Source organism: Odocoileus virginianus, chromosome 4, assembly GCF_023699985.2.
Source record: "Odocoileus virginianus isolate 20LAN1187 ecotype Illinois chromosome 4, Ovbor_1.2, whole genome shotgun sequence".
In the NCBI taxonomy this organism is placed as follows: domain Eukaryota; kingdom Metazoa; phylum Chordata; class Mammalia; order Artiodactyla; family Cervidae; genus Odocoileus; species Odocoileus virginianus.
The window spans coordinates 7,001,956-7,114,960 of NC_069677.1; the positions used below are offsets into that span (position 1 = coordinate 7,001,956).

Genomic DNA, 113,005 nt, shown 5'->3' on the forward strand with positions numbered 1-113,005 from the left:
ATAGGTGAGGGGCCCAGAACCGTGACAAAGGCCACTGACGCAATCAGCACCGTTTTCCGAGATCGGGGCCACACACTATTCACTGTCCAGGGGAGCTGGACTGGAGGAAAGGCCGAGGCTTCAAGCCGGGGCCACTCCTGGGTCCTGACAGTCTCGCGGGGGTGGGGGTGGGATGTTGGTGGCGGAGGGGCGCCATTTCCCGTCCTGCGTGCTCCGCGGCGCCTCCCGAGCCGAGGGGGCGGCTGACGCAGGCGGCAGCTGACGCTCGAGCAACTGCAAGCGCCGGGCCCCGGCCGGGGTCTGTGGAACCCGAGCACGATCCGCGGACGCGGCCCTCCACCCAGCTGGGTGCTCAGCTCTCGGCTCGCGCCGGGGTCCGCGCTGGGCCTCCTCGCACCCTGACTTCCCGGCCCCGCGCTGGGCTCACGAGCGTGACACCCCTCCCGGCCACCAGGTACCCCTCCCCGCGCTAGGCCCCCACACCCGCGCTCCTCTCCCGCGGCGACCGGTCCCGCCCGCCCTTCCTTCCCCACCCTCCCCGCCCGCATCCCGTCCCGTCCCTCGCGCCCCTCTCCCGCGGTGACCTAGGGGCCACCCCCACCCCAGTCGGGGCTGAACCTGTTCCCCACTCGTCTGTGCCCTCCCCCTCTCCAAAAAAAACAAAAAACAAAAACCGCAGAAGACTGCCGTGAATCGGTTGCCCACATCTCCGTTTTGAAGGTAAAGTTTGGGGACGAGACTGTCAGCTGTAAAAGTTAAGCGTATAAAGAATAACAGCGTTCTGGAAAGCGAGAGGCCAGAGCACGGTGTAAAAACTCAAAAGAAAATTTGTTACAGAGTGAGGTGGTCATCGCCCACCACCCCCCAGTTCTCACTCGAAACCCACAGAAACACATTCGGGTGGAGTCAGGAGGAATTACAGACAGGAAGCTGAGGACTTCAGAAGAGGGCGGTGGTGGTTTAGTCGCTAAGGCGTGTCCGACTCTTGCGATTCCATGAACAGAGGAGCCTGGCAGGCTACAGTCCATGAGATTCTCCAGGCAAGAATACTGGAGTGGGTTGCCATTTCCTTCTCCAGGGGATCTTCCCAACCCAGGGATCTAAACTGGGTCTCCTGCATTGTAGGCGGATTCTTTACCAACTGAGCTACAAGGGAAGCCCCTTTAGAAAAGGGTACAGGGGATTAAAGATCTGTCCTCAGAATTCTAGAACTAAGCTTGGTCTCTGAAGCTCTCAGCGCAGGATGGGAGCCCAGGTTGCATCTATAGCTCCTCACTACCCTCGCACCCCTCCTGGCAATACAATTTACCATGGGAAAATTGAGGTCCTGGAAGGAAGTAGCTTGTCCACCATCACACACCTCATTCTGGGCAGAGCCAGGACTGTTAGCCCAGAACTCCAGTTCCTGAGCATCATTTATGAACATTAAAATATGTAAGTCAATTTTTTACAAATACCGTTTTTGTGCCAGGAAATTCAACATGATCAGTAACTCAGTAACTCCCAGTGCCTCCATCTGTTGCTTGCGTGAAGTTACCCTCTCTGGCCCCCAGTTTTCTTATCTCTGCCGTGCAGACTATAATCCAGGCCCTCTGATGAGACTGAAGGTGCAGATGCTTTGCAAACATTGATACCAGTGGGAAGTTAACATTTACGGAAAGGAGGGATGCATTCCAAGGCCAAATTCAACCAAAAAGAGAAAATGGTTGATTTGCAGAATTTAATGTGCTTGCCACTCACAGAGAGGCAAAGATAGGGTCCTAGTTAGTCTTGCCTAACTTGACAAGACAAAAATTCTAATCTTGCCTGGGAAGTCCCACAGACAGAGGAGCCTGGCGGGCTAGTCCAGGCTGAAAAAGACTTGGACACGACTTAGCTTAGTGACTGAACAACAACAACAACAACACAACAAAATGGCTTACTCCATTCCCCATAGAGCTGTTGTGATGATTAAGTGATATGCCCTTAACACTGTGCCTGCAAGGAGTGAGGAATCAGTGAAATGGGATGTGTGCTCAGTCTCTCAGTTGTGTCTTACTCTGTGTGACCCTTTGGAGTGTAGCCCACCCGGCTCCTCTGTCCATGGGATTTCCCAGGCAAGAATACCAGAGTGGGTTACCCTTTCCTCCTCCAGGTGATCTTCTGGACCTGAGGATTGAACCTGTCTCCTCCATTGATAGGTGGATTTCCTTACCACTAAGCCACCAGGGAAGCCCCAGTAAAATGCTGATAGGGCTATTATTTTTTCTGATTTTTTTTCTCCCCATCCTCTGTGTGTCTTTATATTCCCCCAGAGACAGCTTCACCATGTACGGGGCACTGATGGAGAGGTATGTGGCAGCCATGGTGCTGAGTGCAGCTGGAGATGCCTTGGGGTACTTCAACGGAAAGTGGGAGTTCCTCCAGAATGGGGAGAAAATTCACAGGCAGCTGGCCCAGCTTGGCGGCTTGGATGCCATAGATGTGGAGAGGTGGAGAGTCAGCGATGACACCGTGATGCACCTGGCCACGGCAGAAGCACTCCTGGAAGCCGGCAAAGTCTCAGACTTGACTCACTTGTATTCCCTCCTTGCTAAGCATTACCAGGACTGCATGGGAGACATGGATGGCCGGGCACCAGGTGAGAACAGCCGGTGGAGGTCCTGGGCAGGTGGAGAACTAAAACAGACCCAAGGAAGTCATTTAAAATGTTGATTGGGATTTAAATATCAAAGATACTAGTTTTTAATCTTTTAATTAATTAATTTTTTTGCCACACCCCGAGGCATGTGGGACCTTAGTTCACTGACCAGGAATCAAACGCATGCCCCCTGCATCGCAAAGCAGTCATAACCTCTGGACCACAGGGGAAGTCCCAGGACATTAGTTTTCTTAGTTATGATAAAAATAGAAACAAGCTAAATGTTCTGTCATTTATTTCATTATGGTGACACATCTGCACCCATTTAAAATTACACAAATAAGTATTTACTGATATGGAAAGATGTTGTATACGAAGCAGAGTAGATTATGAAACACTATATATCTTATGAACCCATTTTCATTAAGAGTATGTATGTATATCTGTTGGGAGAGATTTGGGTGGTAAGAGTATTTATAGTTTCCTATTTTCCTTTCACTTATTCGTAGTTTCTAAGTTTTCTTTAATATCTATGAAGAAATTTTTTTCTTTTTAAAGAAGACTGGAAAAGGTCTTGTAGAGACTCTTTTTCTGGTTCCAGGTCTGCTCACAAGTGGTTCTTGCTCACATTTTTATAGTCACTGGGCCAACAGCTGATGTGAACCACCTTTTCCCTGGCTCTTGTATTAGTTAGCTTGACCTGCCATAACAAAATACCACAGATTGGCTGGGCTTAAACAACAGATATCATTTTCTCACTGTTTGGGAAGCTGGAAGCCTGAGATCAGGGTGTTGGTTTCATTTCTTCTGAAGGAGTCGTTTCTCTGGCTTGCAGACCATGCTGTGCCCTCTCAGAGCATACATTCCTGGTGTCTTTTTTGTGTGTCTCAGTTTCCTCTTCTTGTTAGGACACTGATTAGATTGAATCAGGGCCCTTCCTAACATTCTCATTTTAAATTCATCACCTCTGTAAAAGGCCCATCTCCAAATACAGTCACATCCTGAAGTTCTAGGGATTAGCTCTTCATCATATGAATTTTGGGGAATACAATTCAGCTCATCATCAATACAGTTCAGCTCATAACATTTCCTGATGAAAAGCCCCTCCCACAAACACAGCAGCATCTAAGTATGCTAGTGTAAGTAAGGCACAGTGCTGACTTGGGGTTTGGAGTTGGGGGCCTTCATCACCATACATTTTGGCTTTCCCTTTCCATCCAGGAAAGTTGGAGGCAGGGCTTGGTTCTCTCCTTCTGGGCTTTTGCTTTGGTTACCCTGACCCCATTCTCTACCTGACTCTTCCCAGGGGGCGCCTCAGTGCAGAACGCCATGCTGCTGGAGCCAGACAAAGCCAACGGCTGGAGGATTCCCTTTAACACTCACGAGGGTGGCTGCGGGGCTGCCATGAGGGCCATGTGCATTGGTCTCCGGTTCCCTCACAGCAGTCAGCTGGACACACTGATCCAGGTGAGCATCGAGAGCGGCCGGATGACCCACCACCATCCCACAGGCTACCTGGGAGCCCTTGTGTCTGCTCTTTTTACAGCCTATGCTGTGAACGGCAAGCCTCCACAGCAATGGGGAAGAGGACTGATAGAGGTACTTCCAGAAGCTAAAAAGTACATTGTCCAATCAGGCTACTTTGTGGAGCAGAATCTTCAACACTGGTGAGTTTGCAGGTGCACACTTCTGCTAGAAAATGGTTGAGTCTGTATGCACACATGCTTGCATGTGTATGCCTAAAACTCAGATTTTTAGCAACCATCATGGGTCTCCCATCAAATTTCATCATCCACTGCATCCAGCCCCCTCCCCACCCTCCTGCTAAGGATTCTAAATACAGTCCCAGCAGTGATGGCCACCAAGGAGCCAAGTGAAGACCTCAGTGAGTAGGGCAGCTGTACTGCTTCCCTGATATGTAGGGATCCTGTTCTCCAGAGTTTTGTGGCTCTTCCTTTTCTCTCTCTTTTTTTTTTTTTCCTGGCCATGCCACATAGCATGTGGGATCTTCATTCCCCACCCAGGGATTGAACCTGTGCTCTCTGCAGTGAAAGAGCAGTGTCTTAACCACTGGACCGCCAGGGAAAAGTCCCTGTGGCTATTCTTTACTGAGATGAACTTTCCTGATTATTTCCTGGAACTTGTTTTTTCAGTGTTGTCTTGACAAACAAATAATATTGTGAAATCCTTGGTTAAAATGACCTAAAGATAGGTTTTTCCACCAGCTAATTAATAAGTGGTAAGACCACATCTTCCCCTTTTTTGAATTCACATCACATTGCCTTTCTTAGAATAAAAATGTCCAGAGGCTTTCTACTGAAATCATCCGTGGTCATGATGTTCTGAAGTTCCCTCTTAAAAAAAAAAGTAGCTATATAAGAAGATGATGCGTTAATTAGGTTGATGGTAGTGATCATTTCATTATGCATATGTATATCAAATCATCATGTCGTACACCTTAAATATGTACAATTTTGTTAAGAAAGTAATATAAAACAATAAAATATATGATGACAGGCCAAATAAATAAAGTTCACCCTGAAAGTTGACACTTGACCTAATTCTCAACTCAGGGAAAGCAAAGCTACATTTCTCACCTTTAACTTGCTGTATATCTTTTTTATGCATTAATAGAAACAGATATCAATACCTTATTTATATCACTCCTTAGCAAAAATGTATTGAATGAAGGTCACTTAGCATTCATTTTGACTTTTTGTATCATATCATATTAGTACTAGAGGTTGAAGTCATGTTGGAACTCTCCCTGTTCACATTTCTATCTGGTACCTTTCCTGATGGCTTTTGACTTCAATTTTTCAATTGACTGTAGTCTTTTTTTCTCCCTACAGGTCTTACTTCCAAGACCAATGGGAAAAGTACCTAAAACTCAGAGGAATTTGGGATGGCAAATCAGCCCCTACCTTCCCCAAGCCCTTTGATGTGAAGGAAAGGGATCAGTTCTACACTTCTGTGAGCTACTCTGGCTGGGGTGGCAGCAGTGGACACGATGCCCCCATGATTGCCTACGATGCCATCCTGGCTGCAGGGGACTCCTGGAAGGAGCTTGCCCACCGAGCATTTTTCCACGGTGGAGACAGTGATTCTACCGCTGCCATTGCTGGCTGTTGGTGGGGAGTGATGTATGGTTTTAAAGGAGTGAGTCCCTCCAACTACGAGAAGCTAGAATACAGAAACCGGTTGGAAGAGACAGCTCGGGCTTTGTATTCTCTTAGGTAATTACCCTAGGGAGAAGTGACATTCATTTCTGGTGGTTTCTCCTCTTGTGTACTCCCTTTTCTACTGTTTCACTTTTTTCAAAGTCAAGAGTCTTAACCTTATACTCAGGGAATTTTGAGGTAACAGTCCCTTGGGCACCTGAAGCTCAACGTTTCCAAACCTATCCTGTCTTCACCAGCCCCTGCCCCAAATGTACCCCTCTTCCTATCCTGAAGAGTCTATTTCTCAGTTAATGGGATCAGTATCTCCCAAATTAGAAATCTTATAGCCTCATATTTGGGTTTCCATTTTTACCATATAATCTTTCACTAAGTTTTTTTTTCTGTTTGTTTCAGGTTGGGTTCCCAAAAGTGGATTCTAAGACAAAGATCTTAGTGCAAGTAGTTTACTTGGGAGGTGATTCCAGGAAGGACTGTTAGGAGAATGGGGAAGTGAGACAGGGAAGGGAGAGGAGCCAGGACAAGGTGTGTTGATGATCAGGTTCCCACTGTAGGCACTTGAGATGCAGTACATCTGGGTCCTTTGCGTAAGGCACTCAGAGTTGTCTCACCATCTTCCATCTGATGTTGGTGGAGGACCACTCCCAGGGGTGCTAACTCCCTGGTGCTTCCTGGCCTGCCTCTTGTAAAGCCAAACATGAGTGTCCTCAAGTCAAGACTCAGAGATGTTTGCAGTGGCAGGCTGTAGGGTGCATGAACAGTGAGGTGTGTATGTGGGGGTCCCCCCAGCATCTGCTAGGTGGTTCTACATCCTGAATATCCTTCAGATCTGTCATTCTTTTACCTTATGGCACCACATGTTTTTCAGCTGGATTTCTGCATTACAAACTATCTAAGTCTGAAGAGATTCTGCTCCTATTAATAGCTACACCCCCTAATTTCTTAGGTATGGCACTTGAGGTGGTTCCAGCTCATTGTCACCTATTTGACAGTCTTTATTCTCCTCTAGACAGAATCTAGCATGGTGCCAGGCACACAAGAGATGCTTCATCGATATATATTAAATGAATGTTGTTTATTAGCCTCCTGTCTGGTGCCTCTAATTCCAGTACTGCCTTCCGCATTGCCCTCCAGAGAGATCTTTACAAATACACAAGTTGATCATACTGCACGTCTAATCATGTACAATGAATACTTACCCCCTGCTTCTTCATTTCTGGGTGCTCTTCCTTCTCTTTCACCTTCAAGTTCCAGCTCAGGTAGCATCTCCTTGATGAAAACCCACTCTGACTGTTCAGGCTCTTGGCCCTCTCTCTTCAGAACACCCACAGCCTTCTGTCTCCAGCTCTTTCACCATACTGAGCATGTTGTGTGGTAACTGTGGGTCTTCAGGGGGCCCTCTGAGGCTCCTTGTGAGGGCTTGTGTCTTGCCCTCTTTATGGTTTTCCTGTCTAGCCTGTTGGAGACATTCAGTGTTTACTGTGGAGGTTCATCGGTTGGTTTTGATGTGAATGCTTTGAGCATGCACTGACTCTTGTGTTTCAGATACCCTCTACTTCATGACTGTCAGGAGTGACCTGTGCTGGCCTGAGAGAGATGGAGGCTTTGAGGCTTTAACCAGGCCTGTGTGCTAACTTGAGTGAGACAGAATCTCTACTCTGTATCTGGAGCAGGACTGCAGCAAAGGCGTCAGATTGATCATTCTTTTTTATGTAAAGGGATAAGAAAATGCCAAAGCTCTTTCTGGTTCCAAAAGCTCTCGTATGTATTTATATATTTCAGAAAACATGTGTGTTTTAAATAACCAAACTAGTACATAGATTCTTCAGCAGGACAATCAGAAATTGCAGACTTTTAGGGGTGGGGATTTACCATTCACAGAACATGGTAATAACCTCTTAAATGCAGGTGTCTTAAATCCAAGTGCACAAGAAGACTCCTCTGTAGAAATATTTTGAGGATAGTTTTAGAATAATAGAAAACAGTTAGTAAATACATATTTACACAGGATTCTTGAACAGAAGATTAAGATGGAGACTTTTATGACTGTTTTTCAATTTCCCACTTGATAAAAAGTGACAGTATAGTACAGAATAGTGTGTAGTGTTCTGCAGCTGTAGGAAAAAAGGAAACATTTTTTCTGTGTCTTTCTGGGGTTTCTTTTACCAGTAGTCAGGAGAGCTTGCAGTTTTTATTTATTTATTTGGCTGCACCAGGTCTTGCAGCCTGTGGGATCTTTGGTTGTGGCACGCAAACTCTTAGTTGTGGCATATGGGAGCTGTTCCCTGACCAGGGATCAAACCCAGGCCCCCTGCATTGGGAGCAGAGTCTTAGCCACTGGACCACCAGGGAAGTCCCCTGCCTGCAGTTTTAAGGTGGAGCACTAGAGTTCAGTTAGCACTGACCAAGCGGCAAAACTGAGATGCTTAAACCTTGTGATACAGAAAAGGGAAGAAGAGCATTTTAGCAAGTGGATTCTGAGGCATGATCTGTTTTACCTCTATAAGTGGTTTGATGAATGGTCTGAATTTAGTGGAAGCAAACATGGAATGATTTTCTTTTTCTCCAGCCGCTGCCTTCGTATAAGCTGCTTTTCCTGCTCCTTACTGTCATCTTTTTAGTTTTGTGTGAAGAGGGGGGTAGTGAAGGGTATTAAAAATCCAATCCAGTCTCCATCCCAGTCCAGATTTTTTTTTAATTTAAGCTTTACCGAGATATGAATGAATGTAAAATTGTAAGATATTTAAAGTGTACATTGTGGTGATTTAATATACGTATACACTGTGAAAGGTTTCCCTTCATCTCGTTAATAAGCATATCCATCACCTTACATGTTTACCTTTTTTTGGTGAGAACATTTAAGTTCTACTCTCCTAGTAAATTTCAGTTTAACAGTATAGTGTTATCAACCATGGTCATCATGTTTTACATCAGATTTTCAGACCTTATTCATCTCATAGCTAAAAGTTTATACCCTTTGACCAACCTCCCCTTATTTCCCTCACCACCACTGCCCCCTAACCAGCCCCTGGCAACCACTTTTCTAATCTCTGTTTCTATTAATATGGATTTGACTTTTTTTTAAGATTCCACATATATGTGATATCATGTAATATTTATCATCCTCTCTCTGGTTTATTTTAGTTAGCATAATGCCCTAAGGTCCATTGATACTGTCGCAAACATCAGGATTTCCTTCTTTCTCATAGCCGAATAGTATTCTATTGTATATATGTACTACATCTTCTTTATCCATTCATCAATTGACAGATACTTAAGTTGTTTCCATATCTTGACTATTACGAATAAAGCTCAGTGAACCTGGGACACAGATACCTCTTTGATACCCTGTTTTCATTTCCTTTGGATGTATACCCAGAAGTAGGAAGCCTCACCCAGTTTGATCAGTTCTAAAACTTTAAGGTCATGTCCTCTTTCCTCCCCACCAGAGTCAGTCCCAAGCCCAAAGGGCTTAGAGGAGAAAAGGGGACATGGATGCCTCTCTCTTTCCTCACCTTCCTCTTTCGGGGTTCCCTGTCTCCAGTGTTGCCCTAGACCACCCTCACCAGGGGAACCCTGAGGGAGAAGAATCAGTTTCTCTCCTGAAGGTTCTCCTCATCCTTCAGAGGGGTGTAGGCTGTGTTGCGCCTCCCCCCCCCCCCCCCGCCCCCTGCTGCTCTCTACACTCCACCTATCCCTCTCCAATAGGACAGATCTGAAGGCCAGGGAGGTTGCCCAGCACACTGCCGACTCAGAAGCAGCTGCCGCTGACACCTTCATGTGGTCCCCCTCACTCTCAGCCAGTAGACCCCCTCACTCAGCTTGTTGTGAAGCAGAACACCGCCTTCCTCCCCTTTCAGGAAGGAAGGGGAAACCCGCAGAACTTAGGATTCTCGTGATTTCTCCTTCAAACTGCTGATTTCCTGCAGAGGGAAGTGGGGAAGGGAGGTCTCCTAGAGCAGTTCAGCTGCCTCCCATTAAGTCCTCAGGGATTTGTCCTTCCAGTCTCCTTAGAATGTGGTAGTGGAAGGATGTGCATGTGGGGAAGGGGGTCACGGCAGAGCAAGAGGGTAGTGACTTAGCATTTTTTGTTTTCTAGTTGCACTTCAGCTGCAATTGGAGACAAGAGTGAGCATCTCTTTAAGAGCCTGTTCTATTTGCTCTGCAAATTCTCATTCGTCACAGCAGGCACAATTCAGAATGAGATCAGACTTTCAGATTCCTTTTTCTCAAAACCTCCTCTCCAAACTTGACTCTCAGTTGACAGCTTTGCTTCCTATTTCTCTGAGAAAATAGAAGCACTTGGAAGAGAACAACAGTCACACCCATCACCTCTGCCTCCCCCCACCCACACCTGGGTTCTGCCTTCTCTCCCGACCTGTGAATGTTGGTGTGTGTGTAAGAGAGGGAGAGAGAGAGAAAGAGAGAGGAGGAAGAACCAGAATGAACAGAGGAAAGAGATAACAGACTTAATTATATGCATAATATTAGAATAAATTGAGAAGATGACCTGAACCACAGTATGAACTTCTCATGCTAATCAAGTTAATATATGTGTCTTGGAAAACAGAAAAGATCATGAGTAATGTTACAGAGATTAATGGTATTTTTTGAACTTGCTAAATGATGGCACTTCACTTGCTTTGTTACCTGATGGCTAGATGTTATCTAGAAGTCTTGGCAATATGTACTTTTTAATCTGCAAAATTAGCATTGGTCTCCATCTCTGGGCTTCTTCAACCACCATTCTCCATTCTCAATGGAGAATGAAATATTCTCCATTTCCTCTTCTGTCTCCACCCCTGCAGGGCAAGTTAATGTGTATCTTTGTAAAACAACCAGAGCTCCTGGGAGCGTGATTTCAGTCAGTCATCCCATGGATCACCTCCTCAAGGAATGGGGTCAAATTAAGGACCAGGGGTCATCCAGACACCATAGAGGGGGCAATCTTGCCATCATTTTCTCATCCTTGGGGTTTGGGTTTGAGGAAACTGACACCTAGGGAGTTGGTGCAAGCTTCCTTTGGGGAAGGAAAGACAAAAGCAGGAAGAAAGTTGAGATGAGATGAGAGCTGGGGCTTAAACCCAGGTCTGCTTGTCTTCAGTCCTACTATACCCTAATTGTTTGCTATAATTAGAAAGTGTTTCCTTAGTCAAAGCCAGAATGAAACCCAGGAGTGAGATGTTGGTGGCAGCATCTGATGCCCTGTCTTCACCTTCTTCCAGCTGTGAGGTGACGTCAAAAGGGAAGTGAGTAGTGGGTTTGAGATGGGCATTGTGCTTTTGTACTTTTTAATTAAAAAAAAAAATCATACACATGTAGAACTATTAAAAACCACACTTGAAAAAATTAATGTGACCTCATTTTGTAGTCATAATCAGGTGAGGCCCAGAATTAATTAAATTTATTAATTAAAATAATAAAATGTATTTTATATTAGTATGTTAGTTTATATTCCCCCCACTTCCAATCCCACCCATAAACTGAAGGCCTGGGATCCTGAAGGAAGATGAGGAAGCTGGAAGTCTGAGTTGGGAACAGGCAGGCAGAAAAGGCTGGAAGGGATTTCGTGGATTCCAGGGGTTGAAGCCTATAATTTCCTCTCTTTCTCTCTTCCCTTCCACCCCCATCTCTTCCTCCTCTCTTTTTCTCTCAAAACAAGCATTTAATGAGCACCATCTATGTGCCCAGCAATGTCTAGGTAGCAAGCACACAGCAGGGAGCCTGAGTAATGAGCGCTGGATATTGAACCCAGCATCCTCGATCTCTCATTTGCCTCCCCATGTTCCCAGATCCTAGGCAAGTAAAACCATCCAATTCCATTCTAGGATGGGGGGCCTCCATGTGGTCTCAAGATCAGGCCCCTTCCCACTGCCCTTCTCTAAATGAGCAACCCCTGCAGAGTACCATCCCTCCCCACCCCCTCCCCTTAGCAAATACTGAGCACTGGCTGAGTGGCAGGCACTGTGCCAGGTGCTTGGGGACACCTCAATGAACAAAAGAGACCATAATTTTGCCCTCTGAAGGCTGATATTCTCCCTGGGGGAGACAGACCATATACACTGATTATAAGCTGGTCCCCACCAGTGTCTCCTGTAGAAAAATCTCTATCCTTACCTTCTAAAACATGTTACTTCACTTTACAGGGGTACCACGCTTTCTTGGCGCCCCGAAACAGTCCTTCCTCGGCCACTGGTCTCTGTGAGCATTTGTTTCCTCACTGGTCACATGGAGATGGCCTTGGTAAGAACTAACAGAAGACTAGTGGCTCTGGCATGAGAACTGCAGAGTCCTGGGCACAGCCCCAGATATTCTCAGTCAGCGTGTCTGGGTTGGACCCAGCAGTCTGCCCTCGGTCCCCTGGGTGATTCTGAGCAACTGCACATGGAGAGCACTGGACCAGATGATGAGTGTGAAGGGAGGGTGCTCTCTGCATGTCAGCTGTGCTGATGCTGCACAGGGAGCACTGTGCTGGAGTAATTGGAACCTCTGACCTGGTGAGCCAGCTCTGATCATGCTGGCGTGTCCATAAGAGTGCCGTCCTCTGTCTCCTGCTCTGGGGAACCGGACTGATTCATGGTCCCAGTTGCTGCCCTTCTGAATCTCCTCTCATCTTTGTGCAGAGACCGTCCCCAGCTAGTGACTGAGCCAGGCGGGGCTGCTAACACAGCTCCTTCTCATAAGAGACGGGCTGCTATTTAGCCTGAGACTTCAGCTGAGGCTTCCCCATGGCTTTGGCCAGGACATCCTAGGAACCGGCGGTATTCCGGGACTTCCTGTGCAGCCCTCTTTCTTCACAGATGCCAGCCCTCCATCACCTGCAGGGTCTCAAGGTCCTCGCTGCCATCTTCTAGTCTTCACAAGTGTTAGCCCCGATAAACCTCTCACACAACCAGTCCCACCCTGGCTTCTTTTCTCTGAGGACCTGGACCTCTACACCTGGCTTGGTCTCTGACACCAGTAGTGCCCTGTCTGCTGCTGCTCTCCTTCCTGAGCAGTGGGATCACACACACGAGGGGAGGTGAAGGCTGGCCCCTCCAAAATAATTTTATCCCCGTCTTGGGTGGCCCTGGCACAGACTGTTGGTGCAGAGGTTCAGGGCATGGCCTCTGGTGCTAGCTTATCCTGCTTCAAACCCCAACTCTGCATGAGCTCGTGCAGGGTATAAGCCCTCTGTGCCCTGAAGCTGTAGATAGATAGTAGTCCCTTCACAGAACTGTGGTCCAGAAGGTTCCATGCTGCCCTGTTGGCGGGTTCTCAGCCTCACAGCAGCGTGCTGCAATTCCACGAGTGCTGGGCAAGTACCGTGCCTCCCCCTTTCCCTGAGCTGTCCGGAGCGAGCACTCTGTGGTTTCTGCTGCTCCTTTGAATGAAGAGGCCAAGTGGTACACTGGAAACACCCTGGTTGCAGGCCAACTCTGCCACTTCCAGCAGCACCATCTCCTCTCCATAGGTCGTTTTCGTTCCCTATTTCTTGGTTCCTTTATCTGTGAATTCAAGAAGCTGAACATCCCTTCTTAGAGGTTGGACTTATCTGTAGCCTCAAGATTCTATTAAGGATAGTACTCTCAGAAGCCAGTTTCATCTTCTTTCATTCTTCCTGGTAAATGTACACTAAACACATATTGTTGACTCAGCTCTGTGCTGGGCGCTGGGGACTGAAAAATGAAAACAGAAGGTCTTTGCCCTCAAGCTGTTCAGAGTCCTTCTAGGGGAATAAACATATCCACAGATGACTCCAGGACAATGTGGGTTTGTGATTGCTTAGAGATGAAAGACTTCTGCCTTGGGTTTTACTAACATTTTATAATGGGAAGTGGGAGAGGTGCAGGAAATTGTTTCCTGATGATGTTTGGTTCAGAGAGGAAGGACAATGTGTTTCAATGTCCCCTGCCTTAAAAAAAAAACAAAAACTATTTTCATTGAGAAGAAACAGAAAAACTGGGTAAGTTAAACAAAGAGGGAGAGTTTTCTTTTACAGGTCATGAGGCCAGTTAATAATTAGTGAGACCCAAGTGGGTGTTTGGTGAGAGGCTGGGTTATGCGATCTCTTTGTCATTAGGGGTCGGTTCTACCCCAGCTCTGAGACTTCCAGCTCAGTGATGCCCCCAGACTTCTGGGAGAGATGCTTCTGGTTGTGGGGTCTCCTTTTGTGGCTCAGTGTTGGAAGTACAGGTAAGTTGGGGGCCGTTTCTTGGGTGAAACTTCTTTCAGTCAATAATTCTGTTTTTTTCACGCCATCTATTTATGCAGCACTAACCTTTGGAAGGTCCCCTGTAAGTCCTCTCCTGAGATGAATTTAAAAGAGGGAGAAAAAATCCTTCAGTCATAAGGGGAATGATGGCACTTCCTTAAGTCATAAAAACTAAACTTCTTCTAGCTGTTTTACTCATTTTTCTAAAATCTACATTATTCCTTTTCACCTTGCACAAGACACGAAGAGTTTAAGGAAATAAATGCAAAATTAGCTCCAAAATATGATTCATTTTCACGCTATACATATTCACTGTTCCAAGATGTATTTAATTTTAAAATCAAAATTTTCCAAACTAACAACGGTTTTATCATTGAGATTGTTAGAGGTTTTTTCTAATCTTGCTGACCCAACTCAAGTTCAGGTTTGTCATCCCTCCTGGTATGACTATGATAATTAATCTGTTAAGTCACAGATGACCTGTGACCTTTAGCACAATTTCCCTCTGATGTGAAAACCCCACCCACCACTCTCCCTTGCTTAATATAGCAAATCTAAACTCTCCTATGGTGTAGACAGTCCGGGAAGAGTGAAGATCCCCTTCTCTGACCAGCAGTGGCATCACCCTTAGAAAGCTCCCTTTACCCTGCCCCCAACAGCCGACTGCTTTTCTGTCACCTCCACAAGACATTTAATTCTCATTCCCCAGCTTTACAACATGTCTGTCTGCCTTCTGCCTGCAGTTGCTCATACTACCTTTTCTGCTCTTCACATCTTCCAGGAAAGCTTCCATGATTGATACCACCCTCTCAGTACGGCTCACCCCTTCCCTGCCTCAGTGGGTGATGTTGAAAAGGTCTACTTAGTTTTATGTGTGTGTATGTGTGTGTGTATCACTCAGTCGTGTCTGACTCTTTGCAACCCTATGGACTGTAGCCTGCCAGGGCTGTCTGTGGGATTCTCCAAGCAAGAATACAGTTCCTTCTCCAGAGGATCTTACCGACCCAAAGATAGAACCCAGATCCCCTGCATTGCAGGCAGGTTCTTCACCATCTGAGCCACCAGGGAAGCCAGTTTTATGTGTGCTTTTTTCCTAACTCAGTCATGTATTTGTGTGTGTGAGTGTGTGTGTGTGTGTGTGTGTGTGTGTGTGTGTGTGTGTATAAAGTGATCATATATCTTGTATTGTGAAGTGACTGTTTACATACTATACACTAGATCTAAAAGGATATATGTCTTATACATTTTTGATGAATGTGAGAAAAACTGCCTTGTAAGGAAGTTATAACTGTTGATTAGTATGTGGGCATGTTTGTTTCCCCCTCTCTCCACCAACACTTTGTATTAATGCTATCAAATGTTTTTCATATTGTCAATCTCATAGGAAAAGAGTATTACATTATTGTCTTAATTTTTATTTTTATTTTTTTTCTTAATTTTTATTTCTTAGTACAATTTGTGTCTCTGGTGTCTTGTTTAAGCAATCTTCTTATAATCTTTCATATTTTCTTCTAAACTCTATGGATTTAAATGAAGATCACCAGGGGCAAATCTTTTGGTCACGGGGTATTTTTTTCCTATTCCCATGGGGTATTTTTTAATATGATGTTGAATTTTATTTGCCAACATTTACTTTAATTTTTGCATATATTTATTATTTTGTATATTTGTTCATAAAGGAAAATTACCTATCATTTTATTTTATTGCCCTTCTTTGGTCTTGATGGTGCTGCTACTAAGTTGCTTCAGTCATGTCTGACTCTTTGCAACCCTATAGACTGTAACCCACCAGGCTCCTCTCTCCATGGGATTTTCCAGGCAAGAATACTGGAGTGGGTTGTCATTTCCTTTTCCAAGATGATTATAACTGCAGGAAATAAGTTTGTTCTATGAAACAGTTTTATATTGGGTTGGCCAAAAAGTTCTTTCAGGTTTTTCTATTCTAGCCTACAGAAAAATCCAAATGAACTTTTGGCAAACCAAATATAAGATAAAGGTTATTTATGATTTATAGGTTGATGGAGTTTTCAAATAAAACCATCAGGCTCTAGCACATTTTATGGTGAGAGAACACTCTTGATTACCAATTCAATTTTTTTGTTGTTCTAATAGGTTTATTAGGATTTTTATTTCTTTCTGATTCAGTTTCAGGAAATTATATTTTTCATTGCTGTTAAGTTTTCCAATGCATTTGTCTGGGAATTTTTAAGAATATCTGTTATACGTAATGTTCTGCAGTTTCACTATCACCTGTCTAGTATAGATGTATTTATTTTTTATCTTGCTCATTACCCTGAGTATAACTTTTGATTAGAGAAATCATATCTTTTTTTAGTTACAGAAAATTATCTGCAGCACAGCTTTTCCTATACTCTTCCCTTAGAGAACAGCCACTAGATAAATGTTGGAGCTTCTCCATGTGTTGCCTGTACTTTTTAACTGCACTTTCATATTAAAAAGCTTCTTTTACTTCTTCTGTACTGGACAGTAGTGTACTGATTATATTTTTATTTCAATGACCTTTTCATTTCCAATTTCTAATTAGCTTTTTCTTTTAACTGTATATTTTATTACTTATGCCTATTTTATTTAATAATTTCTTATGCTCTGTCTTTATGTTTATCCTTGTATATAATCTCAGCTTACTCACTTTAAACTTTGTCAACAATTTTTTAAACTTCATTTCACCTGGAATGAATCAATGATTCACTCATTGACAATCTTTGTAAATGTTTGATTTCTTTATATATTTGTTTGCAAGCTTTTTTAAAAATAAATTTATTATTGAAGTACAACATATATACAGAAAAGTACACAGATTATTAATACACATATTAATGAGTTTTTAGAGTGATCATCCAGATCAAGAAAGAAAACATCACCAGTTTCTTAAAACCCATCCCCCGTATCCCATCTTAATCACAACTGCTCCAAAAGTAACTATTACTTTGACTTCTAACACAATAGATTAGTTTCATTTTAATTTTCAGTCTCTCTTCGTCTCTGTGTCTTCCTTCCCGAGCTCCCATCTTTGCCTTCTCTTCTTCAGAGAGTGGAGGTTGTTTCACCTTCTGTTAGTGAGGCTTTGTCTTTCTATCTCATCTTCCTCAATAAAGCCGTTGCCCCAGTAGAAAGTTTCTGTGTGTGTTGTTTTTAGTTTCCTTTCCTGAGCTGGGGAGTCCTTCTCTCCATTACTGGCTACCGATGGGTCTTCCTGACACCTGACAGAGCACTTTGGACCCCTCAAACCCCGCAAACCTGAATTCTAACAAACATTGCCTTCTCCCAGACCTGAAACCCAGAACCATTTTGCAGTTCTGTTCTTGTTCATGGAGGTATTATTTTTACATTTGAGACTGTCTATGTCTCTTTCTCTCTGTCCTTTTGGGTATTCATCTGTGGCTACACTTTGGTTGAAGTGGTGCATGCAGGAAGAGGGTATCTGAGCATGATTCATGGGGCCATGCTCCATAGTCTTGAATGATGGACAGTTTCATTCTTTAAAACAAAATTATTTTTATTTATTTCTTTCACCGTGCTGAGTCTCAGTTGTGGCATGTGAACTCTTAATTGTGACATGTGGGGTTCCCACACCAGGGATTGAACCCAGCCCCCTGCATTGGGAGTGTGGAGTCTTAGCCACTGGACCACCAGGGAAGTCCCTGGACAGTTTCATTCTATCACCTGCAAATATTGGCAATTTTTCTCCCCTTTTTCAAACATCATAACTTTTATCCTATTTTATTATCTTGTTATATTATCTTGTTTTACTAGCTAGGACTAGAACTCCCAGTCCAATATTAAATAGAAGCACTGATAGCTTACATTTTCATGTTCCCAGTTCCAAATGGAATGCTTCCAACATCTCACCAGTGAGTATAATCGTTGCTATAGGCTTTTGGTAGATAGCCTTTCTTCCTTATGTTAAGGAGTATTGGGTACTGAATTTTATCATTTTCCCCCCTACATCTATTGAGTTGAGCATATGTTATTTTTTTCTTTAATGTGTTCACATGTGAATTACATTAATATATTTTCTAATGTTAAGCCATCTTTTCATTTCTTAGACTAAACCCTGCTTGGCCATGATGTATTTTTAGTTCTTGTTACCCTTGAAGGATTTGATATTTTATCTAGGGTTTTTATGTCTATGTATAATAGTGAAACTGGCCTTTAGTTTTCCTTTCTCCTTCTTTATTTGTCCAGTTTTGACATTTTGGCTATTTTCATCGAATGAGTTTGGATTCTTTCTCCCCTTTTCTATTCTCTAAAATAGTAAGATAGGAATTGACCTGTTGGTAAAATTTCTGTGTGAAATCGGTCCTGATATAGTTTTTTGATGAATAGATTTAAAACTACTGTTTCAGTTCCTTTATGCTACAGCTTTAGATTTGATTTTCTGTTTTTTCTTTCTTGACTAAATTTTAGTAAGCTATTTTTCTAGGAAATTATCAATTTAGGAAAACATCTGTATTTTTAAACTGTTGGATGGGTATAAATATGCTTCTTTGTGGTTTAAAAAATTTTATTGTGTTTACCTCCCCTTTTAATTCCCTGTATTGTTTATTTGTGACTTCCCTCTTTTTAGTCTCTCTTACAGAGAGTCCTGTGGATGGAGGAGCCTGGTGGGCTGCCGTCTATGGGGTCGCACAGAGTCAGACACAACTGAAGCAACTTAGCATGCATGCATACTTTGGAGAAGGAAATGGCAACCCACTCCAATATTCTTGCCTGGAGAATCCCAGGCACAGAGGAGCCTGGTGGGCTGCTGTCTATGGGGTCGCACGGAGTCGGACACGACTGAAGCGACTTAGCAGCAGCAGCATCAAAAGTACATCTTATATTTTTTAAGTACATCTAGTTTATTATCCTGTTCAAAGAGCTACTTTTTGGTATTTATTATGTGTGGCAAGTACTATTCTAGGCAGTAGAGTGAACAAAATGGATAAAATCCCTTCCTTCTTTGAACATATCTTCTAATGTGGGAAAATTAATAAACAATACATTTAATAATAAACTGGTAAATAAAAACTTGATTAGGTGATAATTGTTATAAAAATAAATCAGGATAAAGAAGATTCAGAGAATGGAGATGAGGCACTTAGTTTGTGTGTTGTATTCAGTCATGTCTGACTCTTTGTGACCCCATGGACTGCAGCCCACCAAGCTCCTCTGTACATGGGATTCTTCAGTCAAGAACACTGGAGTGGGTTGCAATTTCCTCCTCCAGGGGATCTTTCTGACCCAGGGCTCGAACTTGCGTCTCCTGTGTCTCCTGTATGTAGACAGATTCTCTACCAGATGAGCCATTGGTTTCAGGCACACAGGCAGATGGCAATTTAAATGGGGGTTAGAGGAAAGGAGATGACATTTGACAAGCAAAGACTTAAAGCAGAAGTGGAAATTAGCCACGTGGATGTCTGGAGAAAGACATGCCAGGCAGAAGGAATGCCCAGCACACAGACCCTCCAACAGGAACCTATTTAGAGTGAGGAAGAGATAGGAGGACAGTGGCTGGAATAGAGGAAGCAATAGTGGGGCAGGAGAAGGCTCCTCAGGAGGATGGTCTAGATATTTAGGGCTTTCTTCTATTGTTAGGACTTTGGATTTTATTCTAAGTGAAATGCCTTGGTGGCTTTTGCACAGAGATGTGACATGATTTGATTTACTTTTCTAGCTACTATGCTACAAATAGGCTGAAGAGGATAAAGGCAGAAAAAGCATTGCAGGCCACATAATTTTGAGATATGATGGTGGTTTAGACCAAAGTGGTACCAGTCTAGGTAGTGAGAATGGTTTAATTCTGAATATTTTGTTCTGAGGATTTACTTACCATTTGTCTGGGGGTGGGAGAAAGCAAAGTGTCAAAGATCTCTCCAGGAAGGTGGACCTGAGCAACTGCATAGGCTGAATTGCTCCTGATGACATTCATATTCATTGTTTTCTTTAATTTTAATTACTTCCTTTGTATTTATTTCCCTACATTTTATTTGGAATTGCTGTAGTATTCTTTCTCAATTTTCTGACTTACAAGATTAACTTACATGATTTGTATCTTTCCCCATTTCCCCCTCATATTTGCATTTAAGGTTATATTAATAGCTCTCAGTCTAGTACTGTTTTAGCTACTTTAACTCAAGTTTTGATATTGTATTGGTTTTATTGTCATTAGTTTTTAATATTCTCTAATTTCTATTGTGATTATTCAACTCATTCATTACTTAAAAGGGAATTAAACTTAAAAAATCTCTAAATGTATCTTTAATTTTGTTATTGATTTCTAATTTTTATTATTGCTTATTTAGATAACATTGTCTGGAATATATTGATTCTATGATGCTTGTTGGACCTTGCTCTGTGACAAACTATGTTTACTACATGACCAGTAGAGCAATGTAGTCATGTATGTGGTTCAGGTCTCATGTTCAGGTAGAGGCTTTTCATCTTTTCTTCCAAAAGTTGGGGAAGGCAGATGAGGTGGTCAAGTCATGACAAGTCTATCTTGGGTCATGGGAGCAGGCACAAGTTGCCACAGGCTGGGAAGCCTGGGGGCCTGCACTGTCAGAGTGGGCTTCATTGCAGGAGTGTCTGAGATCTGGCTGGTGAGGAGGGAGATGCAAGGGGACTGGGGAACCAGGCTGGGGCTCAGATGCAGAGGTGAGGAAACCACTGTTGGCGTGCTGCAAGGGTGGGGCGCTCACAGCACTATGGCCCAGTGCACTGCAGATCCACAGGCCTTCTGTACCTGCTCCTCACTTACCTCTGAAGGCAGAGAACTATTCCAGAAACCTGAGAGAGCTGTATTCCTTGTGAAGAGGGCTATGCAAATCAGTTTGCAATCTAAACCTGTCTTCTGATGTTGCAAATGGCTTTGTCCTGTGGTAGGAATACAAGGTCGCTGCTAACAGCACCAGGATTGGGGCCCTGTGGGCACTCAGTGTATGCACTGCAGCTCCTGCCAGTCTCTTTCTGTAAGACAGCTGGGTGTTAGAGGCCCCCATCTTTATCACAAGCATGACAGGGGGCTGTTGGGTCTTAAAGATAGGCCAGATTTTCAGCTCCCTGGGATGCAGGAGTTACAGTATGCTGCCATTTCGGTTCAGTACTGTAGAAGGCCCTTCAGTGACCTTGACTATAAAATATCCTATTTAAAGGTATCTGTTGGAAGGCACTAGCAAATACATATAGCTCATTAAATGCCTTCTCTATCATCGGGGCAGCCATGTACTGGGCACTGCAGGCTCTGGAGTGGCTCTGGACTGTCACTTAATCACAAGGACAAAATGTGATTAGTGAGAAGTGATCACTCTGGGATGGGATGAACAGACCAGAATGAGCCTAATCCCCAGCGCAACTGCTTATTTTATAGCCTAGGGTTCTTTTCAGAAAACTGTATTATTTAGCCAGGACTGTTGTAAGAAAGGACTTCCCCGGTGGCTCAGAGGGAAAAAAGTAAGTGCCCAAGATGGGTGGCTTAAACAACAGAAGTTTATCCTCTCACACTTCTGGAGGCTGCAAGTCTGAGATTAAGGTGGTGGTAGGGTTTGTTCCTCCTGAGGGTTCTGAGCGAAGGATCCATTCCAGGCCTCTCTCATTGGCTTAGAGATGGCTATCTACTCCACATGTCTTCACGTCATCTTTCTTCTTTGTGACCAAATTGCCTCTTCATCTAAGCACATCAGTTGTATCAGATAAGGGTCCACCCTATTGGTTTCATGGCCTTCTCAGGTGGCTCAGTGGTAAAGAATCTGCCTGGCAGGAGACACCAGTTCCATCCCTGGGTCAGGAAGATTCCTTGGAGAAGGAAATGGCAGCCCACTCCAGTATTCTTGCCTGGAAATTCCATGGACAGAGGAGCCTGGCGAACTACAGTCCAAGGGGTTGCAAAAGAGTTGGACATGACTGAGCACACACGCAATGGCTTCATTTCAGTGTAATTACCTCTGTAGGGACTCTGTCTCCAAATACAGTCACATTCTGAGGTTTTAAGGATTAGTTAATTCAGCACATGAATTTATGGGGAAAAGGGGACTCAATTTAGCCCATGACAATATCCGTTTCACCATGGCCTTTAATCTTCTCTAATTGAGCAATATTTTATTCTTCTCTGGTATCTTATCTTTATACATGAAAAATAGTCACAGATTTTGGTTATAGAAGTGATGCCTGTAATAAATGAGCCATTATTACACTTGCTGATTTATGATCAACCCCTGTAAAACCATTTCTTTCTTTCTTCCTTTCAAAAGCACTTTTCTTCTTTTTAAGAACAGATGACCTCACCTTTGAAGTTTCTTGGGTTTTATTTGTTTTTTCTTCTAGGGGATGCACCTCCTACCCCACAGACGAATTGTGCTGACTTCCAGAATGCCAATCTCCTCCGAGGCACCAATCTCAAAGTCCAGTTTCTCCTCTTCACTCCTTCGGATCCCAGCTGTGGGCAGCTAGTGGAAGAAAGTAGTGACATCCAAAACTCTGGGTTCAATGGCACTCTAGGAACCAAGCTAGTTATCCATGGATTCAGGTGGGAGCCAAACAACCAATAGGATCATCTCCACTAGGAACTAGAAAATGACCCTCATGCCACAGGAAGTTAGTGGGGAGCAAGAGGAGAAATGGATTCACTGCCTGTCACAGGTCCCCTTGCTTACCTTCTGCTGGTCTTGGAGAGGTCTCATAGCAACATGAACACACGCTGTGTTACTCTTTCTTATTGGTCACATATGTTACTCCTCTGCTAAGTCTCATCTTTATACTCTCAAACAGTAAATATGAATGACCCTGGATAAGTAGCACATGGAGCCTCGATTTCCATGCCTGAGTAAAAGGGAGGTTGTAAAAATAGTCTCAGTGATCCTTTCCTCCCTCAAGTGTGGGTTGCATGATTCATTTCAGCCAGCGAGGTCACAGGCTTTGTGCAATTGCTCAGGGGTAACATCATGGTGTTTTTATCCAGGGTTTTATTTCCTCTTCTTCACTTCTACCTGGGTTTCACAACCTAAGAAACTTCTACTTCCATCATTCCCAGAGATTAGTGTTTCTCAGGCACTACACACTTCTTCAATTTCTTTGATGATCCACAGTCCAACTTTTGTTGTAATATATAGTCTCTGAGTCCCAAGTCAATCATCACCCTTCCTTCCAACATCTTCTCTCCAAAATTCACTGATAACGCCAAAAACAGTAAAAAGTTTCTGGGAAGAGAAAGGGAGAGAATATGGTGAAACAGTAGCTAGAACAACTGAAACTGGGGGGGGGACCCAATGAAGAGGTGGACAGTGAGGCACTGCACAAAGGATAATTGCTTCCTCATCTCTGGCTGGTTTCTCCCTGACCCCAGGGTCCCAGTCACATCCTCCCTTAGGCTTTCCTTCCCACTCTTGAGCCAAAGTCTCTCCTCTGGCAAATTCTGCATTCAACCACCATCCGAGGCTCAACCAGAGACACCTGCGACCGGAGATAGCTGATGGAGTGGAGAGCTCTGAAGCCTTGCTATGCTGTCATTCCAGATGCCCCCCAGGCCACATTCCCTGGCATACACCGGGGCTGGGCTCCTCTGTCCACATGAGCCAGCTCTGTGCCATGGAGAAGAAGACTTCTTTCCCATTCCTAACCTCTTAGGAAAGCTTTCTGAAAATTTTCCTCTTCTTCTTTTCCTAGAAAAGTCTTATTATATTCTAAGTTCTAGAATAATAAAGAATATATCTCATTTTTCTTTATTTCTCAGAAAGCACCTAGCACATCGCCTGGCCCATTTGTTGCATGAAGGGTGAATGCATGGACAAGTAAATGGAAACACCCCTAAGGAAGGTGTCTGTGTTACAGAGTGAGAATTAAGATTGCAAATCTTGAACTCTAACACACAAAGCTATCTTTTCTTTCCCATGAGTAACACAAGCAGGGTCAGCACATGTGGTCCATGTGATTTATGCATTGCACAAAGGTACCTGACTGAGGGCCAATGGGGCTGAACTCCGACCTGAGCTCTGAGCCCTGGCCCAAGGCTACATCCACCTGGAACAAAGGTACCTCTTTACAATTTACCCACAGGCTCCACATGTGCAAGCAGGAACCCTGCTAACTTCAGGATTATGTCCTCCTTATGCTCAAAGCACTGTAGGATTTAGTGCTCATACTCCCCTCCACCCCCCACCACACACACACACACACACACACACACACACACACACGTGACTGTTTTCCTCTAGATTTGTTCTGTTTATAGAAATGTCATTGTAATTTCCATGACGATGAATACTGACTGGGAAGATAATTTTCCTATCCTTTCTTGGCCCCACATCTAGGGCTTTAGGAACAAAGCCTTCCTGGATTGATAGATTCATCGGTGCCCTTCTGCGGGCAGCAGATGCTAACGTGATTGCTGTGGACTGGGTGTATGGCTCCACAGCTGCCTATTTCTCAGCCGTGGAAAATGTGATTAAGCTGGGACTCGAGATCTCCCGTTTCCTCCGTAAACTCCTGGTAGGTGTAGAAGAGCTTAGGGTGAGCTCTGGCTGCTTGTGGGGGAGTGAGCGCTCAGAAAGAAAGAAATAACACGTGAGGAGGAGCTTTAGGGAGGAAGCAGAGCCACTGGTAGTCTGTGGGTCTTTGATTCAGGTCTCACCTTTACCACTTACTGTGCTGACCTCAGGCGGAGTTTTGAACCTCTCTGAGCCTCTTGCTGCTCCTCTGTAAGACGCACCACTACATGTTACATCGGAGGTGCCGATAGCTGGCCCTTCTATGCTTTCAGGAGGAAATGGCTGTGGTCATGCCTCACACACCTTGGGCACCAAAAGGAAAGTGAATGGGTTGTCCAGGTGGGGAGCCCAGGGAGAGGGCAAGTGATTAACAGGGTGAGATTCTGCACTTTCTCCCCAAAGCATGTGTGGCTGGTATGTTGTGCCCAAGACCCTCTGCTTCTGACGCCTCAGAGAAAATTGTTACCCTTGTAAGGTCAGGGGCTGGGGTGGCCCAAATGTAACTCACTGTAAATGACTGTTCTAGGCGCTGGGTGTGTCAGAGTCCTCAATCCACATCATTGGCATCAGCCTGGGGGCCCATGTAGGGGGCATGGTAGGACATTTCTACAATGGCCAGTTGGGACGGATCACAGGTAACATTCTTCCCTGCCCATTCGCTTAGGTTTAGAGAGAAAGAGAACATGCCTGGAAGAGCGTTTGCTAAGGCAGGCAAAGGGAAGTGTGTTGGGCCTTTGTTCTTATGATCAAGTCATTGATCACCACTAAAATTTACCTATTGTGGCCCTTTTGGATAAGATGGTACTGTGTTGTTATTTCATGATCTCTAGTGTCAGTGTTAGAGGCCATCTATTTCTTTCTGAGCCTCAATTTCTACAACTCTAAAATGGGTTGTAACAGCTCCTATCTCCTTGGCCCACTGTGGAAATCACCTTTACACAATTTTTCTAAATACTTGCACAGTGCTGGGAATTTTGTGCTTCAGGAACTACCCTCAATCAGTAAGGAGCCAGAGCTGTGTGGTAAATACTCTGGCTGCCTGGCACTTCAGTGGGACAGTTCTGAGTTGTGTTTTGCAGAGTCCTGCAGGGGGACCCCAGTGGGATGAGACCCAAAGTGATAGTCTAGTCATTAAAATTGTCTTTCATTCTCTGACTTTTTTCCACTTCCTTATGATACTTTCTGTGCGTGCATGCTAAGTGGCTTCAGTCATGTCCGACTCTTTGCGACCCCATGGACTGTAGCCCGCCAGACTCCTCTGTCCACGGGATTATCCCAGCAAGAATACTGGAGTGGGTTGCCTTTCCCTTCTCCATGAGACCTTCCCTATCCAGGGATCGAACCTGTGACTTTTATGTCTCCTGCATTTACAGGCAGGTTCTTTACCACTAGCACCAGCTGGGAAGTCCATGCTTTCGGTGATTTTCTCCCAAATAAGCTACTTGCACTTTACATACTTGTCTCACAGTCTGCTTTTTGGGTGGAATAGGGAGGGATCCAAGGTAAGGCTGGGAGAGAGTAATATTTACTTCACTCTATCGTTGTAAAGGGGCTTCCCAGGCGGCATTAGAGGTAAAGAACCCTCCTGCCAGTGCAGGAGATATAAGAGATGTGGGTTAGATTCCTGGATCAGGAAGATGACTTTGGAGGAGGGCATGGCAACTCCCTCTAGTATCCTTGCCTGGAGAATCCCATGGACAGAGGAGCCTGGTAGGCTACAGTCCATGGGATCACAATAAGTTGGATACAATAGAAGCATCTTAGCATGCACACACACACGTTGTTGTAAGGACTAGAATGTGTGAAGTTGCCTAGCACAAGGCCTGGCACATAGTAACTACTCAAAACATTATAGCCATTGTTATTACTACATGAGGATGAATATTACTGACATTAACCCTTACCAAATGGTCGGGGTTAGCAAGTTCATTTCAGAGCCAGAGGAACCGGGTCATGAAGAAGTTAGAGTTCCCTCTACTCAACAGAGTAGGGTTTCCTGGGAAAGGTGGTCCTGAGCTAGTTCTCTCACCCTTGGGTCCTTGTTGGGGGATTCTGATCTGAACTATAACGGTTGCCCGTGTAGGTGTGCAGTGGATCCATGAGAGTTCTTGTGTCTGAGATGACAGGGCCCCTGACATGTCTGTCCTTGCAGGCCTGGACCCTGCTGGACCAGAGTATACCAGAGCCAGCCTGGAGGAGCGTCTGGACCCTGGGGATGCCCTCTTCGTGGAAGCCATCCACACAGACACGGACAGTGAGCTGGGGTGGGGGGGTGGCGGGGCAATGAGCACAGGGCAGAGGCTAGGAGTGGCCCTAGGAGGAGACCCTTCCACTCTGAGCTTCTGTTGCAGTGAGGAGTTTACCAGCATGATCTCGAAAGTCTCTTCCAGCCCTATCTTGCTCTGGGACTGAGATGAATGATTTTATTTTTAGCCAGCATGAGACAGAAGGATTCTCATTTGTGGACCAAAACTGTTTGGTCATGAGTCTCATTCTGATTCAACCCTAAGCCTCTTCTGAGGTAGTGTTTGGAGGGCACTTCTGCCTGTCAGGCACACGGGAAAGTCAGGCTATTTTTTCAGGGTGAACATGCCTCACCCCGGGACACTGGGGCATTCCGCTTCTGGGGCAGATGCTCGGGCCTGTCAGAACTTCTCTCCTTCCCAAGAGATGAGGCCAGCCCTCAGTTGGGTGAAGAATGAGAACTGCCGCCTCCAATAATGACAGGCACAGGCAAGAACCCCCAATTCTGAATCCATCATAACCAGCAGACACTCCTCCTCATTCCTACTCAATGTCAGATGCCCAGAGTCTAGTGCCAGGGCCTGTGCTCAGTGTGTTGGGTACCAGAAGAAATTACATCTGTCTCTGACCACGAGAGTTTGCCGTTCAACTGAGAGATAGCCATGTCTCATTCCATTTGGCTAGAAGCCTTTTTAGCATCCAAAACTCACAGATTCATGATTCTGGAAGAAGTTCATGTAGTCATATAACTCAATCCTCTTTTCCACCTCCATTTCACAGATAAGAAAACAAAGTCCATAGCCCTCTGCTTAGTTATTAAGTTAATTAACCATGTTAATTAACAATGTTAACCTTTTATGTTCCTAAATTTGCTAAATAGGTGACCCATTGGTCCCTATTTATTTGTCCTAGGCCTCTCAGTTCCCTTCAAAGTTGTAGCCACTACCTAATATGATAAAAAGTTTTTCTTTTTATGATAAAAAAATAACTTCCATTTATTCAGTTAGTCTTGACTGATCTATGTAGCAGGCACTAAGAATACTGCAGTGCACAGGGCACCACGTGGGACTTGCCGGCTAACAGGGAAAGCATTTGTCCCTGATTTGTTCAATAAATAAGTATTTGGTACTAACATAAGCTAGGTACCATAGAGCAGGGAGAAGATGGGTAAAGGCCCTGCCTTAATGGAGCTTACATACAAGTCAACAGATAAGATAATTCTACCTCCTGATTATTATAATAAGGGATATGGGAGGAGCGTATGTGACTTGTCAGGGGGTGCGGGGTCTACCTCAGGTAGGATTATTGAGGAAAATCTGTCCAAGGAGTTGATGTCTGAGGTGAGATTTCATGGATGAGAATAAGCCAGCACTGGAAAGAGCTGGGAGAAGACCATTATAGATGGGAAGGATAGCCAGAATGAAAGCCTTATGGTGGGTGAGGGCAGGAAGGAGAACCATGTAGTTAGCACGCAGCGAGTGATGCGATGAGAAAGTGGAGTAGGACCAGACTGGACATGGCAGGGGGTTTACATCTTATTCTATGATCAAGGAGAATAGGGCAGCGATTTGGATTCCTTTAAAAGATGACTCTGCTGGGCAGAGCATGGACTTTAGGTGGGCAGTAAAGGAAGGCCCTTTGGACAGTGTTTGCAGTGGTGGCCTGGATGAGGGGGCAATATTGGCTGAAGCAAAGGTGGTGGGAGTAGAGATGGAGAGAAGCAGAAGGATTCAAAATATATTATGGAGGTAGAACTGACCTGACAGATGATGGGCAAGGAGGCATTCTAGGTCATCACTTAAACCCTGGATAGATGACGTTAAACTGGTAACACACACTCCACTGCTTACAATTGTGACAGATAATATGAAGGAGAAAGTCATGATTTTTGGCAGCTGAATTGGACTGATCTTGAGGGGTCAGATATCATCACACTGATGGGATAAAGGCTACTACCTCACAAACTCATCTCTTTGTAGTCAGATTATATTTATTCTTAGTCATAGAAGCTCAAAGGCATGTAAGAGACTGGAAATGTGGTCTCACACATATATATCTGAACTGTCACTTAGAGTAAAATAGAAACTATTCAACAAGGAAATTTACCAAGCTTATTATAACATTTACTGATTCATAAAAACTTAAGGGATACTTTTCTTGATTTTATTAGGCAAATATGAATATCTTCTTATGAATTTATTCTTAGCTTCCTTTCAGCATGACAAAACCTCTTAGAAAACCATCTAATGGCTAGTTAGTTCTGTCATCTTCTAGCATTTAGGAATAAGTGGGTCCCCATTCAGCACAGAGAAGGGGTGGGTGCCCAAGGTCAGACTTCAGGCTCTATGGCCAGTAGACCCTGCTATGGGGACCTGGAAAATGGCCCCTGAAGGAAGAGGGTAACAAGGTTCTGCCTTCTTGCAGATTTGGGCATTCGGATTCCTGTCGGACACGTGGACTACTTCATCAATGGAGGCCAAGACCAGCCTGGCTGTCCCACTTCCATTTATGCAGGTCAGAAAGCCAGAAATACTCAGTGTTTGGCTGCTCCAGAGACTGGACTTTATCAACAGGTTTCGTGTTGAGTCAGCCAGTGTGAGCCACAGGAGTCTTCCTGACAGTGTCCTTTGCTATGTCCCATCGAGCTTACTCAGCACTTATTGAATGGATGTCTGTGGAGACAAGGAATTCTAGGGGAGGACTGCCTGAAATTAAGATTGCTCCATATTTAGGTTCCCTCCCTACGTCTTAGGCCCTACCATCATCCACCATCACTCAAGCCAATAACCTCTCTTCTTCCTAGGCCCCACATTGTGGCAGAGTCCACACTAGTTACATCCTTTGCAGTGCTGTGTTGTGTCAGAACCAGGCTGGTGCACCCAAAGCTAGCTAGCTGAAGGTTCAATTCACTGCACAACCATTTCCCCAAACTAATTAAATTTAAGCTCTCCAAAATTGCTTTCAAGATAATCTTCTTGAATACAGCCAATGAATATACCTATCTTCTCTTCTAAATTTACTCTTCTGGATACTCTTTTTGGATATATTGTTTATGTTCTTAGCATAATTTTAAACAGTTTTAAATTTATCAAAAGCTAAGCATTAAGGGTTGTTTAGTCTTCTTATATTCTTCTCATGAATGCAGCTAACCTATCAACATTTCATATGGGAGTTTTGATTTCTGAATACTGTTTTTTTACCCTTTTCCTTCTTTACCAAAATTTTATCATTTTAAATATTCTTTTGACAATTGTGTTGAGTAACCACTAATCCAACTTATCAAATTCACTGATTTTCCAAATCATGTTTCTTTTAATAATTCTTAATTTTTTCAGCAATTCTAATCAGATTGGTTTGGTTTTAATGGCTTTTGAAAATTTCTTTGGCATTTTATTTGGTCACTTTCCATTTTTTTCTTCATAATACAACTTGAGAAGGGTTTAGTTTGTGTCTTCCATCTCCTTCTTGTAGCTAGAAGGGGGTTGGCCATAGACAGTGTTCCAACTATGGGGGAAAGGAAAATCCACACATAGCTCATACTTGGTTCTGGTCCCAGTGAGGGGGTCCCAAGGTGAAGGGAGAGTATGAAGACCTTAAATGCTGGAGTTATGGCTCACTATAGACCTCTTAGCCCCAGCACATTCATTCAGTATGAATTATCACAAATTTTAAAATAGTCAACAACAACAATAACAAGAAACCAAGTGTTTATTGTGTTAGGACATTTGGCAGATTCAGCGTCAGTCATTGGGTGAGGTGAACCTCAGTACATTGGCTTTCATAGATGGACCATGAGCTGCTGCTGACTCCCTTGATTGTCTCTTTGTTGGACTGGGTTTAATGAGGTTGAATACAATTGGTTGTGTGGGTGATGCTGAAGAAGGCAAAAATGTGCAGACCAATATTTTGAGAAGTAGGGTCAGGATCGCCAACTCTTCACATGCTCCCATTTTCCAAAAGAGAATCTGCATGATCACGGAAGAATGGGTCTCTAAATAAGCAATTTTATTGGTAAATTAAGCTTAGTTAAAAGAAAAATTAAAAAAAAAAAGGAATCACTTCAAAAAAAATTAAAAAGAAAAATGAGAGTATAGTAACCATGTTCATTAATATTTCAAAAATGTGGCTCAGGGGGATATCCCATGTATTTATAGCCTGTTGGACTATAACATTCAATAGAGTGACAGTAAGTAGCATGGAGGGAGTTTCCATGTGTCTTGAACTGAAACTTGGTTGTGTCTTTTGGCCTTGTTCAGGCTACAGTTATCTGATCTGTGATCACATGAGGGCTGTACACCTCTACATCAGCGCTCTGGAGAACTCCTGTCCACTGATGGCCTTCCCTTGCACAAACTACAAGGACTTCCTTGCTGGACAGTGTCTGGATTGTTTCAACCCTTTTCTTCTTTCCTGTCCAAGAATCGGTAAATACTCCTCCTTTGACTCCCTCTGACAACTTGGGGAGAGTTCAAGCCTTGTCACCTCTTCAAGTCCTGATCTCCTATGGTCAAAAAGTCTATTCAAGTTGGGTAAAGAAAATTTAAGTAATGTTCAAAATTCAGCTAGAAGGTGTTCTCACCTAGAAGGTGGCCTTTAGCTTTCTGTGTCCCACCCACCCCCAATACTGCTTCCTGATGCTATATGCACTCTGTGCACACCCTTCACACACACAGAGACCCTGACCCACAAGTCTACCTCAGGATCCTCTCCAGAAGCATCAGTGTGGTCCAGATCCCCTGCACCCACTCTTGGACCTGATGCACACCATAGTTTTTGTGCACCATGGTCTTCCGTGCTAGGCCAGCCGTTCTCCAGTTCCTGAGAGGCTTGAAATCAAAGTGCTGTGGGGAAATCCCTAAGACTGGCACACATTGCCTGCCTTAGGGGTGTGAGGCCACGTGCCAGCTGGAGGGGTTCTTAATTGCTGATTGACCTGGACACATCCCTGGAGGATCCCGGCTAGTCTGGAGAGAATGGCTCGGGAAGGCTGAGGGATCCAGCCTCAGCTCACCCTGTGCAGATCATTGTTGTGAATATCCTGGGGTTATCCAGCCTGAAGCGTTCCCAGGAAAAACTCCTGGGTAATGTGTGATTCCTCCCCCTCCTTCACTCTCCCACTTCCCACCCACCAGCTGCCACTCAGAACTGCAGCAGCCTGCCATTGCTTATATGAATGAAATGAATATCAGCTTGACAAAATGTTAAAGTAGGTGTGGTTTCCCATAATAAAGCAAAACAACATTACTTTCTGCTCATCAGGCATATGTCACTGTTTCCCACACGTGTGATGGACCAGATGGTTAACAACGACTTTACACTCTCTGCTCAGCCTCATCTCCCACGGGATTTTCCTTTTTTTCTAAACACCTCAGGGATGCTAATTACTCATACTTCCAAGAATATTTTTCATGTTTCCTCACCCAATATCCCTTTGGCCAGACTTTACTTTCTGCTTGGAAAGCCTTTCTCCAACTTGTCAACCATTATTCTTCAGCTCAAACACTTTCTGTGCTCCAATGCACAGGATACAAATACCACTAAAAGAACTATCATATAGATTGTTTGGCAAGTTGGAGACATCATTTCATAATTTCATATAAATACCCCCGGGAGTGGACCAGATAATCTGTATTTGCTGTCTACTTGTGTGTTTATCCTTGTCTGGATGGAGTTGCTGTACCCCAGGACTCACACAGTTGTTTGTAGAATGAACAGGTGCATGAATTAATCACTGAAAGGCTGGGTGCCACTGAACCCTGAAATGGCCTCCTCAGGGCCCTGCTGTCTTTTCTTCTTTATCTCCAGGGCTGATAGAACAAGGTGGTGTCAAGATAGAGCCACTTCCCAAGGAGGTGAAGGTCTACCTGATGACCACTTCCATGGCTCCGTATTGTGGTGAGTGGGGAGGAACGCCCTGCTTAACTCTGCCAGTGTGCTGACCTGCTGAGTCCAGGGCTCCAACTTAGGCTGTGTCCAGCCCAGCATGGTAGCCAAAGTGGGAGGTGAAGAACTGGGGCAAAAAGGTCGTGGAAAGTGAGAGGTGTAGGTCAGCATCTCCTGGGCTTAGATAGAACCCAAACTTATCAGAGCCAGCCTAAACCATTGCTGTATGGATAAGAACCTGGGGGCATCTTATCTTTTGGTCAGTATCTGACCTTCATTCCTCCCACCCCATCATGGAATCCTGCCCTCCAGTGTGGGCTCTCTCTCTAGGGTGGTATTTGGGAGAACCTTTTGGATTTCTTCTTCCTGCATACATTTCCCCCTCCTCATTGCCCACCCTGTGTGTCTCCACTCTAGCAGTCCTCCTACGTCAGGGTTCATGAGGAATACTGAACCTTCACATATATATTTCAACTGTTTACTGTGACTCCTAACCACTGCATTTCATTGAAGCTAAGATGCCGGTGATCGTGAATGATGATTAATGTGAGAGAGAAAAGGGTATCTTAGAATCTATAACATTAAATTAAGAGCTGAACCATCCTCCTTTCTATGCCATTTGCATCTTATCTAGGTTGACTATACTTTCTAATTTTTTTTTTTTATCCTGGGGTCTTGTCTGCTTTATTGTGTGTTCAGAATAGAAGTATGCTGGTTTGGATGGGAAATTATATGACCACCCTAATTCTAAATTATTTTTTGATCACTGGAGTCTGGCTGGTTGTTGGAGGGATCTTTGTGGCCATACCTTCCCAGTAGTAGAGGGCCTGAAGTTCAGGCTCAGTGGTCACCCAAACCTGACTTGCTCTAGGATTCTCTGTTCACCTGCTGTGTGATCAGGAGCAAGTTCCTTAACCTTTCTGAACTTTTACACACTTGTGTGGAAAATAGTACTTATTTCAAAGAATTAATTGTGAGGATCAAATAAAATACATAGTACACAGGCAATCACTGCACAGTGACTGGATTCAATAAGTAATAATTCCCTTCCCTCTGACAATGGGAGAATTTGGGAGCCGAGATGGGGGTGTTTGTAATTTCATTAGAGAGAACTCTTGGCTACTTCTTAAGAATAAAGTTGGTCAGCTGTGGGCTTTTCACATCCATCCTCTCATCTGACAACCCAGCCCTGAGCGGTGATGTGCCCAAGGCTCCATGGGAGGGTGAAGAAGTCAGGATTCAACTCCAGTCTTCTGACTTCAAAATCTTTACCCTTTCCACGCCATCATCACTTTCCTCCACACTCGTATCTCTGCCCCCTCTTCTGAGAACCTGCTTTTATCAGTCGTCTTTCTCAGTTACTCTTGGGTCCTTGCCACCGCTCAGAGGTCAGCCTGAGGCAGGATGCTTTGTCTGGGTCAGAGGCAGGGCTTGGACCGACTTCCCATTTCTACTTCCAGCTCCAGGGCAGCTTTGTGGTGTCTCCTCCCTGTCTGGACAGCCAGGGAGCCTGAGGCACACCTGAAGGTTGAGGGCATTTTTGGATCCCTGCTGAGGGAAATTCACTGGACCACACCTTTTCTGTTTCGTCTTTGTTGTGAGATCCCCTCCCCATCCCCTCAGAAGTATGGTTACGTCTGTTCACAGACCTCAGAGGGGCCTGCATCCTGAGCCTGCCATTCTGAGCATCAGAGTTGGGCCCCTCCTCTCCTGGTGGTGGGGTATGGGTCGCCCACCTGGTACCCCACCTGAACATCTCCCGCTCTCATCTGCTCCCAGGCCACTGTGGCACTGAGCTCCCACTCCCCAGCACTCTTGACCTGCCTCAGCCTCAGCACTGCTCACCAGGACAGCTGTCACCCTTGGCTTCTGCCAGGCAGGTGCCAGCATGGACAGAGAATCTGCTCCCCAAAAATCATTTTTCCAAAAATACTATTTTTCTCTTGTAGAGCAACATTTCACCCAAAGTGTTTTCTCTCCATCACCTCATTCCTCACAGTGTACTATGAGGTGATGTTGGGGGTTATTGGTTCTACGTGAAGGAAGTGAGGCACAGAGAGTTTCGGTGGCTTAGACAGGACATCACAACTGGTAAGCAGCAGGGCCTCACCTTGAATCCAGTTCCCCTGGCAAACCATCACGGGCTCATGTGCTGTTGCCCTTGTCAGGCCCAGAGCAGGTAGGAATTTCACTACTAGTTCCCATCCACCAATGTTAGCAGACCTGGCCCTTCTAGGGCTTCCAGAGTAATCAGAGACGAGATCAGCAGAACCTCAGGAAACTGTTTTGATCGGTGATACCTGCTGGTAAAGTGATATATCCAACTCAGCACAGAGAATTAGATTCCTAAAGCTATGTAAGGTAGACATTTTTTTCCACGTTGTGATTATACACTCTTGTTCAGCCCTTGCCTGTCAACATAACACTCTGCATCCACAGTAAACAACCAAGAAAGAGAGACAGGAAGGACATGGCATCTGATGTTCCTCTCTGTGAAGGGGCAGAATGCAGTGCTCTCCTGTCTTCTTGTGGGTTCTCGGCAGGAGTCCGGTTGCTAACCCTGTGAGCCCATATGGGTCACATCATTACTTCAGCTTGGGCTGTCTCCCTAAATCCACTTAGTCCCTCCACCCAATATTCACCCATAAAACATAACAAATCAAAAAGTACAGATAGGGCAGAGGTGAAGGACTACCTCTAGCTATGTCCCAACCACCAAAGGAGTCTGTGAAAATGCTCAAGAGACCAAAGTCCCAGCCAGGTGCCACCAGATGGGCTTACCCCTTATTGAGGAAAGGCTAGGGTGTTGGGGAAGCTGTAATCCTTCTTAACCTCTCTTGACAGAGGGACCACAGACTCAGGGGTATCACCGTGAACCAGGCTGCTCACCCAGTCTGTGCGGACAATACCAGCTTTGAGAGCCCGTTTCAGTGCTGCCCCAGAGGGCAGAGATGCCACACAGGCCCCCAGCCACCCCAGGGAGGGCCGCAGTCGTCTCCTGCACACATGGTGGATTCCCTGACACTGTGTGCATGCTAGCGGGGAGGGGCGATGCTGTATTTTATGAGTTAATTATTTAGTATAAGATAGACACTGTTTGGTTTTCATAATCACACCATCAGGATAATGTTGCCAAACAGAGAGGAGAGGCACATTCTTGGATTACAAGTAATAATAAAACTATCATGTATTGAATGATTCCTAGGAACAGACACTAAGGACTTTATATGTATTCATTCATTTAATTCTCATTCAGAACTGTGAGGTATGTAATTTTGTTATCCCAATTTATACTCGGCAACAGAGGATGATATAGTTAAGATAGCATCACTGACTCAAAGGACAAGAATTTGAGCAAACTCCAGGAGACTGAAGGACAGGGAAGCCTGGTGTGCTGCAGTCCATGGGGTCTCAAAGAGTAGGACACAGCTGAGCTGCTGAACACAATTTAGACTTGAGGAAGCTGAGAACCTGTGATAAGAGGTAACTGCGTCCAGTCACACAGCTGCTAAGTGTTAGAGTGAGATTTCTCACTGCTGTGCTGCTCTCTGGGATTTTTCATGTATTGCTCCCACTGACCTCTGGCCCCGTTGTCTGCTCTGCTTTGGTTTCTCAGTGCATCACAGCCTCGTGGAGTTTCACTTGCAGGAGCCAAGAAACAAGGACACCTGCATCACAGTCACTTTCCTTAGCAGCAATGTCACCTCCTTGGTCAAGGTTACCATGTACGTAAGTGTCTCACATGGCTGGTTTCTCTCCTTCTATTTACATACATGCACGGACATCCCAGGCCATGCTCTGTGTGGTCACTGATGGGTGGGTGGAGCCAACTGGGCTGGGGGTGGGGGTGAGGGTGGCATCTGGGGATGAGGGTGGCACCTACCACAGATGGACCCACAGACACATTCCAGGCAACTGTTCCAGGTTCAGGATGAGTATCGGGCCCAAGCAGAGTGTATTCAGACAATAGCAGGCAGGCAGCAGTAAGGGAACATCCCAACAGGGGGTGAGAATGTGGGATCTAGGTCCCTGACAGGACATTGTGTCAGGAATCCAGGCAGGGGCATCAGAGATGCCAGCAAATAGGAGGACCTCGGCCATTGGCCCAGGCAGGGCTGATGAGAACCCGGGAAGCCCCTACTCCTGGGCGGAGGGATGGGGGAGGGGGGAGGGGGGCTATCAGAGTGGGTTACCAGAGCAGACTCCCAAGCAGAGGGTAACTTAGCCAGTGAGTGCCAGGTGAGGGCCAGCGGGATTGATGCTCAGTGGTGTCAGTCCCTGGAACTGGGGCTGATTTCCTTCCTTTGTGGAGTCACACTTGAGCCAAGCAGCTGTGGGACCAGGCTTGAGACGAGCGGGCAGAGAGCCTCAACTGTAGGGAGCTGCAAGCCTGGCAGGGGACAGCAACTCAGCAGCTGTGGTGCTTGTTTCTTTAAAAAGCCATTGGTTAGTTACTCACAAGCAGCAGGAGGCAGACTAACCAGATAAATCCCTGCCTCAGTCAGGGTTCAGTCTGGAAACTAGAGCCCAAGCCAGGCAGTCCAACAGAAGGAATTTAACACAAGGAGCTAATTACAGATATGTTGAGAGAACTGAAGACCCAACAGAGGATGGGGAAGCAATGCAGAGCTCAGCAATAGCAGTCACTCCCACTCCAGGGCTACAGGGACAAAGCAAGGTGGTGTTGGTAGAACCGAGTAGGGCTGGGGGGTGGGAAGGGTAAGTGATTGGCAGGAGCTCAGAATCTCTGCCTGAAGCAGCCTCCCACTCATGCCTGGGAGCCTGAGGAATGTAGCTTCCAGCAGGAGGGGTGCAGTGCAAACAAGGTGATCGGTGCCCATACATGCAAATGCACAATTGTCAGCAGTGACAGGGGCTATGAAAACAAAGAAGACAGAGCCTGGCTAAGTGTGGAGAAACAGTGTTTGAGTAGAGTTCTGAAGGGTTTGGAGGATCCCCCCACCCCCCCACCCAGACCACGGGTTCATGAGATGTGACCCTGGGAGCAGTGATATCAGGCATGGGGACAAGAGGCTGGGGGTGCTAATCAGGGCCAGACCGTGCCACCCCTGGAGGACAGGGGAGGGATTTGGGATTTTATCCTGAGAGCAGTTTGGAGAGCTGCTGGAAATTTTAAACAGGAGAGTGACAGGATCATATCTGGGTTTGGAAACACTTCTCGGGCTTCAGGGATGGACATTAACTGTGCTGTCAGGGAAGATGAGTTTCCTCTTGGAGGAGTGCATGTCTGGACTACCAAACACTCTGCCACCAGGCAGGGTTCCAACTCTCCCAGTCCACAAGGCACAAGACAGCAGATAGTCAGGACCCCCACACAGACCTGGGGTGCCCATGTAAGCCTTGCAGATTATGGCTGAGTAATTTTCATTAAATCAGTTCAAGGTCATGTTAACTTCTACAAGGGTGTTTCTATCACCTCTCCAGCCCACCTCTCTGTTGGGTAGATGAGCCAACACTTGCAGGAATCATGATAATTACACATGACTCTGGCTGATTGTTAGAATCACCAGGAGAGCTTTAGAGACTGCTGACAGCAAGCCCTGCCCCAGACCAGTCACAGTAGAATCTCCAGGCATGGCCTCACCCCCTACACTTTGAGAAGCTTCCTGAGTAATTGGAATGGATATCCAAAGATTTCTTCTTCTTCTCCCCAAAGAGACTTGCATTACTGTTTTGAAGAACATGATTACTTCAATTCCTTGGGTTTTGTTTCCTCTTGCAGAACAGAAATTGAAAAGAAGGGAAGGGGGTTTATGTGTGGTCTTTCCCCTACTTTTTATAAATTTGTGAAACCCCAAGATTTCCTTCCATTAGAAAATGGACCCAGGTCAAGTCCCCAGGCCCCCCACTCACAGTGTCCTTTATAGTCCTTCTAGTTTCTAAGCTTTCCATCCAAGCAGCCTCTTAAAGTGAACAGTTTTGTTATTTTTTCCTCTGAAATAAACACTTTTGAAATCGAAAGAAAGAAAGAAAATGGAATAGCTTTTATACAAAGTTTTATGGGATCTTCCTCAAAAGGACAAAACAAACTATATGACTAACCCTGGGTTAGAAAGTACACACAAAAGACAGTTCCTCAGTACGCAGAGGCCAGAAAGGAAAGGGAAACCATGCTCCGCTTAGACAACACCAGATGGCATTCAGAGGGAAAAGCAGCGCCCTTGGGAGCTCCCTCTTTCTAACAGTCCCTCTTTCTGAGCCCAGACGAGCCTGCCCCTGAGAGGCAGCTCAGGGCAGGGCGCAGGGGAGCAGGGGCTGAGGCTCAGACCTAGCGCTGGGTTACACCAAAGCCGGAAGGAGACCACACCTGGACTCCACCCCAGCTCTGATTGGCCTCAAGGCCTATTGTTTGTTCTTTTGTTTCCATCCACACATTCATACTCAGTCTGAATAGAGTAGTCTTCACGCAAAATTCTTGGAATTCGACATCCTAGAAGAGGCCTCTGCTTCCAGCTGGATGGACCTGAGAGTAAATATCTTCACTAATCTGAATTCAGAACATCACTAGCTAGGACACTTTCCCTGATGTGTAAATCCAGGAGCTACTGTTTTACTGCAGGGTCCACCTGTTTACTTTCAAAAATCAACACCTATTTTTCACTTCATGTTCAAAGCTGTGGGGTGTGGGCGAGGTCTGGTAAGGATGATGCAGAGGACTGTGTGCCCACCTCCCAGGAACTAACTGACTGGGCTACTCACAGAGCCCCTGGGAGCCAAAGGGAAGTGAAGGCCAAATATGTGACAGTAAGTTACCTTCCCTTTCCCTTTCCCTTCCAGACCTAGACAGCAGCGTGTTGGAAAAGGAGTCCTAGCTCACCCCAGCCCTCAGTGCCAGATAAACCAGGTGAAACTCAAGCTTCAGGCTTCCCGCCGGGTTTGGAAAAAAGACCAGACGACCATCATTGGGAGGTTCTGCACTGCTCCTCTGCCTGTCAATGACAAGTAAGCCCCAGATCCACCCCACCTCAAACACACTCACCAGGATCAAGGCTGACCTCAGATGTGACCCTTGTTGAGAGGTGCAGTCTCATCATGGGGATAAGCTTCCTTGAAGGAGAGATGACAGAGACCCAGGGTGTCCTGAATCTCCTGCAGAGCCATCTTGGGTTGGGATGCTAAGAAGCCAAGGAGGGTGAACTTTAATTCCCCATTCCCAGTTTAATATAAGAAACTCCATTTTATCTGATAGATATATATGTTTTATGTATCTGTTCTATTTAGTTTCTCTGTAGAATTTTATTGGGACAAAGATTGTTCATTGCATATTTCCTCTTCTTCAGCCTCTGCTGGTCACAGTCATGGGTGTGAATCTGGAATTCCTATCCCCTTTGTACCACCTCTAGCAGGCATTTAGAGTATGTCTTACCACACCTGACCCTTGGAGGACAGGAGTGGACTCCTGTGGTAGTCATCCCATAGATGATTGTAGACATGACATCATGGAAACACAAGGGCACACAATTCTGAGCCCTCTCTCCTGACCAGCCAGGAACCTGCCCTGAGTGCACACCCTCTTGTTTCTCTTCTCTTGCAGCAAAAATATGGTCTGCTTACCTGAGCCAGTGAACTTACAAGCAAGTGAGACTGTTTCTTATGACCTGAAAATAACCTGTATATAGTATATGGGCAGGATACATCCCCCCTGGATTGGGGGTGGGGAATGATGGGCATTCAACTTATTCTAAGCCATTATGACTAAGAAAGAATGCAGAAGTCTTATTTACTTTCTCCATAATTAGCCACCTTAGAGGGGAGAGAGAGTGCTCATTTTACAGAGCTTTATCTCCATTGTCTGTTGAAAGAGTTTTACAAAGATACCATTTCAACCTTCCTGTTCATACTTAACTGCAATTGCCCCATGTGCTTGGACAACTGTACCTAGGATTCAATGGAAACATATACAGGAGAAATACTTTTTTTTCAAATAAAACAATGGAATATCTGAATCATTCAGTTGTTTTATTGGAATGAAAATCTGTTATGTACAAAAAATGTGATTTACAATCTGCAGGATTGGAGAAAACAGTAGATGCTGAATACTCTGCATTAAAATAGCAACTGAAAACAAGTGCTTGGTATAAGACAGGGAATGGAGGATGGGGAGGAAGATGATACCATTCACCGTCCCTTACCATTGCCTTCTCTGGGTATCTCGGAGGTTTAGGTGCTCAGAGCAATCTGGAGAATATAGGTGGATTTTCTTTGGGTCAGTGTTTCTCAAATTTTGATCTTTATAAATAACCTCGTGTCGAGCCATAGGCCAACAAGAAACAGATGGTACACTCAAATTGGGTAATTTGAGAATTTATTAAGAGGACTGTTTACAAAGGTGTTGGCAGGAAGTGAGGAAATCACGAGGGACAGTGCTAGTTCCCTGGGGCGGGGGGCAGCGGGAGCTGCTGTGTTCTATGTCTGAAGAGGCCAGAGGAGGAAGCCCCAGAGTCTGGAGACAGAGAGATCTGCGGGACCTCTGGTCAAGGGACAGTGAGGGGGCAGCAATCCTGCAGAGAGGGAACCAAGAAAACAGATTCTCCATCCTGTTTTCTTTCTTCCCTCATTCTCCTGCTGGTATTCCCACTGAGTGACTCCAGCCAGAAGCTGGAAGGCAAGAGGCACGTTGATGTGGCCCCAGGGCATAAAGCAGAACAGAGAAGATGGGAATGACTGGGATGGCTGTGGGAACAGAGAGACATGGCGTACACTTTCACTGCCTTCTCCATAGCCAAGTACTCCTGGGTTCCTCTGCACTGAATAGTTTTGCCTGTGTTGTGTGTGTGCTCAGTCGCTCCAGTAGTGTCCAACTCTTTGAGAGCCCCTGGACTGTAGCCCTCCAGGCTCCTCTGTCCATGGGATTCTCCAGGCAAGAATACTGGAGTGGGTTGCCTTTTCCTCCTCCAGGGGATCTTCCCGACTCAGGGATCAAAACTGCACCTCCTGTGACTCTTGCACTGGCAGGCGGATTCTGAACCACTGAGCCACCTGGGTTTGGCTTAAGTCTTAAAAATCATTTTAACCATTTTTAAGTGTATAATTTAAGTAGTATTAAGCACATTCACATTGTTGTGGAGCCATTACCACTATCCATCTCCAGAAATTTTTATCATCTAGGACTGAAACTCTGTCCCATTAACCAATAACTCCCCATTTGCTGCTCCCCTCAAATGCTGGTAACCACCATTCTAATGACTGTCTCTATGAATTCTACTCTTCTAGAATAGCTGATGCAATCATACAATATTTATACTTTTGTATCTGGCCTGTTTTACTTATAATGTTTCCATGGTTCATCCATATTGCAGCAGATGTCAGAATTTCCTTCTTTCTCAAGGGTGAATAATATTTTATTGTGTGTATAAACCATATTTTGTTTATTGTTTCATCCATCAGTGGACACTTGGATTGCTTCCACCTTTTGGCTGTTGTAAATAATGCTGCTAAGAACGTGGGTATACATACAGTGTTTGAGTCAAGAAAAAAAAAAAACTAAATAAATGGGCTTTGAAAGGAAACTGCTGACTTGCCAATTTACTCTCCACAATAGAGGCTGGGTAAATGATGCAAGCAACAGGCGGCAGCTGCATCCGGGCTAAGTCACCTAGGTTATCAGGAGAGAGAGCTTCAGCCCTTGTCCAAAGGCCAGGTGAATGCTGTGTCTGTGAATGCTCACAGACACACTTTGTTTTCTGCATTGTCCACCGCAGTTAGTAGAACAACATATCTGAAGAATCTTCTTCAGTATATGGACTTAAGAGGTTTTTTACCCCTTCAAAACCCAAACTCCTCTTTCCTTTTATCCTTCCCTTTTTTACTCCACCCAGGTTCCCAGCAAGAACCTCCCTAGAGGAAAGGGTGGAGGCCGAAAGCAGAGCAAATGCCAGTGTGGCTGAATGGAAAGCTGAATTTAGGGACCGTCCCAAATGCCCTGTGCTGAACCTAGAAATGTAAAGGCCAAAAGTGATCACAGGGAACTTAATTTCTAATTTTAAAAAGGTTTTACAAGACTATCCTTTTTTTGCATGTGTATTAAATAAGGTTTTAGGGAGGGAAAAAAAAAACCTCCCTAGAGACAGACCTACCCTGAACTGAATGAGGCTGCATTTCCTGTTCTCTTACTTTAAAGCACTGTTAGACTCTCACATTTTATTTTGCTCCCCATCAGAAACTAGATCATTACCTTACATGGAAAGCCAGTTTCCCTTATAAAAATAAATACGAGAACATAACAGTGTTTAAAAACTCCAACTAGCTCCTGTGGCTTGCTGAAGGCTCTATGCCCCAGGCCTGCTTTATCCTTATTAAAAAGAAAAAATTAGCAAGTGTGAGAGAAATGTCAAAAACTTATCAACACCTAACAGAGACTTTCTTCTGTATATGCAATCAGTGGACTGAAAGAAATTTAGAGCATGACTAAAAAATTCACCATGAGATCTGATGTTATTTATTGCTGGGTCTATGTGCTACATTAAACTACACTGCTTATGCTCTAGGAAACCTGGCTTTACATATGTGGGATGTGTGTGGAGTTAAGAAAAGGGGAGTGGTAACAGAACTTGCTTGATGGCAGGGCAAGTGTGGGTCTCCCATTCACACCCATGTCACTCCCAACTCCCGCTGAGACAGGGTTTCATGAACAGAGACTGTTGTTCAGTTGCTAAGTTGGACACCGTGAACTACAGCATGCCAGGCTTCCCTGCCCTTCACTATCTCCTGGAGTTTGCTCAAATTCATGTCCATTGAGTCAGTGATGCTATCTAACCATTTTATCCTCTGCCGGCCCCCTTCTCCTTTTGCCTTGAATCTTTCCCAGCATCGGGGTCTTTTCCAATGAATCAGCTCTTTGAATCAGATGCCCAAAGTATTGGAGTTTCAACTTCAGCATCAGTCCTTCCAATGGATATTCAGGGTTGATTTCCTTTAGGATTGACTGGTTTGATCTCCTTGTAGTCCAAGGGACTCGCAAGCATCTTCTCCAACACCACAGTTCAAAAGCATCAATTCTTGGCACTCAGCCTTCTTTATGGTACAACTCTCACATCCATACTTGACCACTGGAAAAACCATAATTTTGACTATACAGACCTTTATAGGCAAAGTGATGTCTCCTTAATTCAGGAATTGGCCCCTATATTTATGTGATACTAAAAACATTAATTCTGGAGGCTTCTTCTCTCTGCCACTATTCTGAGTATGTTCAGTTTGTACTGCAGTCCCCAGAGTGGGCTCCATTTACTAGGCTTTCTCCCCACAGGGTAGACCAGAGGCACATGGTTCATTTGTTCTTTGTCAATCCTCCATTGCTTCACCTAAGAGTTGTTTTATGGTTACCTTCAGTTCTTCAGAGTTTAAAAATCTGTATTGATCCAGCTTGCTTGCTTTCTTGTGGAGTTAATTCTTTGAATCTGAATGAACTTTCCATGTAATGCAATTCCTTCACATATTATTATTGTAGTCTCTCCAACCTGTCAGAAAGTTTTCACATCCTAATCTTATCTTAAAGAATACTTAGTGCTCCCTCTAGGCTTTATGTCATTTATATCTATATCTATATGTAGATATATATGATATTTTTTGTAGACTCCTATATCTATAGCTAAGAACTTGAAAGGAGGCCAAGGGTAGAGACCTACTTCTGTGTTAGTTGCTCAGTTGTCTCTAATTCTCTGCGACCCCACGGACTGTAGCTCCCCAGGCTCACCTGTCCATGGAATTCTCCAGGCAAGGATACTGGGTTGCCATTCCTTTCTCCAGGAGATCTTCCCAACCCAGGGATCAAACTCAGGTCTCCTGCATTGCAGGCAGATCCTTTACCAACTGAACCACCAGGGAAGCGGAGATAACAAATCGAGATCAACAAATTGATTGATCTTAATCAAGAACATATTATGAGGAAAGTTTCAATTCTTTATATGTACAATACCCTGACTAAAATATGATTAATTTAACTTTAGCATGACTTAATTCCCAGAAATGCAGGCTCCTAATAATTGCTACTTTATTATCTAAATACATGCCAGCAAACTTTTTAGTGAATTATTCTTTGCTGGGAATCAACATCAAACTTCCTGATCTCTAATTTTAAGAGATCTCTGCTTTCTGGTTACTGGAGGGAATATATGTACCCACCATCTTCTAACCTTCTCTTCGGGATTATCTACTGATTACTGAATAAAGACCCCAGTTACCCAGCAAAGTCTTTCTAAAACAAGATTATAATTCAAGGTCTGAATACTGGGGTTGATTTAAATCAATTGAGTGATTTCTTTTCAACCTTGGTGTTCCTGTTACTTTCACCCCAAAGCAATACATGTTCATTTTGACAAGTCAGATTGTAGACACACTTTATGGTTTCCATGACCCCAAGGTAATGAATGTTAATAGCTTGATGTATGTCCTATACATCTTTCACATCAATACAAATATACACACACACTTGTTGGACTTTTTTTGTTTGGGTTTTTTCTTTTTAAACAAAGATGAAATCATAACACACATCATTCTGTAATTTTCCTTTGTTATTCACAATATATCATGAATATTCCTCCTGGGCCATACATAGACTTAATTTATTCCCTGGATATATATATTTCAGAGCATGGTCATACCATAATTTAACCAGACACTTTTTTGGGATGAATATTAAGGCTGTTTCCAGTTTTCTTCAATTACAAATGGTGCTGCAATAAGTATTTTTGTAAATTTACTTCTATATGATATATTTCTTTAGTGAGAATAGCTGGGTCAACACAGTAAAAGTTTAGTAGTGCTGTATTACTTTCCAAAAATGTCATATCAATTCACATACATTCTGACAATGGTTGAAAGAAATAGTTTCTTTGCAACTACTTATTCAAGTAATTGCTTCACCTAAGATCAGTAACCCAAATCACCAAATTTCTCCTCTGGAGTTACCATGTGGTATTCAACACTTTCCAAGTTGGCTGACCAGTTGGACATCCATGAAATTGGAGTAATGCTCTTTCCTTCAGAAGAATAGGGGCCTGAAATTTTATTACCTTTCAAAAATGACATTCATCTAGACACAGTAGTCCTCAGAGCAGTGAAATTTCCTATAGGTGAGCCGTGATGAACTTTTAAAAATAAAGGCTATGTTTTTATGATTATAAAATTGAACTAATTTTTTAAAAAATTTATTTTGCTGTGCTAGGTCTTAGGTACATGGGATCTTTGATCTTCAATGCAGCATGTGGGATCTACTTCTCTGACCAAGCCCTGTGCATTGGGAACATGGAGTCTTAGTCCCTGGACCACCAGGGAAGTCCCAAAATTCAACTAATATTAAAAGTTATGAAAGAGAAAGTGAAAAGCTAAAACTTTAGCATTCTAATCCCTTTATATAAATTATCATATAATTCTCCAACAATTGTATGTATTACTTCATTTTACATATAAGAAAACTGAGGGACAGGAAAATTTAACAACTTGCCCATAGTTAGACAACTAGGTTCAGGGTTCACACCAAGCTGTCTGACTCTGTCATCTGGGCTCTAACCACCACATTATACGGTTGTACATATAAAATTGCCCAATTGGTTTCTAGTACTTAGATGTCTTAACCAATGTCTCTAAAGAAAGATCTCCTTAGTCCGGCCCCATTCTATCTAACTAAAATTACCTGCCATTTCCCCCAGTGTGCTTAAGCCAGTATTCCCTAAAAGATACTGTGGACAATGCCTTCTCCAAGCCTTTGCAGCTGCTGCTACCTCCATTCAGGTTCTGCCAGTCGTTCTGGGTCCACTTCCAGCTCTCTCCTCTGGGAAGCCCGGCCACTCACAGGTCATTGCAGTTGGTATCTGTGCAGCCTTGCAGTGATGGTGAATAGCTTATTCCAAGTTGATCAGGCTATATTTTCTCTTTCTCTGTGTCTTCCATATCATAAGCATGCAATAGAAGCTCTTTTAATTAAAGATAATGCTCTAAGGATATAGACAAAGGCAAACAAGAGAAGATAAGGCACAGAGAGACTTGACTCTAAAGGTTGGTGTCTTTTCACAAGTTTTAGGAATGGCCTTCTTTTATTCAACTTGTCTTAAAATTTCACCTGCCATTGTTACACTTTAACCTTTAAAAACCTCTGCAGAGGGAAGCTCTGGTTGTGCATATAGAGGAAACTATATTGAAACATAACTCTTCCCAGATTGCTGCATTCTCATCCAGTCCTTCATCTCCTTGTTGAGTGTTCCTAAGTGACATTCTGAAAGTGACATACTGCTTTCCCTAGCCTTAAACACACCTCTGACCTCACTTTCGAGCACACCCAGGCCCAGTGGTGACCATCTTAGTCCTGCCTCTTCTCCAGAAGGGATGGCTTCCTCCTTCTAGAGGAGTTTAGAGGTGATGGGAACATTGCTGTTCCTGAGTCCTTCTATGCCCGTTTGAAGGCCTTGAAATCCTCCCTGATCCTCAGTATTTGCCCTCTTATTTATGAAACCATACTGTTTAATTTTTGTGGCCATTCAGTATCTTGACAGTAACCCAAACTCAATTCATGCAAAATCAAATCAACACCTCCCCCAAAGTTATTCTTCCTCTCCTTACTGTAAGAGCCACCACCATCATCCAATCTCCAGGCTTGAGGCCTGAGTCATCTTTGATGCAGAACGCACTTGCTCAAAAAAACAAAAAACAAAAAACTGTTTCTTAAAAAATTGTCTGTTACCTGTCCCCTCCTGTCTGTTCCCTCAGATATGTGGTAAGACCCTGGATCTGACACCAAACTCAAACTAGTCTCTTTTCCCCCAGATTCTTTCTCCTCTAGTCCATTGTATTTACCTAGGCCAGATAACCCTTCTACAAACTCTTTTTAAACTTACTGTTCTCCTGCTCTATAATTTTCACTGATGTCCTTAGAATAAAGGCTTCATTAACTTCTTAATGTAGACTTCCAGAACTTTGTGGCTAAATTCTTATCTCTTCTCCTTGATTTCTTTCTTACTCTTTAGCAAAAGAAATCCTTAGCCCCTGATGAGTTGATTCACTATAATTATTATTATTATGTTCTTTAAATAACCTTTCACATTAGTCATCAAGCCACAGAGTGTCAGAGGAGGAAACCAAGACCCAAAAAGATTAAGGGAATTTCCCAAAGCTGTTAGTCACTAGAGGAAAGCATACCTATTCTCCCATTTATATTGTACTTCCAAACTTGGGCACTTCTACTGGGTTTTGATAAATCTAAATGGCTCTTCATTACATGTGAGTGGGAGCTTTAATAACATTTTGAAGATAAACAAGGGACAGTGTTTATCTGGAAGTAAACCCTTGCTGCTGCCTTGAAGCTGTGGATCTCTAACATCTATCCAGGCCTAAGCCAGTACAGATTCTTAGTTTAGACAGAGCTGGAAGGTGGGGAGGTGGGAAGAAATCTAGGTAAATACCCTACGAAGAGCAGCCTCATATACGGGTACCCCTCTTCAAGGCACTGGGGTCAGACTGACTTAACTAGAAACAACCCGTCTCTCTTGCAATCACCAGGCCTCAACTTTAGAACTCCCACAGTGTTCACTCAGCCCTCCTGGTTTGGGCTTGAAACTGAATCTACACAACCTCAGGATTACTTCCTTTGACTCTCAACCCAACCTTCAATTCAGAAGTTACCCTCTGCTGTATTTCGTATCTGGAGAGTACAGTGAAATGGGTAAAGCTGGAGACAAATAATCACAAAACCAGAATATTCACTCATTCAGCAAACGCTTACTATAAGCCAGCGATGTACCATGTACCAGGCACCATTCTGAGGGCAATCTTCTTCTTAACAAGAACTACAACATAACTGAATGTTTACTATGTCCCAGGCATGTTTAAGTATATATACTTAAATTCTTACAACAAACATATGAGATGTTCTTTTTTTTTTTTTTTTTTTTCTATTTAACATATGAACAAGGTAGGGGCTGAGCAGTAAAGTTACTAGACAGAGAATGACATGAGATTAAATGGCAGAGCTGAAATTCGAACCCAGGCAACCCAGCCCCAGAGCTTCATATTCTTGACCTGACATTAAATTAACAGCGAGTCTTAACCCAATGTCTACTTATGTCATCTCATCTCCTTAAAAAAATGTTAACAAACATTTACTTATAATGACAAAATGTCTGGCCACGTGCTAGATGCTGAGAATGCAAACACAAATAAGATGGAAAGGACTATTCTCTTCAGAAACTCACTCGTTAGCTCACAAGTGAGCCATCATGTGCCAGGGTTGGTGGTCTACAATTCACTTTAAAATACTTCAGCTAGGGCTTCCCTGGTGGCTCATTGGTAAAGAATCCACCTACCTGTGCAGGAGACATGAGTTTAATCCTGATCTGGAAGGATCCAATGTACTTCGGAGCAACTAAGCCCATGTACCACAACTATTGGGCCTGTGCTCTGGAGCCCATGAGCTACAACTACTGAAGCCCACGTGCCCTAGAGCCCATGTTCCTCATCAAGAGAAGCCACTGCAATGAGAAACCCGGGCACCACAGCTAGAGAGTAGTCCTCACTCGCCACAACTAAAGAAAAGCCCATGCAGCAATGAAGACCCACAACAGCCAAAAATAAAAATAAATAAAAATAGTTTAAAAAAATACTTCAGGTAAACAGTGTGATACATGAGTTACCTTTAGTCAACATTCTAGGAATGTTTGATCAGTTATTTAAATCAGGAATAAATACTTTAGGGAAAGTCATCTGACATTTTACCTAAGCTCACAGTCCAGAGGCAGCTACTATAATCTCTTCAATCCTCTTCCTGTCCCCATGGCCCCATCTCAACCCTAAGAACCCCTGGGAAGCATTTAGAACTACAGATTCTAAGCCCAGGGGCCCTCAAAATTCAACTGTAACTGGTTTGCTATAGACCTAGTTTTATATTGTTTTATATATGTATATAATACATATATACTTAGTTTTGAACATTTTTGTTATAGGACATTTCAAACACATAAAAAAATTAGAAATATAGAATAATGAATTTCCATATACCTGCTATCCAGCTTCAACAATTAACAACTCTTGGGGCTGTCTTGTTTTGTCTGTGGCATTGGTGTTTTTTAAAAACTTCCCAGTTTATTTTAATATGCAGTCAGATTTGGGAATCATTGATCTAAACAAACAAATAAGTGGGATCACTGCAAACAAAGAAGAATGCATTAGACACAGTGGAAGCGGGATGATGAACTCTGACCACTGAAGGAAAAGAGATAGGGTTTCCATAACTCCTCACTGGATCTTAGGGTTTCCAGGGCTAAACCATCCCTTGGCAACCCTGATGTCTGAGACTCTGCCAGGGGTGCTTCTTTAGCTTGGCCTGAGGATCCCAGGCTGGAAGCTGGAATCACATGCTCACACACCCACAGAATGAAGGCCTTCTCAAATATATATCCATATTTAGTTGCATTAAAGTGGAGTTTACTAGGTTAGATAAAATAACAGTATAAACAGGGTGTGTGTTGTTGTTTTTTTTAATGTTTATGTTTGTGACTAAGGAAACAGACGTTAAAGTCAATTAGGAAGGGGGAAAAGGAAAGAAACTGGAGGGGAGCAGAGAACAGTGAGGAATCAAGTTACCTAATACAGTGCGGCAGTGCACAGCCCCTAGCGCGCAGCTGTTGCGGTAGGCCGTTACCCAGCAACCTGTTACTAGGCAACGGTTGCTGTGAGACCACTAAGCCAGAAGATTAGAGCGCTGTTCAGTGGTCCTGCTTAGCCATTGGTCGGCACACGCAGTAGACTGCACCCCCAACCTGCAACTGTCAATGAGCGACCCCCGTTAGCGGTGCCTCTTGGCCGTTGGTCAGTCACAATGGGTCCCTCCCTAACGCAAGCAACCGTTAGTAGCACTGCTCTGCCGGTAGTCAGAGGGGTGGTGGTTGTCCAAAGGAGAGTGAGTTAAGAGGTGGGTCCTGGCCTCCCTGGGGCCCTCCAGCTTACCCGGCCTTAGGCCATCCGGTGAACTGAGGGGTCCGTGGAGCAGGCTTGGAGCTGTGTCCCCCAGGGCTCTAGAGCCCTCCACAGGCCGCACACACTGGCTGGTCCCAGGCCTTGAGGTAGTAGTGAACCTCGCCCCCATTCCTTCCTCTGTGACCTAATAGCAGCGGCCATCTGCATGGGCTGCAGTCTGCAGGATCTGGCCCCCTAACTGCTCTTTGGACGGCCTGAGGAGGCTGAGGGCTTATTTGGGTCCTGGACGCCTGGCTCCCTCGGTGATGATGGCTGGGCAGGGTCTGGGGTGGCCCTGAGGCAGCCACCAGCTGAGATCTGCTTCTTCAGCACTGGCAGGAGGACCCAGACTGGGGGCTGGACTAGAGCTCCTGGGCAGGGCAACAGTGCAGGGACTCTCCTTCCTCTTAGCCAGGGCCTGGACCCTGAAAGGTGAACTTTATGTCTTGGGACCTTGCCCTTCCTTGTCAGAACAGACTGTTTGTTTGGTGGAGTTTTACAAGAATATCATTACCTGACTGTGACTGACCTCCAGCATAAAGGCTCTGACACAAAGAAAGTGAAAAGTGAAAGTGAAGTTGCTCAGTCGTGTCTGACTCTTTGCGACCCCATGGACTGTAGCCCACCAGGCTCCTCCATCCATGGAATTTTCCAGGCAAGGTACTGGAGTGGGTTGCCATTTCCTTCTCCAGGGGATCTTCCTGACCCAGGGTACAAAGACACAAAGAAGTCTGCAACTAACCATACCCCTCCCTCTCCTTTCCTAGAAAAAGGGCTTTGCTGAAAGCCTTGGGGGAGTTTGGGGTTTTTAAGATATAAGCCACCCATCTCCTCACAGGGCCCTGCAATAAAACTTTATTTGCTCCAAATTCTGACATTTTGGTATATTTGGCCTCACTGTGCAGCAGGCACACAGATCTTGTGCTCGGTAACAGCTACAAGAAACAAGGAAGAGAAGAAACCAAACTGGAGAAGGGACGAGTCGCCAATGTTTTCCTCTCAGACACTTCAGGGAGGAGGATGCATGAGGGCCAAGCTGTCCAGGGCAGGAGATGGGGGCACCAGGCCTGAGCCCCAAGACCCCGAACAGAAAGGATCTCCTTCCTCAGCCATGCACGAGTCAAAGAGAAAGTGTTCTGGCTTGAATAGTGGACAGAAGCAAAAGAAAACTGGAAAGCAGAACTAGAAGCACTAAAATCCCAAGGGTTTTATCTGACCCAAGCTGAAATGAGCTTAACAAAACTCCAATCGGTGCCACTTAAACGTCAGTGCACCGCGAGACCATGGCCATAGGTCAGAGTCCACATGGCCCTTTGGTGCCTCCAGAGGAAGTCTAGGGGGAGAGGAGGGCTGAGCAAGGCAGCCCCACAGAATCTCCAAGTCCTTTGGGGACTGATACTGACAGAGCTGGAGGGAAATGGTGCGAGAGTGGGCAGGGAGGAGATGTTTGTACCAGCCTTGTGGGATGCATAGGGCTCAGGGCTGACAGAGGGCAATTCCAGGCCATTGAGCATCTGTCCGTTGACAGCGGCAATCATGTGCTGTGCAGAGGAGGGCTCGTGGGAAGGCTCACGTCAGAGAAGTGAACCAAAAGTGAAATAAAATCCCATGATCTCCAGGGAAATTTCTGAGTAGAAGACATGTGTAAGTGTATAAATTCAATGACAATTGGAAATGAAACTGCTGAGGGCATTGCTCACACTTCTTCAGTCATCAGGATTTGTGAGGGCTCCTACAGGAAACCAGAGTGTCCAGAATATTCAGGGAAGAAGGCCCAGAATCTCTAAGGTGGACTCAACTCCCCTCCCAGGAAGTTTTCCCCAGGGTCTCTCACAGGTGTCTCTTCCCATGGCCATCACATTCTCTGGCCCCTGGTACGGTAATAGGGTGGAGCAGGTGTGCAGCTAATAGCTCGAGACTATTATTATCAGGAGACCCTTAGTGCCACAGTTAGAGGTCCCACTCCAACAGTCAGCCTTGCAGTGGTTCTCTCCCTGCAAAGAGTGTGATGGGAAGTAGATCTCAGCCTTTTCTCCGGGGTCCTCCAGGCCTTAGGTGGGTGGGTTTAGCTGGGGGACCCAGGAATAGGCTGAGCAGACTTAGCTCTGTTACCTAATGGTGACAACAGTCTCCATGGGTCACAGTCCATGGAGGGCTCAGTACCTGGAGTATATGGCTACTGCTATTAAGGTAACAACTTCAACCAATTTCAGTCTCTCCAAAATTGGTATAGCTGAGATCAGTTGTCTACCCCTAGGAGTTGGCCAGAAGCCAGGGTTAAGTTGCAAGGACACTGTACCTCATTACTTCAGCTCCACCTCTATGGTTGCCCTTCTTTAAGAATTGTTAGAGCTAGGAATTAACTGGATTGGTATTTGCTACAATATATATTCCTAGTGATCCTATGCAAAAATTCTCTCCAGTTTAAATGAAAAGCCTGAGGGCTGGCTGGGTCCTGGGTGCCCTGCTTCCTCAGTGATGATGGCTGGGCAGGGTCTGGGGGCCTGGCCCTGAGGGTGCTGCCAGCTGAGATCTGCCTCATCAGCCAGGCCTGGGCACAGGCAAGAGGACCTAGACTGGTGCTGGGACCAATGCTCCCAGCAGGGTAACTAGCCCCACAGAGACCTGCTATTTTTAGCCAGGGCCTGGACCTCAGAGGGTGAAAGCTAAACCTTGGGATTTTGTTCTTCCTAGTCAAAACAGAAAGTAATGTTTGTTTGGTGGAGATTTGCAGAAACATCATTACCTGACTGTGACCTGACCTCAAGAACAAATGATCAGACACCAAGAAGTCTGCAACAACTAACCACATCCCTCCCTCACCTTTCCTAGAAGAGGGCTTTGCTGAAAGCTTTCTGGGAGTTCAGGGGTTTTAAGGCATGAGCCACCCATCGTCTCCTTGTATGGCCCTTCAGTAAACCTTCGTCTACTCCAAACTCCAACTTTTTAAAAATTGTTTGGTCTCCCTGTGTATGAAGCATGCAGACATGCATTTGATAACAGTACCTCACAACCCAGTGACCATTTCAGTGGCCTTGACTATTCTCCTGGCTTTGTCTACTCAAGTCCCTCAGAACATGAATATTTGAGAAACAGCTACACTCTACCAGACCCCATGATGTGCACTGAACACAATCTCCCTCCATGCTGCTCTGAAAATACCATTTCAAGGTTCACGTCCCACTGCCTTGTGATCTGTGGAGTTCGGATTCCACAGCCAGTCACTGAGAGATATTGCTTCTCTTCTGCAAGCATGCCTTCCTTTTACCTCCAGCCCACAGAATTTTACTCACATGTATCTTTTACCTGAATTGCTTCTGTTTTGCCTACTTTTCTCTATCTTTCAAGACACAGCTTAAAATCAACTTTTCTGTGACCCTTCCTAATCCCAGAAATGGGAAGTGACACCTGCTGAACTGTTATAGCTCTTGTAGTTGTTTCAACCACTGATGTTAAAGCTTTCCACAAAGGACTGGCATAGTGTTTATTTGTATATGTATCAGGGCTCTAGCTTCACTTTAAACTAGTTATGAGTCACAGGAAGCCTATTTATACAAGCGACTGGGAAATCTTCTGGGAAGATTAATCCTCAAAGGAGTCAGGCCCAGGGAGCTTGACTTAGTAAGGCTATGGTAGAGATGGGGGAGGGTGCCTAAAGCTCATGTATCTTCTTTTCTAGATCTGGAGCTCCTTCAGGGCAGAGACTTTGAGTGATTCATCCAGCAAAGCAGGTGGTATCAAGAATAGTGTTCGATAGCAGTGGATATTTAGTAAGTATTAATGGGATAAAAGAATACTTACTATCCTCTCCTTAGAGCAAATATGAGTATATGTCAGGCTTTATTCCTGAGTATATGAAGTTGTAATCCAGAGATTTTTTTAACACATGTGTCGATCTCTAGCATAGGCTTATTGTAAGAGGTTCACAAATCCATATCATGTCAATAATTTTATGGAGACTGCATAAATACAATACTTTGTACATACGTGTATGCAACACTGTTTCAAACAGATAAAGATACTATTTTGGTTGATTTTTTCAATCTATAAATTTATCTATAACCCTTACTGGAATCCAAATGTCTTTTGCCATTACATATGACATTAGACAATACAAACACAACTTCTATGACATTAAAGACTGATCCTTTTAAAAACAAACACACATTAAAAGAGGTCCCCAGGACTTCCCTGGTAGCACAGTAGCTAAGAACCTGCCTGCCAATGCAGGAGACGTAGGTTCAATCCCCGGTCTGGGAAGATTCCACACGCCACAATTTCTGAAGCCTGTGCACCTAAAGCCTGCGCTCTGCAGCAAGAGAAGGATCGCAGTGAGCAGCCTGCACATGGGAATGAAGAGTAGCCTCCACTTGCCACAGTTAGAGAAAGCCATGCAGAAGCGCAGTCACAAATTTTTTTTTAAAGAGGTCTCCATCCCAAGGAACCTCTGTTATGTACAACGTGTAACAACATCCCTGCCTGGGCGGGCCACCAGTTTGCGGGGGGCGGGGGGGTGCGTGGGGCTACCCTCCAGGTAATGTGTTTTCGTCTCAATTTACAATGTACAATGAGCTTTTCTGTTGTTTGTTTATGGCTTCATCCACTCCCTACAACAACCCTCAAGGACTGGCAAGAGAGCGGTTGGATTTCTAAGACTGACAAGAAGCTTCTATTGTGAAATGTACATGGAAGAGACAGAAATCCACAAGAAAGAAAATAAATGCACAGTATAATTTTAGGAAAAAATGAGGAAAGAACAGAAGAGCTCTATAGAACACACTGAAATGTTCTACAATGCACATAATTGGAATCCTAAAAGGTGAGGAAAGAGGAAATGGGGCTCTGAAGATGACAAGAAGGCAAGAGGACAGAAGGTTATGGTGAGGTGAGGCAGGTGTCTTAGCTGGGATGGTGACATTGAGCTGAGAACTAGATGACCAGAAGTAGTAGCCAGGAGAAACTATGATTGAAAGCATTGCAGAGAGAAAGAAAAACAGCAAAGATCCTCATGTAGAAAGGAGCTGGGTGTGAGTGAGGAGCACCCAAAAGTCTACTGTGGCTGAAACATGAATGAGAAAGAGAGCGGAATGAAACATGGCTGGAGAGACAGGCAGGCAGGTGGGGCCTTATGGGTCATAAGTGGCTAAAAGAGTAGCATTCATCAGGTATTTCTTTTACTTTCCCATGTTTCACAGTTACTTTAATCAGCAAAGCACAGAGTTGTTTATTAAGTACGTCCATGTGACTAGCTCTAGTCAATGGACTGAGGGCAGAGGGACTTGTGTCATTTTGGGGCCAAAGCATCAAAGAGCCAGTACAGAAACATCAAGCCATTTCTTTCTTCAGTGGACAGAGCCAGAAGATCTAAGTAGGTTGAATCACTGAGTTGCAATACGAAGACAGTTGCCCTGATGATTCATGCAGATTCTCAGTAGACTTTAAGAGCAATAAATCTGTATGATATTAAGTCATATTAGGCTGATTCTGACTAATAACACATGGTAAGAAGTTTAGATTTTATTCTAAATGTAATAGGAAGTCATTTGAAATTTTTAGCAAGAGAGTGAATACATCATACATACGTTAAAATGATCACTTTTTGTAGAATTGATTATGGGGAGGACAGACAGAAATCAGGAGCCAGTTATAAAACTATTAAAGTTTGTCTAGCCATGAAATAATGGTAGCTTGAATTTCGTGGTAGCAGTGGACATGGTGAGTTGAATTGGGGATATATTTTGAAGAAAGAACTAACAAGACAGGAGAATTTCCTGAGTAGTTAGACTCAGTGCATTCACTGCCAGGGGCCAGGATTCCATCTCTGGTTGGGGAACTAAGATCCTGCAAGCTGTGCGGCACAGTCAAAACAACCTAACAAAACTGATGGAAAGACTCCAAGGTTTGGGGCCTGGGCAACTGAATAGGGAGAGAACAAAGAGTTATAAAACTTGTTTTGGTTTAAAGATCTCTTTCAAAAGGACAAGGAAAAAGAGAGAAAATATTTCCCAACTCCTTTCACAGAGTCAGCATAACCTTGATATTAAAACCTGACAAGGTACATAGATGCAAAACTCCTAAACAAAGTATTTATAAACCAGGTTCTATATACATAGTAGGAAAATATATCATAATAAAATTGGATTTGTTCCAGGGATGCAAGTTTGTTTTAACATTCATTTATCTGGAGTTTGTTAACAGAGTAGAGAAAAATAAACTTGACTAATGCAGAAAAATCATTTGACAAAATTCCATACTCATTCACGATTTTAAAAATTAGGACTAGAACTTCTTTAATCTTACAGGATACTATAAAAACCTAATAGCATATGTCATACTTAATGGTGCAATACTGAAAGTATTTTCCTTACAGTCAGGTATGAGAGAAGAATGTCCTCATCATCCTTGCTGTTCATCCCTGCACTTGAGGTCCTACCCAGTGCAGCAAGGCACCAAAAGAAAGAGGAGGAAGAAGAGCAGGAAGAGGGTGAAGGAGGAAAGTACAGGCCGGGAAGGAAGAAATAAAACTATCATTATTTGCAAGTGACACAACTGTATCTTGGAAAATCTGGAAGACTCCATGGATTAGTAACTAGAATTGATAAGTAGATTCATCAGGATCTCTGGATGGAGGTTGAAGATACAAAAATTCATTATTTTTCTGTATACCAGTGATAAAAGAAAGTAAAAATATTAAATAATATTTACAATAGCACCAAATTCAACAATTACCTAGAAATAAATCTAACAAAATTTGTGCAAGAATATTTGTATGGAAAACTACAGAACACTATTAAGAAAAAAGTTTTTTAAATGAAACATACTATGCTCATAGATTAAAAACTCAATATTATAAAGATATTAACTCTTTACCAACTTAAGCCACAGTGTGAATGTAATTCTAATAAAATTCCAGCAGAGCTATATTTTTGTGGAAATTATTAATAGCTAGCTGGTTCTAAATTTTATATGGCAATGCAAAGGGAATAAGCAAGACTTGAATAAAAATGATGACCACCAGATATCAAAACATAAAGCTGCAGTAATTAACCAGATGGCATTGTCAACAGGTATAAAAATAGACTAATGGAACAGAATAGAAGATCCAGATAGAACCTACAAATACATGGATACTTGATTTATGACAAAGAGGACACTGAACACTAGTACAGATAGGATAATCCATTCAGTAGGTACTGCTGTCTATTGGATATCCATAAGGCAATAACAAATTTGATCTTTATTTTATACCATACACAAAAATCAAATCCAGGTTGCTTGTAGATCTAACTGTGAAATGTAAAACAATAAAACATTTAGAAGGTAACAAAGAAGAATAAATCCAAGGCAGGAAAAATTTTCTTAAACATGACACAGAAAGCATTAATGATGGAGGAAAATATTGATAAATTACTACATTGAAATTAAGAACTTATTTTCATCAAAAGATATTTAGAGAAAAAAATTGGGATAATGCATTTGAATATCTAAGCAACAAAGGGCTTTTAACTTGAATATTTAAAGAATTCCTTACAGTCGATGAGAAAAGCATACAAACAGAGAAATGAACAAGAACTGGAGTAGACACTTCACAAGAGAGGATATCTGCATGGCTAAGAAAAACATAAAAAGATACCCTTATCATTCACCAGGAATATAAAAATTAAAACCAAAATGATATGCTGCTACAAACACCCAAGTGGCCAAAATGAAAAAAAAAAAAAAAAAGATGATGCCAACTATTGGGGACGATGTGAAACAACCAGAACACTCATACACTGTTAGTGGGAATATTAATCAGTATAATCACCTAGGAAGTGTTTGGCAGTATCTACTATAGTTGAAAATATGCCTCAGTGGGGAAAAAAAAAAAGCCTCAGTAATTCCAGCATATACCCCCCAAATGTGTATGTATGTACACCAGAAGATAAGGCCAAGAATGTTCATAGTAGTACTATTCATAATTGCCCCAAGCTAGAAACTACCCAAACACCCATCAATAGTGGAATGGATAAATAGATTGTGGTATATTCACATAACAGACTGAAGTGAAGTGGAAGTCGCTCAATCGTGTCCAACTCTTTGTGACCCCATGGACTATACAGTCCATGGATTTCTCCAGGCCTGACTACTGGAGTGGGTAGCCTCTCTCTTCTCCAGGGGGTCTTCCCAACCCAGGGATCAACCCAGGTCTCCCGCATAGCAGACGGATTCTTTACCAACTGAACCACAAGAGAAGCCCAAGAACACTGGAGTGGGTAGCCTATCCCTTCCCCAGCAGATCTTTGCGACCCAGGAATGGAACCAGGGTCTCCTGCATTGTAGGCAGATTCTTTACCAACTGAGCTATCAGGAAAGCCCTACAACAATATTATATAGCAACAAAATAAACTTTTGAAAGAGCAAGGATTGCCCGAGGATCCCCAGCTGTCCCAGCCCTCAACTGTTTGAGTCTTCCCAGCCTGGGCCCCAGACACATGGGTCAAGAAGCCTTTGAGCTGATCCTGGCTGTAGCCGCTGTCTCAGTGTAACAGCACAAGAAACTCTGAGTGAGGACAGCCCAGTTGAGCCCAGTCAAGCCCCACTTTTGTGAGCAAAACAAATAATTATGATGATTTTAACTCACTGCTCTAGGGATGGATGTTGCACAGCAATAGGTAACCAGAATAGACATGGAAGTATTTAGAAGAAAAAATAAAACAGAATGTGTTAAATTTGTAAGTCTACTTTAAAATGTTTAAGGACATTTATTTAAATAGATTTGTAAAACTCCTTCTAAAAACTACTGTTTAATATTAGGGTCATAAATAAAGGGAAAGACTTGTAAGTTGAATGTAAAAGATTAAGGGCAAATAGATTCTAAAATTTCTACCTAGCTAAGTTGAACCTTAATTGAGAAAAATATTTTAAGTAAAACAAGATAAAAACAGTGAAAACTTCTTGTATAGCTAACTTCATTGATTCTTTCAGAAAGTTGAAGGAAACAACATAAGGAAACGAAATGAGTGATTTATTGAGTGCTTACTAGATGCCACAGCATGTCCTAGGTGATTTATTGAAATCAACTCATGGAATCCTTACAACCCTGTGAAGTGGGTTTTATAATCACCCCTTTACAGATGATGCTCAGAGAGGCTATGTGACTTGCCTGAAATTCTACAGTTAGTAAAGGATAGAATCTGTGCTTTGGCACTTTGGGATGCCTTCTCTTGGAAGGAAGGCTGATGAAGGCAAATTTCTAAAAGTCACTTGGGGGCCTTGGTGTGGTTGCAGTGCTGGCATCCTCTGTGTCTGCTCCAACCTTGCCTGTGAGCCTTCCAGTGGGTGAGAAGAGGGGTGTGCACACAAGTGACTATCCTGTGAGGATTAACGTGGCCAGATTAAAGGACGATCCATTGACCCTTACAGTTCAGGAGTCTGGGTTGGAGCCAAGGGGGCCTGTCCCCTGGACATAACTTCAGAGTAGCTCCGGAGAGGAGTTCTGGAAGCTGTGGAAAAACAGAGGAAGGATTTCAGCACTGTGGCTTGGGATAGCTCACATAACTTCAGAGGGTTCTGTTCGGGTCTTTTTTTCCTCTACAATTTCCCAATATTTTAACTGTATGCAATGTCTAACACAATAGGAGCAGTTGAATTGTTGAATCATTTTCTTCTATAATATTAGGGTGAGTCAGTTTTGAAGTTATATAGTTCAATTCTCTCATTTTATAGGAGAAGAGACCAAGAGGTCAACTTTAGTTGCTTCCTATGAAGAATCTATAGAACCACACTTCCTAACACTATGGAATGAGTTTTTAAAAATCTGCATAGAAAACCAGTGAGTTTTATAAAACCCTTGTGTTTTATTTTTACAAAGCAAGGAGTAGGTAAATGAGACCTGTAAAACAGAAATAGAAGAAAAACCTGGGGCTGAGCCCCAAATACAGGCTGTTGTGGTCCTGAGGGGGGAGGGAACTGCTGCCTCTAACTTAACTACTTGAACATGGAACCTTGGCAGGTTAAGCAGAACTACCATCCAGAGACCCAGACCTGGAGACCCCAGGCAGCTCCTGCCAGGCCACCTTCAAGGGCAAGTCTTCTGCCCCAGGAGGCTTTCCAGTGGTTCTGGGGAAAATGTGCTATTTAACAACACTGACAGCTAACAAAGCATCAGAGGGACTTCTGAGGGAAGGAACCTGAATATAGTGTGATGGTGATCTGTCTCCCCTGGGCAAATAAAACAGGTGAAGGTCTGACCATCCCTTAGTTATTCAGGGGCCAAGGAGATAGTGTGTGTTTTCTCTGGACCTCCAACTTTTTGCTGTTTGTTGTCAGGGGATCCTGTCAGTTATTACCTCCCTTGGGAAACCAGACTAGAGGAAATAAGGGGAAATCATGTGTCTCAGAAGGAGTAGGGGGAGGGACTGGGGAGGGAAGTGAGAGTGAGAGAGAAGGGGAGGAATTTGCAAATAACTATACATAGAACCACCCCACTCCAGTACTCTTGCCTGGAGGATCCCATGGTCGGAGGAGCCTGATGGGCTGCAGTCCATGGGGTGACTGGGAGTCGGACACGACTGAGCAACTTCACTTTCACTTTCACTTTCATGCATTGGAGAAGGAAATAGCGGCCCACTCCAGTGTTCTTGCCTGGAGAATCTCAGGGACGGGGGAGCCTGGTAGCCTGCCGTCTATGGGGTCACACAGAGTCGAACACGACTGAAGCGACTTAGCAGCAGCAGCAGCATACACAGAACAGAATTTTAAAATACGTTATACATTAAACTAGGGCTTTACAGCTTAACAAATTGCCTTTATGTACTTTATCTCAATTACTCTTCAAGCAACCTGATAACATCGACTGAGGCTACTTATTTACTTACTTCTGAATAGTGCTGGATAGTGAAAGTCGCTCATTCGTGTCTGACTCTTTGCAACCCACAGACTATATAGTCCATGGAATTCTCCAGGCCAGAATACTGGAGTGGGTAGCCTTTCCCTTCTCCGGGAGATCTTCCCAACTCAGGGATTGAACCCAGGTCTCTCGCATTGCAGGCAGATTCTTTACCAGCTGAGCCACCTTCTCCAGAGGATCTTCCTGACCCAGGAATTGAACTGGGGTCTCCTGCATTGCAGTCAGATTCTTTACCAGCTGAGCTATCAGGGAATCCCATTTACTTGTAGGTATTAATTATCTATGAGGCTATTAGCCCTGTTCTGCAGTTAGGGAACTGCTCTTAAAGATAATTATGTGGCAGGACAAGATTCACATCTTAGAATCATTGAATCATAGCATCACAGAGTTAGAAGGCACCTTAATAGCAATAACATAAGGCATCCTTCTCTTGGAGCATGGATCACCTTAAAAAAATCTCTAAGAAGATTTCTTCTAATCATTATTTGAATTCTTCCAGTGACGAGTAACTTACTACTCCTTGAGGCAATCCATTCCCCTTGTAGCTTTCAGCCCTTAATTCATCTTTGACCTCAAGAACTTCACCAAATTAAGGTGAATATATCTTTTTAAAATTTGAAGATATTACTCTTGTCACTCTCTTGCAGATTAAGCATCTTCCAGTCTTTCAGTTGTTACTCATGATTACTTATAATATGATTACCTGGCACAGTGCCTGAAATACATAGTGGATACACAGTGAATGTTTGTCGAATTGGTTCTCTGGCCTTTGGTAATATGTTCTGGTCCTGGCCTCTTTCCTTGACCACAATTAGCCTCCATGCTATAATGTGTTTCTCATTTCTTTGTTTATTTAAATAATAAAAAGGAAGCAATATATAGTCTCTACTTTCAAGCTATAGAGTCTTCAGAACAATTTGGAAACATAAGCTAACCTGGCCAAATTTTAAACAGCTTTCAGTTAACTTGTGATAATAGACTCAGTAGCTTGACTTAACTGACCACTTCAGAGATGTGATTTAGCATCTCCTGTAAGATATCAAATGAAACATTGTGGAGTGTGTTCATAGAATTAACTGGAAAGATTCTAGTGAAGGCAGGGTTAATGTGAGGTCTAACTGTGAGACCCTGCATGAATACATTATCATACAGTACTGCTTTGCATTTTAATAAAGTAACAACCAGTTTTGGCTCAGTTCTGGGTACTACCAGGCTGAAAACTGTGCTCTTCAAAAAAAAAACACAAAACAATGCTCCAGTAGAAACACCATTTTTAGTTGGTTTTAAACTGTCTTGGTGTGAGGCACAAGCACTGGTGCCAGTGTGATGAAGCTATGTCATTCCCAACAATGCAGAATCCAGGCAGCTTCATAACTCTTTTAAGTTCTGGACCAGGATGAATAGCAATGAGCTTACAGGTTTGGTCGCTGAAGAGCCAGGGACTGGATGGTGAATTGTGCCCTGCTCTGGAAAGGAAACAAGTTAAATTGCTCCCAGTCTCGAGGCACTATGCTTATTCATTACAGTAATAACCATAAAAAGAGTTTGATGACAAATAAGTCAAACCAAATGTCCCAAAATACACTTTCGGAAAAATGTCTCTGGGCTAAATTATCCCATTATCACAGACTAAAGCTGTCTGAAATTTGGTCAATTTGATCACATTTTCAAGTTGTTCTAAAAACTCTGTGGAAGCTCAGTTCAGTTCAGTTGCTCAGTCATGTCTGACTCTTTGTGACCCCATGAACCACAGCATGCCAGGCCTCCCTGTCCATCACCAACTCCTGGAGTCTACCCAAACTCATGTCCATAGAGTTGGTGATGCCATCCAGCCATCTCATCTTCTTAGTCATCCCCTTCTCCTCTTGCCCCAATCCCTCCTAGCATCAGGGTCTTTTCCAATGAGTCAACTGTTTGCATGAGGTGGCCAAAGTATTGGAGTTTCAGTTTCAGCATCAGTCCTTCCAATGAACATGCAGGACTGATCTCATTTAGGATGGACTGGTTGGATCTCCTTGCAGTCCAAGGGACTCTCAAGAGTCTTCTCCAACACCACAGTTCAAAAGCATCAATTCTTGGGCATTCAGTTAACACAGAGTTTTTTCCTTTCTATTATTTAACCAAAGATGATTCTAATACCTTCTCTCTTTATACTGCAAATACTAGTAAGTATAAAGAAAGTGAGTTATATTAGCAGTTTTCTCATTGTGAACCTCAGAAAAGGCTGAATTTGGGAAGAAGCCTTTTTTTCAATAGTATTAAGGGAGGAGGACCTGAGAGACAGGGGTGGGACCACCTTGCATGTGAACATCTCACCTACCATGCCTTTCACGTGGTAGGTGAGGTTCTTCACAGGTACAGAATGGAGAGAACTCCTAGTCAAGCAGGACCCTGCCCCCAGCAAAGAGGAGGACAGCCAAGTCACAAGAGAAATCATAGTGAAATACGGCAGCGAGTTCTTGCTGGAAGACACACTGATGTCTGGGGGCTTGTGTCCATTATAACGTTGCCTGACTGCTTCTTTTTCCTCCTCTGAACAGCTCATCATTTTCCTTCTCACATAAACCCAGGAGGGCCTTGGAGGGGCCAGCTGGGTCAACATATTCATGTGAAGAAAGTAAGGTTCAGTGAGATTGTGTGCTTTGCAAAGAGTAGTAGAGCCAGACATAGCAACCAGGACTTTGGGCTCCCGGTGCAGGTCGCTTGTCTAAAACACTGCCTGCCTGTTAACGTTTGGGAAAACTCATGTGTGAAATGTGTAGCCCTCAAAGAAGAGAATTTTCACATCTTCACTTGAATGGTTTTCTTTATAGGTACTGATCTTGGAAGAGTCAGGATTAAAAATTAAGTTGGGCATATAGGGCAGTTTAGGAAGAAGAGATAGAGCAAGACAGGAAGTGGAGGAAACAGGAAGAAGGCAACAGAGAGGTAAATACATAAATAGTCAAATGGGGTCAACGTGGAGGAAAAATAGAGAGAGGGGAAATTAACGGAGAAGAAGAAGAAATGGGCCTTTTTCTTCTTAAAAGCAGCACACTGAGGAAACCAAGGACTGAGCAGAAGTCAGGAGGGGAGAAAGAGGAGAACAAATAGAGCCAGGAAAAGAGAAGCAGGCAGAAGAGAACACAGGAAGCTCTATGAGTTCAGAGTGTGTGCAGGCGGGCAGGCATGTGGACAAAGGGGCCCCGAGGACAGAATGCATGCACACTGGTGGGGGTAGGCCAGAAGGGAGGTGACTGTCAGCACAGTGGGGGAGGGACAGCGGGAGAGGACACACACGTGGAGGCGGTCAAGAAAGGGATCTGCGAGACGCTATCAATTTCATATCCGTGAAACCAAATAGCTAATCTTTTATTACTCACCTCTCTTGCCTCTTTCATCATTTACATGATTTGCTTTTCAAACTGTACAAACATACACTCACTCAACCTCAAAGTACCCTAGATGCCTTCCTACCTGAAATGGTTTCTTGGGAAAACAGTGTTTCCTAAACAATGATTAATCTCTTAACCACCCCTCCCCGACCTGGAAATGTCTTCCAAATTGAGAACAGTGGTATTTTCCTCAGGAAAAGCCAGGCCTGCACCATGGTTGGGTGGAGTCCTAGAGGAAAATGTCACAGCATTGTGAGAGCAGTCAGGGGGAACACGAAACCCATTTCCCAGAACTGCTCAGCACAGCCTTTTATGTACACCCTCCTGAGCTGTACACACACTCTCCTACGTGTTAGGCCCGCCAGATTCACGCCCACTCTACCTCTCACAGTTATGATTTTCTAGGAGAGTCATCCTATCATAGTAACATTCACTCAGCAGTGTCCAGTCCTGTGCCTGAGCAACACACTCTCCACTGGGTCAGAGAACAGCAAGGTGGACACATTTTCCTCCCAGTGTCATTAGCCTCCAATCACAAGCCTCCAATCACAAGCCTCTGTTAAAATCACAGGCGATTTTAACAGAAATGCCTGTCCAATCCAGGCTAAATAATGACTGCTCTCTGGAGCTGAGTATGTGCCAAGAAAAATCATGAGGAATTTGAGCCATGCCAGCTTTTTAAAGTATTCTTCAAAATGCACGCCATAATAAAATACCCTTTAGCCTTAAATGTGACCTTGGTTATTAGCACAACTTTGAAAAAAAATAATTAGCAACCTATCTGCTTGATCAAATGTCAACCAGCCAGACCGCTTTTGAAAGTAATCCCAATAAGGGATGAGTATAAAAAAAAAAAAAAAAAAACAAACCCTCATGCCTTTCATGCACCAGGAATGAGTTGCTATCTGCAAGGTTGGGTTAATGCCACTTTCTGGGAGTCCTCTGAGAGGACAGGCTCCATGAAATTATTTTTTGCCCTTATAAACCAAGTTAAGGCCAGCTATTGGCAAGACTGCAGCAACTGCCTTCTGAGTACTTACACAGGATCCTGAGCGGGGTGGCTGTGCCCATGTTAGTTCTCCCCTCACCTCATGTACTCCCCATCACTCTTATAATCCATGAAGGATTCTGATCCCGACACCTCCTCAAAATCCTCCAGAACCAGACTGGTGGAGTCCTCACCCAGGACGCCGCTGTCGGGCCTGGACATTCTGACCCAGGGAGGAGGTGCAGGAGAGTTGGTGACCAGTGGAGGTGGGGAGCTAGGGGGTGTTTGCTGGACAGACGTGTGCAGGGCCTGAGGAGGGGATGCGGCTGGCCCACGGACTTCCTCGTCATCCTTCTCAGACTCTGGTCCTGCATCTGGGGCAGCAGGACCTAGGACGTGGTAGAGGCTGGGGAGACGGATGTCAAAGCGCAGCCCGAACTTAGCAAAGAGCTTGTCATTGAGAGCGTAGAGCTTCTCTGAGATGTCATAGCCCAGCAGGACCGAGAAGAGGCGAGAGATGTATCGCTCTTTGGTCAAAAGGAGGTGGAGCTTTTTCCGGGGCCAGGAAATGTAGCTACATTCAGTCTCAGCTGTCAGAGTGACCTGAGAGGGGTCAGGGGCAGAAAGTGAAGGTTGAAACTTAAAAATGTGTCCAAGCTTAGTACAGAGATATATACAGTTTACTTGGCAAACGGCTGCACTTTGCACTTCTCCTGAAGAAGCTGTGGAAGTACCTCTCCAGGGCCTTGCCTTGCAGAGGTCCAATGAATGACTTCCATCGTGTGCACTGACATGGTAGGAGGGGTGGAATAGGAGGGTGGTCTTGTGAAGAGCCCTGAGATCACCTTCTGGAACCTCACTGTCCACCTCCAGTCTCCTCAGCTCTCATACACTGTGTTCCATGGCTGATCCCACTAATGGCTGCAGAAGGTTCTGAGCCTGTTGTGATTACAGGAGAGAAAAGGGGCCTCCTGGTGCTCAGAAGAAACGTCAGGATGCTGATGACAGTTTTTAAGGATAAAAGATAATATATTGGAGTTGGGACACGAAGAAGAATTGGGAAGAATTTCAGTGAGAAGAGAGCCACTGATCAGGCATGCCAGGCTGCATCAAGTGGACAGAATGCTGGCCTGGTCTTCAGGCCTATAAGCTGCTCTTGACTTGGGCCCTACAAGTAACCAAATGGATCTGATGACTAAATTCAGAAAAGGGGCACAGAGGAAAAGGAACTCTTTTTTTGGGAGGTAAGGTGCCTTGCAGCTTACAGGATCTTAGTTTCCTAACCAAAGATAGAACCCGTGCCCTCTGCATCAAGAGCACAGAGTCTTAACCCCTGGACCACCAGGGAAGTCTCAAGAGGCACTCTTAAGAACATGAAGTGGAAGGATACCTCACTCTTCATTTATATAGACATCTAGTCATTTCTGTGTACTTGGCTATGTGCCCGTGGTGCACAGCTAAGTCACACTTGCAGGGTCAGTAATGTGTGCACAGCACAGAGCAGGTGCTTGATAAATCTTGTTAATAAACAATGAGTGGTAAAGATAGGTTTCAAATGCAAACATTCTTAGGATAGTAAAGGAAAAGTGCGTAGAACCACACAATTCTTTATACCCTGTCCTAAGTACTTTAAAAGTGAACAGGTTGGCAGAGCTTAAGATGAAGATTCATGAATGGAGACAGTGGAAATGAGAAGGAGGACAACAGCTAACATTTACTGAGAGTGACCATGTACCAGTCATCGTGTTAAGTGCTTTATGTGGGTTGTCTCATTAAAGGTGGTGTTGGCTTTCCAAACATTCTTTATCAGAGATCATATATATAATCCTTTTATTTCATTGCCCCCAGAACACCGCCTCTGCTCCCCTCCTCCCCTTCCCATCTGCAGTACCCCTCTTCTGTTCCCTTCATTCATTTCCTCCTCGCCCTCCCCCACCCCTCAGTCATCAGCGCTCAAGTCAGGGCCTAAATTGCCTCATCAAGACCAGAAACAAGTTTCAAGTTCCAGCTTTACCAGCTGTGTGACGTCAGATAAATTGCTTAATCTCTCCAGACTTGTTGCCTCATAAGAATACTGGTCCTCACAATCCATCTGTTACTAATTTGACTCAGCAAGTAGTTGTTGCATCTACCATAACCTGTACTTTCAGTGTACTTACTAACAATTCCCAAACAAGAAATCAGGGTGCTGCACATGAAGTGGGTACACATGAGAGCTAATAAGGATGCAAGCAGTGTCCTCAAAGCTGAACACAAAAGACTGTGGGCATTCTTGCAAATACACTGCTACTTCTTCCATCTTAAATCAAAATTTCAAAATCAAAATCTTTTTTTCTTCACTTTAGTTCCTTGGTTAGCTATCACTCCATTGATTTGCTCTCCTTTTCAGCAAAACTCCATGAAAAAGTTGTCTATACTTGGCTGTTACCAATTCTTCTCCTCGTATTCTCTCTCTTCAGTCAGCAAGGCTTTGCCCCAGTGGTCTACAGACTGTTCCTGGCAAAGTCACCTATGACTTCTACATTGCTGAGTCTGATGATCAGTTTTCACGGCATTCAGTCCCTCCTCTTTGATATTCTTTACTTGCTCCCAGGATGCCACACTCTCCTGGTATAACCTCCAGATTAGTCCCTTTCAGCTTCTTTTGCTGCTTTTTACCCCCTTCAACTTCTAAACACTAGAGTACCCCAGGGTTAATGGATTCTTGAATCCCTTTTCTGTCTATGCTCACTCACTGGTGATCTTGTCCAATGTAACAGCTTTAAATATCATCTGTAGGCTAATGACTCCCTAACTTAGTCTCAAGCTCAGACCTTGTTCCTTAACTCGACTCAAGTATGCAACTGCCTACGCAGTGTCTGTATTTAAATGTCCATAGATGACATAAATCTAATACCTCCCAAACTGGACTTCTCTCTCTTCTCCCAAAGCCAATACTATCTGCAGCCTTCCTTACCACATCTGATAGCAACTCCATTCTTCCAGTTTCTCAGGTCAGAAGTCTTAGAAGTTTTCTTGATCCTCTTTCTCTCACATACTACATCCAATGTGTTAGGAAATCCTTTTGGCTGTATTTAGCAAATATACACTCTGGCCCTAGATGACATGTCTCCTTATTACCTCTCTGACTTCCTCTTCTGCTCTTCATTCCCCTCCCTCTCCCTGTTCCAGACTCATTGACCTTCTTTCTGGACCTCAAACATGCTAGTCTCTCTCACACCCAGCTTTTGCACTGGCTCTCCCCTCTGTCTAATATGCCATTCCCCCAGGTATTCTCAGAGCTCACACTGCCAATCACCTCAGATCTTTGCTCAAATGTCACCAGTTCAACAAAAACTTCCATGAAATCCTCAATTACAATTGCAACTACAGTTGACCCTTGAGCAACAGAGGTTTGAACTGTGTGGATCCATTTAAATGGGGATTTTTTTTTTTCAATAGTAAATACCTGAAGTACTATACAATTGGCCGATTGGTTAAGTCTGAGGATGTGGAAGCCTAGATCTGGGGGAACTGTATATTTGGAGGTTGGACTATAAATTATGGGCTTCCCTAGTAGCTCAGCTGGTAAAGAATCCACCTGCAATGCAGGAGACCCCAGTTCAATTCCTGGAGAAGGGAAAGGCTACCCACTCCAGTATTCTGGCCTGGAGAATTCCATGGACTGTATAGTCCATGTGGTCTCAAAGAGTCAGACACTACTGAGTGACTTTCACTATAAATTATACATGGATTTTCTACTATAAGGTTGGTACCCTACCTCCTGTGTTGTTGAGGAGTCAATTGTATCTCTCCCTTATACTATTTTTTTTACTATAATTTATTATTTTTAACATATTACATAATTTACTTTTTCATAATTTCTATGGCTAATTTTTTGTCTCACCTACTAGAATGTGAATTGCATGAAGGCAGGGACCTTCATCTGTTCTGTTGACTGATACACTCTGAGCACCTTTAATAGTGCCCAGGTGGGAATTCCCTAGCAATCCAGAGGTTAAGACTCCATACTTCACTGCAGGGGGCATGGGTTCATGAATCATGGGTTCAGTCCCTGGTCAGGGAACACATCCCTTGTGATGTGGCCAAAAATAAAACCAAACAAAAACAAACCATATAGTGCCCAGGTTACTGTAACAGCTCAATAAATGTTACTGAAATGAGTGAATGAATCAGGTAAAAACTACTAATCTTTTATGTTGCAAAATAACTTGATGTTGTTTTCTCATGCCCAGTATAAAATCCTTCCTAAATATCTTCAGAAACCAATGGATTGACTGGTTTGACCAGGTTGTTCTTTAACCATCACCTTCGAAGCTAGTTGAATGGATTAAATGATATGATGTACATAAAGAGACCTTGAGTCCAGTAAAACATGATTCTAATTAGAGAAATAATGCTGATTTCCATGTGATGGTCCCCATGCTATGTTCTTGGTGACTTATGAGAGGGTCGCAGTGTTTAACAGTCAATAAATTCTTCACTGAATTCTTGAGAGGTGTGATGGAATGTTGATTCTCTTGTTGCAAACTCAGTAAGAATTATGATTCAGTCACTGTGGATTCCCTATTAGTCAACAAAGACTATGCAAATGCAAAGGCAAGGACAAGATGAACTACAACCCGAGACAACACTTGACATTTGCAAAGAGGAAATGGGACTTCACAGAGCCAAGAGCAAGTGTGTGGATCTCAAGGCTCCCAGTGGAGGTGCATACTAAAAATACAAATGGAAGAAATGTGACGGTCCCTACATCCCTCTCAGATGCTGAGAGGCCATCCGGGGTCATAGCCCTTCCTTTCAAGCATAACTAAGGGGAGGACACCCGGCTTATCCACCACCTGTTTCTCAGTTTCAGTGTCAGAAACAGAGCCTGGTCTGGCTGGCTCAGGACCTGACTCAGCCCTCCTGAAGGTTCTTGTGGCTCTGAGGGAGTTCTCAAAGGTGACTGCTGAGCCGCTTGGAGAGGATGTGAGTGTTTGGTGGGGGAGGCACATGTTCAGAGTGGGGTCTGTGACTGATGGTCCAGGCAGTGGGATTAGGACTGGCCCTCAGGCTCTGTCCTCACAGAGCCAAGAGTCAGGGTGGGGCGGAAGCAGGCCCAGCCGGGTGGCCCCGCCTGGCATGTGTCTATTTCGGGGCTGGCATAAACGCTCGCCTGAAGAACTTCCTGACAGAACTGACAGGAGACAGAGGGAACCCAGTACTGGCGAACTGTCTGGACAGGGGAGTCCCTAAAATGGTGTGTGTGTGTAAACTCCACTCTCCTGGTAACCCCCCATTTTAAAAAAGAATAGAATAGTGGTGTCAGGCAACTTGGTTTTGCCACTTTCTAGATGAAGAGCTTGGGCAAATTACTTGAGGTTTCTGAGCCTTAGTTTCCTCATCTGTTAAACAGGTTAATAACAATATAATATAATAATTGTTTATAATAATTATTTTATTATAAACAGGTTAATAACAATCCAGAGGACTGTGGTGAGAGTCAATAAGGCAATAAAATAGGTAGTGCCTGTCACATGCTAGCCATACAGTAAGTGAGAACTACAAAGAAGGTAACTGAAATCTGAAGGATTGACGGAGCAGAGAGGAGGGCCCAAGCAGACAGGCCCTGACCTTAGACTGTGTATGTGATGCCCTCTGGAGCATTCTGAGACACCAATAGCCTACTGCCAAGGCAGCTCAGTGAAACTTTACTGAACACCTACTACTGTGTACAAAGTATTGCCCTTTGGAGCCTGGAGATGGAGAGGAAAAGTCCAGATTTCTACGTCAAGGAATTTATTATGCAAAAGACAGAAAACCAAATTGTACATGTGTGCAGTCAGCATAGTAAAAGCAATAGAAGAGGCATGCAGGCAATGTGTGGGGGTGGAAGCTGGTGAGGTCAGTCTGGGCAGGCTTCAGAGGAAGTGAGATGCCATAGCCTCCTCTTGATGAGGGAAGTGCCTTTTGGATAGAGGCGACATTAGGGGCCAAGGCACGGCCGTGTAAAACAATGTGGTATGTTTAGGGAAGTACTAGTAATTCAGTATGGCTGGTGTGAGCAGGAAGTGTAGGAAAGGGCTGGAGATGTGGCTCCAGGATGTCACTAAAGGTCTTAAGTTACTCTCTAAGGAGTGAGGGCTTTTATCCTGTGGTCACTGGGGTCTTCTGGAAGAGTTTTAGGCGTAGGAGTGACATGGCCCCCCTTCCAGGGATGAGCACCTCCCTACCCTACCCCTCCTCTGCCAGGCACTTTTTCCACTGGAGGAGAGTGCTCCCACCTCAAGCGTCATATTGGCAGTAGTTCAAAGGTCTGACAAAAGAGAGGAAAGATGGAAGCACGGATATTGCTGGGTTGCAGTGGGATGGGCTGTGGCAGTGCTGCCATGGGGCTCCCTATTACCTGGAACACCCCCTCCTCAGAGGGACGCAGCGATTCCCACTCGGGAGAGTCCATGAACTGGTAAGGAAAGATGTAGTGCAGAAACTGCCCGTCCTGGCTCACACGAACCCTGGCAAAGGGAGAGAAGAGACTGTGTGGGAAAAGAGAAGTGATTACCCAAAGCTTCTCCAGAGTTTAAATTACATGTTAAAAGAATGGAAAATGACTAGGATCCTGAATGGGCTTTTTCCTCTTTTACCTAGAAAACTCAGAGTCTCAGTTTCAACCCCTCTTCTAAAATCAGTTGTACTGGGAAAGAAAGTGTTTATTGAACAAAGGGGGCAGATCAAAAAGCTCTCTATCCTGTCCAACTGGGAGGAGCTATTGTTCCACTTTTTCTGGAGCTTAATTGTTAAAAAAAAAATATGTATGGAGAACCTTCTGTGTTCCTGGAAGTCTGGGAATCTGGAGATGATCTGGTCCTTTTGTTTTTTTTCCTTTTTTACTCTTCAGCTGCACTGCGTGGCAACTGCTGGACCACCAGGAAAAACCCAATAATCTGATTCTTACCTTTCAGGATTTCACGATTTAGTGGAAGTCACAGGCACATAAATAACTAGCTATAAGTCAACATGTGCTATTGTGAGACAGGAGACTAGAGGAGGGAGAGACCTTAGTTCTCTCCAAGTGGCAGACTTCTCAAAGATAACATTTGAGTTGATTTCTGAAGGATGTATATGATATTGAGAAGCAGATCGGAATGCAGATGAGGATCTGAGAAATCCAGTGTGGAATTCTGTTTTCCAATATCAGCTTTTCCCCTTCCTCTATAGTACAGGAACTTTTTTAGCAGGGCTCATGACTGCCCAGCCAGAGTATATTTCTCTACTTCCCTTGCAGCTGAGTAGAGCCATGTGATTAGGTTCTAGCCAAGGGGATATTAGCACTCCATATCTTGCTCCCAGTGAATGCCTAGATATATATGAATATGTGCAAATTACCAAAGACCACTATCAATTAAAAAACTTTATGTATTACCTGAGAACTTAAAGATGGAAAACAGAAAGGGATGTAGGTCTTAAACCAAGCCAAGAATGTGGTGTCAGCCTACACTCTCTGATGGCAGAAACATACTTGCTTCTACAAGACCTATCAATATGTGTAGATAGCCATCAGAACTTACCTGAGTAATGAAAGGATGCAAGAGAAAATGAAGTGCCATGTGCTCCTACCTCATGGTCTTCACATATTCTGTTCCCTCCAGCTGCCTCACTTCCCAATCTGCACCTTCTCCTCAGGCCTCAGTTTACACATTCCTTCCTCTAGGAAGTCTCATCTGGCCCCCCAGAAAATTTAGGTCCACTGCTTATATGCTCTCATTGCACTGTGCCTTGCTCCTTGGAATTAGTGGCTAGAGCCATGAATTAGTGACTCTCTTGATAGACTGTAAATTCCATGAGTACAAGGAAAATATTTTTCATTTTTTAACAAGAGATACCTAGTCTCTAGCTCACTCAATAAATATTTTTGGAAATGGGGAGGGAGGGAGGAAGGGAGAAAGGAAAGGAAGAGGGATGGAAAGATCAAACAAATGAACTCACTGTGTCACCATAAAGGGGGCCAAAACCTCAAGGAAAAGCTTCTCGAACAAAGGAAGAAAGACAACAGGAGAGAATGAAGTTGCTGCGATACACATCAGATCCTCCCGTCCTTCATCCTCTTCCCATGCAAGGAATCTGGCCACCCAAGCAAGCCACTGAGGAGGGACAAGACTTTGCAGTGTGAGTAACATCTAATGAGGGGCTTTCCAGGTGGCTCAGTGGTAAAGAATCCACCTGCCAATGCAGGAGATGTGGGTTCAGTCCCTGGGTATTTTGTTTTGTTTTCCTTTGATTTTGCAGTTTCAATCCCTGGTTTGGGAAGATCTCCTGGAGAAGAAAATGGCAACCCACTCCAGTATTCTTGCCTGGGAAATCCCATGGACAGAGGAACCTACAATCCATGGAGGCTCCAGAGCAGGCTACAATCCATGGTGTTGCAAAGGAGTTGGACATGACTTAGTGGCTAAAACAACAACATCCAATGAGCCTGCATGGCTCCCTGAAGCCATTCACATTGTATACTATATCCTTTATCATTTGAGTCTCTTCTTCCTCTTTGATCTCCTGACAACAGGTTATTTCCTCCTCTGTGAACAGCTTGGAGACCTGGCTGCCTCTTCAGGAGGCTGTGCACATGGGAGTTCATACTTGGGGTTGTATATGAGAGAAACTTTCCAACAGTAAGCACAGCTTAATAGGGTGATGGACTTTGAAGAAGTCACTTTGCCTTTCTGAGTCTTGAAAGGGGCTGATTGCATTATGAAAATAAAACAAAAAGGATGTCTGAGGTTTTAGCAAAGGGCTCCAGATGAGGTGAGCTGGGGAGGTCTCCATCAGAAGCCCCCACTTCTCAGCATGGAGTTCTATTCTGCTGCTTCAAGGTGTTTGGTAACTCACCAGCCAAAGATAATGATGATTCTCCTTTAAAGTCAGTGGCTGGTTATAGACTAGAAGTCCTTTCCTCAGCTCCAACTTAGCAAAGTTGAGACAGGATGATGTTGAAACATATCAAAACAAAATTCTTACTTCAAATCTTGAAAAGCAAGAAAAATATTGAAATTTCTAACTTTTAATTTGAGTTTTTGATGTTAAGTATACTAGGAAATGGAGAAGGAAATGGCAACCCACTCCAGTACTCTTGCCTGGAAAATTCCATGGATGGAGGAGCCTGGTAGGCTATGTCCATGGGGTCACAAAGAGTTGGACACGATTGAGCAACTTCACTTTCTTCCCTTCTATAGTTCCTTTTGGAGAAGGAGATGGCAACCCACTCCAGTGTTCTTGCCTGGAGAATCCCATGGATAGAGGGGCCTGGTGGGCTACAGTCTATGGGGTTGCAAAGAGTCGAACACAACTAAGCAACTAACACACACACACACACACATACTAGGAAAAGGGCTTCACGGGTTGCTTAGCTGGTAAAGAATTCGCCTGCAATGTAGGAGACCTAGGTCTGATCCCTGGTTGGGAATATTCCCTGAAGGAGGGCATGCAACCCACTCCAATATTCTTGCCTGGAGAATCCCCATGGATAGAGGAGCCTGGCAAGCTACAGTCCAGGGGGTCACAAAGAGTTGGACACAACTGAGTGACTAGCACAGCGCATACTAAGAAAAACCACACTGAGGGGCCAGGCCCCTCTCTCCTCTTCACAGGAACCCGGTCTTCTACAAGGTCATGATAAATCTATCATATAAAAGATACCTGAACCATATAATAATTATTATGCCCTTCCATAAATGAGCACCATACAGTGCAGTGGGTGTTTCTCCTACCTAGCTTAATCCGCTCCTTTGAACGGAGATGCTAGGAGATGCAAACAATATCATGGGTCTCATGAAAGAGCATGTGTCCTAAACTGTCCTTATTTTAAGCATGGAATTGTAGGTGGCAAACATTTTGGCAATAGTCATAATATATTTGTATCTACATGTGTATTTGTTTACAAATAATTTCATTTATTTATACTTCAACCATAAATGAAATGAAACATCACAAAACCTCATAGCTCATTCAACCCAGGACCTCAGTGTCCAAACAAAATTAAAACATGTATACATTATACTTTGATTCTATACATTAATACATAAATGCATGGTATCAACATTACTAGTAGTAGTAGTTGTGGTAGTACCATCATCATCAATGTCAAAGTCTTTTTCCCCACTGGCAATCTTATCTAGTTTCTTTCTTTCTTTTTTTCTTTCCCCCTTTTCTTTCTTTCCTTTTCTTTCCTTTGAATCACCGCATTCTTCTGGTCTCAAAAAAGAGGAAATTAAGGACAAAGTTTTTAAATACTCGTTTTCCACAGAGCCAGTCCAAGTATATACCAGGTTAAAATGCTTACTGTCAGATGCTCAGTTGCACATACAAGTCCCACTAGGGCAATATTTCAAAGAATTCACAATTTCCTACTAAATGTACAGCACAAAGCTACATAGTATTTGTTCAGAAGAGATCAGTCAATGGCCAACATTCACATGCAGGCTAATCCTGACAAAGCCCATTTTGCTGAGGTCTGACTGTCAGCCTCCTTACAACGTGTCAGCCAGGTGTCTCCACCATATCCTCAAAGAGACACACATGGGCATCACTGCTCTCCCCTCACTCTCTGGCCCTCAGATTTATAGCACTTTACTTCTGGGTCTGTAGGAATCTCAATAAAACAATTTGGAATGGAAATGTGGACAAGGGTAACCTGCTCCATTGTTGTTGCTGTTGTCACTAAGGTGTGTCTGACTCTTTTACAACTGCATGAACTGTAGCCTGCCAGGCTCCTCTGTCCATGGAATTCCCCAGGCAATAACACTGGAGTGGGTAACCATTTCCTTCTCCAGGGGATCTTCCCGATCCAAGGATCAGATCTACATCTACTTCACTGGCAGGCAGGTTCGTTACCACTGAGCCATCAGGGAAGCCCATTCCTGCTCCATACCTGGGTATATGCAGAATGCTTTACCACAGAATCTGTATAGATATCCCCCGATATCTCTGACGTCCTGGAGGGAGCAGGGGTTACTAAAAATCTCCTATTTTGGCACTGTTCCTTACACATAGTTGGCACTTAGCAAAGGTTGAATGCATATGGAAGAAACTAATTAATCTTATTGAAATGTTCAGTTTTCCAAAGCTTACAGGGATATTGCTGCAGTTTAGGCATGACATGCTGGCATGGTGTAGCCATTTTAGAGCCAGGGTCAAGAAACACTCACCCCACACCTCCCAGCAGCAAGTATATTCACAATTTTTCCTGCCAACCATGAGCTAGTTTCCTCATGAAAAATATTTTAAAAAAGGGGAAGCAAGTACATGCTTAGAAAAATCTATTTTGGTTTGTTTGACTCGCCACATCCTTCCTCAATGGAAGAGATACGAAATGGAAAGGGAGACACTGGGAAACGAGAAGTGTGGGCGTGGGGAAGAAATGCTGGGTACTGACAGAGTGGCTTACCGGCCAGAGAGCAGCAGGGACAGGCGGTCAATGGGCGTCTCGCCCTCCACGGCATAGGTCTGCTCCGTGGCCAGAGTCAAGACCTGCTCCTCGCAGCAGTGCACGATCTCCTTGTACGCTGGCAGGGGCACCTGCAGGGGCAGGCACAGCGTCTTGTAGAGCAGCTCCAGCTCCTCGGGGAGGGTGTCCTCACGCAGGCGGTACACCAGGTGTGCCAGCTGGACCACGCAGGCCGTTGCCAGCAGGACGCTCCAGAGAACAATGTCCAGGCCGCAGGCGCCGAACCAGCCCCATAGCACACAGCACAGGTAGCCTGTGCCCAGGAAGCCAAACAGGTAGAAGCACCCGTACACCCCGCTGCCACCCATGAAGCCCAGGAGCAGGAAGCAGTTGGCCAGGTGGAAGACAGCCCCTTGCAGGTCCTGCCTCCAGGCAATGCACAGTGGCCCGTGCCAGAGGAGCTGACCCTCCGTGCTGCCGTTGCCACTCATCTTCGGGTCTCAAAGCCTATCGGGCTCTAAGACTGTCCCCACATGGGAAATTCAGGAAATGGGTTAGCCTGTCCCCCCAACTGTCGTCTCACCTCTGGCTTCTCCCCGCCAACTCCACCTTTCTTGGGAGGAATGCTTCCAGAAGCTTTGGGAATGAATAGCAAAACATCATATACTTCATGGAGAACTGAAAACTTTTCTTTCTCTTTCCCTCAGTGAGGCTCTGGCCCTCCTGGCGGAGCTCTGGTGAGTGTGCTCAGCTCCAGGTTTCTTAGAACAGTCTTCACATTTGACTCTTGGCAGGAAACCTAACTCGTCCTGAGAAAAAGATAGGACTATGGGGCTGAGAGCTTCAGCAGTGAGGGAAAATAAAGCAGCCACATCCTGCTCTCTGTTGTTCCCAAACAGAATGAAGAGCGCCCAGCACGGGAGGCACATTTGTGCTCCATTTGGAATGCGTCTCTCTTGGCACCGGAAGAAAGGGTGACCCCAGACGGATACCATGTTTGGAATTGGAATCCAAGAGGTACTGGCAGTGAGAAGAAACAGGCCAGGCATACAGGCAGCCTGGCAGAGCACTTAACATACCTCCCCAGAGGACAAGATAAGGCCTGGGCAAGAGAGGCAAGCCAGGGGAGGGGGGCAAAGAGGGTGGACAAAGGGAAAGCGAGCACAGAATTTACTGTCACACCTCAGGTGGGACACTGTCCAGAGCCCCCTCTGGGGAGGGCTCGGGGCTCTCCTGAGGTAGGAGGACACCAAGGTTGGAAAGTAGGGGACTATTATCAGAAAAAATCCTAACAGTGAGAAGTGGAAAACCCCTCGAAGGCCTTTATGAAGTCATATTGGAAATATCAATAGGCATTTATTTGACATTCATTAAACAAAAATAGCTATATAAAGCAACTTTTGAATTCTGACTTTCTTCTGCATGTATCTGGATCTAGTAATAGTTTATACAATGGTGATACATTGCTCAGACCATCATCCCACCCACTCCAATACTGACAAATGATAATAACCATCACCTATTAAACACATACAAAGTGCCAGATCTAGATTGTTATTCTATACGCACATGATTTAGTCATCACACAATTGCATTCCAAATAAATATTGTCTTCCTCCTAGATCTGAAAGAAACTGAGGTTTAAAGAGGTAACAAATTCCCACAGGTAGTGACAGAGACAGGATTTGATCTCGTCTATCAGACTTACAGCTGTGTCCCAAGTAGTTTGCCCAGTAAGTAGAAATTCAAGACTAGATCCATGACTCCTAACTCTACTACACCCAGGAAGTCTGAGGATGTCCAGGAACTTCTGAATGACCCTGTGGTCTGCTTCGGGTCACCAACTTAAAATCTGGTAATATGCAAACACTAAAGTAAGAAATGTCCCTCTGGCCTCCAAATGACTCCTTGATTCTGTTTCCTTACTACCACTACTGCTATAGCCCCTGAGGTCTGCGGGCAAGGATGAGGGAAGAGGAGGGGCACCCGGTAACCTTCTAGAAGTATTCAAGCATTCCATCCATAGAGGCCTTTATTATACTGCTGGTAACTTAACTAAAATTAATGAGAAGTTGGGAATTGTCAGATACGCTGAGGAGTAGAAATTTTCAGCACAACGCATGTTGAGTGCCTGCTGTGAACCAAGCATTTAAGAGAATCAAAGTTTCCCAAGAGCTCTCTCTTATCAAGCAAGAGCTGCCTCAGAAAACAATGGCGATTCAGTGTGGGAAGTACAGTAACCAAGTTGAGTTTAGGAGCATTGGCAGCCTAAGAGGAAGATGGCATCAAGAAAGAAAGACACAAGGGCTAACAAGGAATCTGGGGGCCAGGACTGAGTTAGCCAGATAGACGGAGAAGAGGATTTCCACTGGTAAGAACAGCAGACTCACAGGCAGAGAGATGTGAAAACCTACAGCATGTCGAAAGCTGGTTTTATCTTATTTAATTACAATCGCCTGACAAACAAATTTGCATCTTATTCCCTTTTTTCTAAAGTTGAAGCGGGAAATCAGAAGTAAAGGAAAAAAAGAGAGTGCCTGGAGAAGGACTCCCCCTCCAATGCCCTGTCCCCCACCCCCCACCCCCAGCCTTTCCCACACAGTGATTTGGATCTGTGATATCATTTGAGTAGTGGAGTTGGGGATTTCCATATGCTGCTTTTCTGTCACCTGCCTGCCTCCAAGCCAAGCCACCCCCTTTAACAAGCAACAGTTGCTCATCCCTCCACCTTAGTCATGCACCCCCTGAGCTGTCAAAGTGGCTGTCTCTGCCAGCTGTGAGCAAGGAAATCAGAAGCAACCAAGGCTCTGCCCAAGATAGAATTTCAAAGCAGGTCATCTTTCTCAGCCAGCCTGACCAGTGGCTGGCCCTGACCCCTTAAAGAGACAGCAGACCCACTGACTTGCTCTCAGCCTACCTTCTTTGTCAATTCACAAATGTGTTTGTTCATCTGAGCAGAAGGTACTAACATATAGTAAGCAAGTATTATTTCCTCATGTCTCCCCATGATACTTTTTTTTTAATAGAAGAAATTAACTCATAAGGTTAAGGAATATTCCCAAGGTGATAGAGATATTATGTGAAAAGAGGCTAAAGCTTGGGTCGTTGTGACTCTAAATTGTATGTTCTCTGTGCTGTACCACCTTGCTAGCTACTTTTGGAAGTTTATTTATGTCCATGTGTAGGGTCATTTATTGTTACAGGGGTTTGAGTATGCCACCAGGGTGGCATAAACCCCACATGCCGCCTCCTGCAGTGATAGTGACAGTGATGTCTATGGGAAGGGACCTATGATGGGAATACAATGGAAAGCTGTACCTTGTTTATTTTTAAAACTAGGTTTGATAGAAGAGGAGAGAAAAAAGTGTGTGTCAAAATGGTATGTTCTTACATGGAAAGCCACAAATACACTGTAGAAAATATTTGGGGAGAATAAAAGGAAAGAAGTTCACGTCAATTTTATTCAATAGGCATTTACTTAGAACAAAGTATGTGTGCCAGGCACTGGGGATAGAAGATGAGTAAGACAATGATCACCTTCAAGGAATTTTTGGTCTAGTGAGGGAGACTGACCCAGAAAAAAGTACAACCCCCAAAATACACTTATTGGGTATGTGGCCAATGAGACATAAGAGGACATGTGTTGCGGAGCTTCTGGGAAAAGTATACTTCTTTGTGGAGACAGTAAGGAGGCCGTCTACCTTTCATCCGGCTTGAGTAGTGTGATACATAAAGCTTGACGCAACCATAGCCATGAGATAGGATGGGGTTCAAGGAAGCACTCACTGATGGGTGGAGCAAAGAATTCAGGAAAAACATCACAGGGAAGGTGACATTTAAGCTGGTCTAAAAAAAAGCTCAATAGGTGTTCCCCCAGCTAGCGAAGAGCCTGCCAGGAAGGGAGAACAGAATGTGAAGTCAAATCCAGAAGTAAAATGAAAATACATGGCGTATTCTGGTAATGGAGAACAGTTTGTTACAGGTGAATCAAAGGGAGCACAGGACATGAGGCAGGAGAAGCAAGCTGGGGCCAGATGATCAAGTGAGCCAGCTGGACCACCTCTCCAAGAGTGGTCGTAGACCATGGCTGGTCTGAGAGCTATTGCTGTTCCATGATGAGACATGGTCAGAAAGTGAGAGAACTTAGACATTTTTATACAGGAAACTTATTAGCCTATGAATTGGAAAAAATTGAAGTAGTCCTTCACCTCACATAGTTTGAGAAACACTGGGTTAGAGATGAATGCTTTGCTAATATAGTTATTAAAATAGAACACAGGCATGATTTTAGGCATTGGACACATACTGCTGAGTTACACTACTGCTTTCTTATCCCATTTCCCCTTTCCCCCCAATCTGTGGAACTCTGATTTTCTTGGACAATATATGAAGAAGGGTGGGCTTCTCTCTGGGTGGCCAGGGCCTGAAGTAAGACTGGTCAAAGCCAAGCACACTACCCATTCCTCTCTACTGCAACTGGTTTCAGAGTGGGCACGTGACCAGTGAGACACGAGGGTGTGTACATGGGAGCATTCGAGAAAAAGTATTTCCCCTGATAGAGCCAGTAAGGACACCTGCTACCTTTAATTCTGGCTTGAATACAGCTGTATGATGGTGTAATGCTTGAAGATACTATAGCCATGAGATAGGATAGGCCTAAGGATAAGAAGGTTAGAGAGGAGAAAAATAGAACAAGCCTTGGTTCTTCAAAGTATCACTGAGCATTGTATCAAATCTGAAACTTTCAACCACCAGACTTTATGACAGGAAATAAATTACATTTATTACTTAAGCTATTCTAGTTGGGTATTCTAGTAATTGCAGTTCAATACATTCAGATGCAGATCTCCCTAAAGATCTCCATGGGCTTTCCAGGTGGCACTAGTGGTAAAGAACCCGTCTGCCAATGCAGGAGACAAGAGACTCGGGTTCAAACTCTGGGTCAGGAAGATTCCTGGGAGGAGTGCATGGCAACCCACTCCAGTAGTCTTGCCTGGAGAACCCCATGGAGAGGGGCCTGGTGGGCTACAGTCCATAGGGTTGCAAAGAGTTGGACACGATTGAAGTGACTTAGCATGCACACACACAAGGATCTCCATAAGGACTGATTTTCAGCCAGTAGTTGTTAAATATCTCCTATATTATTCTATGAAAACTGAGTATCAGATGACTTGTTATGTGCTACCAATAACTTTCTCTTAAAAGTTTGAGTAAACTGAGAAGAAATGCTCCTCTAAACTCAATTTGACCATTAGAATAATTTGGTGGTTAATAAACAAGATGATTTGGTGCAAAGTTGGTCACCTGTTCAACATCTATTTACCATTTACCTCTTCCTCCTTATAACAGAATTCCAGTTTTGTTCTGATATCTAAACTACACATGGATCCAAGGAGGGGAATCCTGGTTTAAGCCAATCAGCATAAGGCGTTCTGTTGAGAATTATCATTATACTCTTTCCAGATGGCACAGATGGTAAAGAATCCCCTTGCCAGGAGATGCAAGAGACTAGGGTTTGGTCCCTGGGTCAGGAAGATCCCCTGGAGTAGGAAATGGCAACCCACTCCAGTATTCTTGCCTGGGAAATCCCATGGACAGAGGAGCCTGGCAGGCTACAGTCCATGGACTCTTACACACAACCTAATTTGGCTCAATCAGATCATAAAGATAGGGGGCGCAGGGTACTTCATGCCTTAGGAATAGTTTCTCTCTCCTCTGCTGGACTTGAACAAGAAAGCATATGATTAACTTCATCAATCCTGGAAGAGAGTGCTAAGATTAAAAATATTGATAACTTGATTTTTGGATGGCATCACTGAGCCTCTGATATCACTGCATCTAGAGTTTGCCCTAACCCTGGACTTCCAATTACATATTTTCCTTGATGAAGATTTTGTATAACTTTGCTGTCAAAAGCACCATCATCAACACAGAACTACCATCTAGCAATTTATCACAGCTAAAGAAACACTGGGTATATTCACACATGTACTTTTTTTTAGGAAAACATCTTGGAATATTTATCATAGCACTGAATATTCAACTTTTAGTTTTTATAGCTTACATACATACATCCACCAGAATATAAGCTTTTTGAGAGCAGGGTCCATGTCTTACTCATCTTTGTTCGTTACTTAGCACACAGTTGACATTTAGTATGTCCTCAGTAAATGTTGAGTCAAGCATCCTCTCGTTTTGAGAACAGGGGATACGTATGATTCACATATGAATACTCAACATTTAGGGCAGTTCCTTGCACATAACAGGCCTTCACTAAACATGTACTAAATGAATAAACGAATTTATGACTATGAGTACATAATTTTTGTATTAGTTTACTGGTATAAGAAAGAACATTGGGTTTTGGGGCTTGATCTCTAATGACAAAGACTTACATCCCAGGTCACCAAATATTTGACCAGAACAATTTCTTTAACCTGACTGCCTGTACTCACCTGTGAAATGGTGATTATAGTTTCTCCTCACATTATACCTGTATAGTTATCCTAAAGCAGACCTTGCACAGGTATATGGTCCTGTTCTCATCAATCTTCAAGTCAAAGGTTTCAAGGTCAGACAAAGGGAACTAATTTTAGAGAACAGCATGAATACAGATAGTATTGAGAATTTGGGAAGTATCACGAATAGCAGGAGCTTAGCCAAGAGGTATGTCAGAACTGGTGACAACCTATTAGAACTGGTGACAACCTATTAGGAAGCTAAGTTCTTCATTTTTTCAAATTACTGTGGTAACATGTTACTATTATTAGTAACAAAATGCTACACATAATCTTTGGGAAGACTTAAGCACTAGGGAATGATGGCCAGAGTCTTGTGAGATGTACTTTTGAAAAAATTAATCTTGCTAAGAGGTCAGGGGACTAGACACCCTCAGTGCTAAGGTACAAGTGGGCACCCCCTTTCTAGAGATCAGTCAGGCAGGACTCATCCAAAACCTCTGGCCCATCCTTGGTTAAATGACACTTACACGTTCCTTTGGAAACATCGATTGTAGTGTTATAATGGAGTAGCCAATGAAAAAAAAGCATACATGCAAAAAGAGATAAATGGCAAGGTCACCAAAAAGTGGTCTATTGTAGACTGGTGGAATTTCAGCTGATTTCTTTCTTCCTTATGTTTCCACAAAACCAACAAAAAACATATTTAAAATCAGAAATAATTTAGATATCTGGTATGTATCCTGTTCAATACTGAGACCCAGTTCCTAGAACGGTATCTAACATATAACAGGCATTCTATAAACATTTGTTTAATGAAATGAATGTACAGATAGAGAACTGTTTAAATTATGGTAAGCCATGGAGTAGATTTGTACATAGCTAATAGAAACCATATTGTAGAACTATACTCACAAGTGATAAAATATATTATGGAGAAAAATTAATACTATGATTGCATTAAAAATATGTAGCATAAGGACCTCCCTGGTGGTCCAGTGGTGAAGACTCTATGCTTCCAATGCAGGGGACAAGGGTTTGATCTCTTGTCAGTGAACTAGATCCTGTGTGCTGCGACAAGACCTGGCACAGTCAAAAAAAAAAAAAGTAGCATAGAAAAATGACCTAAATTTTTTGTTTTAAAAAAATATGTTAAAAGCATAAGAAAAATTTGGAACAGCAAAAATTAACATTGGGAGATAAGGTTAGGAATTTTCTTTTTCTTTTTGTAGTTCCAGGACATATTCAAGCAGAATATGGATAACCATCTGCCAGGTATCTATATTGGTGGGAAGTTAATTCACATCATCTCCCTTAGGAGTCCAAGATTCTATTCTTCACCCTAGAAGAATGCTCTGAAATCTACACAATGTCCACTTAAAACTCTATATCCAAGCGAATATTAAAATATGAATACAGAATCAGAGAATGTAACATTAAATGCTAGATACTGTGCCAAATGCTTTATGTACCCCCACTTTAATGAGTACTCACAATCTTGTATTACTACTATCCCCATTTTTTTCTTTCAGATGAGAAAAACAGACCAAGGTTGACTTGTTTGAGGTCACGTAGCTATCTGTTGAACTTAAGCCTGTCACACTTCAAAGCTACGCTTTTTTCTTCCCCCAGCTGTACAGTATGTGGGATCCTGGTTACCCCACCAGAGATTGAACCTGCACCCCCTGCATTGAAGTGTGGGGTCTTAACCACTGGACCGCCAGGAAGTCCCCAGAGCCATGTCTTAACTAGGAAAGAATCCTTAGGAACAATTTAGTTCAGCTCCTTTTTAAGAAGCAATCTTCCAATCATATGACACATGAACCCTACATATTCTCATTAGTTTTCACAGTATCTTTTGTTGTTGAGATTTAAAATCCAAAGACAGAATATGACCAACTGCCTCATTTGCTCAAAAGCAGCTAATAGGACCACAGGGCTGCTATAGTAAGTTATCCACACTTTTATGTTCTATTCACTATGTTCTATATGTTAGAACTATAGAACATAGTGAATAGAATATATATTCTATATCACTACAGTATAGGACTATTTCATTAGTGACTTATTTGTAAAAATCCAGCCTCTGACCTGGGCCAGCTTCTAATGAATAAGAGATAACTGTTTGGCCCCTAGGCATTAAACTTATGATTCTAATCTATTCTGAAATATAAAAAATGTACACTTAATTATGCCAAACAGTTGAAATCTTTCAAGCCAACGCACCCTGATGTGGTCCAAAATCTAAACAAGTTATTTTCACAAAAGAGAGAATTACTAAAGAACAATAATGACTTAAAATATTAAGACTGAAGATTTGTCCAACTCTTACCTTTAAAAAAGTTAAAAATAAAAAACAAAATCTTGAATGAGATGGTTTGGCTACCATATCCATTATAAATTGAGTACTTCTAAATAATTAACTTTTGTGATTTCATTAGGTAAGAGCAGTATCTGCTTTCTCTTGACAAAAAATATCCAGAGCTCCCAGAATGACAACAAGAACATAAGAAATTTGTTATAAGATTTGTTTATACTACAGTTGGTCCCTCAGGATCTGGGGCAATTGGTTCCAGATCCTCCTGTGGGTCCTGGGGAACAGGACCCAACAGAACCTGTGTTTGCTCAAGTCCCTTACACAAAATGGTGTAGTATTTCTATATAACTTAAGCACATCCTCCTATATACATCTCTAGATTATTAAATAAAATGTAAATGTTGTGCAAGTAGTTGTAAATACAGTGTAAACAGTTGTAAATACTATGTAAATAGATGAAAAAAATGACAAACTCAAGTTTTATTTTTTGGAACTTTCTGGAATTCCCCTGCCCCCACCCCCCCAATATTTTTGCTCCAAGGTTGTTTGAATCCACAAATGAGAAACCCACAGGTATTCCTTAAGAAAAATAAATACCACTTGAGGATGTGAGGAATACAAAAAGAAACACACCTGAAGACTTTTAACTAGGGATTTTTAAAAATAAATTATAAATAATTTTTTATTTATCAATTTTCAGCAAGGAACTCCCAAAGTTATTGAATCTTCTTCATTTCTCAGGAACTATTCACTCCCAGAGCAGACCACCTGCAGAAAAAAATGTATTTTAGAAAGTTTCAAATTTCAAACATGCCAGACCTATGGAGTCAGGAATGAAGATGCTAGAAATATATGCTTCAGCCGAGGACTATTAACTAACTGCCACAATTATTCTATACCAGTCACAAAATAAAAGATCCACACTTTAAAATTCTAGTTTTGCTTAACTTTAACTATAAAAACATCACGGAAACTGTTTAATCCATTACAAGGTTTAATCTTTAAAGTCTTTGTTGAAGTAAAAACTATACGTTCATTTATTTTCTCAAAAACATCTTCCAAAAAGAAGTTTATTTTTACAAATATTCAAGAGAAGAGACTTGCAACCCCCTCCTTGCTGACTCAAGTATGTTTGGCAAAGATCCACGAAGTGGAAGGCAGGTCAGCTCTGTATACAAGGCATTTCCTGTGGAAAGTTACTCACTGAAACCCAAGGGCAAAGTAAGGGTAACACTTCTGAAATGAATCTGGAAAGATCAAAAAGGGAGAGCAGCAGAGGGGAGGGCTGCTGGTCCCAGCAGGTGTCTCTCCAAACAGCTCAGACCCACCCCCACTCCTATCCCAGAAGCCGGGAACAATGCTAACAAGGTAGCTAAGTAATTTGGACTGGCCAACTCTTCAAGTCTAATTCAAGTGTTTCCCTCACCTAGCTATTCCTGCATTTGGTTTAGAAAAGATAAGCCTTATCAACAATACAAATACATAAATTCTCTCTTTTCTAACAGGCTCAGAGGAAGAATACATGTAAACATATGCAAAAATGAAGTCACTCATCATTTCAAGAGATAGCAGTCTGTATAGCATTGCTACCTCTTTTGTTATCAGCTACCCACTGAAAGCCTCTGGGTATAAAGTCTTTGACAGAAGATAGATATCTATTGAATGAATATGTAAAAATAGCAAAAATGACCCTTTTTCTTGACTCTCAGAATCATATTTTCAAATATCATCAGTTGTCTCTGAGTTTGTTTTGTGTGTGTGAAATCAGCATATTTTAAGCACATGTTAACCAAATATTAAGTTCAATCAAACTTTTAAATACTGAGTATCAGGACCACTCAGTGCTGGTCCTTTATTTCAAAGATTTTAGCCCCCAAACTGTGTTCTCTAGGTGCCTCCTGGGTCTTAAAGGCAAAAAGATACCAGCTGCCATTTCTAAGCAGGTTTTAGGTTCCTCTAGTTTCTCTTTCAGTAAAAGAAGCAGTTATGGACTTCCCTGGTGGTCCAGTGGATAGGAATCCACCTGCCAAATGCAGAGGACACGGGTTGGATCCCTGGTGTGAGAAGATTCCACATGCCATGGAGCAACTAAGCCCGTGCACCAAAACTAGAGAGCCGGCACTCTAAAGCCTGTATGCTGCAGCTACTGAAACCTGTGTGCCTGGAGCCTGTACTCCACAAGGGAAGCCACCGCAGTGAGAGGCCTGTGTACCCCAACTAGTGAGTAGCCCCTGCATGTCGCAACTAGAGAAATTCTTCACATGTCAACGAAGTCCTAGCGCAGCTTTAGTTTTTCTTAGGAGTAGTTTTCAAGTCTCTGTTTTTGCTGCTACTAAATCTTTAGACAATTTATATTTAGCATTATCCCTACTAACTTCTTCAGCTTAAGCCAGTGGTTCTTAAAGAGAGGAACACCTGAAAATTATCTAGGAGCTTCAGTTAACAGGTGCAGATCTGGGCTCAAGCTTGTGAATTTTGGTAAACTTTCCTCAGATGATTATAAGGTACACTTCTGGTTGAATGTACTTACTTTCATATTAAGTTCAGTTTTCTGGATTCAAGGTACAATTAAGATCTTATTTAGAAAATAAAAGCTACTAAGGTTTTTTGAATTAAGGAACTTTCATGATCATTACTGGGAAGATCTGAGATTGCAAAATATTTTTTCTTTGAAGCTATCCTCAGAAAAATGTGGTCTAATGGTGTAAGAGATACCAATTTAGTTAAGTTTATCTTATAACAGCGCAGATAGTAGTGTTGAATTTTACCCAGTTACTGACCTGGTTACTGAGTTATATCCACCTCCGTATTTCAACAAAAGGTCTTTGTAACTAGTATTCAAAATAAAGTCTTAGGTAAACCTAAAAACGAATACGTTGGCAGTAAAATCTCATTAAGTGCAAGGAGTGAAGTATAAAGTGCTCGCAATCTGGAGAGTAAAAAAGACCTAGATTTGGACTTGCTTGGTGGTCCAGTGGTAAAGAATCTGCCTGCCAATGCAGGGGACACAGATTTGATCCCTGGTCCAGGAAGATTCCACATGCCTTGGGGCAACTAAGCCCATACTCCACAAGTACTGAGCTGTGCTTCACAAGAGAAGCCATCGCAATGAGAAGCCCGGGCACCGCGAAGGGGAGGAGCCCCTGCTCTGTTCAACTGGAGAAAGCCCGCACACAGCAAAGACCCAGAGCAGCCAAAACAAAACAAAACAAGATCAAGTTTCTAGTTTTAATCCTACCACCTATCCATTGCTAACTTGAGCAAGTCTTTTTTTTTCTTTTACTTCATGGTCCCTCCATTTCCCCATGGGGGATAGGGAAATAGGGCACCTGGGACCAAAGTAGATCCAAACACCTGTTCCTCTTCCAAAAGTAGCATTATGCTGAAAATAAAAAACATATTCTCAATCCTAAGAAAGGCCCTATGTGGATTCAGATTCTTTTCATAACCAGGATTCAAAAATACGTAATCATGACACATATTAAACAGACCTCAATAGAATGCCTGCTATCCACAATTCCAAGATATGGCTATCTGGTTTCTCTTTGACAGTTTAAAAAGCCTATTCATACACGTATCATTTAATCATCATGATGACTCTAAGAAATAGTCTGGTCATGTACTGTTCTCTCTCCTTTAGACATGAGAAAACTAAGGCTCAGAAAGTTAAGGACTTGCTCAGTACCACACAACCGGGTCAACTGTTTTCTAAGTCCAAAGCTCTTGCATTTTCTTTCATACACAAATGAAGCCATAGGAATCACTCTCATTCTCTGTCCCAATAACAAAGAAAACCATGATATCTTCTGGTCCTTGTGAATATATGCTACTTATAGCAATAACTGTATCACCTTTGAGATCCACATGAAGTCCAAGCGAAACTTCTGATGCTCCTAAAATCAACATTTTAAAAAATCACCCTTTTTATCAAGGCAGGCTTAACCCTAAGCAACAGCTTACACAACTGACTAGAAAGAAAGGGACAAGTAAATCACGTACAAATGTTGAGATTCAATGTCTTTGAAGTAATCAAGTTATACTTTTTAAAAATAGTATATTTTTAAAAATAGTTATACTTCTTAAGCTCCCCACAACCATATTTACTTATTTTACAAAATGATTCACCATGAGATTTCTAAAAAGTCACTTAAGTATATCTAGTATACACAGGTTGATAATACCATACATAAAAATCACAACATATATTATGGTTATCTTTTTATAAACAAAAAGGTAAAACTCAGATATGATTAGATTAGTATCTTAATGAACATATATTTAGTTCAAGTAAAACACACGCTAAGCTAGAGAATAGGAGAACCAAAGTTAAGCCTCAGGACTTTCAGAATAGACTGTTTTCCACCTCATAGTGATACTTCTTATCAGCTGGTTCCTTATCCCCCCCTTTTCACAGCTCAATGAGGAAGGTTGGTCACATGTAAAATTCCAAAGAGACAGGAAACAGGTGAAAGAGAAAGAAGCCAGGCTTTCTATTACTTTTCTACTGGTATGTAGCTTTGGCTTTATCTCTCAGCTATTATTAAAATGGTGGTATGGTGTGGATCTTATGGGGGAGTAAGGGCACCAAGCAGAGGAAATCTGTCTAGAGACAGAGGTTACAGGTCTGATCCTGCCTACAGGTAGTCACTTCATACATATGGGCCTTAGTTTCCTCATTTATTCATTCATTTAATCAAGAATCTTCTATTGAACACTTGGTATGTCCAGAGGGGCTTCCCCAGGTGGCTCAGTGGTAAAGAATCCACCTGCCAATGCAGTAGCCTCGGGTTCGATCCCTGATCTGGGAAGATCCCACAGGCCGCGTGGCAAATTTGCCCATGCACCACGACTACTGAACCACTGCTCTAGAGCCTTCAAGGCACAACTCCCGAGTGCACATGAAGCCTGAGCGCCCTAGAGCCTGTGTTCTGCAACAAGAGAAGCCTCCGCAATGAGAAGTCGGCATACCCCAACTAGAGAGTACCCCTAGTCTCTGCAACTAGAGAAAAACCCATGCAGCAACGAAGACTCAGCACAGCCAAAAAAAAAAAAAAACAGAGGTTTTAGTTTTATTAGAATAAAGCACAGTACAAAAGAAACAGCAACAATTCCATTTCTGTTTTGCAGAAAGCAATGCTTCCATGTGCTGCCTACTCCGTATTTAAAAGCTCTTCCTAAGTCTGAAAGAAAAACACCAATACAGTATGTTAACGCATATATATGGAATTTAGAAAGATAGATAACAATGACCCTGTGAGATAGCAAAAGAAACACAGATATAAAGAACAGACTTTTGGACTCTGTAGTAGAAGGTGAGAGTGGGATGACTTGAGAGAATAGCATTGAAACATGTATATTACCATATGTGAAACAGATGACCAGTCCAAGTTTGATGCATGAAACAGGGCACTCAAAGCCGATGCACTGGGGCAACCCAGAGGAATGGGATGGGGAGCGAGGTGGGAGGGGGTGGTTCGGGACAGGGGGACATATGTACACCCATAGCTGATTCATGTCAATGTATAGCGAAAACCACCACAATATTGTAAACTATAACATATAAACTAATTTTTTTAAAAAAGGTCTTCCTAAAAACTCACAAGGTTAGAAACAAAAAACAGAGAATATTTCCCTTTTAATCAGACAACTGAATTTTGTCTGGATATTCTGAACTTCCTAAGCCATGATTCTTCTATCTCTAACATAACTCTAAAAGCTTTTGTCAAGCCCTTACTTGAAAGCTTAATTCTCCTCTTCCCAAATCCATAAAACACCTCTCAATTTCTTTTTTTCTGGTGGCAACATGCAGCATACAGGATCTTGACCAACCAGAAATAGAGCCCAGGGACTCTGTAGTGGAAGCTAGGAGTTTTAACCACTGGACCACCAGGGAAGTCCCATATTTTTCAATTTATTAGCATCATTTTACTCTGTACACTAGAAACTGAAAAGCTATTTTTCTAGTTATACTTAGGCATGTTAGATTAACCAGGTGAGCTACCTTTCAGACAAGTGGTGGTTTAGTTGCTAATTCATGTCTGACTCTTGCGATTCCATGGACTGTAGCCCACCAGGCTCCTCTGTCCATGGGATTCTCCATGTGAGAATACTAGAGTGGGTTGCCATTTCCTTCTCCAGAGGATCTTCCTGACCCAGGAACTGAACCTGGGTCTCCTGCATTGCAGGCAGATTCTTTACTGACTGAACTATGAGGGAAGCCCAAAAAATGCTGCCGAATGATTGCTAAACCTGTAAAGCAATACACAAATTTGAAGCAATCAGCCTATGTATTACCTTTCCACTAGGAAAGCACCATGCTCACCATTTTATATCTTAAATCCCAGGGCTCTCATGCACTCCTTGTGGGCTTCAATTAGGTGTCCACATTGCTCTTCTCCTTTCTCAATGATGCTATAAAACAAAATGTACTTGTCAATAAAGTAGGCATTAAACACATTAGCAGTAAGTAAGCATAAGTGATCTGACAGAATACAGCTGGAGTTTTAAAAACGGTATTATACCAAATGGCTTTACACCAAATTTGTTTTTACTGGTTCTTGTGATACTTCCTTGCCCCTGAAAATGTTCCACAGATAACTAGTTTTCGGGGGTAGAAGAATCTGATTTGAAGAAATAATTATGCATATTAAATATTGACCCTAGACAATATCCAAGGAATAATACTGCTCTGTAATGAAATAAACTGAGTAAAAAGTTAACATTAAATGTACAGAAAGAAGAGCTTAATTTTTTGCCTATCACAGAGGAATTACATTTTTTATTCTGCTCCACATTCAAATACCTCTAAATAAATTTACTTCTAGGCACAAGACACCCAATACAAACAGCAAAAAACATCTGGTTGCCAAGGGCGACCTGAGGAGCCCCACTCATGATGATCAAAGAACTTTTCACTTGTGAAGTTACAAAGTAAAGACTAGGACCACATTAAAAATCAATTACATGAAAAACTGACTTCTGACTCTAGATACCTGGGGAGCCGCCATAGGGTCAGAGGTAATTGATGCAGAAGTTAATTTTAAAAAAGGTAGGTTCTCCTCCTTTCTAAATACAACCTATCTTTCACTAGATTTAATGGCTGTCTGCATGGGTTAGCAAGCTTCTTATGAAAATAATAGCTAGCTCGCCCTGATCATTTATTAAATACTGAAAATACTGTGCTAGGCACCAAATATGACTTATAGCACAGTAATGCTGAAGGCAGAAATTTTAGGCCCATTTTACAGATATGAGGCAGAGATGTTAATTTGCTCAAGGTGACAAAGCTGGTTGGTGAACCAGGACTCAAACTCTGAAACTGGATCCCAGGCTCTTAATCATGATGCAATCCTATCTGAAAGTTCAATAAGCACCTACTGTTTTTAACTGTGGAAGCACAGTATCCCACCGTAGCCTTCAATTCTCCCTTCACAGTATTACTTGCAAAATACTTAGTGTTAATGTCACTTATGCTCTCTTTACTTTCTATGTGAGGACAAAAAGGGACTGGAGGGAGAGATGTAACACTCACATTATCTGAAGATTCCTTCAGATATCTGTTCCACAATAGAGGCTGTACACAATAAAAACCAGAATGCGAGTTGATGGTAATCTAGGTGTACTATTCTGAATACTGTAATGTCATCTATGTCATAGCCTGGTTGATTTTTAAATCATCTAGCTAAAAGAGGTGGGGATAAGGGGGTTTTCTGTAGGGTTAAGAAACGTACCCTGTGTCTTACTATGTCTAAATTTTGGGAGAAATCACCAGAAAATGTACTCTTTGATACTGCCAAACCTCGCACAGCAATCATTAACTTTAATGGTCCACTAACTTTAAGATCCTTTAAATCAAGCAGTATCTTTACCCATTTCTATGTTTTCTGAACCTAAAGCAGTGCTTGACCTATAACATTTCCACGTTCAGAAACCCTTTGTAGGAAGGAATGAGTGGACGAAGCAAACCCGAGTCAATGTGACCTCTTTCCAATCCCTTCATCTGCTTCCCAAGGGTGAGCTAAGGCCTCAGTCTACAGACAGCCAAGAGCGAAGCCTATTGGCCTCTATAACCTTCAAGAGCACCCCACGCCTAAGCGAGGACCGACACCAGCCCCAGGCGGGGCAGAAGTGCCTGAACGCTACGCGCCGAGCCTCCGGCCGCCCCCTCCCGGACAGCGCACTGACCACGCATCGCGCGCCTTCTTGGTCTCCGGGCAGGCGCAGCAGGGCTTCAGCGGCTTCTTCTCCTGCGACTCAGATGGGGCAGGGCTTGCGGCCGCCAGACCTGGCATTTTTCGTGCCCGAAAGCAGCAACTAGCGCAGACACCCTAAACGCGCCAGACTTGGCAAAGCCGATTTGCGCGCACTCACTTCCGGCAGTCGCTCTGAAAAGAACAGGAAGTCCTGCCTCTCTTCCACAATTGGGGGAAAAGAGGGGAAAGGACGGTTGTTGGTTTTTTTTTTTTTTAAAGGCGCTGTGCAGAAGAGTCAAAATGAAGGTATTAATGTGAGGACGTCTCTTTGGTCCAGGAGCAGAGAAGTGAGATGAAAGTGCAGCGACCGGAAATACTCACAAAGGAGGAGATCTTCTAGTCTTTCCCAGTCTATTATTTTCCTCTATTTCTTTGCGTTGTTCACTTAAGAAGGTTTCCTTATCTCGCCTTCCTATTCTCTGGAACTCTGCATTCTGTTGGTTATACTTTCCTTTTCTCCTTTGCTTCTCGCTTCTCTTCTTTTCTCACCTATTTGTAAGGCTTCTTCTGACAACCACGTTGCCTTCTTGCCATTTGTTTTTCTCGGAGATGATTTTGGTCACCGCCTCCTGTACAGTGTTACCAACCTCCATCCACAGTTCTTCAGGCACTATGTCTATCAGATCTAATCTCTTGAATCTATTTGTCACTTCCACTGTATAACTGTAAGGGATTTGATTTAGGTCGTACTTGAATGACCTAGTGGTTTTCTCTACTTTCTTCAATTTAAGCCTGAAGTTTGCAATAAGGAGCTGACGATCTGAGCCACAGTCAGCTCCAGGTCTTATTTTTGCTGACTGTATAGAACTCTCTATCTTCAGCTGAAGAGAATATAATCAATCTGATTTCGGCATTGACCATCTGGTTATGCCCATGTGTGGAGTCATCTCCTGTATTGTTGGAAGAGGGTATATGCTGTGACCCGTGTATTCTCTTGACAAAACTCTGTTAGCCTTTGCGTTGCTTCATTTTGTACTCCAAGGTCAAACTTGCCTGTTACTCCAGGTATCTCTTGACTTCCTACTTTTGCATTCCAATCCTCTATGATGAAAAGGACATTGTTTTTTGGTGTTCGTTTTAGAAGTTCTTGTTGGTCTTCATAAAACTGTTCAACTTCAGGTTTTTTGGCATCAGAGGTTGGGGCATAGACTTGGACTACTGTGATGTTGAATGATTTGCCTTGGAAATGAATCAAGATCATTCTGTAATTTTTGAGATTCCAACCAAGTACTGCATTTTTGGACTCTTTTGTTGACTCTGAAGCCTACTCCATTTCTTCTAAGGAATTCTTCTAAAGATCTCTTCAAGACAATTTGAGATACCAAGGGAATATCTCATGCAAGAACGGGCACAGTGAAGGACAGAAATGGCAAAGACCTGAGAGAAGCAGAAGAGATTAAGAAGTGACAAGAATACACAGAACTATACAAAAAAAAAAAAAAAAAGGTCTTAATGACCCAAATAACCACGATAGTGTGGTCACTCACCTAGAGCCAGACATCCTGGAATGTGAAGTCAAGTGGGCCGTAGGAAGCATTACTATGAACAAAGCTAGTGGAGGTGATGGAATTCCAGCTGAGCTATTTCAAATCCTAAAAGATAATGCTGTTAAAGTGCTGCATTCAGTATGCCAGCAAATTTGGAAAACTCAGCAGTGGCCACAGGACTGGAAAAGGTCAATTTTCATTTCAATCCCAAAGAAGGGCAATACTGAAGAATGTTCAAACTACCACACAATTGCACTCATTTCACATGCTGCTGCTGCTGCTGCTAAGTCACTTTAGCCGTGTCCAACTCTGTGACCCCATAGACAGCAGCCCACCAGGCTTCTCTGACCCTGGGATTCTCCAGGCAAGAATACTGGAGTGGGTTGCCATTTTCTTCTCCAATGCATGCATGCATGCTAAGTCGCTTCAGTCATGTCCGACTCTGTGTGACTCTATGGACAGCAGCCCTCCAGGCTCCTCTGTCCACAGGATTCTCCAAGCAAGAATACTGGAGTGGGTTGCCATTTCCTTCTCCAGTTTCACATGCTAGCAATGTAATACTTAAAATCCTTCAAACTAGGTTTCGGCAGTACCTGAACCGAGAACTTAGAGATGTACAGCTGGATTTAGAAAAGGCAGAGGAACCAGAGATCAAATTGCCAACATCCACTGGATCATAGAAAAAGCAAGGATATTCCAGAAAAGCATCTACTTCTGTTTCATTCACTATGCTAAACCCTTTGACTGTGTGGATTACAACAAACTGGAAAGTTCTGAAAGAGATGGGGATACCAGACCATGTTACCTGCCTCCTGAGAAACCTGTATACAGGTCAGGAGGCAACAGTTAGAACCAGATATGGAACAACAGACTGGTTCAAAAATTGAGAAAGGAGTTCATTAAGGCTCTATATTGTCACCTTGCTTATTTAACTTACATGCAGCGTGCATGGGTGCTAAGTCACTTCACTCATGTCTGACTCTTTGCAACCCTATTAAGTGTAGCCTGCCAGCTCGTCTGTCCATGGGGACTCTCCAGGCAAGAATACTGGAGTGGATTGCCATACCCTCCTCCAGGGGCTCATCCTCACCCAGGGATCAAACCTGCATCTCTTAAGTTTCCTACATTGGCAGGCGGGTTCTTTACCACTAGCGCTACCTGGGAAGTGCCTATATGCAGAGTTGTTGTTGTTCAGTCACCCAGTCATGTCTGACTCTTTGTGACCCCATGGATTGCAGCATACCAGATCTCCCTGTCCCTCACCATCTCCCAAAGTTTGCCCAAGTTCATGTCCATTGCATAGGTGATGCCATCCAGCCACCTCATCCTCTGATACCCTCTTCTCCTTCTGTCCTCAGTCTTTCCCAGCATCAGGGAGTTTTCCAATGAGTCAGCTGTTCTCATCAGATAACCAAAATACTGGAGCTTCAGCTTCAGCATCAGTCCTTCCAAGGAATATCCAGGGTTGATTTCACTTAAGATTGACTGGTTTGATCTCCTTGCTGTCCAAGGGACTTTCAGAAGTCTTCTCCAGCACCACAGTTTGAAGGCATCAATTCTTTGGTGTTCTGTCTTCTTTACCGTCCAGCTCTCACAACCATACATGACCACTGGGAAGACCATAAATAAGCCTTGACTATATAAACCTTTATCAGCAGAGACCTTACACCTCTGTTTTTCAATGCACTGTCTAGGTTTGTCATAGCAGTCGCCTCTGATTTCATGGCTGCACCATCCACAGTGATTTTTAGAGCCCAAGAAGAGGAAACCTGTCACAACTTTCACCTTTTCCCCTTCTGTTTGCCATGAAGTAATGGGGCCAGACACCATAATCTTAATTTTTTAAATATTTAGTTTTAAGCTGACTCTTTCACACTTCTCCTTCACCCTCATCAAGAGGCTCTTTAGTTCCTCTTCACTTTCTGCCATTAGAGTAGTATCATCCACATATCTGAGGTTTTTCATGTTTCTCCCACCTATCTTGATTCCAGATAGGCTCATCCAGCCTGACTTTTCTCATGATATGCTCAGCATATAGGTTAAACAAACAGAGTGGCAGCAGACAACCCTGTTGTACTCCTTTCTCAATCTTGAACCCATCAGTAGTTCCATCAGTTCAGTTCAGTTCAGTTCAGTCACTCAGTCGTGTCTGACTCTTTGTGACCCCATGAACCACAGCATGCCAGGCCTCCCTGTCCATCACCAACTCCCGAAGTCCACCCAAACCCATGCCCATTGAGTCGGTGATGCCATCCAACCATCTTATCCTTTGTCATCCCCTTCTCCTCCTGCCCTCAATCTTTCCCAGCATCAGGGTCTTTTCAAATGAGTCAACTCTTCACATCAGGTGGCCAAATATTGGAGTTTCAGCTTCAACATCAGTCCTTCCAATGAACACCCAAGACTGATCTCCTTTAGGATGGACTGGTTGGATGTCCTTACAGTCCAAGAGACTCTCAAGAGTCTTCTCCAACACCACAGTTCAAAAGCATCAATTCTTTGGAGCTCAGCTTTCTTCACAATCCAACTCTCACATCCATACATGGCCACTGGAAAACCATAGCCTTGACTAGATGGACCTTTGTTGACAAAGTAATGTCTCTGCTTTTTAATATGCTATCTAGGTTGGTCATAAATTTCCTTTCCAAGGAGTAAGTGTCTTTTAATTTCATGGCTGCAGTCACCATCTGCAGTGATTTTGGAGCCCAGAAAAATAAAGTCTGACACTCTTTCCACTGTTTCCCCATCTATTTGCCATGAAGTGATGGGACCGGATGCCCATCAACTTTTCTGAATGTTGAGCTTTAAGCCTACTTTCTCACTCTCCTCTTTCACCTTCATCAAGAGGCTCTTTAGTTCTTCTTCACTTTCTGCCATAAGAGTGGTGTCATCTGCATATCTGAGCTTATTGATACTTCTCCCGGCAATCTTGGTTCCAGCTCGTGCTTCCTCCAGCCCAGCGTTTCTCATGATGTATATAAGTTAAATATATACAGATTTACTTATACTTATTTAATATAAATATATACTTATAAGTATATATATTATATATAAGTATATATAGTTAAATATATACTTATTTAACTCTGCATACAAGTTAAATAAGCAGGGTGACAATATACAGCCATGATGTACTCCTTTTCCTATTTGCAACCAGTCTGTTGTTCCATGTCCAGTTCTAACTTTGCTTCCTGACCTGCATACAGGTTTCTCAAGAGGCAGGTCAGGTGGTCTGGTATGCCCATCTCTTTCAGAATTTTCCACAGTTTATTTTGATCCACACAGTCAAAGGTTTTGGCATAGTCAACAAAGCAGAAATAGATGCTTTTCTGGGACTCTCTTGCTCTTTTGATGATCCATAGGATATTGGCAATTTGATCTCTGGTTCCTCTGCCTTTTCTAAAATCCATACAGGGTTCTAACTGTTGCTTCTTGACACACAGACAGGTTTCTCAGGAGACAGGTAAGATGGTCTGGTATTCCCATCTCTTTAAGAGCTTTTCACAGTTTGTTATGATCCACACAAAGGCTTTAGCATAGTTGATGAAACAGAGGTAAATGTTTTTCTGGAATACACAGAGTACATCATGAGACATGCCAGGCAGGATGAATCACAAGCTGGAATCAAGATTGCCGGTGGAAATATCAACAACCTTAGATATGTATATAATACCTCTCTAATGGCAGAAAGTGAAGGGAAACTTAAGAGCTTCTTGATGAAGGTGAAATAGGACAGTGAAAAAGCTGGTTTACAACTCAACTAAAAAAATAAGGTTGTGGCATCTGGTCCCATCATTTCATGGCAAATAGATGGGGAAACAGTGGAAACAGTAACAGATTTTACTTTCTTGGGCTCCAGAATCACTGAGGATGGTGATTGCAGCCATAAAATTAAAAGATGCTTGGTCCTTGGAAGGAAAGCTATGACAAACCTATACAATGTATTAAAACACAGAGACATTAGTTTGCCAACAAATGTCCATAGAGTCAAAGCTATGGTTTTTCCAGTAGTCATGTATGGATGTGAGAGTTGGACCATAAGGGCTGAGCACCAAAGAATTGATGCTTTTGAATTGTGTTGCTGGAGAAGACTCTTGAGAGTCCCATGGACTGCAAGGAGATCAAACCAATCGATCCTAAAGGAAATCAATCCTGAATATTCATTGGAAGGACTGATGCAGAAACTAGACCTCCAATACTTTGGCCACCTTATGCAAAGAGCTGACTCATTGGAAAAGACCCTGGTGTTGGGAAAGGTTGAGGGCAGGAAGAGATGAGGGTGGCAGAGGGTGAGATGGTTTCATGGCATCACTGACTCAATGGACATGAGTTTGAGCAAACTCCAGGAGATAGTGTAGGACAGGGAAGCCTGATGTGCTGCAGTCCGTGGGGTTGCAAAGAGTCAGACACAACTTAGTGACTGAGCAGCAACACAAAGAAGGAAAGTAGTAAGGCAGCTCAGATCTCTCAACCCTACACCCACCACAAATGATGAAAACTGAACGAGTAACCACTAGTGTGAGCCATTTCCTCTTTAATATCACATTAACTCCCGGTATTTTATGCGCAGCATGATTTGCATTCTTATTGTCCTCCCCACCCCCTTCACTGATGTAGTTAAATGACATTTGAACAATCCAATCCACAGGTCTTGAAAAAAAAATTCCCTACTACTCATACCTCACCCGATTCAATTTAAATTCTCAATTTATAGCTCATTCTCTTGCTGATTTGATTTCAGTATGAATTGTCCAATCATAGGGCAAATATGCCAGTTAGTAAAACTGAAAATTGTCTTTTCCTTGTTGTTTCTCAAAGTCAGTTAATACCTATCTTCCTAGGTAGTTAAGTAAACTGGTGCCTATGTTACTTGCAATAGAATGCACATAACCATTGCTTTTTTTCCTGCAATGAATTGTTGGAGGAAGAATGAACTTATTTTTTAAAGCAAGATTTCCAGACATTATTTAAGTAGCTGCCTAGAGATAGATATTTTGGGTGACCAAACTTTCAGGATCACCTAACTGAGGTTTCTTTCTGTATTTCAGAGATTTAGCTTAGGGAATCTTGAGGTTTATCTGTGATCTGGTGCTGTGTAGGAGTAATTACTATATGTATTTTCAAAGATACTAAAACCATCCCCATTTAGTCATCTAAAAACTACTAATAAGCATGATTTTTACTTCATTCTGGGCTGATACGTTTAATAACACAATATATTTGTTGTTGTTTAGTCGCTAAGTCATGTCTGACTCTTTTTCTTCTCCAGGGGATCTTCCCAACCCAGGGATTGAACCCACATCTCCTGCACTGCTGGCGTGTTCTTTACCACTGTGCCACCAGGAGAGTCCTTACTGCTGCTGCTAAGTCACTTCAGTCGTGTCCGACTCTGTGTGACCCCATAGACGGCAGCCCACCAGGCTCCCCCGTCCCTGGGATTCTCCAGGCAAGAACACTGGAGTGGGTAGCCATTTCCTTCTCCAATTCGTGAAAGTGAAAAGTGAAAGTGAAGTCACTCCGTCGTGTCCAACTCCTAGCGACCACATGGACCACAGCCTACCAGACTCCTCCATCCATGGGATTTTCCAGGCAAGAGTACTGGAGTGGGGTGCCATTGCCTTCTCGGAGGCAAGTCCTTACATTCTCTCAAATTCACCTTTATCCACCATCCTTTCAACTCGCTGTTCACTCCCATTGTTCAGTTATCTTGTTATTCATACAGTGCTTCTTGAACTAGTAACATCAACATCACTTGGAAATGGAATGTACAATAAACACAGTTCAAGTCAATGGGGAAAAGAAAATAAACTAGAAAAAATTAAGTACTGCATCTACATGTGGGAGACCAAACTATACCAAGGGGTGGGGCACAACCTTTTTGACGACATTTCAAAAGCATAAAGTGTAAATAAAAAACTTCATGAAATTAATTACATGAAATAAAGGCTTGAGGACATGTTAAATTAATTAAACTGTACCCATACCTGCACCTGAGAATTAATGGATGCTTGCCTTGATTTATCTCTTTACTTACTTCAAAGCACCTGGTATTTGTCAAAGACGTTTTAGAGCTGTGCTTCAAGAAATGTGCAATGGTCAACCAAACTGGACTGGCTCTGACATGTCCACAGGACATGTCCACATGATCACAGGAATCCTTCGGAGTAGATGAAACCTGGCAGTGTGCAAAAGTTACTTTTTGCTTCATTACTATGTTAAAATCTCCACCCAGACAGGAGACTTGTGCTTTGCTAGGCATGATTCATGCAGTGTGCAAAGAAGTATGGAAGACTGTGTGTGCCCCAGCTGCCACTGAAAATCTCTCCCCATTTCCTAGAGCCTTGATGATGTCCCTACCTCCTAACCCCTTTACCCCTCCCCCAGGGGAGAAGGTGTATTTAGAGAATGAATTCTCTCTTCTCCATTTCTTGATCAATGAATGAAGCATGTGCTTTGCTATCCTGAACTCCATGTTTGTTTGATTGGTATTGGCAACTACAGGCCAAGGACCCATTGAGGAGGTCACTGACCTATAAGGAGACCGTTAGACTCATGTGGTTCTGATGCCATGATAACCTATGTAGGCAAACCAAAATTTAAGCCTATTAATGCCTCAGAGTTACAAACTTAAAATGCTAAAGGCAATCGATCACAAGTAGTTAACTAGGTTTTACACTGCAGCCAGGCCATAACTAATTTCCTTACTTTTCTTTCATCTTTTTTCTGTTAAAGCATTTCCCCAAGCTTATGCTGGTGAAGCTTTCCTAACGACTTCTCATTTGGTGCTGCTGATTGGAATCAATTTTTGCTCAAATAAACTCCTAAAATTTTTAATATGCCTCAGTGTCTTTTAAAAGACACTGTAGACCAAGTTAAAAAGTAGATGACAAATTGGTAAAGGTTATCTGAAACAATTAAGTCCAACAAAGGAGTAAAGTCAAGAATATTTAAGGAACTTATATAAAATAACAACAAGAAAATAACAACCTCAGTAGGAAAATGGAGAAGAGATATTAAAACTGTGTCTCAGATTGGGACTTGAACTCAGTCTTTTAACTGAGATCACACCTGATGTCAGGACTTATTGAAGCTCAGGTTCTTAATGTCTCATCATAGCTTGGTGAAAGACAAAGTGATAGATAAGAAGTAGATTTATTTAGAGAGAATCCACTCCACAAATGGAGTGTGGGTAGTCTCAGAAGGTGAGAGTGGCCTTAGGGTATAGGGGGTTGTCAGTTTTTATAGGGGTGGGTAATTTCATATGCTGTGAGTAGGAGTAGTATTCCAGCTATTTTGGGGAAGGGGTGGGGATTTCCAGAAATTGGGTCACCGCCCACTTTTTGACCTTTGTGATCAGCCTTGGAACTGTCATGGTGCTTATGGGTGTATCAGTTAGCTTGCTTGTGTTAAAATGAGTGTATGAAAGTGAAAGTGTTAGTTGTTCAATCATGTCTGACTCTTGGCAACCCCATGACTGTAGCCCACCAGGCTCCTCTGCCCATGGAATTCTCTAGGCAAGAATACTGGAATGGATATCCTCCAGAGGATCTTCCCAATACAGGAATCGAACTTGGTCTCCTGCATTGCAGGCATACTCTTTACCATCTGAGCCACCAGGAAGCCCAATGAACGTATTACTGAGGCTCAAGGTCTAGTGTAAGTCTACTTGCAGCCCATTCCAGAATTCTTGCCTGGAGAATCCCATGGATAGAGGAGCCTGGCAGGCCACAGGAGTCGGACATGACTTAGCAACTAAACCACCTGCAGAAGAATGGAAAGGGGAGCACAAGCACTTGTGTTGTTTTGGGGCCTCCCTGGGTGGCTCAGACAGTAAAGAATCTGCCTGCAATTCAGGAGGCCCGAGTTCAATCCGTGGATCAGGAAGATCCCCTGGAGAAGGGAATGGCAACACACTCCGGTATTCTTGCCTGGAGAATCCCATGGACAGAGGAGCTTGGTGGGCTACACTCTATGGGGCTGCAAAGAGTTGGACATGACTGAGTGACTGACACACACTTGTCTACCATCTTGGAGCTTTTTGGTTCAAACCAGTTTATTTTGTGTCCTTGGGCTATGTCATTCTTTTAAAGGCTGTGCCTTGCCCCCTTCCTTCCTGTTTCAATATGAACAGAGAATGTATAGAAGCACAACTAGTCAAACAGCTTTTTTGTTTTTTAGCTTATTTAACACAGGAGAATCTATAGAATATATAACAGCAAAAAACCAAGGTCAACACTCACGAGCTCTTCCAAGAGTCAGTCAGTCAGTTCAGTCGCTCAGTCGTGTCTGACTCTTTGAGACCCCATGAATCGCAGCACGCCAGGCCTCCCTGTCCATCACCAACTCCCGGAGTTTACTCAAACTCATGTCCATCGAGTTGGTGATACCGTCCAGCCATCTCATCCTCTGTCGTCCCCTTCTCCTCCTGCCCCCAATCCCTCCCAGCATCAGGGTCTTTTCTAATGAGTCAACTCTTCGCATGAGGTGGACAAAGTATTGGAGTTTCAGCTTCAACATCAGTCCTTCCAATGAACACCCAGGACTGATCTCCTTTAGGATGGACTGGTTGGATCTCCTTACAGTCCAAGGGACTCTCAAGAGTCTTCTCCAACACCACAGTTCAAAAGCATCAATTCTTTGGAGCTCAGCTTTCTTCACAGTACAACTCTCATATCCATACATGACTACTGGAAAAACCATAGCCTTGACTAGATGGACCTTTGTTGGTAATGTCTCTGCTTTTTAATATGCTCTCTAGGTTGGTCCTAACTTTCCTTCCAAGGAGTAAGCGTCTTTAATTTCATGGCTGCAAACACCATCTGCAGTGATTTTGGAGCCCAGAAAAATAAAGTCTGACACTCTTTCCACTGTTTCCCCATCTATCTGCCATGAAGTGATGGGACCGGATGCCATGATCTTAGTTTTCTGAATGTTGAGCTTTAAGCCAACTTTCTCACTCTCCTCTTTCACTTTCATCAAGAGGATTTTTAGTTCCTCTTCACTTTCTGCCATAAGGGTGGTGTCATCTGCATATCTGAGGTTATTGATATTTCTCCCAGCAATCTTGATTCCAGCTTGTGCTTCTTCCAGCCCAGCGTTTCTCATGATGTACTCTGCATATAAGTTAAATGAGCAGGGTGACAATATACAGCCTTGACATACTCCTTTTCCTATTTGGAACCAGTCTGTTGTTCCATGTCCAGTTCTAACTTTGCTTCCTGACCTGCATATAGGTTTCTCTAGAGGCAGGTCAGGTGGTCTGGTATTCCCATCTCTTTCAGAATTTCCCACAGTTTATTGTGATCCAACACCCAAAAAAGATGTCCTTTTCATTATAGGGGACTGGAATGCAAAAGTATGAAGTCAAGAAACACCTGGAGTAACAGGCAAATTTGGCCTTGGAGTGTGAAATGAAGCAGGGCTGATTGTGGCTCAGATCATGAACTCCTTATTGCCAAACTCAGACTTAAATTGAAGAAAGTAGGGAAAACCACTAGACATTCAGGTATGACCTAAATCAAATCTCTTATGACTATACAGTTGAAGTGAGAAATAGATTTAAGGGACTAGATCTGATAGTCAGAGTGCCTGATGAACTATGGACAGAGGTTCGTGACATTGTATAGGAGACAGGCATCAAGACCATCCCCATAGAAAAGAAATGCAAAAAGGCAAAATGGTTGTCTGAGGAGGCCTTACATATAGCTGTGAAAAGAAGAGAAGCGAAAAGCAAAGGAGAAAAGGAAAGATACTCCCATTTGAATGCAGAGTTCCAAAGAATACCAAGGAGAGTTAAGAAAGCCTTCCTCGGTGATCAATGCAAAGAAATAGAGGAAAACAACAGAATGAGGAAGACTAGAGATCTCATCAAGAAAATTAGAGATACCAAGGGAACATTTCATGCAAAGATGGGTTCAATAAAGGACAGAAATGGTATGGACCTAACAGAAGCAGAAGATATTAAGAGGAGGTGGCAAGAATACACAGAAGAACTGTACAAAAAAGATCTTCATGACACAGATAATCACGATGGTGTGATCACTCACCTAGAGCCAGACATCCTGGAATGTGAAGTCAAGTGGGCCTTAGAAAGCATCACTACGAACAAAGCTAGTGGAGTCAATGGAATTCCAGTTGAGCTATTTCAAATCCTAAAAGATGATGCTGTGAAAGTGCTGCACTCAATATGCCAACAAATTTGGAAAACTCAGCAGTGGCCACAGGACTGGAAAAGGCCAGTTTTCATTCCAATCCCAAAGAAAGGCAATGCCAAAGAATGCTCAAACTACTGCACAATTGCACTTATCTCACATGCTAGTAAAGTAATGCTCAAAATTCTCCAAGCTAGGCTTCAGCAATACATGAACCACGAACTTCCAGATGTTCTAATCATAAAAATGGATAATAACAATGAGGTATCACTTTACACCCATTAGACTGAAATTAAACAACTATATAATGCCAAGTACTGGTGAGTATGCAGGAATCCTTGGGAATGGAGACTGGTCCTGCCTTTTGGGAAGGCAGTTAGGCAGTAATGGGTGCATACCTATGACACAGCTATTCTATTCCTGGATCTATATTCCAAGTCCATAATGGAACATATTATGGTGATCATTGTCACAGCATATTTATGTAGCAAGGAATTGAAGGCAATCTGGGCATTCATACTGGGGAGGTAGATAGGTATATGTGGAGTTCAGGGCCCAAACTAGAAGAAGCTAACAACATACACACATAGTAAAATGGATACATTTTAAAAATGCATGGGTAGTGGGGAAAAGTCAGAAAGAGAATAGATACACAGCCCAATACTATTTGCATAAATTTAAAGAGGGTGTACAAAATCAGAAATACATGTTTGAACACAACGTGTGAAACAATTTGTTTATTTAAGCAGAATGGTTGCTTATAAGCAGAGGCAAGTTGGGGCAGAGAACAGAGATAAATGCAAATAAAGTGCTCATGCAGGGACCAATAATGATAATGCGTCATGCACAGAGGAGGACAATTAAGTCAATCACTTGTACTTGAGGTCCAAGGACAACTATGCTGACTGCATTCTATTCTATGAAGTTTAGGAAGCACTGCTTTATTGGGTAAAAATGGAATGTAATCATTTTAATATCCTCTTTCACTACACTTTTGGTGGTGTGTAAAGTTTTTAGGGGTTACGCCACTTCCTTACTTTTAAGCAAAGAGTCATTTTGTCATGATCAGATACTGTGACTTCCTAGGTGTGTGGTCATCCTGTCATATGCATTTTTGGCCTCCCAATAGTAGTTAGCACATGAGACACAGCATAAATGCTTTTTACTCAGACAAATTATTCCCCCAAACTATTTTTCCCTGCCAAGAATCTAGAAGTCCTTTTTAAGTAAGCTCTCCCTTAAACAAGCAGAGAAACAAAAACAAAAGAAAGAAAATGTTGTCTGAACTGATTTTTTCTTCTAGTACTGTCCAATAACTCATATTGGCACTGATAATTCTTAATAGAGAACCCAGATTTTTTAGAATATGCTTACTTAGAATGAATTATCAGTTGAAATGACGACATAAATCTTCAGCTACATTACCTTCTTACATATAGAACTACATACCTTCCTTACATATAGAACTGTTGAGTTTGTCAACTATCATTTAATCTTCACAGTAGTTGTGAAACTGAGTGGGACCCTTTGGGGCCCTCCTGGGTACAAAAGTCTGTCTAGGTACCCCATTTCTTGTTTATAGGAAAAAGGCTTCAGCCTCTTAGACCTTGAGTTCCCGAGGTACAGAGTCAAACAGTTAGTGATTAGAACAATAGGACTCCTAGTTTCTCCTAAAGGGATATACATAACAACCTGATACAGATCTGAGCTCTACTACAAGAACTAATGTCCCCACCCAGGTGAAGGATGGTAACTTTAGGCTGAGCACAAGCACATGGCACAGGCTGGTCGGAACCGGAAGGCTGATGATTAAGATTTCTGGAGCACTACCTCACCACCAACCAATCACAACAAAGTCACACACCCTGTGGCTATCCCCGCAAATTTGCCTGAAACTCTTGGGGGAGTTTAGGTCTTTTCCACAGGAGCAGCTCATTCTCTTTGTTTGGCCCTCACAATAAACATTTCTCTGCTCCAAATTCCAGCGTTTCGGTTTGTTTGGCCTTATTATGTATCCAGCACATGAACCTGGGTTCAAAAACAGTTGAATGGGTTATCTACATCTCAGTCGGTCTAAGTAAAAGATGAATATCATTTTAAAATTAATCATTATTATGTATTTAATTGTGCTGAAATTTTGTGTCTAGGAAATGGACAAAGAAGAAATGAGAAATAGCCAAGGGTTTAGGAAATTAAGAGAACTGTCATAAACTGTAGACGCAGATTATAGACTGAAAAGCTGAAGCAGCCTTTCTGCGACCGAGGAAAGATTTTTCTTGCTCATTGTCCTTTGGTGCTTCAATGAAGACAAGGTTCTTGCAGTGACCACACTGACTTTCTCAGGGTAAGTGAGTATTGGCAGGTCTTGTCCCACCCACACTTCCTCTAAGCTGTTGCATTCAAGACATAAACAAGACCTTGTTTTCCTCCCTAAGCACTGTGGGTCTTAAACTCTTTCAACAAGCACTTCTTTCTGATGAATGTTCCTCTGCCCTTGGATACCAAGGATATTCCTTTTCAAAGTGAAATATATAGCCATTTATATTCAGCAACTCAACTCTCCTCTTGTTTCAGAAAAGTACAGCTAACCTACACATGTGGGTTGTTTTTTTCTGACTTTTTAATTTATGAATAAGTAAGATTTCAGATAAACTGTTGATTTTTTAAAAAATTTTTATTTTTTTTCCCAACTGTTGATTTTTACTTTGACATCATGCTTTACTTTTCTTACCCAGCTTAATTGCCTTTAGATTTATGGTGACCTTAGTTAAAGAAAAAGTAGGATTATAAAATATTGTAATTCAATGTTTCCCATTCTACCCCAGGAAAAATCTCAATAATTCAGTTCCCCCAAGAAAAGCACAGCAGTTTTAGAAACCTGTAACTGGAGATTAAATTCAGTAGGTAGCACGTGGAGACAATAATGAAAGATTGGATTCAACCAACCATTTCTGTAAAGATGGGGGACACTTGCAGGGTCTATCTGTGGGGCTTCCCCAGTGGCTCAGGTAGTAAAGAATCTGCCTACAGTGCAGGAGGCCCAGGTTCAGTCCCTGGGTTGGGAAGATCCCCTGGTGAAAAAAATGGATGGCAACCCACTCCAGTGTTCTCACCTGGAAAATTCCGTGGACAGAATGTTGTATCAAGTTCTCACTTTCCAATTACAATTTTAACCAGCAGTACTTTACTTTTAAGCCTCCGGCACTCTTTGCTGTTGCTGTAATTGCTAAATTAGTAGGCAGCAAGAGTTGTAGTAGTTCCTGTAATGGATTTTTTCACAGTACAGTGGATATATTAGTGTACGGTGCTATGGGAATACGAGCTACAGATGGTACTAAGCAGGCATCTGTGGATGGGATGACCAGCCTGGTGATATAACAAGCAACAACTAACGGAATACTTTCTAAAATCTCTCCCATGATAAAGGTATTAGCCATTTTTCAAGCCTAACTAACCCCAGGTGTGGAGACTATTGAGTAAGCGTGGGTAGTTGAGGTTGGTAGAGAAGGGGTGACACCATATGCTGAGAGAGAGGAATTACAAGGCTTGAATTCTCAAGTTTCACTATTAATAATAGGTTCAGGGTAAACTTTGTATAGTATTTACATTTCTGCCCCCCGAGGAAAAAAATATGCTTTCCAATTGCCACAATAAATACGTGCTGTACATAAATTCTCAATAGCTTTTTAGGAACTCTGAAGGGTCTGAGATTTACTGTGTCTGCCACAATTTCATGAATGCTGGTAGAAACCGGCAAACTCTTGAGTCAGAGATGAAGGATCATTTATTACTTATAGCAGAAATGGCAAGTATCAGCATTTTTGCAGCCCTTCCCTGAGCCCCGATTCCCACGGAAGGCCAGGTGACCTCACAGGTGTTACAACACAGGAAATGAACCTTAGGAAATTCAAATCTTTGATAATGGGCAGTGAGAAAGATTGCCATTTGCTCAAAGGGAGACAGGATCTCTGATTTCTAAGGCAGCAAGCAAACCTGCCCCTTGCTCCAGAGACAGACACTACCTCTATTGTCCAAGGTTACTTCCTTACACAAAGGAAAAGGCAGACAGCTACCCCCTTGCAAGACAAGCAGAAGCAAGAGACTCATGGAGAACTGTCTCCCAAATGTGCATGGTGTATGTGCATGGTATAATTTTGATTTTAATGAAGCTGTTATTAAGGAGCACCCCTCTCCAACCTAATTTCATTAAGATTGCACATTAGTTATTTTTTGCTGTGCAACATTGTTACCACAAACTTAGTTGTAACACACATGTATTTTTTTTAAGGTAATTGAATTATTCAAAAAAATTTTAATTTATTTTTTAATTGAAGGATAATTGCTTTCCACAATTGTGTTGGTTTGTGCTATCTCACAGTTTCTGCACTTAGGCACCTGGGAATGGCTTAAGTGGCTCCTCTGATTGGGGTCTCATAAAATGCAATGAGAATTTTGCCTGAGACTGTGGTGTCATCTGAAATTCTACTGGAGAAAAACATGCTTTTAATCTCATTCAGGTTGTTGGCAGAATTAAGTTTCTTACAGTTATAGGACTGAAGAATTTGATTTCTTCCTTGCTGTGGTCAGAGGCCACCCTCATTTCTGAGAAGCTACCTGTGGTTCCTTGCCATTTGGGGTTTTCAAATAGGGCCACCTGCTTCCCCAAAGCCAGCAAGGGAGAGGTTGAGCAACTGCAGCAAAATGACCATTGTGGTGTATGTAGAACAATCACGTTTAATATATATTAATATAATATATAAACCATAATATTTGACATATTCTATTGGTGAGTGTCTTCCAATATGTTTATCAAGGGGGCTGGCTGTTGGCTACTTCAGATAATTTATCTGAGAGATGAAAAGTCTTTCTGAGGAGGGGACATCATTCTAGCTGAGACCACAGATGATGAGGACTCAATAGGGATAAGATAGTGGTGAGGAGCATTTTGGAGAAAAGGAACAGAAAGTGGAAAGTGTAGCTGTCCCCAGAGATAGAAAAATATCATCATGCCATTATAAGACCGTATTTTACATGTTTTTTTAATCTGTTTTTTTCCCATCATACAGTGAGTTGTACCAGTATCTTAGATCTTCAATATCTATTTGATAGTAGACAGTGTTGTTGTTATTCAGTCACTAAGTCATGTCCGATTCTTTGTGATCCTGTGGACTGCAACATGCCAGGCCTCCCTGTCCCTCACCATCTCTTGGAGTTTGTCCAAGTTCATGTCCATTGAATTGGTGATGCCATCCAATCATCACATCCTCTGCTGCCCTCTTCTCCTTTTGCCTTCATTCTTTCCCAGCATCAGGTGGCCAAAGTATTGGAGCTTCAGCTTCAGAATCAGTCCTTCCAATGAGTATGCAGGGTTGATTTCCCTTAGGATAGCCTGGTTTGATCTTGCAGTTCAAGGGACTCTCAAAGGAATCTTTTCCAGCACCACAATTCAAAAGAATCAATTCTTCAGTGTTCAGCCTTCTTTACAATCCAGTAAATTTATATAATAAATGGGTAGATTTATTCATTTAGGAAATATCTGACTAAGCTTTCACGTACTAGGTGCCAAAGAACACTCAAACTACCACACAATTGCACTCATCTCACATGCTAGTAAAGTAATGCTTAAAATTCTCCAAGCCAGGCTTCAGCAGTACCGTGAACTTCCAGATGTTCAAACTGGTTTTAGAAAAGGCAGGGGAATCAGAGATCAAATTGCCAACATCTGCTGGATCATTGAAAAGGCAAGAGAGTTCCAGAAAAACATCTATTTCTGCTTTATTGACTATGCCAAAGCCTTTGACTGTGTGGATCACAACAAACTGGAAAATTCTGAAAGAGATGGGAATACCAGACCACCTGACCTGCTTCTGTATGCAGGTCAGGAAGCAACAGTTAGAACTGGACATGGAACAACAGACTGGTTCCAAATAGGAAAAGGAATATGTCAAGGCTGTATATTATCACCCTGCTTATTTAACTTATATGCAGAGTACATCATGAGAAACACTGGGCTGGAAGAAGCACAAACTGGAACCAAGATTGCTGGAAGAAATATCAGTAACCTCAGATATGCAGATGACACCACTCTTACGCAGAAAGTGAAGAAGAACTAAAGAGCCTCTTGATGAAAGTGAAAGAGGAGAGTGAAAAAGTTGGCTTAAAGCTCAACATTCAGAAAACTAAGATCATGGCATCCGGTTCCATCACTTCATGGCAAATAGATGGGGAAACAGTGGAAACAGTGGCTGACTTTATTTTTCTGGGCGCCAAAATCACTGCAGGTGGTGACTGCAGCCATGAAATTAAAGATGCTTACTCCTTGGAAAGAAAGTTGCGACCAAACTAGACAGCATATTGAAAAGCAGAGACATTACTTTGTCAACAAAGGTCCATCTAGTCAAGGCTATGGTTTTTCCAGTGATCATGTATGGATGTGAGAGTTGGACTATAAACAAAGCTGACACCGAAGAATTGATGCTTTCGAACTGTGGTATTGGAGAAGACTCTTGAGAGTCCTTTGGACTGCAAGGAGATCCAACCAGTCCATCCTAAAGGAGATCAGTCCTGGGTGTTCATTGGAAGGACTGATGCTGAAGCTCCAATACTTTGGCTACCTGATGCGAAGAGCTGACTCATTTGAAAAGACCCTGGTGCTGGGAAAGATTGAGGGCAAGGGGAGAAGGGGACGACAGAGGATGAGATGGTTGGATGGCATCACCAACTCAATGGACATGGGTTTGGGTGGACTCCGGAGTTGGTGATGGACAGGGAGGCCTGGTGTGCTGTGGTTCATGGGGTCACAAAGAGTCGGATACAGCTGAGGACTGAACTGAACTAGGTACTTCAGAGATACAAAATGACCATGTGAAGGCCTGTGTCCTCAATGAACTCACAGTTGCCGGGAGCAAAGTTACAAACAATTACTAACACAAAGTGGTCAGTGCCACTGGTGCTACATAACAGCACTGGAATAAAGAAGTCTGGTTCTACTTGCAGAACTCGGGAGACTACATAAAGGTGGCAAAATTAGCACTAAGTCTTGAAGGATACCTAAATTAGTTGAGGGGTATAAACAGCAAAAGGCATTTTAGGCAACTCAATCA

General features: G+C 43.2%; 4 protein-coding genes and 1 long non-coding RNA gene across 13 annotated transcripts; 3 read left to right on the top strand and 2 right to left on the bottom strand.

The window, feature by feature from the left end:
* Positions 1-206: 206 nt before the first annotated feature.
* On the top strand, positions 207-10,506 carry ADPRH (ADP-ribosylarginine hydrolase). Of its 2 annotated transcripts, none has more exons than XM_070466015.1 (5): positions 207-454; positions 2,295-2,620; positions 3,927-4,287; positions 5,473-5,856; positions 9,899-10,506. In XM_070466015.1, exons 2-5 carry the CDS (start codon positions 2,308-2,310, stop codon positions 10,050-10,052), a joined length of 1,212 nt encoding a protein of 403 aa, XP_070322116.1. In that variant the 5' UTR covers positions 207-454; positions 2,295-2,307; the 3' UTR covers positions 10,053-10,506. The 2 variants fall into 2 exon arrangements, with proteins under 2 accessions (XP_070322116.1, XP_020747396.1); XM_020891737.2 differs by lacking the exon at positions 9,899-10,506 and adding an exon at positions 7,345-9,134 and having other exon boundaries at positions 209-454.
* Positions 10,507-13,809: 3,303 nt separating this feature from the next.
* PLA1A (phospholipase A1 member A) lies at positions 13,810-57,486 on the top strand. 5 transcript variants are annotated; one of them, XR_011487205.1, is made up of 13 exons: positions 13,810-13,974; positions 22,316-22,517; positions 24,298-24,475; positions 25,001-25,109; positions 26,627-26,728; positions 29,143-29,232; positions 30,975-31,142; positions 32,524-32,613; positions 36,218-36,326; positions 39,400-39,564; positions 54,245-54,335; positions 55,158-55,384; positions 56,936-57,486. XR_011487205.1 is itself a non-coding variant. In XM_020891731.2 (11 exons), the coding sequence occupies exons 1-11, from the start codon at positions 13,902-13,904 to the stop codon at positions 40,239-40,241; spliced, it is 1,371 nt and encodes a 456-aa protein (XP_020747390.1). In that variant the 5' UTR covers positions 13,810-13,901; the 3' UTR covers positions 40,242-40,568. The 5 variants fall into 5 exon arrangements, 2 of the variants coding, with proteins under 2 accessions (XP_020747390.1, XP_070322115.1); XR_011487204.1 differs by having other exon boundaries at positions 55,190-55,384; XR_011487206.1 differs by having other exon boundaries at positions 55,190-55,384; positions 56,940-57,486.
* On the bottom strand, positions 45,755-78,469 carry POPDC2 (popeye domain cAMP effector 2). 3 transcript variants are annotated; one of them, XM_070466016.1, is made up of 7 exons: positions 77,238-78,466; positions 72,207-72,315; positions 66,013-66,421; positions 50,557-60,050; positions 49,609-49,754; positions 46,256-46,556; positions 45,755-45,852 (listed from the first exon to the last, which is right to left on the bottom strand). In XM_070466016.1, exons 1-4 carry the CDS (start codon positions 77,726-77,728, stop codon positions 59,965-59,967), a joined length of 1,095 nt encoding a protein of 364 aa, XP_070322117.1. In that variant the 5' UTR covers positions 77,729-78,466; the 3' UTR covers positions 45,755-45,852; positions 46,256-46,556; positions 49,609-49,754; positions 50,557-59,964. The 3 variants fall into 3 exon arrangements, with proteins under 3 accessions (XP_070322117.1, XP_020747393.2, XP_020747391.2); XM_020891734.2 differs by having other exon boundaries at positions 45,755-46,556; XM_020891732.2 differs by lacking the exons at positions 45,755-45,852; positions 46,256-46,556; positions 49,609-49,754 and having other exon boundaries at positions 59,960-60,050; positions 65,871-66,421; positions 77,238-78,469.
* Positions 70,683-76,468, top strand: LOC110136208 (uncharacterized). Its single transcript, XR_011487207.1, has 3 exons — positions 70,683-70,789; positions 73,802-73,966; positions 74,087-76,468. It is a non-coding gene; the product is annotated as an uncharacterized lncRNA (long non-coding RNA).
* An 8,207-nt stretch (positions 78,470-86,676) lies between the features above and the next one.
* COX17 (cytochrome c oxidase copper chaperone COX17) lies at positions 86,677-94,401 on the bottom strand. 2 transcript variants are annotated; one of them, XM_020901870.2, is made up of 3 exons: positions 94,197-94,401; positions 92,307-92,423; positions 86,677-86,780 (listed from the first exon to the last, which is right to left on the bottom strand). In XM_020901870.2, exons 1-2 carry the CDS (start codon positions 94,301-94,303, stop codon positions 92,339-92,341), a joined length of 192 nt encoding a protein of 63 aa, XP_020757529.1. In that variant the 5' UTR covers positions 94,304-94,401; the 3' UTR covers positions 86,677-86,780; positions 92,307-92,338. The 2 variants fall into 2 exon arrangements, with proteins under 2 accessions (XP_020757529.1, XP_020757519.1); XM_020901860.2 differs by having other exon boundaries at positions 92,335-92,423; positions 94,197-94,400.
* Between the last annotated feature and the right edge of the window lie 18,604 nt (positions 94,402-113,005).

What these genes read in the sequence shown, in the direction of transcription:
- ADPRH (XM_070466015.1), top strand. Translation starts at nt 2,308, where the DNA reads ATGTACGGGGCACTGATGGAGAGGTATGTGGCAGCCATGGTGCTGAGT. An exon ending in CATGGATGGCCGGGCACCAG is followed by an intron (nt 2,621 to 3,926) that starts GTGAGAACAGCC and finishes GACTCTTCCCAG; the next exon opens with GGGGCGCCTCAGTGCAGAAC. An exon ending in GAGCAGAATCTTCAACACTG is followed by an intron (nt 4,288 to 5,472) that starts GTGAGTTTGCAG and finishes TTCTCCCTACAG; the next exon opens with GTCTTACTTCCAAGACCAAT.
- PLA1A (XM_020891731.2), top strand. Translation starts at nt 13,902, where the DNA reads ATGCCCCCAGACTTCTGGGAGAGATGCTTCTGGTTGTGGGGTCTCCTT. An exon ending in TCCTTGGTCAAGGTTACCAT is followed by an intron (nt 36,327 to 39,399) that starts GTACGTAAGTGT and finishes TTTCCCTTCCAG; the next exon opens with ACCTAGACAGCAGCGTGTTG. An exon ending in CCTCTGCCTGTCAATGACAA is followed by an intron (nt 39,565 to 40,156) that starts GTAAGCCCCAGA and finishes CTTCTCTTGCAG; the next exon opens with CAAAAATATGGTCTGCTTAC.
- POPDC2 (XM_020891732.2), bottom strand. Translation starts at nt 77,728, where the DNA reads ATGAGTGGCAACGGCAGCACGGAGGGTCAGCTCCTCTGGCACGGGCCA. An exon ending in TCCCTGCTGCTCTCTGGCCG is followed by an intron (nt 72,316 to 77,237) that starts GTAAGCCACTCT and finishes TCCCTTTGCCAG; the next exon opens with GGTTCGTGTGAGCCAGGACG. An exon ending in CTGAGGAGGGGGTGTTCCAG is followed by an intron (nt 66,422 to 72,206) that starts GTAATAGGGAGC and finishes GACCCCTCTCAG; the next exon opens with GTCACTCTGACAGCTGAGAC.
- COX17 (XM_020901870.2), bottom strand. Translation starts at nt 94,303, where the DNA reads ATGCCAGGTCTGGCGGCCGCAAGCCCTGCCCCATCTGAGTCGCAGGAG. An exon ending in AAGAAGGCGCGCGATGCGTG is followed by an intron (nt 92,424 to 94,196) that starts GTCAGTGCGCTG and finishes TTTGTTTTATAG; the next exon opens with CATCATTGAGAAAGGAGAAG.